This window comes from Hemiscyllium ocellatum, chromosome 16 (assembly GCF_020745735.1).
Source record: "Hemiscyllium ocellatum isolate sHemOce1 chromosome 16, sHemOce1.pat.X.cur, whole genome shotgun sequence".
In the NCBI taxonomy this organism is placed as follows: Eukaryota; Metazoa; Chordata; class Chondrichthyes; order Orectolobiformes; family Hemiscylliidae; genus Hemiscyllium; species Hemiscyllium ocellatum.
The window spans coordinates 69,592,111-69,693,766 of record NC_083416.1 but is presented as its reverse complement, the minus strand read 5'-3'; the positions used below and the strand labels follow the sequence as shown (position 1 = coordinate 69,693,766).

Sequence of the window (101,656 nt, the reverse complement as noted above, 5' to 3'; positions counted from 1 at the left end):
CCAGCAGTACTCACTAAGAAATAACTTGCTCCCTGATACCCAGTTTGGGCTCCACCAGATTCCTTACAGACTTGGTCCAAATGTGGACAAAAAAGCGGAATTCCAGAGGTGTGAGTGAGTATCCTCGACATCACTGCAACATTTGACTGAGTGTGGCATCTAGGAGCCCAAGCAAAATTTGAGTCAATGGGAATCAGATGGAAAGCTCTTCACTGTTTGCAGGCAAACTTAGCGCAAAGGAAGAATGTTGTGGTTGTTGGAGATCAATCAACTCAGCTCCATGACATCTCTGCCTGAGTTCTTCATGGTGGTATTGAGGCTCAATGATGTTCCTTTAATCATAAGGTGAGAAGCAGGAATGTTTGCCGATAATTGCACAATATTGAGCACTATTCACAAGTTCTAAGACACTGAAGTAATCTATGTTAATATACAGGAAGATCTGGATAACATTCAGGCTTGGGAAGTGACAAATTAAATTTACACCACACAAATGCCAGGCAATATCTTCCCCTAACAAGACAGAATATGTCCATCTTCTCTAGACATTCACTAGTATTACTACCACTGACCCTCTCACCAATCTCCTGAGGGTTACCATTGACCAAAACTGAAGCGAACCAACCAGATCAATGCAAAGCTACAACAGCAGGTCAGACAATAGGAATTATTTACCAAGTAACTCACATCTTGTCTTTTGCCTACCATATACAAGACAGCAGTCAGGAGCATAATGGAATATTCCCCACTTGCCTGGATAGGACAGCTGGATAGAAACTCAACACCATTTCCTTGCTTTTGCTGTTTGGGACATTTCAAAATAATTTGGCAGAGGGGTAGAACAGAAAGTAGATATAAAGTCAAGAGCAAGATACAGTCAGATGTAAATGGAATAATAGGACAGTCCAGCAGATGGAGAAAACATAGTATGATAAGGCATATGGGAGGACAGGTAAACTGAACTGTATCTATTTTAATGCAAGGAGCCTGACTGATAAAAACAGTTAAAATTACAGCATTGATCAGCATGTGGGAATGTGATATTGTTACAATTACTAAGACATGGTTGAAGGAAGAGCAGGATAGATAGTTCAACATTCCAGAGCATAAAAGTTTCAGGCATGATAAGGGGGTGATAGAAGAGAGATGGTGGCATTGCATTATCGATAAAGGAGACCATCACCGCAGTAAGGGGATGAACACCCAAATCAATTTGCATTGTGTAACTTCCAGAACTCTCATTAAGGCAAGTTGAAGAAGCCATCTTCTAATGTGTGTGCTTTAATTGTGACTGTTGGTACTTGAAACTGAGTTAATTAAAAACTTAAAATTAAAACAAATAACAATGTTGTATACAATCTTAAAACTTTGCTGGGATTTTACTCCAGGTCTCCCAAAAATCAGAGGGACATAGAAGAGCAGATTATGCAAACAAATCACAGAGAGGTGGTGAAAGGAACAGGGTTATAGTTGTAGGGAATTGCAACTTTGTTAACATTAACTGGGATCAGCTTAGTGTGAAAGGATTACACAGGGTGGAATCTTAAAGTGCACCCAGAAGTGTTTTTTGTGCCTTTAAGTAGATAGCTCAATGAGAGATGGAGCTTTTCTAAGCCTAGGGAATGAAACTACTTAAGTGGTTGAAGTGTCAGTGGCGAGCATTTTGGGGACAGTGACCATAACTTTGTATGGAAAGGGATAAGAATTGTGCAGAAGTTGAGTGTCTAAAGTGGGATAGGCCAATTTCATTATCATTAAACAGAATCAGGCAAACATTGACTGGTTGCAGCTATTTGCAAGTTAGTCTATATTTGAAAAATGGAAGAAATTTAAAAATAATACAGTGAGAGTTCAGGGCCAGGTTGTTTCTCCAAGGATGAAGGTCAAGGGCCGCAAGTCCAGGCAACCTTGCATGTCAAGGATATTGAGAGTTTGTGTTAGATATAACCATTCAAAAAACAAGAGACGATTTGAGGAATATAGAGTATGTTGAGGATTGGGGGGGAGGATTGTTTGAGAAAGAAATTGTGAGGGCAGAGTGGAATGTAGTTCTGACCTGCTCTAAATAAGGGCACAGGTACAACTGACATGTGATAAAGGTGCCCACAATTAAGCAGAATGTTAGGGTAATTGATTAGTTTACTCTGAAGTACTTGATCATACCTAAATCAAATCTAACTTGGAAAAATGAACTAGTCCACACATTCCATTTACATGAGATAATGGACAAGCAGCAAATCCTAGTTTCACCTTGTGCATTTTCATTGATAACCGAAGGCCAATTCCAGAGAGGCTGGTTTTGCCACAAAGGCCACATGTGAAATTTCAGGTGCTGTTCTTGATTGTTGTTTTCAGCACTGCTAAATGCTGCCATACTGCGGCAACCACCGATCCTCATGATGATGTATGTCAGCCCGCAGCTAACGTCATAGTCATACAGCATAAATGGACCCTTTGGTACAATTAGTTCACACTGAACATGTTACTAAACTAAACTAATCCCACCTGCCTACATTTGGCTTATATACCTCTAAAACTTTCCTATTCATGTACATATCCAAATGTCTTTTAAATGTTGTAACTGTACTTGCATCCACCACTTCCTCTAGCAATTCATTCAACACATTAACCACTGTCTATGTAAGATGTTGCCTCTCATGTTCTTTTTAAATCTTTCTCCTCTCACCTTAAAAAATATGCCCACTAATTTTAAACTCCCCCATCTTAGGGGAAAAAGACCTTTGCTATTCATCTTATCTATGCCCCTCATGATTTTATAAACCTCTATAATGGTCACCCCTTAACATCCTATGGTCCTGTGAAAAATGTCCCAGCCTATCCAGCCTTGCTTCGTAACTCAAACCCTCCACTCCCAGCAACATCCTGGTAAATCCTATCTGAATCTTTAACAATATCATTCCTATAACAGGAACTGCACACAGTACTCAAGAAAAGGCCTCACCAACATCCTGTACAATCTCAATGAGATGTCCCAACTCCTAAAATCAAATGTCTGAGCAATGAAGGCAAGCTAAATGCCTTCTTAACCATCTTATCTACCTGTGATGCAAATTTCAACAAATTATGTACCTGAACTCCTAGGTCTCTCTGGGTCATGCCAGTAATTGTATCAGTCCTGTCTTTATTTATTTTACCAAAATATGATGCCTCATATTTTTCCATCTGCCATTCCGTCGTCCAATTGGTCAAGATTTTTTTGTAAACCTAGATAACCCTCTTCACTATCCACTTTGGCACCAATTGTGGTGTCATCTGCAAATGTACTAACCATCCCTCTTATATTCTCATCCAAATCATTGGCTAGTGTTCTTCAGCTGTGAAGGTTGATGTACAGGGCATTCCTATCATACTTGCAAACATCTATGAAACAGAGCTTTGGGTGTTCAACTGGTCTTCTGGCCCCAGTCAAACCCACTGTGCAGAAAATTCTCTGGAATACATTTGCAATTAAGCCCAAGCAAAAAAAGACACCACTGCCTGATGAGGACTGGCATTCTTGGAAGACTTGCCTTTGAGAAGACTATGACATTCATGGTTTTGTTACACCATGAGATGCCAAGATTGGTCTGTGAATGTCAGAGTTGAAATTTGTTTCCTTCCTTCTGCGGTAGCTGCAAGTTGTCTGTGTTTCATAGTTGTACAAGAAGGTGATAAGAGCAAGGACCTCAAAGCCAGCAATTTGGCCCCAAGAGCCAACTTGTTTTCTTTCATGAGCATTTTGTATGCCAAGCAAAGGTGGTAATGGCTTTACTAATGTGTATATTGGTCCCAGCAGAAATGGGTACATGAATAGGACAGGCTTAGGGGGATATGGGCTGAATGCTGGCAAATAGCCATGGGATTAATTTAGGTTATTTGGTCAGCATGGACCAGCTGGACCAAAGGATCTGTTTCGTGTTGCACATGTCTATGACTTTGATTGTCTACTCTCTTTCCAAGAGGTGACCAAGGGTCAGGTGGATGGGAATGCTGTCCTGCCAAAGATTGAGGAGCTGAAAATGTGTTGCTGGAAAGGCGCAGCAGGTCAGGCAGCATCCAAGGAGCATGAGAGTTGACATTTCGGGCATGAGCCCTTCTTCAGGAATGAGGAAAGTTTTCTTTTTGTCTGTGAGAGTGTTGTCCTGAGCTGGGTAGGTCTAATTGCAGGGAATGTAGGTAGCGGTGCATGGCTGCAAGCGTGGAGCATAGGATCCGGAGGAGGTCTGTTGCTGGAGGCTTCGAATTTGTTGTAGGTATTGGTTGTCCTGGTTGGGTCCAAATTTTGTTGGTCGGAATGTAGTCCGGAGTCCGTGCGGGATTTGTTGGTTCCGTAGGCAGGTGTTGAGGAAGGAGATGTGGCTGTGGTAGCGAGTCTGTTTGAGAATGTGGCTGAAGAGCTTCTGGGCAGAGGAGATGACCTGGGGGTTGCAGTGAGAGAGGGACTCACTGAGATTCTTGTAGAGGGAGGAAGAGAGCTTCTTCAAGGAAGGCATCCTTGCAATAGGATTCGCAGTAGGTAGATTGAGGAGCAGCCTATTCAAATATTGGAAAGGATGGTCTGTAAGCCATGGAGCTTGAACTCATCCCCATGCTGACAGGACAACGACATGATGACTATCGTCAATCGTTCATTGAGAAACCCAACTTCTAGTGTTGTATTTTATGTATGTATAATACATGTACGGATCCAGCTTAAATCTACATCTAGTAACATATACTACCCGTTCCTCAATTTTAAGGCGCAATTACTATATCATTTAACTGTAATTTTCACAGAATCACAGAAGTCTTTCGGCGCAAAGGAAGACATTCGGCCCATCGTTCCTGCACCGAAAATTTACACATTATAATTGGACATTTTCGTTTTGAATTCCAAAGCCATTTGCTTTGCTCGTGGTCGTAGCCTCGACGATAAAGAAGTCCGCACACCACAATGCAACCAAGAAGGTTTATATTTAGTTGACAAAGAGAAGAAATCCCGAGGTTCTTTGGTTTGAAGAGGGAAATGTAAACAGACTAAACTTTGAGCCTCTCTCTCTCTCTGGTGACCGTGGCAGCGTATGAAAGACAGCTCTCATTTCAAGTCCGTGCATTTTTAATACCTTGGATTCCTAATGAGTTTTCGATTGCTTTTAAGATGTATTGAGGAAAGGGTGAGCTGATCGGCGGAAGCGGAGGCTGCAGGAGTTTGTGGATGTTTACTGAGCGCTCCGCGCAGATGAATGGATCCTATTGAGTCACTTAGCCCCTGCAGCTGCCAAGCTCTGCCGGTTTGACTCTCAGCCGCTTGTGAGGACACTTTGTAGGGCGAGAAATAGCTGACTTCTCAATTCCGTTTGAAGAACAACAAATTCCTCGGTATCTCGACATTCCACAGCGAAGCTGCTGAATGCACGTGTTGGTGTGAATTCCCTGCCCGGTGTAACCTTGGGGCTTGTCTGTCAGAAACTCCCCAGTTGATTTTACCATCTTCTGACCATGAGGCTGGGGCTAGTCTTCGTGCTGGTGTGTCTGACTGTTTTCGTCCTGGAATTCGGTAAGTCACATTGCAATCGAGAATCCATTGAGCTAACTCCGTGCTGTCTCCAAACCACATCTTACCTCACTAATGTATCCCTCCTTAGGGTTCTTTTTTGTGTTGTGGAAATATTAACTCTTTAAAGCCTCACGCGGTTGTAAGTGGAATTATTTCTGTGTTATTACCAACGATCGGAAGGTTCAGTAGTCTGGGAGATTCGAAACCACCATTCATAAAGTTTTTAATACCTTTGGAGTTTGAATGAGGGAGAGTGGGCATTGTCACATTGTGTAAATTGTAAGATAAAATGTTGGGATTAGACATTACATTTGTAGAGCTCCGTTCACTTAAAGTGTCTCCGTTCGAATAATGGAACAAAATTGTTGAAATTCCTCTCATTGAAGCAGGTGTTTCAGCACCTCAATGTCTCAGAGCTGAAAACAGCACATTTCAAGCTTAGACAGTGTTGTAACCAGTTTGTGCGGGACAAGCTCACACAATTGTTTTGTTTTTATTAGTGATAATGGTTGAGGGGCAAACATTGTCCAGGATACATGGAGAGAAGCCCGCTTCTCTTCCAATTAGTGTCAATGCTGTTTGACAATCACCTGAGGGGGAAAATCCAGCATCGTTCTGACGTCTGACCCGAAAAGGGGGCGCTCCTCCCTCAGAAAGCTACTGGGATGTGAGCCACAAACCATTTGATATAGGTTCCCAACCGACCAGGATTCTCTGGGAGTCTCAAGAAGTCTTGGACTAACTTCTGTTCCTATGTCTTATGGATTAATCTCCAGGGCATTGCAGAATTGGAGAAAAACAAATCACATGGATATTGTCAACTCCTTTCAAAATTTTTCTTCCCCAGTTATTGAAAATGGGGCTGGGGTGAGGTATTGATGGCGACGGCTGTTTGACTGACAGTCAAGCATCATCCAATTGGCATCCAAATGGGTTGCATCAACATGTGTTAGCCAACTAATGGCTGGGGCAGGGAGGCAAGTTATGTGATAACCCTGGGAACAGATTTAATTATAGTTGGTCACCCCAAACTAGAAGGCAGACTGTTCCACCAAGTTCTGACATCATTTGAGCAGCAAGAAGCATTGCATTTTCTTCTTCTGATCCAATTTGCTCCTGGATTCCTTTCCCCACCATTTCAGCTCTCTACCCAAAAAGACACCACTGTCTTTTTCCAGCCCTTTGCAAATAGTGCATTTCCCAGCATGAGGAAGGCTAGCTCTGGTTGGCAAGTCTGGCAGGTAAAATCCTTTCTTTATGGCCATTCTGTGTGGCCTATGGAAAGGCTTTCTGCAACCCCAGTATGCCTCCTTTAGTTGTGACACAGTGCACTATGATCCATCCACACACTGCCGTCCCAACGCCACCCCGGGCCTCTCTAAAGCTGTTAACTGTGAAGCTACAAGTAAAATATGACAGAAGTAAAATACTGCAGATATCGGAAAGCTCAAGTAAGTGCAAATAAAATCAATAGCTGAGGTAGTCAGATTGACCCTAAATGTTACCTGTTTTTCTCCAAAGTAAAGATTAGAGTGATGCTGGAAAAGCGCAGCAGGTCAAGCAGCATCCGAGGAGCAGGAAGATCGATGTTTCAGGCAAAAGCCCTTCATCAGGAAGGACATTTGCCCGAAACGTCGATTTTTCTGCTCCTCGGATGCTGCCTGATCTGCTGTGCTTTTCCAGCACCACTTGAATCTTGATTCTGATCTCCAGCAGCAGCAGAAAGTCCTCACTTTCGCCTAGTTGTTTTTCTCCATAGTCTTTGCTTGACCTGCTGAATGGTTTTGGTTGCTTTTTTATTCTTAGTACAATGATTATGTTGAACAAGGTCTTTGTTTTGCCATATACTATGTCCTGTTTTGCTCTCCTTATTTGTCAGCGGATAGTGAGATCCTCACAAAGAGAGGCAATTCAGTTAATATTATTTTAAAATCCTTTAATTATCTGGAGTATAGATAATTTGGGATTGTTTTTAATGGGTTAACATGGACTTGGAGGTGTCAAAAATAAGAAAGCAACTTGATTCTGAGGAGGCAGAACAGAATTTCTGGGCTAAAGAGGGCTCAGGGAGCATTAGTGAAATTTCCAATAGTATTGTATTAGATTACATGTTGGGAAGGAAAACAACTCTTACACTTAACTCTAGGTTAAAGTCTTAAGAGAATTAGAACAGTTAACTGGGATATATCATGAGAATCAATGTGCTGCAACATAAAAAAAATATGATTTGGAGATGCCGGTGTTGGACTGGGGTGAACAAAGTTAAAAATCACACAACACCAGGTTATAGTCCAACAGGTTTAATTAAACCTGTTGGACTATAACCTGGCGTTGTGTGATTTTAAAAAAAATGAGCTGTAAGATTTCCTGTAACTGGAAGTCATTTCCACATTACAGAATATTAAATTGTTAACTGAGTCAAGACATTATGGTTTGATTAAACTGTCTTGATTGTCTTTCAGGGTCAGAGAGGAATTTCCAAGAATGGCTGATGATATAACTACAGGGAAACATTTCCTTTTTTTTTGTTTTAGTTTGGTTGGCTTGATGGTGGGTTCTACAAATTCCAGGGTGAAACTGGGCATAATGGAAAAGTTAGACATTTCTTATTCTTCTTGTCATATGTTTGTTCAATTTATTAATCAGCCCAAACAATGATTGATCACAGGAAATTATACTGCATAACATTACAGACATGTCCCTATGAGTAATGTTCTAGTGAATGTCACTGAACAGCAATCAAAAACAGAGCTACATTTTGTGCAACATTGGGAAATAGAACCTGTTTGTAATAATACTGATAAACTGCTTGTTTTATTGGAAAGTAGCACTAAGTGCATTTTGTACTTCATCAAGTCATTGAACTTCAATGTTCACACAAACCACAAGAGAGTTACTTAAATCCACTTCATTTATATAACCCAGTTTGCATTACAGTTGAAGGTCTACCTATTATAAAACACATTACATATCTCAACCTTGCTTAATACCAAACATTTGTGCTTCACTGCAATAGGAGTGGAATATTGAGTTGCCAAAATGCGGGTTCAACCCCTGTGCAGACTCTGGTACTATTTGCCTTCTTGCTTTGCCCAACATGGGCAGAGTGGTGCCCCTTAAAATATAAATAAAGAATGATCTCTGTCCAAAGGAAAGAAATTCCCGTCAGATGTTATTTTGTGGACTGCAGCTAAATATCTGCATGATATCATCATGTGAGAATAGGTTACACAGGCAGTTGAATGACAGTGGGATAAATGGAAATGTTGGGCACACGAAATTATTCACAAAATGGTCCAATTTGGCCATATCTTTTTCTGTGTTGTAATTTTCACAAAAATGATGGGATTGAAAAATAGAAAGGGAAGGGTTGGAGCCTACAGTTTACGGCATTCTCTCTTGTGAATTCAGCAAAAGTTTTAATGATTATAAAAGACTCTAGGCCGAAAATATTTTAATTAAAGTTTTGGAACTGTGTGATTGTTTTCTTAGTGGAATGCCAGAAGGAATCAAGGAATGTCAAAAATGTTGTCAAAGGTAAAAAGCAAAATATTGGGAAGAAAGTCAAACCTGCCATCAAAAAGACAAAAAACAAGCCAAAAGTCAAGAAGGTTTCAGTTAAGGTGCCTTCGAGGATCCTCATAATGACTCATCTGTCAGAAAAAGGCAGGTTTCGAAAACCTTCTGACACTTTGGTGGTCCCTGCTGGAGAAAGGCTGGTGCTACGCTGTAAAGGGAATCACATTAGCTGGGCATATCCCAGTTATCTGGATGAGGATGATGAAGGCAGATTCAGGTATTTTTGTAACTGCTGAAATGTTATTGTATTCGTGCTCATAGAGTTATAGATTCATAGAGATGTGCAGCACGAAACGGACCTTTCGGTCCAACTCATCCAGGCCGACCAGATATCCTAACCTAATCTAGTCCCATTTTCCAGCACTTGGCCCACATCCCTCAAAACCCTTCCTATTCATATACCCATCAGATGTCTTTTAAATGTTGTAATTGTACCAGCCTCCACCACTTTCTCCGGCAGCTCATTCCATGCACGCACTACCCTCCGCATGAAAAAGTTGCCCCTTAGGTCCCTTTTAAATTTTTTCCTGTTGACCTAAACCTATGCCCCAAATTCTGGACTTCCTCACCTCAGGGAAAAGATCTTGTCAATTTATTCTATCCATGTCTCTCATCATTATATAAACCTCTATAAGGTCACCCCTCAGCCTCCGACACTCCAGGGAAAAACGCCCCAGCCTATTAAGCCTCTCCCTCAAACCCTGGCAACATCCTTGTAAATCTTTTCTGAACCCTTTCAAGTTTCACAATATCCTTCTGATAGGAGGGATACCAAAATTGCATGCAATTTTCCAAAAGTGGTCTAATCAATGTCCTGTACAGCCGCAACATGACCTCCCAACTCCTATATTGAGTCTTTGGTCAATGGTAACATCCAGGATGTTGGTAATGCAGGATTCAGTAGTGTTTATGACATTGAATACCAATGGGAGATGGTTAGATACTCTCGTGTTTGAGGTGACCATTTCCTGCAACTTGTGGTCTACATGTTACTGGCCATTTATCAGTTGCTCAGGTATTGCTGTATGTGGATCTGGACTACCTCAGTACCTGAGGAGTTGTGAATAGTCCTGATCATTGTGAAATCATCAGCAAGTATCCTCACTTCTAAATTTATGAGAGAGGGAAGGTCATGAGGGAAGGTCATTGATGAAGCAACTGAAGATTGAGGAGCTCTTGCAGAGATGTTCTGAATCTGACATGATTGACCTCCAACAACCACAATCATTATCATCAACCTATCTCCTTACATGTCATAGAACATAGAACATTACAGCACAGTTCAGCCCTCGATGTTGCACCAACCTATGAAACCAATCTGAAGACCTTCACACCTGCACTATTCCATTCTTGTTCAGATACCTATCCAATGACCATTTAAATGCCCTTAAAGTTGGCGAGTCTACTACTGTTGCAGGCAATGTGTTCCACACTCCTACTACTCTCTGAGTAAAGAAACTACCTCTGACATCTGTCCTATACCTATCATCCCTCAGTATAAAGCTGTGTCCCCTCGTGCAAGCCATTACCATCTGAAGAAAAGGATCTCACTGTCAACACTATCTAACCTGCTAGTTATCGTATATGTCTCAATTAAGTCACCTCTCAACCTTCTTCTTTCTAATGAAAGTAGCCTCAAATCCCCCAGCCTTTATTTCCTCCATACTAGGCAACATCCCAGTAAATCTCCTCTGAACCCTGTCCAAAGCATCCATATCCTTCTTATAATGCAGTGACCAGAACTGTACACAATGCTCCAAGCGTGGCCACACGAGAATTTTGTACAGCTGCAGCATGATCTCATGGTTCTGAAGTTCAATCCCTCTACCAATAAAAGCTAACACACTGTATTCCTTCTTAACAATCCTATCAACTTGGGTAGCAACTTTCAAGGATCTAAGTATGTGGACACTGAGATCCCTCTGCTCAGCTACACTACCAAGAATCTTACCATTAGGCCAGTACTCTGTATTCCAGTTACTCCTTCCAAAATGAATCATCTCACACTTTTCCATATTAAACTCCATTTGCCACTGCTCAGCACAGCTCTACAGCTTATCTATGTCCCTCTGTAACCTACAACAACCTTCATCATCTCAAAACTCGTTAAATCCTTCATCACTATCCACAACTTTACTGATCTTAGTGTCATCTGCAAATTTACTAACCTCATCCTTCTATCCCCTCATCCAGGCCATATATAAAAATTACAAACAGCAGTTCCCCTTAGTATCTGAACACCAGAATGAATATCTCCCATCAACCACCATCCTCTGTCTTCTTTCAGCTAGCCAGTTTCTGATCTAAACCGCTAAATCACCCTCAATCTCATGCCTCCATACACCCCAAATAGCGTACTTTGGGGAACCTTATCAAACACCTTACTGAAATCCATATACACCACAACAGATGCTTTGCCCTCATTCACCTGTTTGGTCGCCTTCTCAAAGAACTGTTATAAAATTTTGTGTGACATCTTTATGTGTATCTTGGGACATTTCACTGTATTAAAGGTGTGACCGAAATGCAAGTAGTTGTTAGCAAAATATCTTCCTTGCTGCCACTGCTGTGTACACAGCAGTTCGGTTATTGTGTGCAGTCATTGGACAAAACAGGTACATGGCATCCAAAATTACTGAATGCAAAGTTTTTCATACATGAGTGCAGTCAAGCAGCATTTTAAAAGGTAATTAAAGTTAATGCCTCAAAAATATTCCCTGATATGCAAGAAAAACAGGTGATGCAGATGAAAATTGAATACCTGTAAACAATCTAAATTGGATAGAAATTACTTTTAAAAAATGATTAAACTCATTAATTTGTTATGTTGAGGCACAGTCATCACCTTCTTAGTAAATGAACAATAAAGTTCAAAGATTTAAAAAATCATGTTAATTCATTCCTTTTGACAAATATCAATAGAATCATATCAAATCTGAAGCAATGCTATTTATTCATATTAATGAATTAATAAACCAGGGTTACAGGCTTGAGGTTAGAGGGAGAGTACCTGGCTGGACTTGCCCCAGCAGCCTTCCTTCACACACACTGCTGCTGAACTGTATCAAAAACTCTAAACAAAGGCTCGCTCCACAGTTCCAAAGGCCACTCCCCTTTGATGATACCATTTTTTTAAGATATGAAAGGCTTAGGCCAGAGGCATTGTCTGTTAGGGATTAACAAAAAGGGCCCCAATAAACCTTTCAAACCCAGCCCAGTTGTAGCCTGGCCAATTACCCCCTCTGAGGAAAAAAGCTCATGGGCATATTAACCTTGTAAAATGACTGACATTGTGACACCTCCCCCCTTAAAAAAATGAACTATCAATATCCAAAGATGGTTTCATTTTTCAAAACACCCAAAAATAATGGTTTTACCCTAAAACGTACATATATATTCACTGAGTATAAACATGCAAAACTACATTCGGATTCAGTCTGTGGTTCTCCCACCACCGAATGCCTTCATCTCTCATTCAAGTCTCGATAATGCATTGGCAATCACATTTTCTCAGTCTGCCACACGCACAGTTTTCAAACTGAATGGCTGCAGCAACAGTTCCATCTAAATAGTCTAGCTTTTTGTCCTTAAATTTCTCCACAAATGTCAATGGGTTATGATCAATGTATACGATTGTCTCAGATGTGTTGCTGGTAATATAAACACTGAAATGTTGTAGAGCCAACACCAAGCTCCAAGTCTCCTTCTCAACTGTTGAATATTTCTGCTGATGAACTTCAATTTCCTGGAGAAATGCCTGATATCCTGCAGGAGCATGGCACCGGCACCCACATCACTTACATAGATAGCCACCTTGAAGGCTTTGTATAATAAGGTGTGGCTAATACCGGGGCAGTGGTTAATACAGTCTTCAGGCTGTCAAATGTCTTCTGACAGTCCACTGTCCACTGAAACTTCTTGCCTTTTTTTAGCAATTCAGTGAGTGGATCAGCCACACAGCTAAAACTCAGCACAAATTTTCCATCAAACAAGTCTGATAAATATTGTAAATGTTCCTTCCATGTGTGACTAAAAATCACCAGGTCATTAATGTTCACAACACAGTTGGGAAATCCGGCAATGACCTTATTGGTTTGTCTCTGAAATGTGGCCAGAGCGTTTTTCATACCAAATGGCATGACTTTAAACTGATATAATCCATTTGGCATTACGAAAGCCGAAATTGCCTTTGCCCTTCTAACAAAGGTACTTGCCAGTGGCCTCTGAGCAAGTCCAACTTAGAAATGTAAGTTGCTTCTCCCAACTCTTCAACACAGTCTTCCAACCGCGGAATTTGATATGTATCAGTCTTTGTAACTGCATTGACTTTGCGATAGTCCATGCATAACTGTTGGGTACCATCTGGCTTTAGCACCATTATCATAGGTGAGCTACAGTCACTGTAACTCACTCAATTATGTCACCTTGGAGCATGAGTTCAATCTCCTTCTGAACCTCTGCCAACTTTAGAAGGTTATGCCTATAAGGATGTTGCTTAATCGGAATAGCATCGCCGATATTTACATCATGCACAATTAGATTAATACTTCCTAGTCTATTTCCTCATATCTCCCCATGTGATAGTAATACTCTTTCAGGTCATTTCAGTTTTTCTAGGAAGGTAATTCAATAATTTATCCCAATTTTTGACAACTTCTTCAATGACCAATTTGATTTGAGGAATGTCCAATTCAGAATCCTCTGAACTTGTTTCTCCCCTCTGTGATATAATCATTAACACCTTCTCCTCCTGCTTACCTTCCCAATCAAAAGGATTTTTGAGCATATTCACATGACACACTCTGTGAGATTTCTTCCTGTCTGGAGTCCTTATCAAGTAGTTCACCTCACTCAATTTCCTTTCGATTTGATAATGCCCATTAAACATTGCTTTTAAAAGTTCACCTATTACTGGAAGTAACACCAATACCTTATCCCCAATTGCAAATTGCGAATTTTTGATTTCTTGTCTGCTTCCTGTTTCCTTCATTCTGCAATCCTTTTAAATGCTGTCTATCCAACTCCTCAGCTCTATTTAATCATTCTCTAAAATTTGACACATAGTCCAAATGAGTGGTCTCTAAATTCTGACTTGTGAACATCTTATTGATCAATTTTAATGGTCCCCTCACTTCATGCCCAAAAACTAATTCAGATGGACTGAATTTGGTCAAATCATTTGGTGCATCTCTGATCACAAAAAGCATAAATGGAATTCCCTTATCCTAGTCATCTGGATAGGCCTGGCTACAAGTCCTCAGCATGGTCTTCAGTGTTTAATGCCCTCTTTCTAGTGCTCCCTGCGAATCTGGATGGTACGCAGTAGATTTGAATTGTTTTATTCCTAAGTTGTCAATAACTTCCTTGAATAGTTTGGATGTGAAGTTTGACCCTTGATCCGGCTATCTCTTTTGATAGTCCATATCTAGTAAAAGAAATTGAGTAATTCCTCCACAATCCTTTTTACTGTGATATTACGTAATGGAATGACCTAATTGATACATCCATTATTGTTAACAAATACTGATTTCCACTTTTTGTTTGAGGTAGGGGACCTACGCAATCAATTAAGACTCTTGTAAATGGTTTCTGCAAAGCTGGAATAGGTATTAAAATGCAGGTTTTATTACTGCCTGTGGTTTTACAATTACCTGACATGTACGACCTGTCTGGCAAAAGTCAGCTACATCCTTGTGCAGTCCAGGCCAGTAAAAATGTCTTTGTATTTCATCCTGTGTTTTCCTCACTCCTAAATGATCTCCATTTGGTAGCTCATGTGCCACTCACAACACCTCCCTTCTAGACCCCATTGGCAAGACAATTTGATGAATTTCTGCCCATTTCTCATCTGCTTGAATACGTGATGATCTCCATTTCCTCATTAAGACATAATTTTTCAGGTAACAACACTCAGGGATATATTCAGATTCCTTCTGTATATGCCTTTTGATACAACTGCTTTAAATTTTCATCTTTCTCCTGTAACTCAATTACTTTTGTAGAGCGAAAGATATTTGAATATTACCTTTGTGCTCTTATTTTGTCTCAACTATCTGACCAACACAGTCTCCGCTAGTGCCACTTCAACTTCCTTATCTATACCCTTTGGTCTCTCCTGTTTCAACTGGTGACTCTGTGACCTCATTACTATACAATCAGGAAAGATTCCAGGGTAAAAGTCCTGCATTGCTTCAGTTGCCTGAGTCTCCACTGGCTTTTCAACTAGAGTAGGTGGCACACCTACCAGTGAATCAGCTATATCATTTGCAAGGACAAATTGTATTCCTGGAGCTGAGAGTTTGTCCAGTGCTCCCCCAACAAATTTTCCACTCTTCTCTGGACTCTCTAGCCTTGCTTTATATACTTGAGCACTTTTTGTCTCACCATGAATTCCTGTTACCAGTACCTTTTCTGGCAATAGTCCCTCAGGAATACATATCTCCTCATCTTTCACCATTACTGACTGAGAGGATCTGGAGTCCCTTAACATTGAAACCTCTTTACCGGCTATTCCTGGCCTGTGTGAATTAACTTTACCCTTGCATGTATATTTTTTAAGCAGATCCGGCATTTCCTCCTTAACCAACCTTCAATCAGCTCGTATACTCTGACGCAGCTTTCTAGCTTCCACTGTGCTTTCTGTTACCATTCCAACAAAACTCCAAGACTTGTCATGTTTTCCAACATCTGGCTATTTTCTAGCCCACCAACACTGTGTCTACTTTATTGCAATGGAAATACTGGAACTTTTTCCCCTCTTTGTCCCCTTTTACTCTTCTTTGTCCTCCTGTGGTAAGTGACCCTTATGATCTTCACTGAGATCTATCTTTCCCTTTCCACGTGAGGATTTCTCTTTGCTCCAATTTCTATCCCTCATGGACTGAAATTGATTTTGGAAGCCAAACAGTGTTTTATGGACCAGGACATAATCATCAGCCACTTCAGCTGCTAACCTTGCTGTTTTAACTCTCTGCTTTTCCACATGAGTTTGCATTAATTCAGGCAGTAAATGTTTGAACTCCTCCAAAATTATTTCGGGTGTTGATTTGCTCTATTTTTAAAGCTCTTATCCACCTGTCAAAATTACTTTGTTTGATCCTTTCAAACTCAATATAGGTTTGACCAGATTCCTGAAACATTGTCTATAGGCTTCTGGGACAAGCTAATGTACACTTAAGATAGCATTTTTTATCTCCTCAAAATCCCCAGATACCTCCTCTGATAGTGATGTGAATACCTTACTATCTCTACTCACAAGTTTGGTTTGGATTAACAAAACCTACATTGCTACTGGCCACAGCATTTGTTTAGCCTCTTTTTCAAATTAGATGAAAAAGGCTTCTTATCAAATCTAAACAATGCTTGAACATACTGAAACAGTTTCTGACTAGACATCTGACTACCAGGGGCTTGCTCATCCTCACTCTCTTCCTCACTAAACCTACCTTCAGCCTTTCTCTCCAGCCTTTTAAGCTGCCTTTCCTTTCTAAGTGTCATTTTCTGAAGTTCAAAATCTCTCTCTTTTTCTCTTCTGCTAAAGCACTTTGATCTTTTCCCTTCTCTTCTGCTAAAGCTCTTTGTTTTCTTTCTCTTCTGGTTTTAATTGTAACTCAAACTGTTTAATTTCTGCTTCTAACTGAAGCTTCTTCATTTGCAATTGAAGTTTAGCTCTCTCTACAGATCCTGATGGTGTTTCCAGCAAATTTAAATACTGAGCTACTAGTGCGATCATCTCACCTTTCCTCACATGAGGAGGTACCTTCAGCTCCAGTTTGTCTACCAACTCCCACAGCTTGGTCTTATTCACCTTTTGTAAAACCCCCAAAGTCATCTCTGCCACCTTCAGAACCTCCTTGCTGACCGAAGGAGCCATTGCTATCCGAACCCTGTCTAAACCAAACAAATCAACACCCGAAATAAAAGACACTAACACCTATTACTCGCTGTTTAAATCCCGCAAAGAGCTCCCAGTCTGTTATGGACCCGACCCTACTCCTCAAAACATTTTAAAGCAGGTAGCCCAGACCGTAACTTTGTCATTTGTTTTAGGTAAGTGTATAGTGGATATTCCTGGAGTGAATCAGCTGATCTGACTACCACGTTTTGAACAAACAGAATTTATTTACGAAATTACAGAATGAAACACAAAGAACAGAAAATAGACTACTGGATAACTTATCCTATCCAAAATCCCAACCGACTATCCCGACCTAATGATGCTGTTCAGAAAATACTTGCAACAATCCCAATAAACACATCCCTTAGAGTAAGAATGAAACAAACCAGGGCTTACAGGCTTGAAGTTAGAGGGAGAGTACCCGGCTGGACTTGCCCTAACGGCCTTTCTTCACACACACCGCTGCTGAACTGAATCAAAAACTCTAATCAAAACAAAGCTGGCCACTCCCCTTTGATGATACCCGTTATTTTTAAGACATGAAAGCCTTAGGCTGGAGGCATTATCTGTTAGAAGTAAACAAATGAGGCCCCAATAAGCCTTTCAAACCCAGCCTAGTTGGAGCTTGGCCAATTACCCCCTGTCAGGGAAAAAACTGAAGGGCATAGTAACCTTGTAAAAAGATCAACATTGTGACAATAGCAACTGCTGTGACTTTGGAGTCCATTTAAAGAGCTATCTCCTCACAAGTTGTGTCACTGTACAGCACTGTTTAGCACAGCAAGGTTTTAGTTATTGCAATGTGACAATAAATGGATGATCTGTTTTCAGATAACAGTTGAGGGACAAGAAGTAGTCAGAAACAGTGAAAAGTATCCCTGCTATATATTTTGTGAAATAATGCCATGGGAAATTTAATATCAATCTGAGAATGGAAGACAGAGGCCTTCGTTTATCATTTCATCTGATAAGTGTCACCATTGAAAATACAACTCAGACATAGGGTTAAACTGGGCATCTCATTTGTTCACTGGATTAATCAGCTCATCTTTTGGAAGAGTGCAGCAAGAGTTTAATACACTTTTATTTCTAACTAAATCATAGAAAATGGGGTCTAGAGTAGGTCATTCGGCTCTTAGATCTGACTCCACCATTTTTTTGATCATGGCTGATTATCGAATCCTGTTCCTGCTTTCTTCCCATACCTTTTGATCCCTTCAGCCATAAGAACTATCTCTATCTCTTTCTTGGGGAAAATAATATTTTAGTCTCAAATGCTTTCGATGGCAGAGAATTCTACAGGCTCACCATTCTCTGGGCAAAGACATTTCTCCTCATCTCAGTCCTAAATCATCAAATCTTTAACAGTGTGGAAACAGGCTTTTTAGGACATCAAGTCGACACCAAAGAGCACCCCACCCTAACCCTGTAACCCCACAATTCCCACAGCCAATCCATACATCTTTCGACTGTGGGAGGAAACTGGACCACCCAGGGGAAGCACACTCAGACACAGGAAAATGGCACAACAGTTCCCAAGAGTGGAATCGAACCCAGGTCGCTACTATTGTGAGACAGCAGCACTTGACACTGAGTCACCATGCTCACATAACTCATACCCTCGACTGTCACCCCCTGGCACTTGACTGTGGGGTCACCAGGAACATGCTCCCTGCATCTACTGTCTAGTCCAATTAGAACTTTATAGGTTTCTATGAGATATCTCCCTATTCTTCTAAACTCCGTTGAGTTCAATCCTAACCGATTCCTGTCTCTGAACATAAGGACATAAGAGCTACTGTTTTGGAGAATAATGATATTAAACTGCATGATTTCTTATCTTTGATTCTTGTCAATTGCCATTCGAATGGTATTTTAAAATTGTTTTTTCTTCATAGCATTACCCATCGGGATCGGTTTAGCCAACTGACAGTAGTAAACAGCACAGCGGCTGATACTGGTGAATATCGTTGCTGGGCATTGGATTGTGACACTGAGACCTGCAGAAAGGATGATTCCAAAACAGGAAGTACTTATGTATTCTTCACTGGTGAGGACTGATTCTAGATTTAAAGCAAGTGGGAAAAGGAAGCTGACTGAGTGAATGGATTGGATTTTAGATGGCTAAATTTAACAAATATGGGAACAGTTTTTATTTTTCTACCTTCTTTAAATCTTTTCTAATTCTACTATTGTTGGGTTGAGCTCTAGATGTTTGTGGTGCTGTACTCTAAGACAGAAGAAGCGTTTGACTTTTTATTCTAATGATATACCCTACAGCTCGGCACAAATTCTAAGCTAATGCTTCATTTCTCAAGACTCTCCAACCTCTCTGGTCACAAAATAGCTTCCTAAGTATATATTCAGGAGTTAACCTTTCTCCTCTACAATAATTGTCTGTGATTGGCCATTAGCTTAGATGGTGAGAGTGTGATGCAGAGTGATGCCAACAACACAGGTTCAATCCACATATCAGCATTGGTAGTTCATTTAGACCCACCTCTGTACCTTGCTCCCCAATTGCAGACTGGAGTTCATTGTGCTGCATAATCGTTTCTTTCTCTCGAATGGAGAGAGATGACTGTGGTCCTTTATGGCCCCTTACCTTACTATAGTCTTGTACATCTCTATTAGTCTCCAAAAGAACAAACTCTGTTTCTCCACCCTAACTTTGCAGCTAAATTCTCTCCTTCTGAAATCTCCTCTGTTCCTTTTTTTCAGATTACCTACAGTATGGAAACAGGCCCTTCGGCCTAACAAGTCCACATTGACCCTTTGAAGAGTAACCCACCCAGACCCATTCCCCTAGCAGATATTTACCCCTGACTAATGCACCTAACATTATGGGCAATATAGCATGGCCAATTCACCTGGCCTGCATATCTTTGGACTGTGGGAGGAAACCAGAGCAAACTCACGCAGATATAGGGAGAATGTGCAAAATCTACGCGGACAGTTCCCCAAGGCAGGAATTGAACCCGGGTGCCGTGAGACAGCAGTGCTAACCACTGAGCCACCACTATATGCGTTTGCTGCTGAATATAACATGCACATATTTGCCATCTATCAAACTTCCTCTGAAGTGTCGGATAATAATGTGGTTGATGGAGTCTTCCATCTCAAGTGCAAAGTGGTTTAAACTTACTAGTCTTTGCCCAAGTTCTTCACCCTCATAGATTCATATGTTCATCCAATTTGGTTCATCGCACATACTAGTCAAAAGAGGATGTGTTTGTAAGACAGTAAATAACATAGGTCCAGGTCTAATTGGCTATTGTGTTAAAGACCAGACAGTATTTTGTCTAAAAAACAATGCAAGAACAATTTAACCAGGCTAATCATGGGCCTGTCAACTTCCTTCCAAAGATTGGCTCAGTGGTTAGCACTGCTGCCTCACAGTTGGAGGAATTGGGCCCCTTCCATTTCACACCATTCCCCACACCACTCTCAATGCTCCCCTATACTCAGTATGCCATCACAGCGCCAGGTACTTGGGTTCAAATCCACCCTCAGGTGACTGTGTGGAGTTTGCACATTCTCCCAGTGTCTGTGTGGGTTTACTCCACATTTTCCAGTTTCCTATCTTGGTCCAAAGATATGCAGGTTATGTGGATTGGCTGTGTTGAATTGCTTATGGTGTGCAGATTGTGTGAATTAGCCACAGGAAATGTAGAATTATAGGGTAGGAGGCTGGGTTTGGGTGGGATGCTCTTTAGCGAGCTGGTGTGGACTTGATGAGCTGAATGGCCTGCTTTTACACTGTAAGGATTCTGTAAAAACAATCATTAGCAAAATGATAGAAGGAAAATGATTGTAATTGAGTGACACCCACTCACCAATAATATATTTATCAATACTGAAGGCCACATCTTCATTAACTTAGCAGCAGCAGCAGCAGCAGAATTGTTTTGTTTTTAAGGACTCAGTTACATGAAGTTTTCACTCTCAGTTGACAGGGATGGAATAAGGTCAGTCCTGCCAACCCTGGGAACAGATCATAAGCTGTTACCAGGCCAGTGAGTACTGAGGCAGTCTGGTTAAGTAGCTTGCCTCAGTTCCCTGGAACCTTGTCCCAGGTACATGGAAAAGAATTGGGTCCCTTCCATCTCTCCCCATTCCCCTCAGCACTCTTAATGCTCCCCTGTACCCAGTATGCCATCTCCATACCACCTCGATGCCCATTCACAAAATGTGCACCATGTACAAAATGAGTGAGTCCTAGCAATAGCAAGTATTGAAATACTGAGGAAAACCAAATTTTCTCAGAAATTCGCTTTTAAGAAACCCTTTGGTTCCTACAATCTTAGATATAAAAAATATCAAATCAAACAGGGCCATTATAGTAACAGAATATTTTAAGAATTTACATGATGGTATGTGGATATCGCTTCTCAATGCCCTTGAGAAGGTGGCGCTTTCTTGAACTGATGGCATCCATTTAATATAGGAAGACCCACTATGTTGTAAAGAAGGGAATTACAGAATTTTGCCCCAGTGATACTGAAGGAACAGTGAAATGGTTCTAGTTCAGGTTGGTGAGTAGTTTGGAGATGAACTCACAGGTAGTGGTGCTCCCATGTATCTGCTGCTCTTGTGTTCTGTGAAGGTTTGGTCTCTCTACCGTAGAGAAACCTTATTTGTCATACAGAGAATGCAGCAGAGGCTCATTAGTCTGATGCAGGGATGGCAGGACTGTTGTATGAGGAGAGGTTGGTTCAACTGACCCTGTATTCACTAGAGTTGAGAAGAATAAGAGGGGATCTGATCAAAATATATAAAATTCTAACTAGGTTAGGTAGGCTAGATGCAGGATGTAATAAAACAAAGATGTGGATGCTGGAGATCTGAAACAAAGTTGCTGGCAAAACTCAGCAGGTCTGGCAGTGTCTGTGGGAAGAAAGTAGCATTAACATTTCGAATCAAGTGCCACTTCATCAGAACTGTCAGTTTCTGTTTTCTTCCTACAGATGCTGCCACAGTTGCTGAGTTTCACCAGCAATTTTGGCTAGACACAGGTTGGATGATTTCCCTGGTAGGGGAGTCTAGAAAAACTGCAACTACAACGCTGTTAGAATGGGATTTCCAGAGCTTTGACCCAGTGACACTGAAGGAACACTGATATATTTCCAATTTAAGATGGTGGATAGCTTGAAGGGGAGCATCTAGATGGTGATGATGTCTCAATGTAACATGTGCAGAGCAATGCCTGCATGCCAAATCCTCTCAATGGCTGATTTTGGTTCGCAAATAAAAGGCTCTACTCAAATGAAATCCAGTGTGTTTTCCACCACAAAATTGGAAACTTGCTTTGAAATTGTGAATTCCAAAGGAAATAAATCATTGAATAAGTACAAGTTAGCTTTGCAGTTTTAATAAATAAAACCGTTAATTTGGTCTCTCTCTCTCTCTCTCCAGATCCACGTGAACTGTTTGTACCAACAAATGATTATTATGAAGCCATACAGCTTCGCACTGACAGGCCCACAAGATTACCTTGCCAAGTGACAAACCCTCTTGCAAAAGTGTCTCTGCACCGGGAATTTCCACCTGAGGTGATTCCGGTAAACGGGAAATTAATCACATTTGATGTGAAGAAAGGGTTCATTATCCACAAGGCTTTGCCATTGTTTGCTGGCACAGTGTACTGTGTGGCAAGTTATCGAGGATTAATGCAGAGCTCTACAAAATATCTCCTCATATTTACCAATTGTGAGTATATGTATTTTTAAAAATGTAATCTTTTTCTTTCTGATCAACCTGTTCAGAGATGTTATTACACACCTCTCGAGCAGGTGAAACTTGAATCTTGGCCTCCCAGACCAGGGGTTGTGACACTACCACTAATCTATAGCCTCAGTTGTAAGTACAAACAAACCTTGATTATCCAAAGCACACGATCGGGCATATTTCAATCAGTTAATCAAATGCCGGATTTTCGGAATGTCGGATAACATAGTTAGCCAAACATCAGGACCTTGTGATCTTGTTTGGATAATTGGAAACTCGGTTAATCGAATGCCGGATAATCGAGGTTCCTCTGCACGTATGTATACATGTTTCATGAAGCAATTACACTGGTGCTATCTGACGCATCCAGAAGGACTGGGATATTATAGCAATTACAGAAACGTGGCTCAGGGATGGACAGGACTGGCAGCTTAATGTTCTAGAATACAAATGCTACAGGAAGGATAGAAAGGGAGGTATGAGAGGAGGGGAAGTGGCGCTTTTCATAAGGGATAGCATTACAGCTGTACTTAGGGAGGATATTCCTGGAAATACATCCAGGGAAATTATTTGCTTTGAACTGAGAACTGAGATCATCTTATTGGGATTGTATTTTAGACCCCTAATAGTCAGAGGGAAATTGAGAAACAAATTTGTCAGGAGATCTCAGTTATCAGTAAGAATAATAGGGTAATTATGGTAGAAGATTTTAACTTTCCAAGCATAGACTGGGACTGCAGTAGTGTTAAGGGTTTGGATGGAGAGGAATTTCTTAAGTGTGGACAAGAACATTTTCTGATTCAGTGTGTAGATGTACATACTAGCAAAGATGCAAAACTTGACCTACTCTTGGGAAATAAGGTAGGGCAGGTGACTGAGGTGTCAGTGGGGGAGCACTTTGGGTCAATGACCACAATCCTATTAGTTTTAAAATAGTGATGGAAAAGATCTAAAAGGTAAAGTTCTAAATTGGAGGAAGGCCAATTTTGGCGGTATTAGGCGAAAATGTTCTAAAGCTGACTGGGGGCAGATGTTTGCAGATAAAGGGACGGCTGGAAAATGGAGAGCCTTCAGCAATGGGATAACATGAGTCTAGAGACAGTATGTTCCTGTTAGGGTAAAAGGGATGGCTGGTAGGTGTAGGGAATGCTGAATGACTAAAGAAATTGTTTAAGAAATAGAAGGAAGCATGTGTCAGGTATAGACAGAATAGATCGAATGAATCCTTATTAGAATATAAAGGCAGTAGGAATATACTTAAGAGGGAAATCAGGAGGGCAAAAAGGGGACATGAAATAGCTTTGGCAAATAGAGTTAAGTAGAATCCAATGAGTTTTTACAAATACGTTAAAGAAAAAAGGGTAACTAGGGTGAGAATAGGACCCCTCTAAGATCAGCAAGGCAGCCTTTATGTGGAGCTGCAGGAGATGGGGGAGATAACAAATGAGTATTTTGGATCAGTATTTACTGTGGAAAAGGAAATGGAAAATACAGAACGTGGGGAAATTGATGGCGACATCTTGAAAAATATCCACAGTACAGAGGAGGAGGTGCTGGATGTCTTGAAATGTGTCCAATGGGCTAAATCCCCAGAACCTGATCAGGTGTACCCGAGAACTCTTTGGAAAGCTAGAGAAGTGATTGCTGGGCCCCTTGCTGAGTTTTCTGTATTATCGATCATCATAGGTGAGGTGCCAGAAGACTGGAGGCTGGCTAACGTGATGCCACTATTTAAGAAAGGTGATAAGGAAAAGCCAGGGAACTATAGAGCAGTGAGTCTGACATCAGTGGTGGGCAAGTTGTTGGAGGGAATCCTGAGGGACAGGATGTACATGTATTTGGAAAGGCAAGGATTGATTATGGATAGTCAACATGGCTTTGTGTATGGGAAATCATGTCTCACAAACTTGATTGAGTTTTTTGAAGAAGTAACAAAGAAGATTGATGAGGGCAGAGTGATAGACGTTATCAATATAGACTTCAGTAAGGGTCCCCATGGAAGACTGGTTAGCAAGGTTAGATCTCATGGAATACAGGGAGAACTAGCCATTTGGGTGCAGAACTGGCTCGAAGGTAGAAGACAAAGGATAATGGTGGGTTGTTTTTCAGACTGGAGGCCTGTGACCAGTGGAGTGCCACAAGGATCGGTTTGTCATATTTACAAATGATTTGTATATGAACATAGGAGGTATAGTTAGTAAGTTTGCAGATGACACCAAAATTGTAGGTGTAATGGACAGCAAAGATGATTACCTCAAATTATAATGGGATCTTGATCAGGTGGGCCAATGGGCTGAGAAGTGGCAGGTGGAGTTTAATTCAGATAAATGCAAGGTGGGTGCTGGCACTTTGGGAAAGCAAATCTTAGCAGGACTTATACACATAATGGTAAGGTCCTAGGTAGTGTTGCTGAACAAAGACACCTTGGAGTGCAGGTTCATAGCTCCTTGAAAGTGGAGTGGCAGGTTGATAGAATAGTGAAGAAGGCATTTGATATGCTTTCCTTAATTGGTCTGAGTATTGAGTACAGGGGTTGGGAGGTCATGTCGCAGCTGTACAGGACATTGGTTTGGGCACTTTTGGAATATTGCGTGCAATTCTGGTGTCCTTCCTATCGGAAGGATGTTGTGAAACTTGATTGGGTTCAGAAAAGATTTACAAGGATGTTGCCAGGATTGGAGGATTTGAGCTATAGGGAGAGGTTGAATAGGCTGGGGCTGTTTTCCCTGGAACGTTGGAGGTTGAGGGGTGATCTTATACAGGCTTCTAAAACTATAAGCGGCATGGTAGACAAAGCCTCTTCTCTGGGGTGGGGGAGTCCAAACTAGAGGGCATAGGTTTAGGGTGAGAGGGGAAAGATACAAAAGGGACCTAAGGGGCAAATTTTTCACGTAGAGGGAGGTGCGTGTGTGGAATGGGCTGCCAGAGAAAGTGGTAGAGGCTGGTACAATTGCAACATTTAAAAGGCATTTGGATGGGTATATGAATAGGAAGGGCTTGGAGGGGTATGAGCTGGGTGCTGGCAAGTGGGACTAGATTGGGTTGGGATAACATGGTCGAGTTGGACTGAAGGGTCTGTTTCCGTGCTGAATATCTCTATTACTGTCTGACTCTCAGTGCATACGTAAAAAAACAAGTGATGTTAGCTGTTGTTGCTGAGCAGCTGTAGGAAATTGTCATCTCAAATTATTTCACCCTACTTTAAGAACTGTAGTGGTAGTGACGCTCTCCTAAAGATTTCTTATACAGCCTTGAGAAAAAGGTAAAAAGAAAGATTTGAATTTATATCATGCCTTTCATGACTACAGGTAAACGTAGGAATGCAGGATGTCCCAAAGTGCTTTATTGCCAATTAATTACTTCTTGTAGTCTAGTTTCCAGTCGTAATGCACGAAATGCCAAGTCCAACCTGAAACTGAGACTGAAAAACTTCAGCAAGATATTCCTACATCTACACAATTGTATCCAGTTTACCCAGTGTGACTGTTGGCATTTAGCAAAACCTTTTTTCCCCAAGACCAACTCTCCATTGAATTGGGCCAATTTCAATTCCATGTAGGTTTTACCTTATTATCAATGAGGTTTGACCTTCATGGTAGAGACGAGGGTGCTTCATAAACATGTACGAAAAGTGAAGGTAGTGAAATGAAAGTAAACTTTGCACTTTTCTCTCTCAGACCCATCTGCCCCTCCATTAGCTAAAATCAAAGCCTCGTCAAGCTCTGTATCTGTGGGTGAAAACTTTAATCTGACTTGTACAGCTCTTGGAGAAATTGACATAGAGGTGGACTTCACCTGGGAGTTCCCTGGTGAGCAGGTAAGTTGGATCTATCCTTTGAAAATTTGATGCTGGTATGCTGATGTGAATGATAGGATATCTCCAGAGTGTTTGTTGGCAGTGTTGTATTGCTGGGCAGTAGTCTTCAGTTAGGTGCTGAGAAGGAAACTTGATTGCTGGGGGTTTCGGGGCAACTAAAACACCAGGAGTCTGTGGGAGAGACCTAGGCGGAGGAAGAGATGGACACATTCAGCCATTGGTATAGGTACATTAGGATGGAAATTGAGTCAGCTGTGGGGGAGGGGGTCGCTCTACAGAGTTGGATGCAATGACCAGCAAAGTAAAATAATTGCATACAGTGCTGACATCTGAAACACGAATTGAGTCCTTAGTATTTTCAAACATAAAGACTGATGTTAACTTAAGATGCCCAGAACTAAAATTGGGCTCCCAGGCTGGCTTGTTAATATATAGACCAATCATCAATCATAGAAGAGGCTGCCATCAGAACGTTGAGTTTGTTGGAAATAGAAGCCAGCAATCCTTCTCCTAACCCTATTTGAAAGAAATCCCATCTATTGAATAAAATGCTTTGGGACATCTCTGTACATAGTTCTTCTTGCCGTGAATATTATCACTCTGTAGCATTTAGAGGCATATTTTCCAAGACCAGCAGCTGGCCACCCAGAACTGCTGTGAATGTTAGGCTTTCCATGGATTGAGAACCCAACCTGAGAAAACTCATTGACTTCCATTACTGCTTTTCTGAGTTACAGTTAGGCCTTCTGATTGGTACAAAGGACAAAAAGTATACTTCTTCATACTAATACTGATGCCTGCTGTGACTTGTACTTGCCTACAAAGTCCTTGCTGCCTCCAGAGACTAGGAAGAACAACTATCTATTGGAAGAAATGTCAAGTGTATCTTTCAAGTTTGAAGATTTACAAATGTGGCTCTTATTCATGCTGAGAGAACATCCTTTTATTGATTTTGTTTTGCCTTGTTGTTTTCTTATTCTGCCTACTGTTATTCTCTTCTTTATTTCCTTTACCATGTAACCAGCTGGGAAGGCCAGCCTACACCAGGGAAAGCCAAGAGTCCGTATACGTGGATGGGCAGTTACGTCAGTTGTCTAAAAGTGTTCTCCTGGTGGATGAGGGACGTCCTGTTGACAATGGGCTTTACAAATGTGTTGCTCAGAACTTGCAGGGAAAGACCACTGTGTCCACTCATGTAAAAGTGCTTCCGCGTACAAGTCCTGGCCAAACGTAAGCACAGGAGCAAGGCTAAATGTTTCCTCAAGTTACAGAGAAAACTCTGAAAAACAGAGAAACTAATAGCAATATAGTATTTTAAATAATTGCCATCAATGCTAACTATACAGTTGTTATCAGTCCTTTCTGATTTAGAAAATGTTATTTAAAATTTGTTTTATATTTCATTATGCACATAAATTGGCTGCTGTGCTTCTTACCTTACCCCGTGTCTATAATTCAAATTGTGAAACATTTGAGATGCCCTGGCATCATGAAAAGTTCTAGTGGAAATGGAAGCCTCCCTTTTAAGCTTCTTAACGAAACAGTACCACCCTTGAAATACATTTCTCAATTTATCTAATCAAATACGAGCATGAATCCAACTTAGAACTATATCCTCAGCATTGTATTTTAAACAAGGTGCAGAGAGGTAACGTCATATATTGTGGGGATGGGGCAAAAGTGGGAATAGCAATGATCATGTTGAATGTCAGAGCAGGCTCAAAGGGCCAAATGACCTATTCCTGTTCCTAATTTCTATGTTTCTATGTCACATCATCATGTTTGCACAGAGAATATATTTTGTGTGCTGTATAAAATGAGTGGCAACAGAGGGAGCCAAGAGATTAAGTTCTGTATAGATGGCAAAGTTTGCTTTGTGAATTGAGCATTGTGAGTTTGTGGATTGGGCTGCTGCCAACAGCAGAGGGAGCTGGTTACTTTGAGTTCGATTTGGAGATGGTGGTGTTGGACTGGGGTGTACAAAGTTAAAAATCACACAACACCGGTTTATCGTCCAACAGGTTTAATTGGAAGCACTAGCTTTCGGAGGTGACAACCACCTGATGACGGAGCGGCACTCCGAAAGCTGGTGCTTCCATTTAAACCTGCTGGACTATAATCTGGTGTTGTGTGGTTATTTTGAGCATCATCCTGCATCTGCCAGATAACAAAAGCTATGGGTGTATTACTGTTTTAGAGGGCTGGATAATAAAACTTGAGCACTGCATTTTGACAGGACTGCAGAATTACACAAACTGAGTTGCATGTCATTACATTTAGAAACAACACAACGGGGAGCTGTTTGCTCTCAGTCTTATATTTGAGAGACACAAAAAATGCTCAAACAGGAGAAAAATCAGACAGGATGAACCAGACAGAAACTGGAAAGTTCTATTACACCCTCGATCAAAACATACTTACGATCCAGTTTGTAATGTATTCTGATTCTCATGAACTGCAAATACTCATATTAATCAAAGTGCTGGAACATTATCAAGTGTATTTCTTCTTGCTGTTTATGTGGCCACTCCACTGAATAGATTGATACAGGAGTGACAATATACAATCCCTGGATATATTTTCACATTAACATTAGATTGTAGCTCTTAATGAATAACATTCATAAAAAGCTTCCACTCTGCTGTGAAAATTAAAGGAGATGAGAGACAGAATTGAAATTTGTTTCCACAATTAGCAACAGAACTATGCAATAGCTGTGGAATTAAATAAGAATCCTGAACACATTAGAATAATAATCCTGTTAACAATGCTGGGGAAAGAGTGCTGCAAGCTGTTTACAGCCTAAAACTCACATCTGGAAACCTCCAGGGATGGGATTTTGTTTTCTTAATTACAGTGACAAACCTTAATGTCTATCTGAATCAATGCATTAGAATTCAGTTAATGTGTTTCATCAGAAGGAAGGTACATCAGATAAGCCACACTCATGCTCAGGTGTGGTTTGAATGTATGGCCTTTCACGTACGATTGAGAAATGTTTGACATGCACTCTGATTGGTATAATTCTGAATACAAAGGATAATTAGAACTTTTTGTTTGAAATCACAACAATTGCCCTTATATTTCTCATACTGAAATTGAATCAATAGAGAGAGTCCCATGATTCATAACATAGAAGATCAGGTCATTTCATCCATTAACTCCATTCCAGCATTCAATTCGATCATGGCTGCTGTGTATCTTAATTCCATCTACTCATCTCAGAAACATAGGAACTGCTATATCAAAAAGATTAAAGTGTATTTGGTCTGCTGTCCTTAACCCTGATAATTAGTAAATAGCAAATGTTTTCTATCCACAGAGGAATTTTTTTCTAAAATTGCAGATTAGCTAAAAGTGTAACATGGTACATTTAGATGCACGCTCATTTTTATTACTTTATTTCATATCTAACCAGTATTAATAGAACATAGAACAATACAGCCCAGAACAAGCCCTTTGGCCCTTGATGTTGCGCCGACCTGTGAACTAATCTAAGCCCATCCCCCTACACTATCCCATCATCATCATCCATATGCTTATCCAAGGACTGTTTAAATGCCCCTAATATGGCTGAGTTAACTACTTTGGCAGGTAGGGCATTCCATGCCCTTACCACTCTGAGTAAAGAACCTACCTCTGACATCTGTCTTAAATCTACTACCCCTCAATTTGCAGCTGTGCCACTCGTACAAGCTGACATCATCATCCTAGGAAAAAGACTCTCATTATGCACCCTATCTAATCCTTCGATCATCTTGTATGTCTCTATTAAATCCCCTCTTAGCCTTCTTCTCTTCAATGAGAACAGACCCACGTTTCTCAAACTTTCCTCATAAGAATTTAGTATGAATTTCTGGTCTCAAGAGTTATGAAATCTAAACTTTCAGCTTAAAAAGCCTGAGCAAATGAGACACATTAAATTAGAAAAAAAACACTTCTTTATTTGTATGCTGTTATGAAAATTCAAATCAATTAAAATTCTCATCTTTTACATATACCCAATATGATTGCACCATTTGTGTTAGGTGGGATATAAAATATACAGTGAATACATTTCCTTTTTGATAATCAGCTAAGTCAGTCCAAACATCCTTCAATAACTACATTATTTGTAATGAGTGACATTAAACCCTAATATTTCTAGCTACGTGTAAAGGCAGTGAGGTCTGGTGGTGCTGTGGTAGTGTTCCTGCCTTCGAGCCAGAAACTCTGGCATCCACTCCAGGATTTGATGGCCAAGGAAGGTGCATTTTTAATGTGCCCTAAAGAGGTTGAGTATCAATTTGTAAAATCTTACTACATTTGACTATGGCAGATGGCAAGGCTGGGGAAGATTCTTAGTCATCTATGTTATGGAAAATAATTGGAGCCTCTACTGTGACCATTCATAGCTCTGGATTACAATGAAATATCTTGCCACAGCAACTTGGATGCCTTGTTTGTTTGAAGCCAATTGGCTCAATTAGTTAGAAAGCTAGTGGGGATTAGATTGATGCCAATAGCATGAGGTTTGATCCTTATTGTAGATGGAGATTTCAGGAATTGCCTCCTTGCCATCTTCATGGAGGAAGTTCAAGCACTGTGGGTCAGACCTGCCCTTGTTTAGAGAACTGAAGAAAAGCAGTCAGGTATTTTTAAATACTGCACAAACCTAAAGGAAATACAAGTGCTGACACCAGAACAATCACTCAATTTTACCTTTGAAACTTTTGCCATTCCATTATTTTAAATACACATTGGTGGCTTCAGAATCTAATGCAAAATTCTAGTTATTCATTAAAGTCTATAAAGTGCTATTATTTTCTGTATTTATTAGTATTGCATATTCTTACTTATTCCAGGTCTGCACTTCTTTCTGATTATCTGGTTTTCCTAATATTCTGCAGTTCACTTATCTGACTGACTGGTATTTTTGAGTACTCTGTGTGTACTACAATTGTCTGTGAACTATTTGCACTACCATGAGTTCATTGTAGAGCTCTTTGATTATCACCATGCTATTTAGCATCATCACTTTCATTGGAAACATATGGAGTTTATAGGCTGTTGGCAGTTTCAGTGGGGTGAGGAAGCTGACTTCCAAAGTCCTTTTCTAACAAGGACTGTGGACTGTCCTCTGCAATAGTGTACACAGGCATTATCAAGCACCAACAGTATTACTGAAGACTAAACAATTCTTTATAGAAAACCTGAGGAATCCAGAAGATACTTTGCAGGAGTAATCAGGAATCTTTTAAAACTTCTGAACGATTTGATCTAACTGCTCATTCTAAATACGACCATAATGTTACAAAGCGCTTATAATTATGTTTTGAGATGCAAGTAGACATTATCATTTACAGCTAATGTATTAAGCTTTGTACTTATTTTGTACTTTCTAAACCATGACTTATATGCAAATAAAAACTGAGATTAATTCCTATTTGTATTTGTGCATCATGCCAGCTTTCACTTTGTAATATTTAAGAATTTCACATGGCTATCATACTTCTTACCTCATGAATAATTAGAATTTTTTTCTTCTATTAAAGGTGACTGTAAGTTACCTTCTTTAGACTCTACGCTGATGTGACTGTATGACGAGTATCATGATCTACATGGCCCACTATCAATTTTAGGGATTAACTGCTAGGATTAACATTTTTATTTTTAACATAAAAATAAGATCATTTTTGCTTTTTTTAAATGGAAGAGTGAACAAGTGTCAAGGAAGACTAATTTCACTAAGCATGCAGCTCAAATGGGTGCTATTTTGATAAAACAAAGAACACTTTAAAGTATCTGAAATTGTGAAGGAAAATAAACAAACAGCAAATACCCATTAATAAAGTGTCTCAGAGCTAAACACAGTTGCATAAATGTGCAGGATGGACCATATAAATCAAAGTTTAATTCTCCTTTCATCCAAGTCCATCATCAGTTCAACTCATAATTCCTTTGGAGATTGGTAACATTGCAGTAGCCTTTTTTAAAATTCAGCTGATGGCTCTCAGCAGTTCAGGGCTGAAATTCACTGAGATAATCAAAATCAAGCATGTTGAGGTAGATGTTTCCAATTTGACTCAGAGAAGTTTTTTTGTCAAATTCCTTTTCTTCTGATATTTACTGTCACCTTAAGGACAAGTCTAATGACTCAGAGTGAAGTGGTTTCCATGAAGTTTCTACAGTAGGTGACACGTTTCCATTTTGCAGTTTCCACACCAGTTCGTCTTTCTCCTGACAAAGTCGTTCTTTGGCCATAGCTTCTTTCTCCAAAGTCTGTTGCAGGTCCACGTGCTCTTTGGATAATTGTCTGTGGTAAAACGACAGACAACATATTTCGCATTTTAAAATACAGAATGCAAATATTTAATGTGCCCATACTTCACTTTCCATATGCACACTTTAGTTTCTCCTTATCCTTCCTGAAAAGTTTCACCAGTGCTGGTAGTTATCCAGAACTTCAAAAACAAATCTTTACACTTAGTCCTGTACATTGATAATCTTTCATTAGTCAATCTAGAATGGAAAGATTCACAAATATGTCCCATTTTATCCTTGTTGACATCTACACATTAATGGAACCAATTTAAATTCACTCAAAGACCATTCACCTAACATTAGGCTCGTTATTCATAACACAAAGGAGAAGAAGTAGGCTATTCAGCCAACTGAGCCTATGACATCAGTCAATGCGATCATGGCTGATCTGGTAATCCTTAACTCCATTTCCTGGTTTTACCATAACCCTTGATTCTCTTACTGATTAAACATTCTCTATCTCAGTCTTGAATGTATACAATAATCCAGCCTCTACAATGACCCCTGCCTCTGTAGTAAAGAATTCCACAGATACATACCCTCAAAGAAATTCTTCCTCATCTCTGTTTTAGTGGGCTATCCCCAATTCTGACATTATGCTGTCTGGTCCTAGACTGTCCCACAACCGGGAATCTATCTCTCAACATCTACTCTAGTAAAGCCCCCCTAATAACCTTGTATGTTTCAATGAGGTCTCCTCTCATTATTCTAAACTCCAAGCAACTTCCCTCCCTCATTGCAGAAATACCTTTATAGCGGGGCTCAACAGAGTGAGCCTTCTCTGGACTGCCTCCAATGCCAGTACATCTTTCCTGAGATACTGTTTGCAGTACTCCAGATGTGGTCTAATTAGAACCTTGCATTGTTTTAGGAAGACTACCCTATTTTTGCACTTTGCCACTGGAGTCGCCAAATGTCCATCAAAAGAGAAAAGTTCTTTTCCCCTGGGGATGCTGAAGTGGGCACTGATGCCCATCCTGAAACACTGATCAGTTAATCTTGTCAGTGCCTTCCTAATTCCAACCATTTCTCCATCATCACTGAACGTCAACCCATCATCGTAGAACCAGGTCCCTTAAGTATAGTGAGCTCACAACAAAATTCCCACCAGTCAGAATAAATCTATCAGTGTCTAAAAGCCTGATTGAGAAATCAAGGATGCATCTTCACCACAAGAAGTGGTCGGGAAGTGATTGCCAGAGATAATTCATAGAATTACACTGAAGTCTAAAAGACCCTAAAACAAGCCATTCAGTCCAAAAGATCAATGCTAGCCTTTTTGTTTCCCTTTTCCTATTTGTTTCAACTAAAGTTATTAACATAGCCTTCTATTACACCTCATGTACAGATCTAGCTTCCTGTTAAAGGCATCTATATTAACCACATCAATTACTACGATTTGGTAATGAGCTCCGCATTCTCACCACTCATTAAATACAGGAAATTGTCTATGTTTTTGTGATGTCTTTATAATTTTTAGCACTGAACTTTCCACAAGTGTAAATATCTTCTCCACATTTACCAAACAAATCCACTAATGAATTTAAAGACTGCTATTAGGTCACCTCCTCATCTCTGAGAGAAAAGAGTTCCAGTCTGTTCAATCATTCCGAATAGTTCTACCTGTCATTTTTGGTATCTTATTCTAGGTTTTTGCATTTTAATTACACAATTCTAGCAACAGATCTCTAAACTTTCCTTTGCTCTTTCATGGGATATGAACATCATCAGGAAGACAATCAGTTGATGCGCATCCCAAATTGCCCTTGAGAAGATATCTACGTGAACCATTGTAATTCATGGGGCATTGGTACTTCCAAAATGCTATTTCAAAGGGAGTTTTAAGTCTTTCACCCAGTGACAGTGAATGAATGATATAGTTCCAAGGTATCCGTTATAGCTCCAATGAACAATATCCAGAATAATGTATCACTTAGTGGGGAAGTTGCAGTAAGTGATGATCTCATGGTGGTAGAGGTTGCGAATTTGGAACATATAGACATTGAAAGACTTGGCAAGTTGCTGCATTGCATCTTGTTGATAGTGAATACATAGCTACTAGGCATCAGCGGTGGAGGGATTAAGTGCTTAAGATGCTCGGTGGGATTGCCATTTAGTGTGCAATTGCTTTGGATGATGTTGAGCTTCTGGACTGTTGCTGGAGTTGCACTTATCCAGGCAAGTGAAGACTATTCCATCATTAACCTGATTGTGACATGTAGGTGGTACATAGGTTTTGGGCAGTCAGGAAGTGAGTCACTCCCAGCAGAATTCCCAGACTCTGACCAACTCATGTAATCACACAGTGTTTATTTGACTGGTCAAACTTTGTGTCTGGTCAATTGTAACCTCCAGAATGTTGATTGTTCCAATTCAGTGATGGCAATATTCTTGTCAAGAGGAAGAAGAATGCTTATGTGAGGATGATGCGTGAAGGCTCAGTTAGGAGGCTTGAGAGTTATAAGTTAGCCAGAAAAGATCTAGAGAGAGGTCTAAGATGAACCAGGAGGGACATCAGAAGTTGTTGGCGGATGGGATCAAGGAAAACCCTAAGGGCTTCTATAGGTATATCAGTAATAAAAGAATGACTAGAGTAAGATTAGTGCCAATCAAAGGTAGTAGTGGGAAGTTGTGTGTGGAATCTGAGGACATAGGGGAAGTGCTTAATGAATACTTTTAGTCAGTATTCACATTGGAAAAGGGCAATATTAGTGAGATACAGGCTGCAGGATTAGATGGGATAATGGTTGACAACAAGGTGGTTTTAACAATTTTGGAAGATCTGAAAATAGATAAGACCCCTGGGCCGGACGGGATCTTTCCTCAGATTCTCTGGGAAGCCAGGGAGGAGATTGCAGAGCCTTTGGCTTTGATATTTATGTCATCATTGTTGACAGGAGTAGTGCCAGAAGACTGAAGAATAGCAAATGTTGTTCCCTTGTTTAAGAAAGGGAGTCGGGACACCCTGGTAATTATAGGCCAGTGAGCCTTACTTCGGTTGTGGGTAAGGTGTTGGAAAAGGTTATAAGAGATAGGACTTATAATCATCTGGAAATAAATAATTTGATTTGGGATAGTCAACATGATTTTGTGAAGAGTAGATCATGCCTCACTAACTTTATTGAGTTATTTGAGAAGGTGACAAAACAGGTGGATGAAGATAAAGTTGTTGATATGGTATATATGGATTTCAGTAAGGCATTTTATAAGCTTCAAAACAGTAGGCTATTGCACAAAATACAGAGGCATGGGATTGAGGGTGATATAGCGGTTTGGGTCAGACATTGGCTAGCTGAAAGAAGATAGAGGGTGGTTGTTGGTAGGAAGTGTTCATCCTGGAGCTCGGTTATCAGTGACATACCACAAGGATATGTTTTGGGGCCACTGCTGTTTGTCATCTTTATAAATGATATGGATGTGGGTGTAGAAGGATGGGCTAGTAAATTTGCAGATGACACTAAGGTCAGTAGAGTTGTGAATAGTGATGAAGGATGTTGTCCGTTACAGAGGGATATAGATAGGATACAGAGCTGGGCTGAGAAGTGGCAAACATAGTTTATTGTGGAAAAGTGTGAGGTGGTTCACTTTGGAAGAAGAAACAGGAATGCAGAGTACTGGGCTAATGGTAAAATTCTTGGCAGTATAGATGAACAGAGAGCTCTCAGTGTCCAGGTGCATAAATCCCTGAAAGTTGCCACCCAGGTTGATAGGGTTGTTAAGAAGTCATATGGCATTTATTGGTAGGGGGATTGAGTTTCGGAGTCACGAGGTCATGCTATAGCTGTACAAAACACTAGTAAGGTTGCACCTGGTGTATCGCGTACAGTTCTAGTCACCACATTACAGGAAGAATATGGAAGCTTTGGAAAGGGTTCAGAAGAGATTTACTAGGATGTTGCCTGGTATGGAAGAAAGGTCTTATGAGGAAAGGCTGAGAGAACTGAGGTTGTTTTCATTGGAGAGAAGAAAGTTGAGAAGTGATTTAATCGAGACTTATAAGATAATCAGAGGGTTAGATAGGGTGGACAGTAACAGCCTTTTTCCTCGGATGGTGAAGACTACCACAAGGGGACGTAGCTTTAAATTGAGGGGTGATAGATTTAGGGCAGATATCAAGGGTAGTTTCTTTACTCAGAGTAGTAGGGGCATGGAATGGCCTGCCTGCAACAGTAGTAGACTCGCTGAACTTAAGGGCATTTAAATGGGCATTGGACATACATCGGCATAATAATGGAACTGTATGGGTTAGATGGGCATCAGATTAATTTCACAGGTCAGTGCTGTTCTGTTTTAAGAATGTCAGTGGATGATGTTTGATTCTGACATGCAGAAGGTAATTTTTCAACACTTTTGTTACATGAATGTTACTTGTCACTTATAGGTCAAAGCCAAAATATTGTCAGTTCTTGCAGCATGGTATACTTCAGTATCTGAGAAATCTTGAATGGCACTGAACGTTATACAGTCATCAATGAACATCCCCACCTTATGATAGAAAAGTTATTGTTAAAGCATGATTTGGATGAGCTGGTGTTGGACTGGGGTGGGCAATGTTCAAAATTACACATCACCAGGCTATAGCCCAACAGGTATATTTGGAAGCACTAGGTTTCGGAATGCTGCTCCTTCATCAGGTTGGAAAATAACCTGGTGTTGTGTTATTTTTAACATTGTGAAAGCAGCTGAAGATTGTTGGGCTTACGGCTGTACCACGAGAAACTCTTGCAGCAAAGTCCAATATAATTAGTCTCTAAAAAAACCATGAGCATATCCACTGAATCATCGCCCCACCCCCAAACAATTCTGACTGATTTCAGTTGTAATGGGGTTTCTTGGTGATATGCTGCCTTGATATAAAGGCAGTGGTTTTGACCTTACCTCTAATTCAGTTTACAAAGTAGGCCTGGAAGAACCCGAAATTTGTATTATCGAGCAATTTACCACTGAATAAAAGCTGCTAGATCATACTTTTAATGACACTTTGCATTGCTTTGCTGATGATTGAGAGTAGATTGATGAAATGGATTAGATGTTAGTTTTTAGAACATAACTGGGTTTTCCATTGTTAGAACATAGAACAATACAACAAAGGAGCAGGTTCCTCAGCCCACCATGTCTGCGTGAGCCATGGTGCTATTCTAAAACAACCCCAACTGCCTCCACATGGTCCGTGTCCCTCCATTCACTGCCTGATCAGGTGTCTGTCTAAATGCCTCTTAAACATTGCAATCATGTCTGCTCCTACCACCTCCCTTGGCAGCAAATTCCAGGCACCAAGCACCTGTGTAACAAACTTACTGCACACATCTTCTTTAAACTTTTCCCCACTCACCTTAAACCTATGCCCTTTAGCATTTGACTATTCCACCATGGGAAAAAGACTCCAACTATTCATCCTATCCATGCCTATGATATACTTCTATCAGATCGTCTCTCAGCCTCCAATACCTTAGCAAAAACTATCCAAGTTTGTCTAACCTCTCCTTACAGCTAATAGACTCCAATCCTGGCAACATCCTGGTAACCCTTATTTGCACTCTCTCCATTGCCTCTACATCCTTCCTATATATGATGACCAGAACTGCGCATAATATTACAAGTGTACTTTATTTAAGTTTTATACATCTGCAAAATGACTTGCCAACATTTATACTCTGCGCCCTGACCAGTGAAAATAAATATGCCATATGCCTTCTTTCCCACTTTATCCACTTGTGTTGCCACTTTCAGAGAGTCATGGACTTGCACCCCAAGATCTCTCTGTATATCAATGCTTCTAAGGATCCTGCCATTTACTGTATAGATAGATACCAGTGTTGCAGCTGTTTCCTTATCTCCAAGCAAAATTAAACGTGAATTCAAACATATTCTTTACCATCGCAAATTTATCAATATCCTGAGAAAGGTCAACCTATCAAGATAGCCATTCCCAGGTATTATCTGAGAATTCACATGCCATCTGCAACAGATACACTTACACAATTGAATTTAATGAAATACCTTGCAAACTCCTGTTGGTTTGACAGGCGAACTTTCAAGTCCTCGTTTTCTTGTTGAAGGATTTTAACTTTCTCCTCAAGTATGTTATTTATTTCAATCTAAATGAACAGTCAAGGGCAATAAAAATCTTATTGTTAGTCACAAATCAAATAACAAGAAAATAAAATTTCTCGCCACAAATTTTCATTGTCTACACTGTCAAACTACTGAATGTACCAGATTCTTCATCTGTAACACTTCCTTATCCAACTGATGGATTCTTTCATTCTTCATTTCCACCACAAAATGTAAACTCTCCAGTTCCTGCTCCCAGAATAAGTTCGGTGGATGTGAGTCCTGCAGTTTAAAAGAACAGAGTTTTAAAGAGTTAAGTGGTTATTTTGAGATGAAAAGTGAACAAACAGACAAGTTTTACTATTTTATTCTATTGGAGAAAATTGCAAAGTGGATTATATCTTGTTTTTGAAGGCAGCTCACCACCATCTCCAGTGTGATGAGGGATGGGCAACAGACGCTGGCCCAGCCAATGACACTCACATCCCATTAATAAATACATAGAATGTAAAATCTAAAATGACTTTAACTGCTCATATCAATGTCTATATTTTCCTGTGGTTACAGCATTGAACCTGTGATGATTTCAGTCTGTATGTGACAATGAGGTAACTCATTGAGACTGTTATAAACTTATTTACAAAGCTGTACTTTCTTTGAGCAGGACACTCCTCAGAGTTCATGGGAATCACAAACATACTTACGGATTTGCAGCCATGATAGGAGTAGAGTGATAAAGGAATTGCTTTCTTGCAACAGAACAAATCTCTCTGGCTCAGCTTCTATTGCTCTGATAGTCTCATGACACAATGGTAATGATAATGAAATAATCACAGCTATCAAATTCTATCAAATCGTCCACAACAAATCCAGACATGAGTAACACAAACCTGTGGTGCTGGACATATTTCTGGACTACAGTCACCTGTTTCTCTCAAGCAAGCTACATTTAGAATATGCCATGTCTAAAAATCACCGACGTACTGTATCTGAGGGAAAATCAATCAACTTTGGTTTGTTTTCAAATCCAAGACTGAGATCATGGTTTACCAGGCAGCAATGATCTCCCCACTCCTCCTGTTGAGTCATCCAACATGGAAACAGACATTTCAGATCAACTAGTCCACTTTGACAATGTTCCCAAACTAAACTAGACCCACTTGCCTGCACTTGGCCCATATCCCTCCCTTTCCTATTTGTGAATGTATCCAAATGTCTTTTAAACATAGATGCAGATACAGTTACAATCATTTCCTCTGGCAGTTCATTCCACATAAGAACCACTCTGTTTAAAAAAGTTTCCCCTCATGTCCTTTTTAAACCCTTCTCCTCTCACCTTAAAAGTATGCTCCTAGTTTATGAACTCTCCCAACTGAGGACAAAGACCCATGTGATTCACCTTACCTAAGCCCCTCATGGCTTTATAAAACTCAGTAAGTTCACCCCTTAACCTCCTATATTCCAGTGAAGAGTCACAGTCTTCCCAATGTATTCTTAGAACTCAAACCCTCCATTCCCAGCAACACCCTGGTAAATCTTATCTGAACTCTCTCCAATTTAATAATATCCTTCCTATAACAGAGTGACCAAAACTACACACAATATTCCAGAAGAGGCCTCACTAACGTCCTGTACAACTTCAACGTGACATCTCAGTTCCTGTGTTCTACGGAAACTTGGACAATCAATTTCCCAGCCAAAATGGCCAGCATCAAGGCACAAATCACTCAAAGTAACGCCAATGGGTGAGGCACACCATTCTTATACATGACACCAAACTTCCAAAGCAACTGGTCTATATAGAACTATGTTGTACCAGGACAATCTCAGGAAAATAGAGGGAATGCTTCAGGGGATGGCCTCAGGAGATCAAACATACCCAGCAACTCAAGGGAGAACATGGCTTGTGACCAATCAAAAGGAAGGAGGCTAATTCAGGAATGCACTGAACACAGTCAGGAGATTTCAGCGGGAATATTCTGAGTCGAAGCCCAGGCATTGAAGTGAATGTAGAAAATTTCAATCAACTTATCGATCCAACTCTTCAAGCACCACCTGCCCTTTATGCAGCAACAAAGTAGACCATGCACTGAACTCAATAGCCATGTAAGAAACTATGAAAACTGAGTGGAAGCAAGTTATCCTTGATCTTGACAGACTACCTCAGAAGAAGACTAGTTATATTCACTCTCTTCTTGGGAAACCAGTTCCAGTTTGAATTAAAATAAAAACAAACAACTACAGATGCTGAAAATCTGAATTCAAACCCATTTTCATTTTAAATTCCCCAGTGCATTCTCCATGTCAACAGTTTCATGAAACAGATTTCATTTGCCACAATTCGCATACGATATGAATGCTGGTTTCCCTTTGTATTAATAATTTGTCTGTCCTAATGAACACTAGATTAAAAATTCCGACACAGTCTGGCTTTTTTCAGCAATACTCAAATTATAATACTACCAAACATTATAATGTAAATGCAAAATACTGTAATCTAAAATGAACACAGAGAATGCTGGAGACACTCAACAGGACTATGGAGAGAAAAACAGAGTGCAAAGATTTTTCTTCAGTACACCATAACTGTGAAGTGCAGCACAATAAACTTGTTGATCCCAGAAGGAATAGTAAAGTTAAGGACAACATTGTCTTAACTTCTCAAACTCTCCCCTTCCCGGAGGTGTAGTGACTCTCGTGTTAAATCATTAGCAGGTCTTCACACTTGCTAATGCAAAGGAAAGTACAACATTTTATATCAATGCAAGGGGCCTAACAAGGAAAGCAGATGAACTCAGGGCAAGGTTAGGAACATGGTACTGGGATACCATAGCAATTACACAAACATGGCTCAGGAATGGGCAGGACTGGCAGCTTAATGTTCCAGGATACAAATGCTACAGGAAGGATAGAAAGGGAAGCAAGAGAGGAGGGGGAGTGGCATTTTTGATAAGGGATAGCAGTACAACTGTGCTATGGGAGGATATTCCCGGAAATACATCCAGGGAAGTTATTTGGGTGGAACTGAGAAATAAGAAAGGAATGATCACCTTATTGGGATTGTATTATAGAACCCCCAATAGGCAGAGGGAAATTGAGAAACAAACTTGTAAGGAGATCTCAGCTATCTGTAATAATAATAGAGTAGTTATTGTAGGGGATTTTAACTTTGCAAACATCGACTGGGACTGCCATAGTGTTAAAGGTGCAGATGGAGAGGAATTTCTTAAGTGCATACAAGTCAGTTTTCTGATTCAGTATGTGGATGTACCTACTAGAGAAAGTGCAAAACTTGACCTACTTTTGGGAAATAAAGCAGGACAGGTTACTGAGGTGCCATTTGGGAGAGCACTTTGGGTACAGCGACCATAATTCTATTCGTTTTAAAATAGTGACGGAAAAGGAAAGACCAGATCTAAATGTTGAATTTCTAAATTGGAGAAAGGCCAATTTTGATGGTATAAGGCAAGAACTTTCAAAAGCTGATTGGAGGCGGATTTTCGCAGGTAAAGGGACAGCTGGAAAATGGGAAGCCTTCAGAAATGAGATTACAAGAATCCAGAGAAAGTATATTTCTGTCAGAGTGAAAGGGAAGGTTGGTAGGTATAGGGAATACTGGATGACGAAAGAAATAGAGGGTTTGGTTAAGAAAAAGAAGGAAGCATATGTCAGGTATAGACAGGATAGATCCTTAGAAGAATATAAAGGAAGTAGGAGTATACTTAAGAGGGAAATCAGGAGGGCAAAACAGGGACATGAGATAGCTTTGGCAAATAGAATTAAGAAGAATCCAAAGGGTTTTTACAAATATATTAAGGACAAAAGGGAACTAGGGAGAGAATAGGGCCCCTCAAAGATCAGCAAGGCAGCCTTTGTGTGGAGCTACAGAAAATGGGGGAGATACTAAATGAATATTTTGCATCAGTATTTACTGTGGAAAAGGATATGGAAGATATAGATGGTGACATCTTGCAAAATGTTCAGATTACAGAGGAGGAAGTGCTGGATGTTTTGAAACAGTTAAAAGTGGATAAATCCCCAGGACCTGATCAGGTGTACCTGAAAACTCTGTGGGAAGCTAGAGAAGTGATTGCTGGGCCTCTTGATAAGATATTTGTATCATCGATGGTCACAGGTGAGGTGCCGGAAGACTGGAGGTTGGCAAACGTGGTGCCACTGTTTAAGAAGGGCGGTAAAGACAAGCCAGGGAACTATAGACCAGTGAGCCTGACCTCGGTAGTGGGCAAGTTGTTGGAGGGAATCCTGAGGGACAGGATGTGCATGTATTTAGGAAGGCGAGACTGATTCGGGATAGTCAACATGGCTTTGTGCGTGGGAAATCATGTCTCACAAACTTGATTGAGTTTTTTGAAGAAGTATCAAAGAAGATTGATGAGAACAGAGCAGTAGATGTGATCTATGTGGACTTCAATAAGGCATTCGACAAGGTTTCCCATGGGAGACTGATTAGCAAGGTTAGATCTTATGAAATACAAGTAGAACTAACCATTTGGATACAGAACTGGCTCAAAAGTAGAAGACAAAGGGTGGTGTTGGAGGGTTGTTTTTCAGACTGGAGGCCTGTGACCAGTGGAGTGCCACAAGAATCGGTGCTGGGCCCTCAACTTTTTGTCATTTACATAAATGATTTGGATATGACCATAAAAGGTACAGTTAGTAAGTTTGCAAATGACATCAAAATTGGAGGTGTAGTGTCAGCGAAGAGGGTTACCTCAGATTACAACAGGATCTGGACCAGATGGGCCAATGGGCTGAGAAGTGGCAGATGGAGTTTAATTCAGATAAATGTGAGGTGCTGCATTTTGGGAAAGCAAATCTTAGCAGGACTTATCCACTTAATGGTAAGGTCCTAGGGAGCGTTACTGAACAAAGAGACCTTGGAGTGCGAGTTCATAGCTCCTTAAAAGTGGAGTCGCAGGTAGATAGCATACTGAAGAAGGGGTTTGGTATGCTTTCCTTTATTGGTCAGAGTATTGAGTACAGGAGTTGGGAGGTCATGTTGCAGCTGTTCATGACATTGGTTAGGCCACTGTTGGAATATTGCGTGAAACTTGAAAGGGTTCAGAAAAGATTCACAAGGATGTTGCCCGGGTTGGAGGATCTGAGCTACAGGGAGAGGCTGAACAATCTGGGGCTGCTTTCCGTGGAGCGTCGGAGGCTGAGGGGTGACCTTATAGAGGTTTACAAAATTATGAGGGGCATGGATAGGGTAAATAGACAAAGTCTTTTCCCTGGGGTCGGGGAGTCCAGAACTAGGGGGCATAGGTTTAGGGTGAAAGGGGAAAGATATAAAAGACCTAAGGGGCAACTTTTTCACGCAGAGGATGGTACGTGTATGGAATGAGCTGCTAGAGGATGTGGTGGAGGCTGGTACAATTGCAACACTTAAGAGGCATTTGGAGGGTATATGAATAGGGAGGGTTTGGAGGGATATGGGCCGGGTGCTGGCAGGTGGGACTAGATTGGGTTGGGATATCTGGTCGGCATGGACGGGTTGGACCGAAGGGTCTGTTTCCACGCTATACATCTCTATGACTCAATGACAATGGTAATCCCACCCAGAGCAGGAATTGAACCCATGGTACTGGCGACACACTCCATTGCAAACCATCCAGTCAATTGAGCTAACCAACCACCATGGTGAAGTGCTAGGTCTGGTTAGATTTGTTTAATTCACATGGTTAAAATTTTAAATACCTGACTGTCTTTACTGAGATCTCTTCTTAATATTGCATCCTCAATCTTCTTTGTCTTCTTTTGAAATGTGTTGACATGGGCAGTCAGCTCTTCAATTATTTCCTTTAGTGGAAAATCATTATCGTGAACTGGATTTGAATCATTGCATTACTGAGAATAAATAATTAGTATTAAAATGTTTAAGGTGCTCGAACTAAAACAAATTGAATATTTTGGGTTTTTTTTCAGATTTTAAAGTAAATCAGAAGTATTTTCTTATCTGACTGTTGGCTTTTACTCTCCCATTAGGAAGCACCTTCAGCCCACTGCTCCAAATAGGTCGATAATTGTGCGGTAATAAGATGAATCATATAAACTGGTTCCTGTTTTGATCTCTTTTGTTCAGAGTTAGCTGATTTCGTCTGGTCACTGGGAGGCCACTGGCTCAATGCTGTTACATTGAGGAGGAAATATTGTCCAGGGTTTTCCTGGCTGCAATTGCTGTAATAGTGTGCATGTATTCGTTCACAAGAAGTGAACACAGTATTGCTCTCAATATTGATCCCTGCACAAACACATTATCTTCCATCACTTGCTTTCTGAATTTACATATAAATAACAGAAACTTGAACAAGGCAGATGAGGGCCCCGACATTAGCTTCTCCAGGAAAGGGGGACAGGGCAGAAAAATGGGGAGAGAAGATAAACAAACAAGCAAACAAACTAACCTGAAGGCACGTGATAGTTTTCGTAAAGGATTCAGTCAATGATTTCTGCTCCTGTTTATGTAGCTTTATGAGCCCTAGTAAAAGTAAGGATAGTCCCTCAGAATGTAGGACAGGTAATTTGCAAACAATGGATTAAACTTGGAACAAAAATTCAGTCTGTTAAATTATTGAATCATATAAACATTTTTTTCAATCAATTTCTTAATCAAAATTTATATATGGAAATACAGCGAGTTATAACACTTCTTACAGTTCAATCCTTCCCATGCTAGGGAACATCATCTAATTTCCCTTTGGCTTCAGGAAGTTTAAAATTGTATTCTAGTCCTAGCAAGGCAGAGTTGAGTACAATTTAATCCCCATCCTCCAAAAGAGGATAGGGAACTTGGCCTCATTTAGTTGCCGTACATTCAAATTCAGAACTGGCAGATTAATACTGAGCACGATACAATGCCCAGATCTCACTTCAAGGAAGTAATAGTTATCTCTTCTGTAGTATTATATCTCATGGTCATAATATCTTTAAAAAAAAACACAATAGCAGAATTGTACAGGAGTCCGAATGGTGTGGACTGCAGAAGAATTTGTAGAAGAATCACTTGAGAAGTCCAGCAAAGCCCATCTACACATCAGGAGCAACTCACTACATCTTTCATACACTTGTTCATTGGTGAGGAGTTTCTTGCTAGACAGCGGCATGTTGTCAATTAAATTGAATTTTAGTTTATTACAAGTTTTCTTAATGCCTGAACTTGCCTCATTGAATATTCAGTTTGCTAGCCCTCCAAATGCAAACAATCGAGACGTTGAAAAGTCATGACATTGGAAATCACAGCCAGTATCTGAAGATTGCAACACAAAGGATTTCCACATTGAACATTCTATATCACCCTTTCAGGGCACACTTCATGGGCATGAGCTACATGCACCCCACATTCATGAATATAGTATCTAATATGTGCCAGCTTCTAAGAACCCTCATGGTCCATCTCTGATTCACTGATGGGACCCTTCTGCACTAACTGGCATTGTAATGCAAATTGGATGCCATACACTCAGGGACATACACCCAACACATCGAGTGGACCAGGCTGCTTTTCTGGCCTGTTTGCTTGTTGTCACAGCACTCACCGGCATTGACCTAACCCAGATCTCACATCAAACCTACACTGCATCGACTTGCGCTTTGTCCCCTCAGCAAATGACATCAGACTTTCAGTACTACAGCATTGCCTTGCCATTTAGTGCAGACACAAAACCAGGAAGCTTGTCATGGTTCTGTTGCAGTCCTCAGTCAAGTCAAAAGAGATAGCCTATGGTCAAACGGTCCCTGCACAGTAAGCCATGGGCAGCCTCTGATACCAGTTCAGGAATGAGAGAGCTGCAGGTATTAAAGGAGATTGATTGATACTCCATTGCACGGTTGTTATTTTTGGTGCAGCTGGAGAGGTGTCCCAAGTGAATGGGTGGGCACTGTCTGAAGTCATGCAGGGTTGGGATCAGTGAGTGAGTGAGGGAAAATCTTAAATTATTACTGAGAGTGGTAGGGCATGAAACTTAGTTGGGGTTAGGTACAATAGCAAAGATAGAAAGTGAGGTATCAGAGACGATGATGACACTCATACCGGTGGAGTGGAGAAGGTTACAGTCCTTTTACTAGGTTGTTATGCATTCTCCAGATGGTTGAGACAGGTCTAATCCAGGTACCAACCTTGTAACAGGTTGGCGTGGCCTGGCATCATGGCATCCACTGCTGGTCCTGGGGAAGAGCACATTCCACCTCTGCACCAAACTGAACAATCCCTTCAGTTCCCAGACTGCAAAGCGTGACATCTCATTTCCCTTGTCTGTCACATCTGAGCCAAATGCCAAGAACCGTGGAGGGTCGTTCTGGACTGGCAGTGTTTGTGGCATGAAAAGTAGCCATTTAAAGATGGCACCCATGCCAGGGATGGCAGCTAATTCCAGGATTTCGCACCCGTGACCAATTGTTCTGGGAACAGTGACAGGTAAAATGGGACAGAATTGGATAGACAAAAGGGATTCCATTGGGGTGAGGCAGATAGCCAATGAGATTTATAGAAAGAGTAGGAGTCTAAATGACATGAGGAGACAATCTGCCGAGGACAGTTCACAAAAAGAGTCGCTTGACTCCATCTATACTTCCTGCTCACTCAGGAAAGCAGCCAATATAATCGAAGATCCTCCCATCCCAGTTATACTCTCTTCCACCTTCTTCCATCGGGCAGACGATACAAACGTTTGAAAGCATGTACCAACAGATTCAAGAACTGCTTCTTTTCCGCTGCTATCCAATTTATATACTGGGGTTGACCTTTCTCTGCACCTTCTCCTAAGTTGTAACATTATATTCTGTGTTCTGTTCTATTACGTGATGTGCTTATGTAAGGCATGGTTTGTCTGGATAGCATGCAAAACAATGTTTGTCACTGTATCTTGGTACATGCGACAATAATAAATCATATGAAAAATCAAAATCTGTGAGGTGAATTTGGAAAGATATGGTGAGAAAATTGGCTAAGCTAAAATCTAAGGTTAGATTTTTAACCTTGTAACGGTTGTAAAACTAACGTAATGGAACTGCCCTACTTTCACTTCCATCTTTGGAGAGAAATTGTGGTAACGTTTCAGGTTGAGATGACCTTTCTGCAGAACAGTTTCAACTGTTCCAATGAAGGGTCACCTTGATCTGAATCATTACCACTGTTTCTCTCCACACATGTTGCCTGATCCACTGAATATTCCCAGGACGTTGTGTTTATATATCAGATGACCAGTACCAGCAAAATGTTGCTTCGGTTTTGCTTTTCCTAATTGCACTTCTACCGATTTCAGTAAGATTTAGACTTTTTTTTATAAGAAATGGCTGAGATCAGTTTACAGTTTTACAATAACTTGTACCACATTAAAGAAAGCTATTGTTGTCAATATAAACAGGGAAAATAGTTCCTTATGGGAGATCTTGGTGTTTTTGTGTGGGATGGGCTAGAAAAAGTGCAGAAAGAGTTGGAAAGAGTCAGAACAATATGTTGGCTGTCTGCTCCTTTAAGGCAGACAGCCTCAGTGCCTGATCACTGATCACCTTTTAGAAAAAGGGGAAAATAATCACCAGATGAGGCTGACTTAGCTTTTCACACAACTTTTTTTTAGTAAAGTACAAGAGCTGGCTACTGTAGAACTCACTACTGCTTCAGACATTATTCAAAGGACATCTAAAACTCCATGGTTTCTAAAGTTAAAAATCACACGATACCAGGTTATTGTCCAACAGGTTTATTTGGAAGCACTCGCTTTCGGAGCGACAACCACCTGATGAAGGAGCGTCGCTCCGAAAGCTAGTGTGCTTCCAAATAATCCTGTTGGACTATAACCTGATATTGTGCGATTTTTAACTTTGTCCACCCCAGTTCAACACTGGCACCTCCAAACCAATCCATGGTTTGTAGATTTGAAACACTTTCAATATAAAGAGAGATCTTGGGACAATAATTTATTATCTATTAACGTTGAAGGAAAGACTTAAAGCGAAGAGTAATGGTGGTAGGGTCAAAATGGGGATTGATAAAACAAACAAATTTTCCCGCAATGTTAACTCTGAAAGAGCCATAGTATTTAAAAGAGAATTGCAATGCATGGAAGAAGGGACTCCTTTGTATCTCAGACATAAAAGAGGACTCACATGACACAATGCAAGTCTGTGGTAAGTGTGAAAGATGATTAGCAAAGAACAGCAAGTAAGTGGAATTGGTCCAGGCAGTGAAGAGGCAGTAAATATGAATGTGCAAATTTAGCCCATGGCAGTAAGCTTCCTTCCAAAACAAAATGTGACCTGTTTCAGGTAAATATAGGGTAAACTCATCTTGTAGACCAACAGATTACTATTGCTATGGAAACTGTTGCTAAAGCAGCTTTTATTAGTCAGGATTATGTCAAGAGGCTTTTCTCTTTTCAAAGCTAGTGTACTATTTTGTAAAGCCACTTTTTGGTTCATTCTACAAGAAATATGCATTTTGTTCTCTTTTCAATGATCTTTGGTATATTTTTCTTGATTTTTAGGTTTGAGTAACCTATAATCAAAAGTGTAATTGGATTTCAAATGTGATTTTTATAAAAATAGATAGCAGTCAACTTTCATCATTCATATGCAGAATAAACCCCACCTTTCGCTCATTCAGAAAAGCATGAATGCAACTCCGATAAAGTGTACAAACCTGCTATCGCAGTCTCACATTCCTCTCTTAGGATTTTGACATATTCAGAGTGGCTGGCTTTCAGTTCCTCTATTCTGGACTCTGACTGTGCAGCTTCTTTCTGAAGAGTATACAAAACAGTTTGATAATCATTGACTTTTAAATAAATATTGCCCGCTTGCCACAATGCAAGTAAGTTTTAAGCTCAAAAGGAACAGGTTGTAGCTTTGTTCACAGGAAGAGTTTACATCTAGCATTTAAATCCTTGAAGTGGTAATGTTTCTTTCCCCAAGAATTTTTCGCATGAGTGAAGTTGTTCTGAAACAAAGTTTCATTGAAGGATTTATACCCAAATTATGTTTGATAGATCTGCGCATTTCCAGCATTTACTGTTTCAAGTTCCTGCATTCGAGAGATTTTGTTGTGTTTTGATCATGCCATGTGACCATTGCTGGTTACACCAGCATTTGTTGCTAATTCTTAACTGCCATTAAGAAGATGATGAATAATGAACCAAAAGCATTTAGAACCATAGAGATGTGCAGCACAGAAACAGGCCCTTCAGCCTAACTTGTCCATGCCGACCAGATATCCTAAATGAATCTCGTCCCATTTACCAGCATTTGGCCTATATTTCTTTAAACCCTTCCTATTCATGTACCCATCCAGATGTCTTTTAAATGTTGTAATTGCACCCACCTCCACTACTTCCTCTGGCAGCTCATTCCATACATGCATCACCTTGTGCATGGAAAAAGTTGTCCCTTAGGTCCCTTTTAAATATTTCACCTCTCACCCTAAACCTATGCCCTCTAGTTTTGGATTCCCCACCCATGGAGAAAGATCCTTGACTATTTACCTTAACCACGCCACTTATGATTTTATAAGCCTCTATAAAGGTCACCCCTCAGCCTCTGACAATCCAGAGAAAATAGCTCCTCACCCTGGGCCTATTCAGCCTCTCCCTGTAACTCAACCCCTCCAACCCAGGAAACATCTTTGTAAATCTTTTCTGAACTCTTTCAAGTTTAACAACATCCTTCCTTTAGTCAGAAAACCAGAATTTAACGCAGTATTCCAAAAGTGCCCTAACCAATGTCCTGTACAGCTGCAACATGACCTCTCAACTCCCATACTCGATGCTCTGACAAATAAAGGCAAGCATACCAAACGCCATTTTCACTACCCTGTCTACCTGCGACTTCACTTTCAAGGAACAATCAAGCTATACTCCAAAGTCTCTTTGCTTGGCAACACTACCCAGGACATTACCATTAAGTGTACAAGTCCTGCCTTGACTTCCCCTATCAAAATGCAACACCTCACATTTATCTAAATTAAACTTTATCTGTCAATCCTCGACCCATATTTGCCACTACATTGAGCAAATCCACACCACTGCTTATAGAACTCTCAGATTCATGGAAAGTATTAGAGTAACCTTAACCATGGGGAATTATTTTTCTGTGCAGCTCCTCAAATTTCATTTTAGCCTTTGGCATGGTCAACCACAGCATTTTCTTCTAATGCTTTTCTTTCATTGTAGAGAGTTGGTGAGCTCAATTGGCTGGACAGGTGGTTTGCAAAGCAAAGTGATGCCACTGCATGGGTTCAATTTCTGTACCAGCTGAGGTTACCATGAATGACTCTCTTTCTCAATCTCTCCCCTCTCCTGAGGTGTGGTCTGGTAAGACCGTGACAATTTTATCATTACCTTTCCTTCCACTGTCCAGATAACTGGGACTGATCTTTCTTTCTTTGTTCCTCCCTTAGCTAAATAATCATTGCCAAATCCAAATTGGATCTGTCCTGCGGATCTGATTTATTGCATTGGTTAATGGACAGCCTGTCAGCCTTCTCAGGTGGATGAAAAGATCCCCTGGCATTATTGTGGAGCATTGTCACCCTAGTATCCAGGAAAACCTCTGCCTTGGAGGTTATTTAGAGGTAATGAAAAGTCTAATAGAAAAGAAGGTTATTTTAGTTCAGTTCTGCAGCTCTCACACCCATTCCCTTGATCAAACTGCAACCATCCTTTCTCAATCTCTTTACTAACAAATCACTTGCTTGTTATCTAATTTTAATTCAGATGACCAAAAACTTGTTTAAATTATAGGTTTTAATGAGCATCTTAAAAAGAGGAAAGCAAGATAGAGAGCTGCAGGGAGAGCATTCCATAGTTTCGGACTTGGGCAACTAAAGGCACAGTGACAAATGATGGGGCAATTAAATTGTGAATTCACAGAAAGTTGAAAGTAGAGGGCTGCAAATAGTTATAATGTACCTTTAGAGATTAAACAATTGGGAACAATTGACTATACATTTCCATGCCCTCTGCAAACCATTTGTATGTTATCCCTGTAGTGGTTCTGTTCGCCGAGCTGGAAGTTTTTGTTGCAAACGTTTCGTCCCCTGGCTAGGAGACATTATCAGTGCTGTGGAGCCTCGGGCATTCATCCACAAATTCCATCAACAGACACATCGACCTGGACCCAATATACCAATCACTACAGCGGACAGCTGAAACTGACACCCGGAAGCGGCAAGGACAGACCACTATAAATGCCGGAAGAAACATCAAAGAAGCGCTTCGCAGGAGGCTCCACAGCACTGATGATGTCTCCTAGCCAGGGGACGAAACGTTTGCAACAAAAACTTCCAGCTCGGCGAACAGAACCACTACAACAAGCACCCGAGCTACAAATCTTCGCACAAACTTTGTATGTTATCCCTATTCTACCAGTAGGTGAACTGAAAATTTGCACCAGAGGTTTGCCCTTATTCATAACTCAAACCTTTTGCAGTTCCTTTTTCAGTCTCTCAACATCCTCAGCATGTATCTGCTGAAGCTGTTTTTTCTCTGCACTATGAATTGAACAGAGATGATCTTTAAGTTGTGTAAGTTCCCTCTTGTGCTCCTCTGTGGTCTCTTGCAACTCTTTCTCATGTCTCCTGTGAAGGGCTGCTTCTGACTTCTGTAGCTGTTCAGAAATATTTCCCAGTAAATCTGAAGAAAGGAAGTGAAAAAGCAAAGTGTTAAAAGCCATTGGAGAAGAGATCTCAATGGATAGCAAAATAATGCAAAGCGCAAAAATTTGTTCACTTCTCAAATGAAAATAATAAGACTGCTGATCTTTCTGTTGAATGGGCCAAGGTGGAAAATTCAGCAGGAATAACAATCAATTGTTAAATATTTAACCCTGTTTTTTTGTTACACAGATTCCAGACCAGACAGACAGTGCAACTTTAACACAGTTACATGACAACGTAAAATGTTCTGGTTAAACATTCTGGTTTAAAAGATATAAAAGAATACATATAACACTGACTCCATTGCCTTCAGTTGCACTCTTAGTGCAATGGAGTCAGTGTTAGATGTGTTCAGTCAGTTATAGATTTGTATTGTACAGTAAGACACCAAGGCTAGAACCCAGACTGTGGATATGTAAGTCTGTGATACGGTAGCTCCGTAAATAGTCTGTGTTGTTAATAAAGATCAAGACATTGGTCTGAACCAGAACCCAGTTTTTGTGGGTTAAAGGAAAGATCCTATGTTGGTATGTCTGGTCCAGGTCATATGATGTTGTAATGAGCAATATTGCAAATTAATAGTTGACATATCCAAACTGTGTATCATGAGCCACTGATCAGATAGAACAAGGACTCAGTTACTGAAGGTATCATGCTAGACAGCAACGACACATCTTTGACAAATGATACATATCCCGCTAGGAATGACAGATAGCACACTGCAGGGTAAAGCTACACAAGTCATGATAACTGTAAAAGGGCTAGATCTGGTCATGTCAAATGTTCTATGAGCATCCTTGTACATGTTATTGGAAAAAAAAGTTCCCATTCTTTAAAGGAAAAAGAAGGGAATTTTGTATTATGACATAGATTCCAGACCAATTGAACAGTGCACCTTTAAGGTTATTGATACCACAACATGTGCAGTTTCGGCAAAAAAAAAATCCATCTCAACTTCAGTCAGTCAATTTCTGAGTGAAATGGAGTCAATGCAGTGTGTTCAATCAGTCATTTGTGTACGTGGAACATAAGTAGCACTGAACCCAGATCAAGTGCATGTCTGTAATATTATAGTAAGGTAAATAGTTGGTTGGTGTTGTTAATAAACTTCATGATATCTGTCTCAACAAGAATGCAGTCTTTGTGGTATATATTAAGTGAGCTAACTTATAAAGGTAACATGCAGGCCATATCATTTGTGTGGGACCCAAAAATGTGAAGTCAGCTTATCTGGTACAATAGTCCGAGCTAAATGCATGAGATTTTCTGGATTTTGAGATCACTATATTTGTTACTATGATAAAAAAAATTGTTAATGCTAGTCAAATCATGTTTTTAGTGGGATTAGAAAAGGGTGATTTTGAAGAGCAAGTGAGGACTGTAGATGCTGGAGAATCAGACTCGAAAAGAGTGATGCTGGAAAAGCACTGTAGGTCAGGCAGCATCTGAGCAGCTCGATGTTTCTTTAAAATTACCATGGAGTTACAGTTCCTGATGACATACAAAGATGTTGCCAGGGTTGGAGGATTTGAGCTAAAGGGAGAGGTTAAATAGACTAGGGCTGTTTTCCCTGGAGCATTGGAGGTTGAGGGGTGACATTCTCGAGGTTTATAAAATCATGAGGGGCAAGGATAGGATAAGTAGACAAAGGCTTTTCCTGGGGTAGGGGAGTCCAGAACTAGAGGGCATAGGTTTAGGGTGAGAGGGGAAAGATATAAAAGAAACCGAAGGTGCAACTTTTTCACACTGAGTGTGGTATGTGGATGGAATGAGCTGCCAGTGGAAGTGGTGGAGGCTAGTACAATTGCAACATTTAAAAGGCATCTGGACGGGTATTTGAATAGGAAGGGTTTAGAGGGATACAGGTCACATGCTGCCAGGTGGGACTAGATTGGGTTGGAATATCTGGTTGGCATGGGCGAGTTGGACCAAAGGATCAGTTTGTTGTACATCTCCATGACTTTATGACTAAGGAGGACCACAGAAATCCTTCTCGTTTAGAAAAGGTTTTCAAATACATTTCCATGAGGCCACATTTTCAATTCAGCATGAAACTGCCAGTGCTCTTGCTGAGACTACACATCGAAGCCTGAATGCAAACGAGAGAATTTGAACATTCACATTAGGATGATGATCCTCCTGCACTGAATTAGCAAGATTAAATTGAGCAGAATCTCTTCAGGTGAAGATTATTGTAAAGACAGAGAAAGATTTTTACATGCTGTACACACACACGTTTACTGGGAACTTGTTAATCATCTGTAGCTTTCACGTCGCTTAATGCGATGGCTAAACACAGTTCAGCATTAAACTATATTATTCTACCCTCTCCTTTCAAACCAAAAATAAAGAACTCCAGAAATTGCAATGCTGATTTCACTTTAAACTAGATCTGTTCGTAACTGAGGAACAAACTCTAAGCATGTTTACTGGAATGTGCACTTTGTAAAATATTAAAGCAAATATAATTAGTCATGTAGTAGAAGGGCTTATGCTCGAAACGTCGAATTCTCTATTCCTGTGATGCTGCCTGGCCTGCTGTGCTTTGACCAGCAACATATTTGCAGCCATAATTAGTCATGTGCCAATATATCAAGGATTGGATAAAAATCCAAATGTTTCCCACTTATTAAAAAATCATGCTCACAATCTACAGTGAGATGATACTCTGCTGCAGAAAATGCACACAATACACTGGGCAGGTTCAGCTCTCCATGCATTTCCATTTTTTTAACCTCCTAAGCCATAACTATTATTCTATCTCATTCACATCAGTTCTCACTGAGCTGCTGCACAAAGAATTGCATTCTACAAACCGGTCTTCCATTTTTGCCAACAGTGCCTATCAATATGGCCTGAAGCCTGCTGAATGTGTTTGGATTAACAAAGCACAAAAAGAGAATCAAGTCTTCAGTTGTTGTGATAAAGTGAATCTAAATGTAAATATGCCTCAGCTGGCCCAGAAAGAAGGCTATACACAACCTTTGTACACATTTTCAGCCTTTTGGCACTGTTTCAATTCTAGGTTTTTTAAAAAAAATGCAAGTAATCAAACTTTAATAATAAATCTATTTTATATACATTATACTTTATCTCTTTTCCATTTGAATCACTAACAACATTGAAAGAGGCAAAGAAGTGTTTGTGTATTTAAATCTGAAATCAATAGAGCTGATATGAGAGGGGTGAGAACAGAAAGCCTTCAGGGAGTTAAAGAGGAAGAGGCAGAAAAATAATGAGGAAATAGAGAAAAAATACTTTAGTACTAGAATACCAATGTGATCAGATTGTGAAAGGCAAAATAAATGGAGTCGAATATGAAATAGGGACTTCATGCAACACAAAGCAAAAACAGCAAACACTGCTCACATAATGAGTAAATTCTCTGATGTAAGAGTATTGGCACAGTAAGGGAAATTTCTGTGTTATGTGACCAAAATCATTAAAAATTTAGATACTTTGCATGAAAACTTTATGCTAAAAAGGAGCTTAATTTAACAGCTTTTTTATATATTAAAACAATTTTCTGACCTGATCTTTTCCTGAAATTTCATCATTCCAACCAATAGATGGTCTGGTCTTGCATTTAAAATGAATTACAGAATTTGTTTGAAATAACTTGTTTTACATAAAAGGAGAAGCATTCGTATGATTTGATCCTTATTTAGATCAAACCTAAGCAAGCAACTTGGCGTCATGAAAGCACAAACAATTCTATTTCAATGAGTACAGGCAGAGACAAATTCAAGTATATGGTAATGAACTGAAGCAAATTGATAACTAAAGGAATAATCACTTACTGGATAGTGAGAATTAACATTGAAAAATGCAGCTATCCTTTGTGGCTAACTAAGACAACTTAGTTTTTTTAATTGCAAAACTGTGTTGTCGATATATACACTCAATGTGAACAAATCAAAATCAAACAGTGAGAATAAAGGGGGTCTATAAGAAGCTGACTTTTATTTACTATTAGCAAATGTCTAAGCTTGTTTTCACAGTTTATTGGTGCAATGGTGTTAAGTAGCACTCATTAAGGCCACGCATTTCAAATGCTACATTTTAGAAACACGATTTCCTTCCAATATCATGAGGAAGCTACTCCCTTTCCCAGGAGGGACACTTGTCAGTGTCCAAATGTAGATGTTGCCAATCTTCAGCATATGTAATTTTTGTAGTGCTTTGTGAAGAGAGGACTACCAATCTATTTAATCGATTGATTAGTAGACATTTTAAAACATTGGTTTAAATGAATATGCAAGATTTGGCATATGACTAAGGCAGTAAGTCAGGTGAAAATTTGGAAATTGACTCGTGACCTGCAATGTTCGTTTGAAGGTATTTGTGATTTTGCTCACCATTGTGATCGGAGTAATTTTTCCATTAAGTCTCAGTTCCTGTACAGATATCGTGGTTGTAGTGAATACAGTACTGTTGATTGATAGAAAATTGATCTCTAGACCAACTTCATCTCATATAATCTTCGTATTTACTTCATTCAAAGTATTATCAGCACAGTCTTTGTATCCTTCTTAAACATGGAATAGTGCAGTGCATGGTGCAGGAAATCCAATTGGCCTCAGAACATTGAGAGCAGCTCGAATTCATTTCATGGCGTCAGGAAGGCACAACAATGCCTCTTTTTTTCTCAGGAGGCTTAGATAATTCAGGATGTCCATAAAGACCCTCACCAACTTTTACAGATGCACCACAGAAAGCAAACTATCTGGGTGCATAATGACTTGGTACGGCAACTGCTCTGCCCAGGATTGTAAGAAACTACAGAAAGTTGCAAACACAGCCCAGACCATCAAGCAAGCCAACCTCCCGTCCAGGGAGTCCATCCTCATTTCTTACTGCCTTGAAAGGCTGTCAACATCATCAAAGACCCATCCCACCCTGGTAATATTCTCTTCCAATCTCTTCTAACAAAGATACAGAAGCTTAAACACATTAAAACAGGTTTAAGAAGAGCTTTATCACTGTTGTTATTAGACTGCTGAATGGACCTCATTAATTTCAAATCAAACGATAAGCTTGCTTTGGTGCACCTCCTGTGCAGCTGTAACCTTGTATGCCTCGCTCTATGTACCCTAGGATCTATATGTCCTTGTATGTTATGATCTGCCTGTACTGCTCACAAAACAAAACAAACTTTTCACTGTACTTAGGTACATGTGACTACAATAAGTCAAATCAAATTTGGCCTGTTGATATTGGCACAGAATTAATGGTGCTGAAAATGCGTTGCTGGAAAAGCACAGCAGGTCAGGCAGCATCCAAGGAACAGGAAGTTTGACTTTTCGGGCATAAGCCCTTCATCAGGAAAAGTTGTCACATGATGAAGGGCTTATGCCCGAAACGTCGAATTTCCTGTTCCTTGGATGCTGCCTGACCTACTGTGCTTTTCCAGCAACACATTTTCAGCTCTGATCTCCAGCTTCTGCAGACCTCACTTTCTCCTCACAGAGTTAATGGACCAGCTTTCGCTAGAGGAAGGTAACTTGCAATATGCCAAGCAAATTAGTAATGTTCTTGATCATTTCATCTTAAATATAATTCCATAGAAATATGTGCTCATAATGTTTCAGTGACAGTCTTTAACTCCTCAACTAATTAATGTTTGAAGGAATAAGATTTCAGGATTGGGAATTCACCAGTTCTTTGAAGGTGGACTCAGAGGTGGAAAGGATGGTAAAATGAGACAAGAGGAAATCCAGAGCTTTGATATGGTTTCGCCATTGTGAGGTATTACCAAAGATGTAATGGCACTGCTTGTTCCAGTTAATTAAAAGGTAATTAATTGTCCATCTCACTGCCCTGTCAGAGCAGGCCTCCCCCAACCTGTTGAACCCGACAATCTCTTTGAGGTAGCTTTCTGCTCTGCCCCTTCACTTTTCCGAGGTTCCGTGGCCCATGGAAGGGCCCCAGCAGCAGCAATAGACACTCTGATACTGTTACAAGAGGCTCAGTCCTTCAACTGATGGGACTTGCCTGCCTTTGACATGTGACAACTTTTCTCTGGTTGTCTATCAAAAGTTGCCTCGATCTGGAGGGGTCTTCTCCCTTTCCTTGCTGCATCAGAAGTGACCACCTCGATCAGTGCCTCTGCCGACCCTCTGACTGAGCCGCTCATGTCCCGCAAGGCAGTTTACACTCAGTAGGATGGCTGTCCTGGCAATAGTCTCTTAATTGGCTGCCACCAATGGAATCTTCTTTGTCCCTGCCCTCCCCTCCCCTTTTTTGATCATGCAGCATTGCCCTTTGATGAGAAGGGCACTGCTTGTCACTGGCCACTCGAGTGTTTGCTTTCTTCCCGGTGGTGGGAATTGAATAAAGACTTGTACACCTGTTGTCTTTCACTGTGTCTCACACCTGCACACACACATCATGGGCGCTGGGGAAAGTATTCAGCACTACTGCAGTTAGGTGATAGTGGTGGTGGTAAAAAAAAAGAAGAAAAGAATAAAACCAGGAGATTAACTAGGGGATTTAAAATCCCCTTAGTGAAAAAAAAAGAAAATATAACCAGGAGATTAAGAATCCCGTTAGTCGAGGGGACTGACTCTGAGCTGGCTGAGCTACAGTCAAAAAAAAATGGAATCCTCTTTGTCGTTCACACAGAATCAGGATCTGCATTTGCTCCTGGTGGTGGGATCCACAGTATTCCAGTACAATTCCAGCTCGCACTTCCAATCAATTACTTTCAGTGTCCAAATGATTGATTGGCAAGTTTGGAAAAAGCGTACACTTTTTATTAATTTTAGACTTCAGCTTCTGTGCTGAGTTTATGCTTATTGTAGCACAAATGCAACAGCTTGATTATTGTATAACACCATGACTTGAGCCTGAAGATGAAATACAGACAATTAATTCGTAGGGATTAAGTAAAAATTTACATTTTGTCATACAATACTGCTTAGAAAATGAAAGAAAAACAGTTTTGCAAAGAAATGGCCCCACATTACTTTAAATACATGTACTGGAGTTGGCAAACAAATACTTTCCTGAGATGACAGATGTTATTCTGTCAGAGCTGATTAGTTTTTTTTGCTGCCCCACACCCTTTTCCGATGTTTCCTCATCTCACTATTTCCATCGCTCTGCAGAGCTACATTTAAGATCTCAGAGAGAATTACCTACCCAAAGCTACTAGCAGTACTAGTCTTGGTCAATAGGCAGTCCGGTGCCTGTACATCGAGATGTTAACATCGAAAGATGTTTTGAAAGCACGTAAATAAATTAGCCTCAAGTCTATGGAAGTCCCAGTAGCACCTTTTAAATAAATTTTAAGTCATAGGAATTGTCACAGATGAGAGCTTCAGCCCATCAACTGACACCCAAGTGGGAGACGGATGGATCCTAGGGTGCCAATGGAATTAAGGGGGATGCAGACTGTAAAGGAAGGTCAAGTGAGGCAGATCTTGCTGAATGGCAGAGTAGATTCACAAGACCAAATGACCTGTGCCTGTTCCTCTTTCTTACGTTCTAGAGTTCAAAATCATCCCCCCACATTACAACAAAACAGCCCCAAGTTAAATCACTGCCAGTTTCTTACCACCATCTCCATGAAGCGCTGCTAATTCTTGAGGAAATTCCTGGTGTTCTTTTGATGGAGATTCTTTCTGTTTAAATTAAAAATGAGTTATTTACTCATTCCATATACTTTGCAACCTTTAAGAGGAGAACTGACAGGAATTCATTCAGATTTATTCAGAATAGTCTGTAATATGCAGCAAATGAAAAACCAACTGTTGTGGTTCTTTCTCTTTCTAACTACAATCTTGCATACACATTTGAACTTGTCTTTATCATTCATGTCACACTCTCACCCCCTTCTAGATTACAACACAACATCCCTCTGCCTATTTGCATATCTGGGCAGAACTCCGAAGCAATACACAAGAGTCACGGAGGTTCTAACAGGGATGGTGCAATCCTGCATATTTACTGGTCTCACTCATAACAAAAGCCCAACCTGACTGCCATAATATACACAAAGTACACATCAATTACCCAACTGGAAAAATGTATAATGGCATGTCCCAGAATCTTTCCCTGCACACCAATATTGACATTTTCAAGTGAAACGCTTTGAAGTCTGGACCTGTTTCTTGACTCTTTGTAAAGGACAGTATTCACTGTGTACATACATATGCAATATGTTTCATCCAACTCAACCGATATGTCTGCCAGACACATTGTAGACACATAGAAACAGACATTATCATTATAAATCCACAACTGCTCATCCGTCCAGACATTCATTGAGAATCCCAAATTACTCAGTAAAATTCACTCACTATTACATTGTACCAAATCAATTTGTATGAATAATTGTATTCTGTTTCAAAGGTAGATTTAAACCATTCTCCAACAGAAACTAAAAAGGGGAACAATTAACAATGAGCAAGTTGCTTGCCAATTTGGAACTATACATTTTCCTATCTGTGCAGTATACACTAGCCAAAGGCTGCAGGTGGATAAGGCAATGCTGCAGCAGATCAAATGCAAATAAATTAATATACCTCAGAGATTTATTAAATCAATAGATCTCTGATGCCATTTTCAGGAAATTCAAAAGGGGCAGAATCTGCAGGTAAGGAGCAAATTACTGCACATGCTGGAATCTGTACTGCAAACAAAAAATGCTGTAAATCACAGCAGGTCACACAGCATCCATGGAGAAACAGTGAGCTAACATTTTGAGTCTGGATGATTCTTCATCTAGATTTGAAATGTTAGCTTGCTCTCTCTCTCTCTCTCTCTCTATGGATGCTACCTGAAGTGCTGTGATTTCCAGAATGGTTTGCTTTCAGAAGCTGCAGTTTTCCTGTCAGGTTAACATAGGTCGGTTGCTGTTGGTGGTTTGAATCAACTGTCCAAGCAAGTCACAAAGAAAAAGCATTGATGGGACATGGAGGAGGAACAAGTGTACCCTGTGGCCCCACAAAAAAACTTGAGGCAAGTTTTGTTAGCATTCATTCCTATCTCCTCTATTTTTTGACTGTCAACAGCTCCCTGCACACTCTTCTCTTACAATGTCAGTTTACAGTCAATGTTTATTAAAGATAAATTTTGGTTTAAAAGCTTTTACACAAAGATGTTGTTATGACCAGATGACATTAGTTCTTTTTACATACTGTTTTTCACATTCCCTCAGTTCGGCACAAAGATTTTTAATACTTTTTTTAAAATGGCTACATTTCACTTGCTAGTTCAAACATGAATTAGCCCGTTACAAAGTCGTCTTAAATGAAAGATGAACAAATTTTATGAGCTACTAATGCTGAGTGAAGTAATAAAACACCATGCACTCAAACACAGGTTAAAATATTTAAAAAGAGGAATGTAGTCTCGTACAAAAACAAAAATAAAGCATAAGCAATTTATAGATTTCTAAACTATCCTTGAGGTTTTAGGCTGAATCGGAGATCACAGTAGCTTAATTCATGAGTTTTTTTCTTTCACATTAATAAACTTTGTAGTTCTCAGTTAATGACTTGTTTATAATTTGCTTTATCAACAGGAATTGTCTTTTGAGAGGCTGAGAGACACAAAGGTAGAGAAAGCAAGCCACCCAGTTCTGCTGTTACAAATCCATCATTCTTCTCTCTGCTCTGTCAAAAGACAGTTGCCTAAAATACAGTTCCTCATGTATTCCTATGTCTGGCTTCGCTGTTGTGTTTTCAAACAGGATAATCTCCAGGCAACCTTTATCTCAGTATGCGAAACTTCCAGTGAGGTACAAATCAAACAGGTCAGAGCGCAAATCTATAGTAATTAGTGCAGTTCTCTTATGTCGCCATTTTTAAAACCGGCTTCATTCATGAAAGTTCTAGGTATTAGAAATCAGATGGATGGAAGTTAAAAACTAATTGTAATAATAGCAGTAAAACTGGACAGAGGTCAGACATCTGAATAGGAATTAAGCCTTCCAATTTTTGATCCAAAGGATAGTTTGGTACCGGATTCTCATATATCCAAATCTGTCCTATAAATTTGCTGATATTTCACATATTCAAGCAACAGTTTGCATTTATATATAGCCTTTAACATCATTAAATTCTTAAGGCATTTTGCAAACCACATCTTCAGATAATAGGCAGTTTCTTCCCATGGTCAAAGATGTGCATGTTAGGTGGATTGTCGATGGGGCAATCTAACTTTAGCATAGTGTCTAGGGATGTGTGGGTTGAATGGGTTAACCATGATAAAAACCTTTTGCGGGGTGACAGGGATGAGGTAGGTCTGGGTCAGATGCTCGTTGGAGGCTCAGTGCCAAATGTTGGGCTGAGCATCCTCCTGCTGCACTGTCGGCATTAAATGAACGTATCACAGAAGCCTGTGAGTGTATTCATGTGGACAGCAGGAGGGTGCCTGCCAGGGGTCTCTGCACAGTCTGATAATGTAAGGAATCTCTGCATCCTGTAAAGGTTTGGAAGGCTACATATAAAGGCTGGCAAGGTTATCTGCACGAGGAGCATTGCCGTGATGCAGAGACTGTGAGTTCATATCAAGGAACATATTTTATGGGACATTGGGTGGTACACCCACCTGTCATGCAAGTGTAAAATTAGCCTCTGAGCCATCTAGCAAATATTCATGATCACGTGTAGTTCAGTTACATCACAGAATGTTAGATTATTAAAAAGTGTGCCACTTAAAACAGATTTGAACCAATGCTCATATTGTAGCTGTAAATCTGACTTTTGCCGGTGGCAACCCAGATGCCACTTGAACACTGTTCCAGCCCCTCCTTCCCCGTGCCCTACAAATGTCATGTGCATCAAACCTCATGTCATAAAAATCTGTTGTGCCTCAGAGTAAAAAGCAAATTCTCGTGGCATTGAAAATCAAAATCCTCCCACTGTGTAACAACAGCTGCATACAAAGGCGTAACCTACTTTTGAGACCAGACCATGGTTTTAATTCTGTACAACATCTACCCTTGTACAAGGAAGTATATTGTAAGTTTTTATATGTTAACCATCTATTACAGATTGTTAATACCCAGGAGGCATCAAATAGAAACTAGTTTTGGGCCATTCTCTTGGAAATTGACACAATAACAATGCAACTCGAGTCAGCGATTTATCGGTGTCACACTGTCCCGGTCATCACCCAATATTGGCATAAACATTAAACGTGGAAGGCGCACAAAAGATACTCAGTCTTGTGTTTTTCTGCTTCTGGGAGATGTTAGCCCTGACTTTCCGATTCCAAACAACATCTGCATTGTAAATGACAGGGAAGCCAGTTCTGTAGTTGCAGGCCAGTTCAGTGTCCAAAGCTGGCTCTGCACAGTTTAGGTGGTTACTGAGTTGCTTAAATCATTTGCTTCTGCTTTCAGGAAATGCTGGCCTTGGGCCAGCAGTCGGTTTACTTGGGCAGGCACATTCTATCGTCAGAATGAATTGGGACGGCATCTGCCTGTGTTGATGGACAAAAATTAAAAAGGTCAATAATCATTAAGATTAAGATTCAATAATTTCTCCCTAATTCTGGTACAAAACTAGCCCAAAAGATACAATTTTGCCTCTTCATTACAGTAAATATCAAGAATTGGCTATGTAACTCAGATCACATACAAGGAGCTTTACAAAGTATTTAAAAATGTGGCCATTGGTAAAGTGTAATTTTTAAGTGGCAGTATATGGGGGTCAATTATTGGTTCAACATTTAAAAAAGCGTGTGACAATCTTTACTGACATAGCCTTAGAAACAAAAATCAATTCATCAGTAAAATGTAAGCAAAGCAAGATAGTTCAAATAAAAGCTTGCCTACCAAACAAAAACCGAAGGGCACTGTACACTTTTAACAAGCCTATTCCTGTAGACTAGGACTCCCACAAGTTTAAAAATGTGCACAATGCTTTGGTGAAAAAAGCTACCAAGATTCAGGAGAAGGGTCAATTGACGTTAAATCTGCAGCATGTTGAGTTTACCCAACTTGCATTTACAGTCACTAATGCAGACTCCAAAATCCAGACATTCTTCTTCAACATACAACATGGTATGCTGTATATGTCTGGCTACTTCTGGGCCCACGTTTGGCACTGTACGCCTGATTTGGAAACCTTCTTTGTCGCTGGAATGTCCATATATCTTGTAAACTGTCACTTGTGCCCATCAAAGCTCTGCACTGCCTGCAATGCCCTCACAATATCAGTTGTGCTTAAGCCAACTGCAAAAATAGTGGAATGAGGGGATTAAATGACACAAATATAGAAATGAGGCTGGTTGTAGGACGGAGACAAGAGAGTTACAAAATTCTTGGTCACTATCAATAAGTGACATTTCACATTACATAAACACCCAAATGAAACTTGCAACAAAAGCAAAAATCTTTTTCTTGTCTGGATTATCAAAGAAACAGTCAATGGGTAACAGCTGAGACTGCATATCATTCAGGAACAAGATGGGGCTATCTTGAGGCTTCCAGGTCAATGGCCTCAGACCAAAGATAGTAAGAACTGTTGACATCAATTACATATTTGCACAATTTGCCATAGGCATAGTTTTACACATACATAAGATGATATATGTAGAGCCATTACTCGCTTGGTCTGTTGTACGCTCAATGAGAGAGGTAACGGAATAGTATTAATATCACTGAACCAGTAATTCAGAACACCAGGCTAATGTTCCGAGGACATGGGTTTAAATTCCACCATGGCAGAGGGTAAAGTTTGAAAATCAATTTTAAAACAAAAATCAAGAATTAATGGTGACTATGTAACCACTATCAATTATTGTGGAAACCAATCTGGATCACTGATGTCCTTTAATGGAAGGCATTCTGTCATCCTCACCAGGCAATCTGGCATTCCTGATCCACATGCAACTCCAAACTCTCGGAAATGTGGTCGATTCTCGTGGGATGGGAAAATGCTGGCCTAGCCAGCGATGCCCTGATCCAACGATCGATTGGGCATGATCTTTACATGCCATTCCACCAGCTGGTGGAGCATGTGTAGATTAGTGGCACTGTACCAACCACAAACCCACAAGCCCTTCCTCCAACTGCAACCAGTGGTGGGAGAGGCATTGGTCAGTCCATCCATTTCTGGAACATTTGGAGAGCTTGATGGGCCTCTTCCCACCCCAAAGCTTTCACTGAGTGGATTGTTGGCAGATATAAGTAGAGGAGGGTTGCCTCCGTAACGGCCCCATCACCTCCTCACACATTCCGCTCCATTGTGGCCCACTTGTTCCAGCCATCCAGCCACCTTGCAGTGTTCCCTGGAGCCTGCCAGCCTAGCCCAAGCAAAACACCCGCACTTAACTTTCTCCTTGACACTTTATGATAGGGAACTGGATGCAAGTGGCACTAACAAGATCAAATGTCCTCCCCAGATGGCAACAGAACTGAAAATATGTTGCTGGAAAAGCGCATGTCAGGCAGCATCCAAGGAGCAGGAGATTCGACGTTTCAGGCATAAGCCCTTCTTCAGGAATGGCAACAGAAGCCTGTCTTAAATGAATTAATGTGCTAAGTGACCATGGGGTAATCTGCCAGAGTTGGGGATACAATTAGAACCCTTGGTCATTTGGCCATGAAGTGGTATGGAGATCTTAGTGCCCTTTTATTAACCTAGATAAATAAGGTTGGTTGGAAGATTGATACACAGGCGGACAACATGCTATATGCATTTTCTAAGGCCATTTTAGACATTGAAATAGTCAATGGGGATAGGAACATTCAGTTTCAAAATAAGTTCTGAGGAAGGGTCATACTATGCCTCTACTTCTTCAGGAAGCTAAGGAAATTTGGCATGTCCGTAAAGACCCTCAGCAACTTTTACAGATGCATTGTAGAGAGCATTCTATCCGACGCATCACGGCATGGTACAGCAACTCTTCTGCCCAGGTCTATTAGAAACTACAGAGAGTTGTGAATACAGCCCAGCCCATTGCACAAGCCAACCTTCCATCCATTGACTCCACAGATAGCTTTGATGCCTCGGAAAAGTAGACATCAAAAACCCCTCCCACCCTGGTTATAATCTCTTCCAATTTCTTCAGTGAGGGAGAAGATACAAAAGCTTAAACACATGTACCAACAGGTTAAAGAACAGCTCCTTCCCCATCATTGTTAGACTTCTAAATGGACCTGGAAAATTTTAAATCTAATGTTGATCTTGCTTTTTGTGCACCTTCTTTGCAGCTGTAACTTTGTATTCCCTGCTCTCTCCAATCAGCTTACAATCTTTGTACTCAGACCAAATCTTTTCTTTGTGGTTAGGTACATGTGACAATAATGAATCGAATACCATTCTCGAAACGTTAACTTTGTTTCTCACTTGACTGATGCTGCCAGGGTTGCTCAGTTTCCCTAGCATTGTGTGTTTGTTTCAGATGTTCAGTATCAGTAGTAATTTGCTTGCAAGGTTTTTGAAGGTTTGTAGCTCAGGTTGAGGTTTAGGGTGTAGGTTTGCTCGCTGAGCTGTAGGTTTGATATCCAGACGTTTCATTACCTGGCTAGGTAACATCATCAGTGGCGACCTCCAAGTGAAGCGAAGCTGTTGTCTCCTGCTTTCTATTTATATGTTTTTCCTGGATGGGTTTCCTGAGGTTTGTGGTGATGTCATTTCCTGATCGTTTTCTGAGGGGTTGATAGATGGTATCTAGATCTATGTGTTTGTTTATGGCGTTGTGGTTGGAGTGCCAGGCCTCTAGGAATTCTCTGGCATGTCTTTGCTTAGCCTGTCCCAGGATAGATGTGTTGTCCTAGTCGAATTGGTGTTTTTTTTCCATCCGTGTGTAGGGCTACGAGGGAGAGAGGGTCGTGTCTTTTTGTGGCCAGCTGGTGTTCGTGTATCCTGGTGGCTAACTTTCTTCCTGTTTGTCCTACATAGTGTTTGTGGCAGTCCTTGCATGGAATTTTGTAGATGACGTTGGTTTTGTCCATGGGTTGTACTGGATCCTTTAAGTTTGTTAGTTTTTGTTTGAGAGTATTGGTGGGTTTGTGTGCTACTAGGATTCCGAGGGGTCTTAGTAGTCTGGCTGTCATTTCTGTAACTTCTTTGATGTATGGTAAAGAAGTTACAGAAATGACAGCCAGACTACTAAGGCCCCTCGGAATCCTAGTAGCACACAAACCCACCCACACTCTCAAGCAAAAACTAACAAACTTAAAGGATCCAGTACAACCCATGGACAAAACCAATGTCATCTACAAAATTCCATGCAAGGACTGCCACAAACACTACGTGGGACAAACAGGAAGAAAGTTAGCCATCGGGGTACACTAACATCAGCTAGCCACAAAAAGGTACGACCCTCTCTCCCTCGTAGCCCTACACACGGATGAAAAAAACCCACCAATTCGACTGGGACAACACATCTATCCTGGGACAGGCTAAGCAAAGACATGCCACAGAATTCCTAGAGGCCTGGTACTCCAACCACAACGCCATAAACAAACACATAGATCTAGATACCATCTATCAACCCCTCAGAAAACGAACAGGAAATGACATCACCACAAACCTCAGGAAACCCATCCAGGACAAACATATAAATAGAAAGCAGGAGACAACAGCTTCGCTTCACTTGGAGGTTGCCACTGATGATGTTCCCTAGCCAGGTAATGAAACGTCTGGATATCAAACCTACAGCTCAGCGAGCAAACCTACACCCTAAAGTAATTTGCTTTTATTATTTAGGGATATGATCACTGATTTACCAAACTGGGAAAGACTGGACTACAAATCGATTTGATGTAGGCCAATCATAATGGAATCATTAGGGTGGAAATAGAAATCTGGTGAATTTTACAACCTAGGACCTCCCTTTTTATTTGCCTGGACTACCAAATATTAAATCTTGTGGTTCAAGTTGTTGCTTGGGCTGATAAGTGGCAAATAACATGCGTGCCACACAAATTCTAGGCAATGACCATTTCTGATTAGAGGCAACCTGACCACTGACCTTTGACATTCAGTGGTGTTACCACCTCTGAATCCCACACTAAAATCAACATCCTTGGGGTTAGCATTGATCTGAAACTCAACTAGACTTGCGATATAAATAAAGTAGTGACAATAGCAGTTCAGAAACTAGGAACACTGTCACGAGTAACTCACCTCCTGACTTCCAAAGCCTGCTCACCATCTACAAGGCACAAGCCAGGAGTGTGATGGAATATACTGGATGGTTGCAGCTGCAACAGCACCCAAGAACCTTGACACCATCCAGAAAAAAGCAGCCCACTTGATTCATACCACATCCATAAGCATCCAGCCCTTCCACTACTGATGATCAGTAGCAGCCGTGTATCATCTATAAGATGCACTGCGGAAGTTCCCCAAAAATCTTTAGACAGTTCCTTTCCAAACCCATAACCACTACCATCTAGAAGGACAATGGCAGCAGATACATAGGAACACCACTGCCTGCAAATTCCCCTCCAAACTACTCGCCATCCTGACTTGGACATATATTACTGTGCCTTCAGTGTTGCTGAATCAAAATCCTGGAATTCCCTTGTGGGATTAGCTACAGCACATTAACTGCAGCAGTTCAAGAAGACAGCTCACCACCATCTTCTCAAGGGCAACTCAGGACGGGCAATAAATGCTAGCCGGCCAGCAACGCCCACGTCCCACGAGTGAATAAATAAATTCAAAAGATTATATTTCTAAATTAACCAACTCCTCACTGAACAGAATAGAATAGAATTCCTACAGTGTGGAAACAGGTCATTCAGCCAAACAAGTCCACAATGAGTCTTTGAAGAACATTCCGCTCCCCCCCACCCCAGACTCATCCTCCCTAATCTATTCCAATGGCTAGCCCACCTAGCCTACACATCCGCAGACACTACGGGTAATTTAGCATGGCCAATCCACCTAACTTGCATATCTTTGGATTGTGGGAGGAAAGTTGAGCAGCTGGAGGAAACCCACACATGAGAAAAATGTGCAAACTCCACACAGACAGTCACCCGAGTCAATGGAATTGAACTCAGGTCCCTGGGGCTGTGAGGTAGGAATGCTAACCACTGAGCCACAGTGCTGCCCCAAAGATTTGACCCCTGGACCTCTCGTGTGTCTGCTATCCACCCAAGGCAAGAATCATAGCTCAAGACCAATAAGTCATGGCATGAAATTGAACTGGCTTTCTCTTAAACTTTATAACCAAAAGCTGAATGGAAACAAAATGTTCTTCAAAATCTATTCATTTTTTGATCTGTAGCCAAAAGGCGAGGCCAAAGCAGCTGGTACTGATGTCCAAATACTTGTTGAACACGAGCCAACCCATGCAAACAGGCTAATTGTTGGAACCCTTGTAGCTCTACTGGAACCACTGGACACTGTTACTATGAACACCACACTGTTACTAACATAGTAACAGTGATCCAATCTGTCCCCAGTCATCCAATAAAGCTCATTTGCTATCACAATCTGTTATATGTATTAGATGATACACTTAGAGGCAATGTCATAATCGTTAAAAATGTGGAATATCAATCTTAGGATGCAAATATCCAATTTTAATACCAGGGACCTTCATGGATAATTTTAAAAAATCAACCACATGGACTTAAAATAAAAAACTCAACATCAGCTGACCTCAACTTATTCCATCTTCATGAAACCAAGGCGAGATAAATAAATGTAGAATGAACTGATTAACATTCTCAAAAGGCATTCAAACTCAAAAATGTACCTCCTGTTTGATTTACATCTTTATAGATAACTTTTTTTATGTTGGAGATGAAAGAGTTGCCTGCAAATCATCCAGCTTGGAAAACAATAAGCCCCAACACAGGAAGACATGAATGAGCTGTATTTCAAGCAATTGTTTAAACTACACACACGTGTTTGTGCCTGTGTGTGATGTTGCATCCTATTATTTTTCTCATGGTTAACAAGTAATGAAATTGTTCTTCCTTTCATTTAAGAAATCTTGTAATTAGTTCCTTGTTTGATTTTGGTTTACTAACAAACTACATTTTTTGGAGAGAGGCATAGCAGTGTGTTAGACATAATTTAAAATCTTTGCTGCAACCAACCAAGACGTTTACAAAGAGGGAGCCATTTTATTTGGTCATAGCAGTATATCAAGGTGCTCAAATCCAAAGAAACTAGAAATACATTACCTTCTAGCTGATGTCTTCTTTTCACTGAAAAAGTGAAAAGTTCTATTAGGCTGAAAGGAACTGCAAATGTCCCTTCAAATGATAGAGTCCTACAGAATGGAAACAGATCATTTGTCCCAACCTGTCCATGCTGACCCGACATTTCAACCTGATCTAGTCCTATTTGCCAGCACTTGGCCCTTATCCCACTAAACCCTTCCTATTCATATATCGATCCAGATACTTTTTAAATGCTGTAATTGTACCAGTCTCCATCACTTCCTCTGGCAGATCGTTCTATACTTGTGCCACTCTTTACATGAAAAAAATTACCGCTCAGGTTCTTTTTAAATCTTACCCCTCTCTGTTTAAACTAATGCCCCTTAGTTTTGAATTCCCTCACTCAGGGATAAAGACCTTGGCTATCCACTCTATCCATGCCCCTCATGAGTTTACAAACCTCTATAAGATTACCCCTCAGCCTCTCATGCTCCAGGGGATAATAGCATCAGCTTCTTAAGCTTTTCCCAGAATCTCAAAGAGGCCAATCCTGGCAACATCCTTGTAATTTTTTTCTGAACCCTTTCAAGTTCAACAACACTCTTCCGCTGGAAGGGCAATGAGAATATATGCAGTGTTCCAAAAGTGACCTTGACGTCTGTACAGCTTCAACATGGCATTCCAACTCCTATACTTAATGTTCTGATCAATGAAGGCCAGTGTGCCAAATGCCTTTTTCACCACCCTGTCTACCTGTGACTCCACTTTCAAGGAACAATGCACCTGTGCCCCAGTAGGAGACACAGTGTGGTGGTAGAGGGTTGCTTTTTGAACTGCAGACCTGTGACCAACAATGTGCCATAAAGATCAGTGCTGGGTCCCCTGCTTTTTGTCATTTATATAAGTGATTTGGATGTGACTATAGAAAGCATTGTCATTAAATTGGCAGATGGCACCAAAATAGGTGGTGTAGTGGACAGCGAAGAACATTATTACAGAACACAATGAGACATTGGTCAGATGAGCTAATGACCGAGGAGTCGCAGGTCCAATTTAATTTAGATAAATGTGAAGTGATTCATTTGGAAAGGGAAACCAGGGCAATACTTTTACTGTTAATGGTAGGGCCCTAGAAAGTGTTACCAAACAAAGAGACCTGGGGTGCAGGTGCATGGTAATGGGTAAGTTGTTGGAGGGGATTCTAAATGGACAGGATTAACATGCATTTGGAAAGGCAAGGTGCGATTAGGGAGAGTCAACATGTTTTTGTGCATGGAAATTGTGCCTCACAAACTTGATTTTTTCCAGGAGGTGATGCAGGAGATTGATAAAGTTGGGCAGTAGACATTGTCTGTATGGACTTCAGCAAAGCATTCAACATAGTTTCATATGGTAGACTGGTTAATAAGGTTAGATCATATAAGATCCAGTAGGATCTAGCCAATTGGATACAAAATTGTGTATCCCTTATCACACTTTGCCTTTCCAAATGTATGTAAATCCTCTCCCTTAGAATCCCCTTCAACAACTTCCCTACCACTGATACAAGGCTCACCAGTCTGTAGTTCCCTAGCTTTTCTTTCCTGTCTTTCTTAAATAATGGCACCACATTAGTCAACTTCCAGTCTGCCAGGACCTCACCCGTGGTTGTCAATGATACAAATATTGCAGTAAGAGGCCCGCAATCTCTTCCCTAGCTTCCCACAAAGTTGTGGGAAATACCTGATCAGGTCTCAGAGATTCATCAACCTTTAAGCATGTTTAAGACCTCCAGCACTTCCTCTTCTGTAAAATGGACTCTTTTCAAGATATCACGATTTATTTCCCCAAGTTCCAAAGCTTCAGTGTCCTTCTTCACTGTAAGAGCTGACATGAAATGTTTGTTTAGTATCTCATCCATCTTTTGTGTATCCGCACATAGACGGCTACATTGACCTCTAAGCAGCTCAATTCTCTCCCTAGTTACTCATTTGACCTTAGCATACTTACAGAATCTCCTTAGATTCTCCCTAACCCTACTTGCCAAAGTTATCTCATGTCCCATTATTGTCCTTCTGACGTCCCTCTTAAGTATACTCCTGTTATTCATGTATTCCTCTAGGGATTCACTCGACCCCAGCTGTCCATACTTGACCAGAGCCTTAATTTCTCCAATCATCCAGCATTCCTTACACCTACCAGCCTTGCCATTTACACTAACAAGAACATATTGTCTCTGAACTCATTTTCTCATTTTTAAAGGTCTCCCACTTTCCAACGATCTCTTTAAATGCGAATAGTTTTCCCTAATCAACTTTTGAAAGTTCCTGTCTAATACCATCAAATTTGGCCGTATTCCAATTTAGAATTTTAACTTTTTGATCACATTTTCTTCTCAATTTCCTTTGATTACTGGGGGCCTATAATACAGTCCCAACAAAGTGATTATCCCATTCTTATTTCTCATTTCCACCCTAATAACTACACTGGATGATCTCCTAGGCATATGGTCCCTAAGTGCAGCTGTAAAGTTATCCCTAACCAAAAACATCACTGCCTCCTGAGGTAAATGCAGTTTAATTTATCAGTCTTATCATCTCCTTCTCTGTCAAGCTCTTATCTGCTTTTGAGAAAGTGTGGACTGTAGATGCTGGAGATCAGAGTCGCGAGTGTGTTGTTAGGAAAGCACAGCCAGTTAGGCAGCATCTGAGCAGCAGGAGAATTGACGTTTCGGGCAGAAGCCCTTCATCAGGAATGAAGACTGTGGGCCGGGGGCTGAGAGATAAATGGGATGGGGGGGGGGGCGAGGTTGGGGAGAGGTAGCTGGGAAAGCGATAGGTGGATGAAGGTGAGGGAGAAGGTGATAGGTCAGAGGAGGGAGTGATGGACAGGTCAGGAGGGCAGTGCTGAGTTGGAGGCTTGGGACTGGGATAATGTGGGGGGAGGGGAAATAAGGAAGCTGTTGAAATCCACATTTATCCCGTGTGGTTGCAGGGTTCCAAGGCAGAATGAGGCGTTCCTCTTCCAGGTGTTGGGTGGTAATGGTTTGGCGGTAGAGGAGACCCAGGACCTGCATGTCCTTGGCGGAGTGGGAGGGGGAGTTAAAGTGTTCAGCCACGGGGCAGTGGGGTTGGTGGGTGAGGGTGTCCCAGAGATGTTCTCTGAAACGATCCACAAGAAGGCATCCTGTCTCCCCGATGTAGAGGAGACCACACTGGGTGCAACGGATGCAGTAGGTGACATTGGTAGAGGTACAGGTAAATTTCTGACTGATGTGGAAAGATCCCTCAGGGAGTTGGATGGAGGTGAGGCGAGTGGAGTGCACGGAGGAGTGGGGTGTGGGCTGGTGGGGCGTGGGGACCTGATGAGGGAGTAGCAGAGGGAATGGTCTCTTCATAATGCTGATAGGGGTGAGAAGAGAAATATATCTCTCTGGTGGTGGGGTCCATTTGGTGGTGGCAGAAGTGGTGGAGGATGATGCATCGTATGAGGAGGTTGGTGGGATGGAAGGTGAGGACGCGGAGGGGGGGGGGGGGGGAGGTTCTGTCCTTGTTGCATTGGGATGGGTGGGATTCTAAGGCGGTGTTGCGTAAAGTGGACGAGCTTTGGCTCTGAGCTGGGGCAGGACTGACTGTAGGCTTTTGCTTTGAGCTGGGGCTGACGATGCCCTCCAGTGCACCTTTCCCTGCCACCTACGTTTTCACCTTCATCTACCTATCACTTTCTCAGCTCCCTTCCCCCCAACCCCACCCCCTCCCATTTATCTCTCAGCCCCCTGCCCACAAGTCTCATTCCTGATGAAGAACTTATGCCTGAAACATCGATTCTCCTGCTCCTCGGATGCTGCCTGACCTGCTGTGTTTTCCCAGCAACACACTCTCAACTCTTATCTGCCTTTGACAGTTTGACCTGCTCGCCTTATCTACTGTACCAGACTCAGAATTTCCTCTTCTCTCACCATCACTTTGGTTCCCACCCCCACCCCACCCTTTCCTAATTTCAAACCTCCTGAGTAGAACGAGCAAATCTCCTTGCAAACACTTTGGTCTCCTTCCTATTCAGGTGGAACCGTCCCTCTGATATAGGTCCCCTCGATGATCCAAAAATGTGAATCTTTGCCCCCTGCACCAGGTCCTCAGCCATACATTCATCTGTTCTCTCCACTTATTCTTAAGCACATGGCACTGGGAGTAATCCAGATATTACTACCTTTGAGGACTTGCTTTTTAACCTCCTGCCTAGTTTCCTTCATTCTCTCTGCAGGACCTCATCCCTTTCTCTATCTCAATCATTGACACCAATGTGCACAACGACTTCCTGGTCACTCGCCCCCTTTCAGAATGTTCTGTATCCTCTCAGAGACATCCCTGTCACTGACACCAGGGAGGCAATACACCAGCCTGATGTCTTGCTGACAGCTGCAGAAATGTCAGTCTGTACCCCAGACTAGATAGTCCCTATTACAATCAAATTGCTTGGAAACTGACATATAGAGCCAGTCATGGTACCAGAAACCTGGCTCCCAGTCCTCAATTCCCTTGAGAGGCCAACTCCTGCTAGAGTATCCAAAACAACATATCTGTTTGAGATGGGGGGGGGGGGGGGGGGCACCAGAGGAAGCACCAGCACTACCTGGCTACCTCTCCTGCCATTCCTACCCCAGATCACCTCGTTAGGCAATGGCCTAATGATATTATCGCTAGACTGTTAATCCAACCTCCCAGGTAATGTTCTGGGGACACGGGTTCGAATCTCACCATGGCAGATAGCGTAATTTAAACTCAGCAAAATTTAGAATCTAATGATGACTGTTAATCCATTGTTAATTTTTGGAAAAACCCATCTGGGTTTTAGGGAAGGAACCTGCCATCCTTAGACGGTCTGGCCTACTTGTGCCTTCAGACCTATAGCAAGGGTTGACTCTTAACTGCCCGCTGGACAATTAGGAATGGGCAATAAGTGCTGGCGTATTCATCCTGTGACTGACTTTTTAAAAAAAAATCTAGGACAGTGTCTAAGGGGTTTCCACCTTCCTTAAGCTGCCATCCATCACAGCCTCTTGTAAAACTCTTCAGTGCCTCTAACTGCTGCTCCATCTGATCCAAGCAGTCCAATAGGATTCGCAACCAAATACACCTCCTGCAGATACAATCTCCCAACATGACACGCATATTTGAAAAGAAGCTTAGGGACCTTGACAACAACAGGAGAAACCGTCCCAGAGGCTGGAAGAGATGACGTATCATTTGAGGTCTGATTGCACGAACTGACTTATGCTTGTGCTGAATGCACAAACTGTCAGTAAAGTCCGGTATGCCCAAGCTCTGGCACTGGAGCTTTATGCTCCATGCCCACTGCTTCCAAGTCCACACAATATTAGCTCTCTGTTGTAGAAGGTACCTGTTTATACAATGTTCCTAGTTTTGTGTGTAAACATGGGTGCATAAGATACTACATGTTTGACAGCATGGGATATCTGCAGTTCAATGTCACATAAAACCACTATGCTCTGTTTGTAAGGCGAAGACTTCTTATTTTGCATTTGAAGGGAAGAGAGTAGAATGCATAAAGAGTGAAGTAAAACCAGGGAGTTCATGGTGCACGACTGTATCAAGACACCAGAGAAACTGCGTCAGGACACCAGAAAGAGGAATTTGAGGTTAAACAGCAAACAGTGCCCACAGCATTAGATGGAGCTGAAGGAGAGACCAATATTGGATTAGTAGCCCTCCAGAATGGACATTATTGGGCTGCATCTTTTTCCTAAAATAGACTTTCACACATGCATCTGAACTGGTGAGGCACTTCGCTCCTTCCCCTCCCACCCCATTGAGTAGCGGTGGAAGGTCCAAAGATATCACTTTGAAGGAGTGTAGTACAATGGTGACCCCTCTCCCTCTCCTTCAGACCCACAAAAGAACCATTTTCAAATCCTCACCTTAGACTTCTGATCTTTGGAGCACTTATTTCACAACAACATTGACTCTCTCTCTCTCTCTCTCCCCTCTGGTATTCTGCACTGTCACAATTTTTACTTCCACTCATTCTTATGCTTTGGATTCTGCTGGGAGACAGTTATGAAGAGATGATTTTCACTGACCCAGCAAAATGGATTGAGGACTCAGGAGTGTCAGGTCAGCTAGCAGAGGCATTGCTCTGTCCTTCTGTGGAGGGAGGAAAGAAATCGGGGCCAATTTCCAATCTGCAAGACCATTTTCTCTCTGGGACTCTAAACACAATTCCATTGTAGTGACACAATCACATAGCAGGAATGTGCACAAACATGCTATCAACTCAACAGAGGCAATTGAAAATTCATTGCTTGGAAACAAAGAAATATTTACACTTGTGGTTACATGGAGTGTGGTGTTGCTTCATAAGCACTTTTATACAAATCTAGGTTGAAAACAATTGTGGTGCCAAATTATTCACTGTGCTTTCCAGTCAACAGCACGCCTCCTTTAATGTGCATTGTAGCCTCATAAGTTATTTGGCATTGTGACATGTGAGATAATGGTATCAAAAATTGGTTTCATTTCACACCATCTCTCATTGTTGCACGTTGTTTTGGTGGAAAATTGTTGAGAATGAATCCAGCTAAGCTTTGGATTGTTTATTTCATATCTTCCCACTGACTCCTCTTTTCCTCTGCGGGGGATAGTGGCAAGTGCTGGAAGGGTTAGTAGGCTGACTATCAATCTGGTGAACCTTGTCATGAACACTCCAGGTACAGCCAACAAGTCCTAAACTGCAGCTTGAACCTTGAGCCCTTGTCTTGGTGGGAGGACCACTACTATCTGCACCAGAGACTTTGATCAGCTCAGGGATGAGGGAACATAGAGTCATAGGAACATACAGCATGGAAACAAATCTTTTGGTTCAACTCGTACATGCCGATCAGATATTCTAAATAAATCAAATCCTGTTTACCAGCACTTGGCCTGTAACCCTCTAAACTTTTTCTATTCGTATGCCCATCCAGATGCCTTTTAAATGTTGCAATTATACCAGCCTCCATCACTTCACTCCATATATGCACCACCCTGTGTGAAAAAAATGCCCCTTAGGTTCTTTTTAAATCTTTCCCTGCTCACCTTAAACCTATGCTCTCTATAGACAATAGACATTCTATTGTCTATTCTGCCCTTCGAGCCTGCACCACCATTCAATATGATCATGGCTAATCATCCTTAATCAGTATCCTGTTCCTGCCTTATCTCCATAACCCTTGATTCCACTATCCTTGAGAGCTCTATTCAACTCTTTCTTAAATGAATCCAGAGACTGGGCCTCTACTGCCCTCTGGGGCAGAGCATTCCACACACCCACCACTCTCTGGGTGAAGAAGTTTCTCCTCATCTCTGTCCTAAATGGCCTACCCCTTATTTTTAAGCTGTGCCCTCTGGTTCGGGACTCACCCATCAGCAGAAACATGTTTCCTGCCTCCAGAGTGTCCAATCCTTTAATAATCTTATACGTCTCAATCAGATCCCCTCTCAGTCTTCTAAACTCAAGGGTATACAAGCCCAGTCACTCCAATCTTTCAACATAAGATAGTCCCCCCATTCCAGGAATTGACCTCGTGAATCTACGCTGCACTCCCTCAATAGCCAGAATGTCTTTCCTCAAATTTGGAGACCAGAACTGCACACAATATTCCAGGTACGGTCTCACCAGGGCCCTGTACAGCTGCAGAAGAACCTCTTTGCTTCTATACTCAATCCTTCTAGTTATGAAGGCCAGCATGCTATTAGCTTTCTTCACTACCTGCTGTACCTGCATGCTTGCCTTCACTTACTGGTGTACAAGAACACCCAGATCTCTTTGTAATGCCCCTTTACCTAAATTGACTCAATTTAGGTAGTAATCTGCCTTCCTGTTCTTGCCACCAAAGTGGATAACCATACATTTATCAACATTAAACTGCATCTGCCATGCATCTGTCCACTCACCTAGCCTGTCTAGGTCACCCTGTAATCTCCTAATATCCTCCTCACATTTTACCCTGCCACCCAGCTTTGTATCATCAGCAAATTTGCTAATGTTACTATTAATACCATATTCTATATCATTAATATATATTGCAAAAAGCTGCGGTACCAGCACTGATCCCTGCGGTACCCCACTGGTCACCGCCTGCCATTCTAAAAGGGAGCCGTTTATCACTACTCTTTATTTCCTATCAGCCAAGCAATTTTCAATCCAAGTCAGTACATTGCTCCCAATGCCATGCGCCCTAATTTTGATCACTTACCTTCTATATGGGACTTTATCAAAGGCTTTCTGAAAGTCCAGGTACACTACATCCACCGGGATCTCCCTTGTCCATCTTCAGAGTTACATCCTCAAAAAATTCCAGAAGATTAGTCAAGCATGATTTCCCCTTCATAAATCCATGCTGACTCTGACCTATCCAGATGTGTCGTAGTTTCATCCTTTATAATAGACTCCAGCACCTTTCCCTCCACTGAGGTCAGACTAACTGGCCTATAATTTCCTGCTTTCTCTCTCGCTCCTTTCTTAAAAAGTAGTACAACATTAGCCACCCTCCAATCTGCAGAAACTGATCCTGAATCTATCGAACTCTGGAAAATAATCATCAACGCATCCATGATTTCTCAAGCCACCTCCTTCAGTACCCTGGGATGTAGACCATCAGGCCCAGGGGACTTATCAACCTTCAGACCTAACTGTCTCTCCAACACCAATTCCTGGCAAATATAAATTCCCTTCAGTTCAGGTCCTTCAGCCACTGTTACCTCAGGGAGATTGCTTGTGTCTTCCCCAGTGAACACAGACCTGAAGTACCAATTCAACTCTTCTGCCGTTTCTTTGTTCCCCGTAATATATTCCCCTGTTTCTGTCTTCAAGAGTCCAATTTTAGTCTTAACCATTTTTTCCCTTTCACATACCTAAAAAAGCTTTTCCTATCCTCTTTTATACTTTTGGCTAGTTTACCTTCATACCTCATTTTTTCTCTGTGTATTTCCTTCTTAGTAATCCTCTGTTGTTCTTTAAAAGCTTCCCAGTCCTCCTTTTCCCACTCATCTTTGCTATGTTATACTTTTTCTCTTTTGACTTTATATGTTTCTTAACTTCCCTCGTCAGCCACACCCACCCCTGCCTCCTCATAGGATCTTTCTTCCTTTTTGGAATGAACTGATCCTGCATCTTCTGCATTATACCCAGAAATATCTGCCATTGTTCCTCCACTGTCATCCCTGCTAAGGTATTGCACCATTGAACTTTGGCCAGCTCCTCCCTCATAGCTCCATAGTTCCCTTTATTCAACTGAAATATTGTCACTACCAATTGTACCCTCTCCCTTTTAAATTGCAGATTGAGGCTTATTGTGTTGCGGTCACTACCTCTTAATGGTTCCTTCACTTCGAGGTCCCTGATCAATTCTGGTTCGTTGCACAATACCAGATCCAGAATTGCCTTCTCCCTGGTAGGCTCTAGCACCAGCTGTTCTAAGAATCCATCTCGGAGGCACTCCACAAAGTCTCTTCCTTGAGGTCCAATACTATCCTGATTCTCCCAGTCTACCTGCAAGTTGAAATCCCCCATAACAACTGTAGTTACACCTTTGTGACAGGCCAATTTCAGCTCCTTATTCAACTTACACCCTACATCCATACTACTGTTTGGGGGACTGTGGATAACTCCCAAGAGGGTCTTTCTACCCTTAGAATTTCTCAGCTCTATCCATACTGACTCTACATACCCTGATTCTAGTTTAGACTCCCTCACCCTGGGGAAAAGACATTGACTATTCATCCTATCCATGACCCTCAAGATTTTATATACCTCTATAAGATTACCCCTCAGCCTCCAACCCTGGCAACATCTTTATAAATCTTTTCCGAACCTTTTCAAGGTTCACAAAATCCTTCCTATAGAAGGGAGACCAGGATTGCAAGCAGTCTTCCAAAAGTGGCCTAACCAATATTCTGTACAGCTGCAACATGACCTCCCAACTTCTATACTCAATGCACTGACCAATAAAGGCAAACATACCAAATGTTTTCTTCACTACCCTGTCTAACTGGGACTCCACCTTCAAGAAATTAAGAACTTGCACTTCAAGGTATCTTTGTCCAGCAACACTCCCCAGGAACTAAACTGCCTCATTCCTTTCCACCACACAAGTGCTAGGCACTGACTGTCCCCCTCAGGGCATGGGAACACCATCAACTGCATTTGCCCATCCAAGTCACACAGATCATCCTTGGAGAGACACACACTCTTTCTCTGTCACGGGTTAATATACAACACCGTAGTAAATGACAACATGGACTACGACGATTCTAGAAGATGATCCACCATTTCCTCATGATCAATAAATGCTTCCCTTACCAACTGCACTCTCTAGAAAGAATTAAGAAAAAAAAAATCAGCTTTGCATAAACTTCAATTCCTTTTCAGAATTGGCTGTCATGCATCTTCCTTATAGCCTTCTTTGGCGGGACAACAGGAGCTTCATAAAGGACAGCGGTCTACTGCACAGTGCTTTCCACTTTCCCAAATTTGATCCTGGAAGACTTGCAAAAGAAAGTTGCCCTAAACTATATTTCTGATTAGCAGATAGGTTATAAATTAACTATGATTTTATTGAATGGTAGAACATGCTGAAGAGGCTGAGTTCAAAACCCATCGTGGTAGTGGAGGGAATTTAAATTAAATGAACAAATCTGCAGCAACATATCCGGTATAAAATAAGTTTCATCTAAAAATCATCTGGTTCAGTAATGTCCTTCAGGAAAGGAAATTTGCTGTCCTTTTTGGGGTACAGATTTGATGGACCAAAGGACTTCTTCTGAACTGTAATACTTACCTAGAGTGAATGACTTGTGACCCCAGAATCACTGTATGTCTGACTCTTAACTGCCTCTGAAATGGCTTAGTAAGTGCCTAAACCACAAGAGAAAATGTGAAAAACAAAAATACTGGAGTAACCATTCCAGATGGATCTAGGCACAGGAACCATCAGTGAGAAGTAGAGATGGAATCAATGAATGGAGGGTTGGCTTGTGTGATGGACAGTTCACAACTCTCTGTAGTTTCTTATGGTCCTGGGAAGAGCAGTTGCTGTGCCAAGCTGTGATACATCCACACAAAATGCTTTCTATGGTGCACTTATAAAAATTGGCAAGTGTATTTATGAACATGCAGAATTTCCTTGAAATCCTGAGGAAGTAGAGGCAATGTTGATCTTTCTTGACTGTCGTATCAACATGGATAGATCAGGACAGATTTTTGGTGATCATTGCTCCTGGGAACTTAACCCTCTTGACCATCTCCATCTCAGCTCCATTGTAGTTTGGGGTGTGTCCTTCACTTTGCTTCCTGACATCAATGACCAGCCCTTTCATTTTGCTAATGTTGAGGGAGAGTTTGCTATCTTTACTTTTTTCTTCTTTTTCTTGTTTTTCCTTTTTTTTAATTTAACCCCCACACTACTGCCTAACAGCACCCATGGTGTGTGTGTGCAGGTGTGTGACACAAAGTGCACGAATCTTTATTCGATTTCCACCACCAGGAAGATAGGAAAACACCCGAGTGGCCAGTGACAAGCAGTGCCCTTCACATCAAAGGTCAATGCTGTGTGATCAAACAGTGAAGGGGAGGGCAGGGACTAAATCAAAATAGAGTTGGAGGAGGAAATAATGCACTCCACTCCCTGCGGCTCCCACCTTTCCCTGAACATCTCCAGAGTGTTGGTGGACATCACGTGCTCCTTCTCCAAGCACACCCGGGCTCTAACGTAACTGCGGAAGAGGGGCAGGCAGTCGGCCCTAAGTTTGCTATCTTTACACCATGACAGATAGTTAGTAACCTAGTTGACCACTTGTTAATCTGCCTGTCACAGATTAATCTGCCCACTGAGCAACTACTGCGCAATCCTTGTGGAGACCAAGCCTCATCTCCACATTGAGTTCTACATTGAATAATGGAGGGTAGACTATCACCATGCTACCGTGTCTGCGCGGGTTTCCTCTGGGTGCTCTCGTTTCCTACCACAATCCAAGGATGTGCAGATCAGGTGAACTGGCCATGCTAAATTGCCAATAGTTTTCAGGGATATGTAGGTTAGGTGCATTGGTCAGAGGTAAATATAGGGTAAGAGAATGCGTCTGAGTGGGTTACTCTTCAGAGGGTTGGTGTGGATTTGTTGGGCCGAAGGGCTAGATCCACACTGTAGAGATTCTATGCTAAATGAGTTGGACTTAGAATATGGAGCATTTTAAAACTGAAAATCTTTAGCAGCATCTGAACTGCATTCAGCCACAATCTGTAACTACGTGGACCCATATATCCCACACTTGAACATTCCCTTCAAACCAGAGGACTAACCCTACTTCAACGGAGGGCATGTCACAAGCAATACCAAAAAATGAGCTACCAAACTGTAGCAGTGACAACACGGGACCGCAATCAGCAGAAACACCATGCAATAGGCAGGGCAAAGTGGCTTCACAACTAGTCCGTTTTAAGCTCCACAGTTTTGTCACATTCGAACATGTAGGATCATAGACACTTAAACAACTCGCTCGAGGAGGACTTTCAGCATATGTTCCGATCCTTGATGATAGCACATTACATCATGTCAAGACAAACATTTGCAACTATTTACAGTCAGAATGGATAATCCGTCTCAGTCCCTTCATAAGGCCTCTTAGGTCAGTTCAGCTCATTTGATCCACTTTGCTAATTATCAAGAAATGGCTGAAGGCACTGGATGCTGTAAAGGCTGTGTGTTTTGACAATACTCTAGCTGTAGTTCTGATAATTTCTGCTTCAGAACAAACCATGCTCCTAGTCAAACTTTTCTAGTGCAGTTACAGAATTGGCATTTACCCAGCAATGTGAAAACTTGTTTATGTACGCCCTGCCCATGAAAAGCAGGACATATCTTTGCAGCTATGTACCACTCCTCGTTTGTCCTCATAGTAAAATGATAGAGTGTTGCCTTTTGTGCACTTATCCAGCAACATCCAACTCACCAACACTCAGTTCAAATTCCACCAGGGCTACTGGACCCCAGAGCTCTTTACTGTCAAATATTGACAAGTGGGCTGATTTCCAGAGGTCAAATAAGTAACTGAGCATGACATTAGGCAACATTTGACCTAATATACCATTGAGGAGACCTAACAAAATGGAAGTAATGGATAATCAGGGATCTCTCGCCAATGATTGAAGTCCTACCTAGCATTAAAGTAGATGGTCATGGTTGTTGGAGGTCAGTCAGTTCAGCCTGAGGGCATTATCTTGAGAGGCATTTCCAGCAATGTACTAAATCTGTCCTTCAGCATAAGGTATGAGTGGGATGTCCACTGATGAATGAACAGTGTTCAGCTGTATTTACAGCTCCTTCGGATATTGAGGCAGCCTGTGTCCACATGCAGTTCGACATTCAGATATAAGCTGATGAGGGTAAATAACATACACAGACCTTAAGTGGCAGGCAAAGGCCAGTTCTAACAAGAGGGAATTTAAGTATTTCTTTTGACATATATCCCAACCATCAATATCCGAGAAATTAGCACTGACCACTAATGTAGTACTATATGGCTACCTAGGATACAACAGCAGGTCAGAGGATGGAATTCTGTTTTGCATAATTCATCATAATCTCCCAAAAGGTGTTTACCAGCTACAAGACACAAGTCAGGTGAGTGATGAAGTACTTCATATATGCCTGGATGAGTGCAGGGTGGTATTCATGAGGCTCAGCACAAAGCAGCCCACTAAATTGGTACCACATACATCACCTTAAACATTTCTTGTTGGCATCATCAATGCACAGTGGCAATGGTATGTACCACCTTCAAGATGCACTACTGCAATTCACTAAGACTCCTTCAAAAGCACCATCCAAATTCATTACCTGTACTCCCAAGAATGACAAGGGCAGCAGACACGTGGGAACACCAACACCTCCAATTTCTCCTCCGACTCATTCATCATCCTGACTTGGAACAAAATGCTCTTCTTTCACTGGCTCTATGCCAAATCCTCAAAGTCCCTTGCTAACAGCATGGCAGGTGTAATTAGGAATGGGGAATCCCTGGCCTTCCATGATGCTAACATCAGACACACAAATTAAGAGAAGTTATAGCTGAGTGCCTGTTAAAAAAGTTGTTGATATTAAAATGCAACAATCGTTCAATTACTATGATTGATACTCTCCACAAGCAGTTTCCCACTTGTATACTGTAGGTTGTAAACACACCTTGGAAAGTCATCATGAATTACACAAAACAGAAGTCCCAGACTGACCCGCAAACATCAATTTGTACTTTCAATGCAATTATGATTTTGGGTAAGGGTGTCTGGTTTCTTATTGCTACATTTAAATTTTATGCCAGGTTTAAAAAAGTCACTTGATTCAACTTGTATTTGTGCATACAATCATTCGGAAGGGTGTAACATGAGGCTTATCATTATCAAAACACTTTCCATTTACAGCTGCATCTTGTTTCTTAGTTCCACAAACTACTTCATTATGGCTGGATTGACAAAATTGTTTTGAATATCACAGAGGTTTAGAGACATTGATTGGGGTGACTAGACAAATGTGTTTAAAAGTACAAAACAGTGAAAGGAATTGGAGAATCTATCAATAGGATGAGATGAAGTAAATAATTTTAACCAATTATCTCAAAAGCAATTGTTTAGAAGATTGAGCTGTGAAGAATGAATAAGAAAATAACCGAGGGTTATCGACAGTTTGTGAGTGGGCAAATATCTGACAAAAACGGTAAATAACATAGGAAAACGTGAAAGTGTCCATTTTGGCAGAGGGAAGAAAAAAGATGGGTATCTAAATGGTAAAAGATTACAGAGTTCTGAGATGCAGAATAATTTGGGTGTCCCAGTGCATGAAGGTTCATATGCAGGTATGGCAGGCCAGTAGGATAAAAGTAACAGAATGTTATTATCGCAAGGAAAATTGAGTGCAAACGTACAGCGGTATGCTTCAAGTCACCACGGTGTAGAAGAATCTAGAACTAGGGAAAGCTGCTTAAAAATAAGGGGTTGACTGTGTAAAACAGAAGAGGTGATTTTTTTTCTCCCAGAGGAGAAATCCATTCTCCTGGAGGTGGTGGACGCCGAAACTTCGTATATTTGTAATCCAGAAGTAAATGGATTCTTGACAAGCAGGAAGGTGAAGTGTTATTAGGGATAGGTTGGTATGTGGAATTATTAAATTGAATGCTGGAGCAGTCCCTACAGGCGGAGTGGCCAACTCTACTGACATGTTTTGCAATTCAGATGTAATTAAAGAAAGCTTGTGCTAAAATTAAATATTAAATTAAGTACTGCTGGAAATCTTAAATAAAACAGACAATACTGGCAGCATCTGACCTCGTAAATGGTCATGGACCTGAAAAGTTAACATTTCTTCTCCTGACAAATGCCGCCTGAACTGCTGAGCATTAGCGCTACCTTCTAGGGCTTTTTGAAAAGAATGAGAGAGGGAAAGAATTTTAGGGAGGCATTTCAGAGCTTAGGGACTTAAGAAAAAGACCAGAATTAGACACAGAGAAGGAGATTACAGATGGGGTCAGAGGGGCTCAAACTGGGCTCCGTGCTGCCCAATTTTTTCAGTCTTTCAAGGCTACACTTGTACATTTCAATGAGAAATGCATTGGAACCATATTTACAAACTGGTAAGTGCCTCTAAACTGTAGCACAGCCAGATCATGACTTCAGTATTCTTGTAATTCTGATTTAATGACAGGAGTTCCCAGTTTGAAAGTCCAGGTTCCAGTCTATGACCTCACTTAACTTCAGGACAGTTGCACATCATTCAGGGACATGAAAAACAGCTCATTGGAATTAGCTGAAGGAATCTAACTTCACACAAACAAACAGTCTCATTGCTTATTTCCAGCTATTCCTGAAATTCTCAGGATTTTGGGTTATTTTCATACTTGAAATATCGAACCATGATCTTGAGGCTTTTCGTCTTGTACCCATTAGAACAAAAAATAACCATAGAAAATAGGAGCAGGTGGAGGTTGTTCAGCCGTTTCAGCCTGCTCTGCCATTCAATGTGATTATGGCTGATCTTCCAACTCAGTACTCTCTCCCCACTTTCTCCCCACACCCTCTAATGACCTTAGCCCTAAGAGCTATACCTAACACCTTCAATGTTTTACACTCAAGCACTTTCTGTGGCAGAGAATTCCATGGGTTCACCACTCTGAGTGAAGAGATTTACCCTCAACTCAGTCCTAAACGACCTCAACCAGATCCTTCACGGTGACCCCTGGTTCTGGACTCCCCATCATCAGTTACATCCTTCCTACATTTTCCCTGTTAGAATTTTGTAGGTTTAAAAACTCATTTTCATAAACTCCAGTGAACTTAATCTTAACCGATCCAGTCTCTCTTCATGCATCAGTCTTCCCATCTCAGGACTTAGTCTTCATTGTACTCCCTCCATGGCCAGAACAACCTTCCTCATATAAGGAGACCAAAACTGCAACAATACTCTAGTTTGGTGCCACCAAGGTCTTGAACATTTGCTGTAGGACAGAATGGCAAAAATACCAAATCTCAAAAGTGAACAACAATTATACTTTCGGTCTTTGGAATACATGGTCTATATTCTTAGAGTCATAGAGATGTACAGCATGGAAACAGACCTTTCGGTCCAACCCATCCATGCTGACCAGATATCCCAACCCAATCTAGTCTCACCTGCTAGCACCCAACCCATATCTCTCCAAACCCTTCCTATTCATATAACCATCCAAATGCCTCTTAAATGTTGCAATTGTACCAGCCTCCACCACATCCTCTGGCAGCTCATTCCATACACATACCACCCTGTGCGTGAAAAAGTTGCTCCTTAGGTCTCTTTTATATCTTTCCCCTCTCACTCTAAACCTATGCCCTCTAGTTCTGGACTCCCCGACCCCCTGCCCCTCATAATTTTGTAAACCTCTATAAGGTCACCCCTCAGCCTCCAATGCTCCAGGGAAAACAGCCCCAGCCTGTTCAGCCTCTCCCTGTAGCTCAGATCCTCCAACCCTGGCAACATCCTTGTAAGTCTTTTCTGAACCCTTTCAAGTTTCACAACATCTTTCCGATAGGAAGGAGACCAGAATTGCACGCAATATTCCAACAGTGACTTAACCAATGTCCTGCACAGCTGCAACATGACCTCCCAAGTACTGTACTCAATACTCTGACCAATAAAGGAAAGCATATCAAACGCCTTCTTCGCTATCCTATCTACCTGCAACTCTACTTTCAAGGAACTATGAACCTGCACTCCAAGGTCTTTTTGTTCAGCAACACTCCCTAGGACCTTACCATTAGGTGTATAAGTCCTGCTAAGATTTGCTTTCCCAAAATGCAGTACCTTGCATTTATCTGAATTAAACTCCATCTGCCACTTCTCAGCCCATTGGCCCATCTGGTCCAGATTCTGTTGTAATCTAAGGTAAGTTTAGATCAGAGCGGTGCTGGAAAAGCACAGCAGGTCAGGCAGCATCTGAGGAGCAGGATCTCCATCCTGGAGGCTTCCTGCCTCTATTCCAGATGAAGGGCTTTTGCCCAAAACGTCGATTTTCCCACTCCTCGGATGCTGCCTGACCTGCTGTGCTTTTCCAGCACCACTCTGATCTAAACTCTGGTTTCCAGCATCTACAGTCCTCACTTTTGCCTACTTGAATACAAATACCACATATTGATTTATATGGCAGCCAAAATGTCGGGCATAGGCTAGATGTCCCAATGACTGTTAAGCCATATTAAACCTTATATCTCTTCACTGTTTGCAACAAACAGAGTTCTGACTGCACTCAATCAGCCCATGTTTTGGAAACACAGACATTTCTGGTGAAGGGCTTATGCCCGAAACATTGATTCTCCTGCTCTTCGGATGTTGCCTGACCTGCTGTGCTTTTCCAGCACCACACTCTCGAAACACAGACAGTATCCAACATTAGTTGTGCATCCCACTTACATAAACAACACATATTCCTGTGCAGGACATGTTTTTTTTTAAATTCCTTTATGGGATATATGTATTACTAGCTGGGCCATATTTTATTGCTCAGCCCTAGTTGCCCTTAAAGCAGGTGATGGTAAGCTGCCTTCTTGAACCACTACAATCCACATGCTGTCAACCCATACAGTTAGGGAGGAAGTTCCAGGATTTTGACTCAGCAACACAGAAGGAACAACGATATATTTCCAAATCAGGATGGTGGGATTTGCAGGTATTGGTGAGCAGGTTGTTGCTAAGCAACTGCTGCTTCGTAGCACCTGTTGAGGACACCTTTCATCACCTAACTGGTGATTGAGAGTAGACTAATGGGACAGTAATTGGTTGGGTTGGAGTTGTCCCGCTTATTGTGTGTAGGACATACTTGGGCCATTATCCACATTGTCAGGTAGATGCCAGCATTACAGCTGGACTGGAACAGCTTGGTGATGGGAACGACAAATTCTGGAGAACAATTTCATTCTATCAGCAGAATGTTGTCAGTGCCATCAGCCGTTTTACAGAGTATATCAAATTGGCTGAAGGCTGGCATCTGTGATGTTGGGGACCTCAGCAGGTGGCTGATGGATCATCCACTTGGTACTTCTTGCTAAAGGCTGTTGCGAATGCTTTAACCTTATCTTTTGGTCTGTTATGCTGGGCCCTCCCATGTCTGAGGATGGGGATGTTCCAGTCCATTGTAAACAGAAAAAAAACATGTTCTCACATTGTGCCTTCTTCAACCAAACAAAACCTTGGGGTCAGCCACTGTCTGCTGCATTCCCCATGGCAATACACTGAGCAATCTGATGAATCAACTTGCCTTTGTATTTCAGCAAACGCTCAGCAGTTAGCTGTACCCTCAATTCTCCATGGCAATGCATCTACCAGTCAGCACTCTCTTCTCACACAGTTTGAATTGTTCTTCCCTTGATTATTTGGGATTCTTGTGGTTCTGTCCTGATGAATGTCAAGACTGAAAGCTTCAACAATATGTCTATTTTTCATAATACTCAATGTTCTGTACTATTAAGTGACTATTTCCATACTTGCTTAAAGTTTCAGTTTCTACAAAGAATGGTCAGGCCTTTGCTGAAGCTCTATTTTTGGTGACTTCAAACCTTGTGCACAAACCAGTTGCTTTCTGTTCCTGATTCGTATGCTCTTTTACAGGCTGACTAAAGCTTTCTCCTGACATCGAAGGTAAATGCGTGAGTATGCAGAGGTCATAACGGAGAACAATAAGCAGTTCGAAGAGGGAGGAGGAAGAGGAAGTGTGGAAGGGTTGTCAAGGAGCCTCCTCCCAAAAATGGCCATATTATCTCCTCCTTTGGAGTTATTTCCTTTTGCCTCTTGTGTACATTAACTTCTCTTCAGGAAAGAACAATGTGTGTCAGAGGATATCGATGTTTAAGTGATGTGGCTGTCACAGACGAACAGCTGCCAGAGTGTGCAAGTTGTGAGATGGGGATGTGACAGTACTCAGTGTGTGAAGTTGAAATAATACAGGACTATTGATAGAAATTGTTGGTTGCTGAGTGATGGAGATGTTGTCATCTAAGTAGCAGGTGAGGCTAGTTGGTTGGATATGACACTTAAATTACCCTCCTAACGTCATCCATATGTGTGAAATCATTGCCCTAGATGGCATTCCTCTGGTCCTTCTTGAGGATAAAGGAATTGTCTCCTTTGTCCTCTCCCGCTTATTGTCAGGAATTGTTTATTCTTCCAAAGCAAAATCTGTAAATGATCTAAGCACAATCTGCAATGTGCTTCCTCTTCAAAAGGGTTTAGGTAGTGAGATGTTCCAATGATACAGGTGCTAGTGTCTTGCAGGTATTCCACAGTGCGGGAAGCACTGACTGTGTACAGATAGCATGGAAGTTAGCAGGTAGCTGATGTTGACACCCTTTCTGCAGTGTGCTCATGAATTACTTTCTGGTCTCAACCTCAGTATCAGTTTTCAGAAACTACCCAATGTAGCTTCCTGGGTGAAGCAAGGGCATGATGATTTGAATATAAGGATGTGATTAAAAATTGATCTGCTACCCTTCCAGGCTTCACAGGCATGATTATCAAATGTTACTTTACACAAGTTATGATAGAGAGCAGAGGATTTTTAATGAGCTCAAGTTGATGGTAAATACAGAGGCAGAGGCAGAGGCAAGGCAGGGTACATGTGAAAAATCTATAACTCCATCTTTTTCTCTCCACAGATGCTCTGACCCGCTGTGTGCTTCCAGCATGTTACACTGAAACAGTGACATAGCTTTGGAGCAGAGCTGACCGGAAAGGAGTCTGTGTTAGAGCCAGCCACCTCACAGGTCTATAATATTGATACAAGAGGGTCAACTTTAGATGGCTCATTGGACAGGAGGCCTCGAAAGTAGAAAATAGTAAATGCCTCCCTGAGAAATAATTTCATCAACAGTTCAAGATCGTTTCTGCGAGCTAGTTGCAAGGAAATGCTGCATTTTATTTGAAAACAAATGTTAATGTTGTAACAGAATTTACTGAAAGGGAGCATTTGTTCAAAATATGGTGCTCCAAACGTGGAATTCCCACACTCTCTACCCATCTTCCTGTGATTTCTAAGTACGACTCTCACATTTCAGTGCTTCACATTTGAATTTAGTTTTCTATTTCCGCTTTCTCATCTTTTAAAACGGAAAGTTGAACCACTTCCTTCTCCTTGACACAGTAACACCTGATTTGGCTGAAAGCTTATTCTTGCATTGATGAAACTCCCTTCTCCTCCTATCATTTGCTAACGGGTTACTAGGCCCTCGCTTTCATCTTCATATTAGAATCTGGTTGGTTGGATAGTGATAACTCATTTGGCTCCTCTGGTTAGCTGTAGCCGTTGTAACAGTTGTACCAACTGATCCCTTCAAAATGTTAACCACAGACAGAAAACTTTCACAATCCCTGTGTGATTTAAGTCGCTAGGTAGCGATTTTTTATTTCGAAAGCTTGTAGCAAGTGCTGCCATTGCGTGGATGGAAATCACTTGTCAAACTCACATTACTATCTCTGCACTTTCAAGTTTCTCACTAACAAAAGTAACACGTGAAATACTGTAGCTAACGCATGCTTCCTACTGTATACAGAAAAGTCCTGCTGGGGATCTTTCATACTTTGCCAGACAGATCGGTGAATATTTTAGACACTTGTTACAGACTTTCCACTCGTGGGTAACCGTGTTACAGCGTGGCTTCTACTGACCAACAGCAAACGCTTGTTTGACCTGCTTCCTCAATTGAAAACAAAAAGTTCCCGGAATTAAGGAATCTGAGGCTTACCTTCTTACTAGATTTACAGCAGCATAACTTACTGCTACTGCTGCCCATTCTCCACACTCAATGCCAGATATCTGCCAGTGAAAAAAGCCTGCTGTCTGTAACACTGACGGCGAAACATTAAACCTTCAGCACTTAGTAACCCAATTGGTTTGAACTGAGCCCGGGTCTGCTGTTTGAACTTGTGCTTAGCAGTTTGAGTTACCGTATGTACTGTAATGAACACGCCTTCAGGAAGCTATCAAACTATTGAAGTCCTATCGCCACGGTGTTTAAAAGAACACAGGAAGTTTAAAATAAAGCAAATAGCGAACACAATAATGAAGAGTCATTATCATCCATTTGGGAGCATGGATTTTAGAAATAAATTTCAGGTGTGGCTCATTATTATACGACGCCCAATTGCAGGAAATGATCGTGGGAGGTGTCTGAAAATATCGAAAATTAAATGCAATAAGTATAAAAGGTACAGGGGATGTAAATATTGCCCTTATCGGATTCTGCTTGTTAGTGGTATAGGGGATTGTGCAGTCCTGTTTACTGTTAGGAGTGCGTGGACCATGTGAATTCACGCACATCCAGAAGCTTAGAAAGGATTAGAGGTTCATGGGTTAATATCAGATCAACAAAGGTGTAATATTGTAATATATGTAGTATTGCAAATTGTCTTCTCTCTGAACGAATATGATCCACAATGACCATGGAAAAGTTAAAGTTCAAGTGATCTGGAGTAACATCTTGCAGAGAACTCAAGTACAGAAGGTTCCTTTTGATTAATGATGAAATGAGTGAGGTAGGTAATGTGCTCTTTTCTCAGATGACCACTACTTGTATCCTGTAGTATTTGCCACCTCAATTATATGGTGATGCTGGGTAATGGCTGTTTGTGGTCACTTGTTGGTCACAAATTCTTCTTTGTTTTGTCTTCAGCATATCTAGTGACTAATGGTGAGGATACTCCAGACTAGATTATCTACAGAAGAGATGCTGCTCTTAGATATCAAGAAAGTTAATTGTTTGATACAATAAATGACATTTGTTCAGGCATAATTACTTGGACCTTAGGGAACTAATATAGATGCAATTGCTCCCTCTGAAAGCTAGAGTTAAACTCCTTGTCTCTATCCACAGGTTGTGTATGACTTCAGTAAAAAGGGTGTAATCAATACAACATGAATATGAACCCCTTCAGAACCATTACCTTAAATAAAAGGTAAGACAAATTGGTGCAATTGTGGACTCCAATAAACTGCAGTGAAGATGCAGTGTTTGGAGAAATGCATTTTTACATAGTGTACTGGCTGACTTGCCGTAGTCATATCACCTTTACCACTGCTGTAACTTGCTTTAAAATTACTTTTTCGCAGCCATTAAACACATTAGTAACAACACATTGGGTGGTGGTGAGGAAGGAGACATCTCTGGGAACAAACACCACTGTGAGCAAGAAGACAGTGAGTCTGAAAGGAAGCTGCAGGTGAAGGGGATGTGGTACAAGAAACAATCCAGGAAGTAGGAGTGGAGAGAAGAGATTTCCTGTGATAGGTATATAGAAACCTGAGTCAGAGTTGAAATGGGCGGAGGGAGAGTTGTCATCAGAAAAATCACAGAAAGTGAGTGACTTTGAGGAAACAGAAAAAATTAATGAGCTATAAAAATGTTAGCGGCATCTTGGTTACTGATGAGAAAAATCTAAATATTTCATTCACTTCCATTCACAACAGTGACAGATTGCTGTTCAATGATCATTCCATGGTGTTGTTGCTTCTTCCATGTTCTTGGAATATTGAGCTAAATGCATTTTAAATAAACTACATTGTCATATGCTTCCCTCCTTTATAAAAGACATAAATGAATGGCTGACATCAATCCTTGAGGAAGGATGGGAATAGTGGGAACACCATAAACAAGAGGTTTAACCAGCTAGATTAGATTAGATTAAATTAGATTCTCTACAGTATGGAAACCAGGTTTAGATTACTTAGTGTGGAAACAGGCCCTTCGGCCCAACCAGTCCACACCGAGCTGCCGAAGCGCAAACCACCCATACCCCCTACATTTACCCCTTCTCTAACACTATGGGCAGTTTAGCATAGCCAATTCACCTGACCTGCACATCTTTGGACTGTGGGCGGAAACCGGAGGAAACCCACGCAGACGCTGGGAGAATGTGCAAACTCCACATAGTCAGTCGCCTGAGTCGGGAAATGAACCCGGCTCTCTGGCGCTGTGAGGCAGCAGTGCTAACCACTGTGCCACCGTGCCGCCCACTTTGGCCCAACAAGACCACACTGACCCTGCGAAGAGTAACCCATCCAGATCCATTCCCCTACCCTGTATTTACCCCTGATAAATGCACCTAAGACTATTAGGTGGCAATTTAGCACGGCCAGTTCACCTGACTTGCACATCTTTAGATTGTGGGAGGAAACCCACGCAGACATAGGGAGAGTGTGCAAACTCCTAAGGTCAGCAACAATTCTGCTAAATAAAAGCTAAAAGCACTGCAGATGCTGTAAATTAGAGACAAAAATAGAAATTGCTGGAAAAGCTCAGCAGGTCTAGCAGCATGTGTGGAGAGAAATCAAAGTTAACATTTTGGGTTCAGTGGGCTTCTGAGGATGCTGCCAGACCTGCTGGATTTTTGTCCGTGATTTCTGCTGTTAGCGCAGCTTATTTGAAATGTCAAATATGAACTCCAGCTAATGATTATAATTTTGCATTTCTGAAATTTACAAATGATAGCCTTCATAAAAACAATTTTGACTAAAGGAACTGCATAAATAAAATTCTTCTTTGGAAGGTACTGTCTACATTGGTGACATTAAGGTAGCATAGCAATAAAAAAAATAGATTGAGCAAAATGAAAAACACTTTTAAGAGAAGTACCATGATTTTGATTATTCCGATGGTAATCTTTGTCATGCACTTCATGTTGTATAAAAGAATGTGCTAAACACAAAATATTTCTGCTATCCCTTCAAAAGCCATGCAGATATTTTAAAGGAGTAAATGTGAAGAGTTTAGGCTCATAGTGAAGCAAAGTAGAACTTGAGAAAATCAGGGAGTGATACCAAACTTATTTTTTTAAAGAGGAAAGATTCCAAGCAATTGAAATTTTGTGGTTTATGATAATAAGCAATACATTTTGATTTCAATAACATGAGGATATTGGGAGGAAGAAGAACATTTTCAAAATACCCCGTAATTCTATAAATGACCTATCCTTTTCAAGATGAGGAGTGGAGTTGCCTGGTGAGAATTATACTGTCTGCTGCTGTATTCCCAATTTCTCCAGTTTTGAAACATCCTAAGTCACCTGACAGCAAGACTTGGTCAACATCCATGCTTGAGATGAAAAATAACATTTGAGACATAATGACCTTCAATCACAAGCGTAGACTCAACCACCTTCTTCTGACCTTCAACAACAATATCTTTGTTGAATGGCTGTCACCAATCCTTGAGGAAGGATGGGAGTAGTGGGAACACCATAAACACGAGATTTAACCAGCTCGGTCAGCGACAAATCTGCATTCTTAAGGAAAAGGCATGAATTGCTACCATCTTGAACCCTCATAACCTTTCCATCATTTTCAAGGGGCAGATTGGGAAATGGATTAGGAGAAGATGTCAGTTAATGCATCCTTTCACTATTCTATGTTAATTGGACATTGTTACAATAATTACTAGAGTCTTCTCCTTGCCAGGTCAATGCTCTGTAGCTATAAAGCAGAGCAACAAATAAAAGCAAATAAACGATAGCTATTAAGAAACATTTAAGATGTTATTTGTGTGGTATCAATTTGGGATACCCTCCTGTTACAACTTGTGCTATTTCTTAACATGCTGTAACCTCTATTACTAAGTCCCTTTTCCTGTTTTAACGTAATACATGTGTGAGAAAGATGGAGTATGTATCAGATTGCAGTTGTTTCATGTACACTTGGGTTGTGCTGGAATTAATGGTCAATATCTCATCATCACTTTCTAGTAGATGGAGAAGCACCACACCATCTATTGCTGAGTAAATTTTGTGTTGCTTGTTTGTGCTCAGCAAGAAATTTACACAGAAACGAAGTAAATGAGCAGATTATGTAAGTACATTTTTGCTTTTTATTCATTTCCAGATAGTAAAAGTTTTACCATTACCCTAACCTATGAATATGAGTCTGTCTTCAAAGTGTTAGTTTGATGGGGTGGATGACCCGCTTTTGTGTTGCATTTTTCTGTGATTCTCATGGTGTGTGTATTAATCCCACTATGTATTGAACACCATCAAATAGAAAGCTAAATAATATTTCGAGCTATTTGTCTCTCTTTTCTTTGTCCAAGCTGCCAAAATGGAAGATTATGTTAATCAAAACTGTCTAACCTTGAATGACTTCCTGCAGCCACAGATCTGAGGCAAAAGGAACTTGCAGATCACAGTAGCTTCAACAAAACAAAGACTTTAGCCAAACAGCATATGATATAATTCGATTCAGATCCCAGCCAGTTTTTCTAGTCTTCCATTTTCATTCAGAAAGTAACTACTTCTCTTTTTAAAAAAAAACAAACTCATTTTTTGATATATAGTGTGATTTTAAATTTTGATGGACTTGCCAGATTTAAAACAATAAAAGCAGCTAAAGTATTGTAATATTTTATGACCTCAGGGCAGAATCTTATGTCTGTCACAGCCTCAAGTTTCCATAAAAACATCAGCTGATTAATGTGGATGACATCCTTATTTTCCAAAGAGGATCCATCTGGAATACACAGCACAACCTTTGTTTCCAGTTTTGTGTCTGTGTGTTGAGTGTTACTGCACTGGAAGAATTTTGCCCTACAGCTCCAACTTGTGTAAAGTCATTCATCAACACATTCCTCAAATTCGTACCTAAAATCTGAGGGCAATTGGTAAATAACATTAGATTATAATTTGATAACATTCTCTGTTCAAGGGAACGATAATGATGTCGTGGTGATAATCTCACTCGACTAGTAACGTGGAGACCCAGGATAATGCTCTGGGAATTTGGGATCAAATCCCACTGTGACAGCTGAATGAAGTTTAAACACAGTTAATAAATCTGGAAAATATATACCAAATCTCAGTATTAAATGGTATTAAACTACCATGATATGTCATAAAACCCAGTTGGTTCATTAGGGAAGAAGATCTACCATCTCTTTTTCTGATCTGATCTACATGTAGCTCTAGGCCAGTGATTCTCAACCGTTTTTTGGCTGCAGTCCCTCCAGGAGCTCTTCTGAGGTTCCAGGGCCCCCTTTCAAACAGGGATACAACACGAACAGATAGACAGACAGAAAATCATTTATTATTGAACACCAAAAAAAGGTGAACATTCCAACATAAAGAACAAAACTTAAAAAAAAGACTGTGTATGAAATTAAACATCTATCAGGCCTAATGCAATCTTTGAGCTTGGTGCTTTTTTGCAAGTTCCATGATATCGGGCTCTTAATTAGACATTGACAGTCGGAGGTCACCTTTTGCTGTGATATCAATTCTGTTCCTGGATTTTGTCAAAGAAACTACCTTGCAGAATCTGCTGTCAACCAAATATGTTGGACGAAAGGCAATAAAAAATATTTTGGGCTTTCCCCCACAGTGTTGTAAATTTATTTGGCAGATCACTCTTGATGCAAAAACCTTTCTGAAACTGACTGAACTGACGACATTCAGTTATATCATTCGGAAGATCAATCAACCTTTCTTGAATTTCTGCCTCAACTTGGGTGGGTTTCTCTACAAATGGATTCAAAATCCAATCCAAGATACTGAGGTTTAATAGGTCGTTAAATCTTTCTTTCATATTCTTGTGTATCTGCTTTAGATGTTTTACATAAACAATAAGGTCATTGTCCTTGAATGCTTCTGCGATTGTCTTCAGGTTTGGAAATTGTAAAAATTCTCGACGTCCTATAATGTGCCGATAGACTTCGAGTTTCTTTAAGAAAGAAACAATGACCTCCTTGCAATCTTCGAGGTTACTGTTTTTGTTCTGTAATGTCTTGTTTAACAAATTGAGTTTCTGAATGATAGCTGCTGGATAAAATGTGTTCATCTTAGTATCAACAAGTCATTGTCCACGCTCTTTATTAGACACAAAGGAAACTATGGTGTCCCAGTTGAAGACCGCTTCCCTTGGAAAGCCACCTCACCTCAGTATGCAGCAACGGCGTCTGGAAGTCTTCATCATTTTCTTCACAAAGCTGGCTGAAAAGACAGTCCTGTAGGGCATGGGATTTGATGAAGTTTACAGCCTTTATGACAACTGAAAGCAAAAGATTGAAACGTCCTTCTAAGTTTTTAGCTCCCAATGCTCCCTATGAATGATGCAATGAATAGTAAAGACAGAAGGTATGGGTGATGAATCCTCTGTATTGACCAGCCAGAGAAGCAGCACCATCAGTTGCACAAACAATTATCTTTTCCATTGGAATATTGTTCTCACTTAAGTAACTTCTGACTTCTTAAACAATAGACAGTCCCTTAGTATCTGTTTTAATCTTCCTGGCAAATAACATTTCTTCCATTAGTTTGTTTCTGTTCCAGAATCTCACATAAGCTATGAGAAGAGCATCATTATCTTGTAAAGCAATTTCATCTAATTGTTGATTAGATTCTCTACAGCATGGAAACAGGCCCTTCGGCCCAACTAGTCCACACTGACCCTCCGAAGAGTAACCCACCCAGACTTATCCCCCCTAACTAATGCACCTAACACTATGGGCAATTTAGCATGGCCAATTCACTTGACCTGCACATCTTTGGACTGTGGGAGGAAACTGGAGCACCCGGAGGAAACCCATGCTGACACGAGGAGAATGTGCAAACTCCATACAGACAGTCAACCGGGACTGGAATCGAACCCGGGTCCCTGCGCTGTGAGGCAGCGATGCTAACCACTTAGCCACCGTGCCACCCCTAAGGAGAACTTCTTGGATTGTAATGAACTGACCAATTCTTTTTCAATGTCCCGTGGCATCTCATTGATTCTTCTGGCAACTATAGAATTACTCAAAGGAATTGCCTGAATTGCTTCTTTGGCATTCAATACATGAGATGAGATATTATTTTGACACTGATGGCAGGATAAGCAACTCATCAATGTTGTGAACATTTCCAGTTTTTAGCAATCAGTTTACTAATTTTGTATGATGTAACGATACCCTTCTCTAATTTCTGTGACGTTTGAATAAGCTTTTGTTTTAGCATAGGCCTTCTCCTGGAATTATCTCAATGATTTGTGAAGAAATCTAAGGATTTATCTTTCTTATTTTGATGTGAGGTATCCAAATGTTCTTTTTCAATTTGCTTGGCCTCATGTTTTCAGTTGACAATGTAGTCATTTTTATCAAACACATGAACAAAGATGGGTTTAGCGGAAATGCGATGAAACCATACGATAAGTATCCCACTGAATGCTGTCGACACTTATTTTTTGCCAAGGAACTTATTGGTAGAATTATTTCTGAAAATTATAAAAATAATCATGAGGCACTTCTGACAAGGCAATTAATTAATAAATGAAGTAGGATTAAAAAAGACCTAGCAAGACACGCTGATCTTCTGATAATGAAGTATGGTGGTAATGGATGCGAGAACCCTTAATTAATTTTTTTTTTCTTTTTTTTCTCCAGGATGTCTGACACTCCTATTTATTTTTGTTTTGTTTTTGTTTCCTATTACCTCCACACTACTGCCTAACAGTGGTAGTGCTTATTTTTTTCCCCAGCACCCATGTTGTGGGTGTACAGGTGTGAGACACCATAAAAGGCATAAGGTGCATGAATCTTTATTCAATTCCCACCACCAGGAAGAAAAGAAACACCCGAGTGGCTAGTGACAAGCAGTGCCCTTCACATCAAAGGGTAATGCTGTGTGATCAAACAGTGAAGAGGAGGGCAGGGATTAAATCAAAATAGAGTTGGAGGGGGAAATAACACACTCCACTCCCTGCAGTGCCCACCTCTCCCTGAACAGCTCAAGGGTGTTGGTGGACACCGCGTACTCCTTCTCCAGAGACACCCGGGCTCTAACATAACCGCGGAAGAGGGGCAGGCAGTCGGCCCTAACAACCCCCTCCACGGCCCGCTGCCTGGACCTATTTATGGCCAGCTTGGCCAGGCCCAGGAGCAGACCCATAAGGAGGTCTTCAGACCTGCCCTCCCCCCTCTGTACCAAGTGCCCGAAGATCAGGAAGGTGGGCCTGAAGTGCAACCAAAAGCAGAGGAGGAGGTTTTTGAAAAAATCAAAAAGGGAGTGCAAACGCCCACACCCAATATATACATGGCCCACGGCCCACGGCCCACGGACTCCATAGCACTGCAGAACAAGCAGTTGGGGTGGGAGTCCGTGAACCATTGCAATCTGCGATTGCAGGGGACCGCTGCGTGCAGCACCCTCCACCCCAGATCTCCAATAGAAAGGGGACCCCTTGATTAAATACATTGACCCAGTGCAGTTTGATTTGTGACTGACTCAGAAGTGAGGCTGTGTGGGAGGAGTTTAGCAATTAGGTTAGCACATGTGCCAAATTCAAATGGTGTGCTGGAAAGATATTATAAATAGGAGGGAAACTGTTGACTCCAATGATAGTTGTTGCTTGGGTGTTTCACTGGTTCAGTTACCAGAACCCCCACAAACTCTTGAGGCTCCCCTTCTCACAGTTTTCAGTCTGAGTCTGCCTTCAAATGTACCAGTGCCCCGAAGGGGGCCATATGGCCCCCGTTGAGAATGGCTGCTAAATACCCTCAACAATGTGCTTGACTCTTAACTGCCCTCTGAAATTACCCAGCAAAAACAGTCAATTCGAGGGCAATCTGCTCATGTTAAGCCCATGAGAAAATAAATTTTAAAATTCTTCTGCTCAGTGGTTTCGGTCTCCCTGAAGAATCATAGAGTCCCTGTGCAGTCGGTTTTGCTATAACGGGATAATTCCATTCTCTTGCAATCCTGCATTATAAGAACATAATGTAGTAGCAACACCATTTAAACTAATTGGGCCGGAATCGCGATATAACAGATACACACCTTAAAAGTTTGCGCTATAGAAACAGTGGCTCCAATTCATCAATAGTGTTATAGTGAATTTGCATTAACGAGATGCACGTTATAGCACCTGTAGTGTGGGAGCAGGTTATTTGGCCCATCAAGTACACACCAAACCTCCAAAGAGAATCCCACCCGGACTCATCCCCTACCCTAATACCCTGTTTTTCACATGATTCATCCACCTAGCCTGCACATCCCTGGACATGATGGCTGATTTAGCATGCCCAATCTACGTAACTTGTACATCTTTGAACTGTGGGTGGAAACCCATGCAGACACAGGGAGAACATGCAAACTCCAAGACACCCGAGGCTAGAACCCAACCTGAGTCCCTGCTGCTGTGAGGCAACAATGCTAGCACTGCCCAATCATGCCTTTCAAAAGGAATTGAATAATTATCTAAAGAGGAAAAAAATATACAGCTATGGGAAAAGTGTAGAGGATTGGGCTACATGAGGTTTTTTCTCCACAGAGCTGGAACTGGTGTAATGGATCAACTGGTCTGCTTCTGCACTGTATTCACTCTGTGATTCTAAGGACGATCTTCATCATCTGTGAATAGATTGCTCCTTTGTAGGATTTATATCATGTCATTTCCTGATACTGCATCCTTAGACTGCCTCATGTCATTTTC

At 41.0% G+C, this 101,656-nt stretch overlaps 2 protein-coding genes across 3 annotated transcripts; one reads left to right on the top strand and one right to left on the bottom strand.

The window, feature by feature from the left end:
- Window positions 1–5,298: 5,298 nt before the first annotated feature.
- LOC132823252 (platelet-derived growth factor receptor-like protein) lies at window positions 5,299–27,795 on the top strand. Its single transcript, XM_060836898.1, has 6 exons — window positions 5,299–5,536; window positions 9,029–9,332; window positions 18,911–19,062; window positions 22,428–22,721; window positions 26,417–26,556; window positions 27,581–27,795. Exons 1-6 carry the CDS (start codon window positions 5,479–5,481, stop codon window positions 27,788–27,790), a joined length of 1,158 nt encoding a protein of 385 aa, XP_060692881.1. The 5' UTR covers window positions 5,299–5,478; the 3' UTR covers window positions 27,791–27,795.
- A 2,684-nt stretch (window positions 27,796–30,479) lies between these two features.
- LOC132823251 (coiled-coil domain-containing protein 69-like) lies at window positions 30,480–92,145 on the bottom strand. 2 transcript variants are annotated; one of them, XM_060836896.1, is made up of 9 exons: window positions 91,959–92,145; window positions 60,138–60,204; window positions 52,345–52,556; window positions 49,571–49,670; window positions 45,339–45,412; window positions 44,632–44,733; window positions 39,076–39,195; window positions 38,860–38,957; window positions 30,480–32,851 (listed from the first exon to the last, which is right to left on the bottom strand). In XM_060836896.1, exons 1-9 carry the CDS (start codon window positions 92,004–92,006, stop codon window positions 32,668–32,670), a joined length of 1,005 nt encoding a protein of 334 aa, XP_060692879.1. In that variant the 5' UTR covers window positions 92,007–92,145; the 3' UTR covers window positions 30,480–32,667. The 2 variants fall into 2 exon arrangements, with proteins under 2 accessions (XP_060692879.1, XP_060692880.1); XM_060836897.1 differs by lacking the exon at window positions 44,632–44,733.
- Window positions 92,146–101,656: the final 9,511 nt, after the last annotated feature.

What these genes read in the sequence shown, in the direction of transcription:
- LOC132823252 (XM_060836898.1), top strand. Translation starts at nt 5,479, where the DNA reads ATGAGGCTGGGGCTAGTCTTCGTGCTGGTGTGTCTGACTGTTTTCGTC. An exon ending in TGTTTTCGTCCTGGAATTCG is followed by an intron (nt 5,537 to 9,028) that starts GTAAGTCACATT and finishes TTGTTTTCTTAG; the next exon opens with TGGAATGCCAGAAGGAATCA. An exon ending in TACTTATGTATTCTTCACTG is followed by an intron (nt 19,063 to 22,427) that starts GTGAGGACTGAT and finishes CTCTCTCTCCAG; the next exon opens with ATCCACGTGAACTGTTTGTA.
- LOC132823251 (XM_060836896.1), bottom strand. Translation starts at nt 92,006, where the DNA reads ATGGGCAGCAGTAGCAGTAAGTTATGCTGCTGTAAATCTAGTAAGAAG. An exon ending in AGCGCTTCATGGAGATGGTG is followed by an intron (nt 52,557 to 60,137) that starts GTAAGAAACTGG and finishes TCCTTTCTTCAG; the next exon opens with ATTTACTGGGAAATATTTCT. An exon ending in ATCTCAGTAAAGACAGTCAG is followed by an intron (nt 39,196 to 44,631) that starts GTATTTAAAATT and finishes TTTAAACTGCAG; the next exon opens with GACTCACATCCACCGAACTT.